Source organism: Pelobates fuscus, chromosome 2 (genome assembly GCF_036172605.1).
Source record: "Pelobates fuscus isolate aPelFus1 chromosome 2, aPelFus1.pri, whole genome shotgun sequence".
Lineage (NCBI taxonomy): Eukaryota > Metazoa > Chordata > Amphibia > Anura > Pelobatidae > Pelobates > Pelobates fuscus.
The window spans coordinates 378,031,850-378,140,058 of record NC_086318.1 but is presented as its reverse complement, the minus strand read 5'-3'; the positions used below and the strand labels follow the sequence as shown (position 1 = coordinate 378,140,058).

General features: G+C 42.4%; 1 protein-coding gene across 4 annotated transcripts; it reads right to left on the bottom strand.

Annotated features, from left to right (window-relative positions):
* Positions 1–14,805: 14,805 nt before the first annotated feature.
* On the bottom strand, positions 14,806–64,088 carry PAPOLG (poly(A) polymerase gamma). Of its 4 annotated transcripts, none has more exons than XR_010086629.1 (21): positions 63,824–64,088; positions 61,156–61,314; positions 59,937–60,003; positions 58,066–58,147; positions 57,877–57,986; positions 51,929–51,982; positions 51,698–51,809; positions 43,477–43,566; positions 43,246–43,384; positions 43,059–43,131; positions 42,836–42,956; positions 41,711–41,795; positions 40,823–40,876; positions 39,707–39,814; positions 38,975–39,084; positions 38,009–38,130; positions 37,665–37,840; positions 37,438–37,547; positions 37,110–37,336; positions 35,003–35,184; positions 14,806–14,818 (listed from the first exon to the last, which is right to left on the bottom strand). XR_010086629.1 is itself a non-coding variant. In XM_063443746.1 (21 exons), the coding sequence occupies exons 1-21, from the start codon at positions 63,838–63,840 to the stop codon at positions 34,614–34,616; spliced, it is 2,172 nt and encodes a 723-aa protein (XP_063299816.1). In that variant the 5' UTR covers positions 63,841–64,088; the 3' UTR covers positions 33,122–34,613. The 4 variants fall into 4 exon arrangements, 3 of the variants coding, with proteins under 3 accessions (XP_063299816.1, XP_063299817.1, XP_063299819.1); XM_063443746.1 differs by lacking the exon at positions 14,806–14,818 and adding an exon at positions 33,122–34,712 and having other exon boundaries at positions 35,128–35,184; XM_063443747.1 differs by lacking the exon at positions 14,806–14,818 and adding an exon at positions 33,122–34,712 and having other exon boundaries at positions 35,128–35,184; positions 37,128–37,336.
* Between the last annotated feature and the right edge of the window lie 44,121 nt (positions 64,089–108,209).

Genomic DNA, 108,209 nt, shown 5'->3' with positions numbered 1-108,209 from the left:
TATGAGGTGGCCCTCTGAGCTAGTGACATCATTGTATTAACGTCACTTGAGGTCTGAGACCTGGGCCAGTGATCAAAAGAGCAAGGAGGTAATGCCTCACCTCTAAACCCATATTCTGAGAGTTGTAATCTTTTGATCAGGGAATGAAAATGCAAATAAAAAATTATATTAGCTATTTGACTTTTGATGCATATCTTCGATTTAACTTTTACAGGTGAAGTATGACAGTCGTTGCCTCTAGCACTGAAAAACTCAATAGAAGAGAAATACATATGTGCAATGAAGGGAAAATGATCTGTATGCTGTAGATTATGGGGGTGGAAGAGATCAGAATATTAAAAACTTTTATATGACGAATGTATTTTGAATTTGGAATAAAAACTAAATCTTAATTATTATAAAAACGTATTCAGCTGTAATGCTGTTTCCATGATTTTATTTCAGTAATCTACAAATTTGTATGTAATCGATATTTTATGTATGGACCCACTTTTGTGTGACGGTGACGTTGTGATATAATTAAAAAAAAAATGACAAAATTACCCAGTGATTAACCTCTTCATGACTAAAGCAATGTTGCTGTTTTTGCAATGCCTTTCTTTCATTGTAACGTAATATTTTCTCATTTTATCCTGATTGTGGGAATACCTCACACATCTAGGATGTCAATCAAATTGTGGAAGCTTTTGCAAATAGGGAGAAATTGCAAGATGTTAATGGCTTACACTTAGGAGCACTTCGGGCGCCCCTCCTCCTTCCCTTTGTAAGGAATCAAACCGTTTTTGAATGGTGTAATTTCTTACCTGGAGCCACGCGACACAACACCCCGCCTTCACTACCAAACCCGTAGAGCCATGGGTTCCTCAACAAAAAATTCTGTTTGCTTTCCTAAACTAATCCCTGAGATGCAGAGCTTAGCTCGTTGGCTGAGAGCATCAGATGATGAGATTCACAGACCTGATGAGTACTCCTGCTCTGTGGACCTCACTTTGGCCTGCATGGTCCATGAGAGCTTTGCGACCAAATTGCAACCATAAAAAGGAAATTACGTGGTTGCAATTTGGTCCCAATTTATGGCATTGACAATGTAACAATCTGGACTATTTCAAATCAGGTATTTTTAATCTTTTTTTGCATAACAATTTCATCAACAATTTTTGGCATGTGAGCTAAAGGTGTGCCACATCTCAGGTATTTAGATCCAGTGTTACTGTAATGCGACCGCAATAGGGCCAGCAATATGTTAAAAACAATAGTAAATCCAGCTGCTTTAAAAAACAAAACAAAAACAAAAAACCAAAAACAAACAATAATTCCCTCATGGTATGGCGGTGGAGCTTGTGGTCTGCACTTTTGCCAGGTGCAGTCCATATTACTTGCTCCCTTGCAGTTTCAGCTCTCAATGAGGGCATCAGCGCAATTACTGGGATTCCCAGCCTGTGCTTTGACTATATCAATGATGGACGAACAAACAATGAGAGAGTAATATGGTCTCCACCAGGCAGAGAGGTGCAGACCATGCACTCCACCACTGTGCCACAAGGGAGTCATTAAAACCCACTGGATCACCAGGTATTTATTATTAACACCCACTGGCTGGAGCACTTGGGAAGATAGCGCCCTCGATTCAAAAATAGAAGGTAATTGAGCAAAACTTTTATCTACTTTTTTAGTTTTTTTTTTTTCTTGACGTCTAATTTAAATAACCACCCAGCACACATATTACACACAGCCTATGTTTAAATAAGTTGGCTTAGTCCATTAACATGTTTATTTATTTAACATATGAGCAATGCTTTGAAAGGAATGCTGTGATCTACTGTTGCTCATCTGCTGAAAATTTAATGGTATAACTAGTTCAGTTCTGTCTATATTGTGCTTTAAAACAGCACTCTAAGAAATGTACGACTATAGCCTGCTGCAGTGATTATAGTGTCAGGAATGCCCTGGCACCCTTTAAGATTAAACAAAACATTTGCTAATGGTTTGACAACTTACCTGAGTCCCCAGGTGCCCACAGCATTCAACCAACACTCTCAGACAATGAGAGTGGCCCTGTAGAACCCTGATTATTTTTTATTTCATTTTCTTTCCAAAAAAACTCATAGAAAGTACATATAAAACAGACACAACAAATACATATATCCTGGAGAATAAAAAATAAAAACACAAAAACAAGATTCACAAGATTCACCATGGGAAACCAGAGTAATACTAGATTTTCAAAGGATCATATGATCACTCGCACCCAAAAAAAATATTTATACAGAGTATATCCTATTTCCTAAGTACTCCTTCCAATGTTCCAACCACGGCTTCCATGCTGTATCATATTTCTGTTTACAGCCCCTAGTCATCCAGTGTAACAGTTCCATTTATCAGTATGTTCTACTCTCATTACCCACATATCCACTGTTGGTGTTCATTTCTGTCTCCAGAAACATTTAAAATTTATTTTTTTTCATAGGAATTTTGTTTAATGGCCCTACTTCACTACTGTTAGAGTGCGAGAGGGTGAGTAGAGTATTCTATTTGAGAGTTGTCTACAGGCTTGAGAACCAGTCGCTGGTCTCTTTTATGACCCATTGACTGCTTGCTGTTTCATAGACATCCCCCGTGGCATGGCGGATTTGAATCTCCCCTATACTAAATAGGTATCAATGGGGTGAGTGGCAGGATTTTCGGAAGTGGTGGAAGCAAACCCCTTTAGCATGCTTGGCTGCTTCTACTTTTGAAATAAAGTATCATATTACAAGGAGGGAGCATGTAGCTCAAATGAACCACCGAATTGCATCATCTACATTTTGTCCAACAAGCAATTTGGTCAGCAATAATTTCATTGTTTTATGTATTTGGCTGTTCGCCATTCTCAAAAAAATGGTTAGAATTTCGGAAAAATATATATTTGTCCTAAAACAAATGCCCAAGCTTAGTATCCGAAGATTTTAGAAGAGAGGAGGTGGGGCAAAGGAAGCAGGATTAAGGTTTAGAATGTTATAAAACAATTCAGATTTGAGCATGCAAAAATACAACATATTATTGAGAACAAAAGCTATCAAATTAATTAAAGCTGTGTTGGTGCCAGCGTTGGCTCTTTGATCTCTGAGTAGGAGAAAAGAAACCTTAAGGCAACAAAAGACATTTTTTTTTGTTCCCAACTGTGTGATACCTAAAATAGTTCAGAATATTGTACAAGATGCTACCTTGGATTTTAACTATTTCAGGACTGTCACATTAACAAGGTGATTATCTGCTAACTTACAAAATTATCCAAAGAAAGGCAACAAAACATTGTTTTTCCAACTTTGCCACAAGCAGGAAAAATCCTCTGAGAGACATAGGGGCTAAGCACATTACAGGTGTGCACCCAGGAAGATTTTCCATTTTGTTTTCCCAATAAAAGGAAACGTTATCAACTCCAGTTCCCAATATCATGACCTCTCACTGCAACCCTAGGCTTTATACCCACCTACCACGCCAATTTCCTCATGCCATTTATCTCATTACCTTGGCCCCATTTTATTCCAAGCCATATTTTTCACTGTGTTACTAATACTCATTATATATCCCTCCAGTCTGCCAGTTATCGTATGCCCCTGCCACTTGCCTCAGGCTTGCATGTCATCAATCTAAACTCCTTCTCTCCTGTGGAATCCATTAAGCCACTGTCATATTTCCTATAATCCATTAATCCATGTCATATTTCCTATAAGTAGTTGGACTGGGAAGCTGCAGCCATTTGCATCAATAAGTAATAATAATAATAAAAAAAGTACTTTTAAATGATCAGGAGCAGTGCGTGGCAGACGTTGTGGTGATTTGGAAAATAAAAGAACGTATATAATGACATAATTTTAAAGGAAGACAATTTGGAAAAGAATATTAAAAAGGGCAAATATTTTTCTTTTTACTTTTTTTTCCTCTCTCCTATGACTAGCGCTATAGTGAACAGCGAAAGAGAGCTGAGCATTTGTAGGTTTAGAACTCAGTGTCTTTGCTTAAAATGCTGGATTTAGGAACCCCAGACATTGTAAGTGCACAGTGACATGATGATGAATTGAGTGGGATATGTTGTTGGTTCCAAAGCTGCTTCTCTCACAGTACAGGGAAATAATGTCCACTGATCTCCCCAGCAGCTCAATTGTCACAGGACTCACACTGGCTTAGAGCACATTAGGATGCCACACTCAGTACCTAGTCTTACCACTCACTGTCCCACACTTTTATATGGTTTGTAGCACATTGGGGCGGTGCCAAAATCATTGAAAACCACTATTCTATACCACTGATTCTCAACGTTTTTTGGCAGTGATCCAATGAGTCTCAGGACCCAGAGTATAAAAGCCATATGCTGGGTTCCACCATTCCATTCTGAATTTCATCTTTAAGTGGTTGCTGCCCAGCTTGAGCCAACTTTAATTTTATTAAGCAGTGCAAAATAAATGTAGCCCATGAAAACTCTACTTATCCAACTATGGTTCTAATCCTGGAGGAATATTAATTTATTTACTCTGCCATTCTGCATCTCTGCAGAGAGACTGTAAAGTTCCCACACTCTTTCTTCATTTACATCAAAGCTGCCTTTTTGGGACAAACTGCATTTCTGCATTTTAACATCCAGAGAAAGTACAGGCCTGGCAACATTTGGTCTGAGGGGCAAATATAAAACAATTTGTCATTTTTTTCATAAAGCTCACAGATCTCCTTGTGCGTGGTGGTCCTAGTCTCACTGTGCAAATCATATATTGGTTGGATAGAAGGAGGCTGCTGGAGTTGAGTTGTGTGATATCATATTCATATTCCCCTGCAACCTCCATTGATGACTGGTATAGCATGAGGGATCATTCAAAGAGATCTTATCCTGTCTAAGTGATAGACTCTGTTTCCCATTGACACCAGTATCTCATATGTTGGGGACTTTCTAGGTTCCAGAAACACTTGGGGCTTGAGCTCAAAGAAAACTCTACCCTAGGGAAATGGGGATATATGATGACATATGCCTGTCTCTCTGTGTTATGTCCCTTCTCTCTTCCCCTGAACAGTGTGGCTCTGGTACTCTCTGGAATCTCAGTGAAAGCAAGTACAGCAAAGTTCTGCTCCATAGTACCCCTTCATGATAGTGATCTGGGCGCACCCCTAAGTAGACTGGCAGAGCATATACTTCTGATCTTTCTTTATGGAATAGGCGGCTGCCTTGTATAAGTGGAAACATTCATAGAACTGCTGTGTCCACTCTATCCTTGGTGTTAGCATTTATGATTCCTTATTGGCTGCAGTCAACAAGAGCAGCCTTGCGTGGGCAGGCCTAAACGTAATCTTTGGGATGGCGCTATCACTCCTGGCACTATAACCACTACATTAGGCTGTAGTAGTTGTGGTGTTTGGAATGTTGCTTTAATTAAACAAAAGATTTTCTTTAATTATACATAGGGTTAATTTAGTTTTCGAGCTGTCATCATACATAATGCAGCACAGATGGAATTATTGGACACAAACATCAAAATAGGCCTTATAACTCACTCCTGCAGCATTCTACACCTAGGAAGAACCATAGGAGCAGCAGCCGTAGACCGTGGACTCCCCCATGTTTATATGACTGGTTCTTCTTGGACAACAGGTTATCATCATACTGACTGACAGATCAATATATTGTTTCCTCATTCTTAGTGCAGTCTAAACAAATTCTACTGAGATTCAGCTTCATTTCCTATTTCAAGAACACCGGAAGCCTTCTTCTCTTTTTCTTTTTTTCAGTGTTCCTTGAAAATTACAGGAAGTTCCATTAAAGTTATAAGTGTTAAAGGACAACTGACACCTCAAACCTATTTTTTAATATAATAATACTTTCATTAAGCTTTGAAAGGAGATTTTCTTTTTTTTAATGTAGTATATGTAAAAAAAAATTAGAAACTCATCCCTGCCTTTAGTCAGGACCATCTTTAATAATAATTGGACACTGGACAAGCGATTGCTTGGGCCCCCTGGACCGTGCCCCTCTCCCTCCTCCCCCCCCCAGTCCCTGGCATGCAATCACGGCACACAAGCAGATACACACACTGACTATATACAGATTAACACACAGATATGCACACTGACAACGGCACATACACTGACAGACATACTGACACACACAGATACATATTCTGACATACACACATACACTGGTAGACATACTGAGACACACTCACAGACACACACAGGCACATATACAGACACAAACACAGTCACATACACTGATCGACATACTGTGATGTAATTCCAGTAAAATACAAGTTTAGCAGGCTAAGATTGCCACAAGGCATATGTATGTACATGTGTTTGTAGTATCAGTTAGTTAGTTACACGTAGCTAAGATACTGTCATCATTGTACTGAGCATGTGCAGGAATGTAGAAACTGGAATTACGCGTCCCTCTCCTTTGTTTCAGATGAGCCACGTGGTTAGACCGGATGGATGAGTTTAGACTCTATTCATTGAATAGGTTAAGGGTATGTGTGGGCGTAGTTAATTATGGGAGGAGCTACAGTGCTATATAAGGAATGTACTCTATGTATTCAGTGCTCAGATCTTTGCTGTTTTTGGTGACATTAGACCCTCTGAGTCCCGATTGGTGAACCGAATAAAGAATCTCTTCCTTCCTGAAGAAACCTGTGTCCATCTCTCTGTGCTTGGCTTCCGTCAGTTTCTCCGGTATCATTTTGTGCATTGGCCGGGAAGCTCATCGTTCAACGGTAGCTGAGAAGCAGAGGCGTGAGACGGTCTATCTTTGCCCACGTTCTCTACGGCTGCACCCCTGAACTTCTGCGTGGACCTCCCTTCGTCTCGGCGCCACTGGTCTGTTGTCCAGGAGATCATCGGCCTCTACGTAGTAAGTGCTGGGGTGTCCCCATCGATGAGTGTGAACTCAGGTTCAGGAACGAGGAGGTAAGACGACCGCTGTTTTAGACGGCGGACCCACTAGGGGTATACCGATTGTGCGGTAGGCCCATAAGGGGTTATTTGTGTACGGAATCTGCCCCCTCTGTCGGAGGGAAGGAGCGAAGGCGCACCGCTCAATTGAACGCTCTTTAGTAAGACTGTTTAATTTGGTTTGGAGTCAGGCGGGGTTCTGTGTAAATAGCCCTAGCCGGACACCGGTGTCTTGTCTAGACTAGCGTTCTAGGGTGTACAATTTGTTCGCTAGGTCGGAGGGACCGGGAGACTAAGCGGCGTCTGTGTAAATTTGGTCCGCTAGCTCTCAACCTATCTTGGCTAAGTGGGAAGGCGTGTAAATTTGGAACCCACTAGACTTTTGATAGAGTAGATAGACTAAGAGGGCTCTGTTGTAAATTCCGCCCTCTAGTTCGCTATATGTGGTGCTTGGGCAGTGTGGCTAACCAAAACGGATGTAGATAGTTTTAGGTAGTCCATCAAGGTACTGGCCAATAGATTAGTTGGGAATTGTAAATGTGTTAAAGATTGTTTAGTAGCGTGTATATCTTGCTAGATAGCGTGAGCTCTGCCGTCTAGCGAGAGTGTTAATAGTGTGTAGCTGTATTATAGTGCACGGTACCATAACCCTGTATATTCACTGACACTGTATATGAATACTAATAATTGTCGTCTATTGCATGTCTAACACCATAACCACTATTAATTGTACTGTGACCTTAAATTGTACTTTAACCTATGCTAACCGTACTGTAACTGCTGTTTGTAAAGACGATGTTACTAGGGTATGTTATAGACGGGTAATTCATATATAGGGAATTATAGCGTGGGTGACTGTATAGTTTCGCCAAAGGGCATAATATCGATTACTTAGTGACTGGTGTAACAGCTGTGTGTGTACGGGAATTCCCTGAGTGTTTTTATTGTGTACGTTTCACTTGGTAACTGTACCACGTGGTGTAACGGATCAACTGGCACCCCGACTGGGTACCTCCGTTGAAAGATGCTCCTAGCGCTTCCAGAGGACTCCAAGCACTCCACCAGACACCATAAGCACCGCAGGCTGCAGCTATCTCCCTTCAGAACGAAGCAGGAACAAGCTCTTACAAGAGCTCAGTGATTATAGCAAGGGAATATGCCTAGCATAGCAATCCCTTGTAGCAGATTCCCCCAATAAGAGACAGGACTCAAGTTGAGGGTAAAAATAGAACTCTCTGGCTGCTAGCTTGCAGCCCTTTTTATTAGGTGCTCCCATGAAGGGGAGGGACACACACACAGTAACGCACATTAACCAATCACACAATAGTTACATCCCACACATAGCCCTCCCCTCTACTTGTAAACTAATTATCTGTACACACAGGAAAATACAATTATCATCGGTAGGGAAAATACAGTTTTTACACAACATTCATAACTCCCAAAATATACATCACATTCGCATAAAAATACATATTCACAATCAATCCATTCAGGGGAATAACATATAAAATGGCATGAATCAGACCAGGGGTTCAAAAGTTAGTAAAAGTATCTTTTGTTCCCCCTGGCTCAAACAGTAAAAGTAAAACATCCCCACAATGCATCCTGGCTTCCTCCCTTCTGCCCTGGAGATAATTGGAGAAGGAATCTAATTATCTCCAAAGACAGAGCCAAACTCCATTACCCACATGGCAGACAAAAAGACAGTAAAAGACATAAAATTACATACTGATACATTTAGTACATAAAACACACATTTCTACATATCCCCAGATAGCTTTGATCTGACTGCACATTATTAGATGAATGGCACTCCGATCACACGAATAAGCCTTTCTGCAGGGAAAATAAACAGTTTAACCTGCAGGGCCATAGTCCAAAGGCAAGAGGCGGGCAAGCAGCCCCCTCCAAGGACACGTGGCGAGGTCGGTTTCGCCACACTTCTCCCCTTTGCCCCCCAGACTAACAGGGTATCTGACCTCCTGCCGGTCAGTGCCCTGGTTAGTCCAGCAACCCACCCACGAAGCACAAACAGCAGTACAGCCCACCCACAATAAATGTTTCATCCACCTGGATAAAGTAGCAACTTGTCCATGTCCAGGTGCCTCACCACGGCTGTGTGGGGAGCTGGTAGACTGCCTTGGTGGGTTGCTGAGTGGGCAGAGACCAGCGGTACTCTGCCCTGGTGCCAGCGCTACCACAGAAGTAGCCTGATTGGAGCCTGGTTGTGGGAGGGGGAGACCGACCGTCTCCCCTCTGGGTACACAGCTCTGGGGCTGTGGCTGGGGGACTGGACCGACCGTCCCTACACCTTGGGCTGTAAGCGCAGAGACTACGGTCCCATCTGCACAGTTGCGGGGTTCAACATCTCCCCTTGGTGGGTTAGGCTGCCGCTGGAGAGAGGGTGTAACAAGCTCCTCTCTCTGGACTGTCAACTGCCGCTGGGGAGAGGGGTTAACAGGCTCCTCTCCCTGACACTCTCTCTGCTGGTGGAGAGGGGGACCAGCTGTCTCCCCTTTCATTATTTTGTCCTGCTGCTGGGGTGTGAGACTGACGGTCTCTGCTCCCTGCAGGACACACTGCCGCTGGGGAGGAAGGACGACATCTTCAGCTCCCTCGGGTTCACACTGTCGCTGGGGAGGAAGGATTGCACCCTCAGCTCCCTGGGGTACACACTGCCGCTGGGGAGGAAGGACGACACCTTCTGCTCCCTGGGTTACACACTGCTGCTGGGGAGGACGGACGACACCATCAGCTCCCTGGGGTACGCACTGCCGCTGGGGAGGAAGGACGGCACCTTCCGCTCCCTGGGATACACACTGCCGCTGGGGAGGAAGGATTGCACCTTCAGCTCCCTGGGGTACACACTGCCGCTGGGGAGGAGAAATATCACTTACCTCCCCCTCGTACTCCGGCTGCTGCTGGGGGAGGAGGTCGATGCTCTCCACTTTCTGTAACTCCAGCTCTAGTTGGGGATCTGGGCCGGTTGCCCAGCATCCCTGTAGGGCCGGTGGAGAGATCTCGGTCCCATCTCCACCTGCCTGCAGGGGGTCCTCCCAGGACCAGTCTATGAGGTCCTCTACCTCTGGTTGCTGTTGGGGAGGGAGACCGGTTGTCTCTTCCTCCAATAACACATTCTGCCGCTGGGGAGTGAGACCGACTGTCTCCCCTCCCTGTAAAACATACTGCCGCTGGGGATCTGGGCCGGGTGCCCAGCATCCCTGTAGGGCCGGTAGAGAGACCTCAGTCCCATCTCCACCGGCCACCTCGGTTTCTTCCTCGTCCCACTCTACCTGTGGCTGGAGTTTCTCCCAACGTGCCCACTGGCCTTCCCTCAACGCCCTGTGTTGAAGGTTCCGGGTCACCATGTCCCACACGAACCGCACGTATTTCTCCTCTGGATTGGGTCCGGAAAACTTCAGGTGTAACCCTACCATCGTGCCAAACTCTAGTACGGAGTAGCTATACGCCATGCTTGCTGTAGCCACTGCTGGTTCCATTATGTTGCTGAAGATAAGGACGCTGCACAACTCCACACGTTACCGGTGTCTCCGAGCTGCTTCTCCTCGCACTAGGACGCCATCCCACCGCTTGCCACCAATGTAACGGATCAACTGGCACCCCGACTGGGTACCTCCGTTGAAAGATGCTCCTAGCGCTTCCAGAGGACTCCAAGCACTCCACCAGACACCATAAGCACCGCAGGCTGCAGCTATCTCCCTTCAGAACGAAGCAGGAACAAGCTCTTACAAGAGCTCAGTGATTATAGCAAGGGAATATGCCTAGCATAGCAATCCCTTGTAGCAGATTCCCCCAATAAGAGACAGGACTCAAGTTGAGGGTAAAAATAGAACTCTCTGGCTGCTAGCTTGCAGACCTTTTTATTAGGTGCTCCCATGAAGGGGAGGGACACACACAGTAACGTACATTAACCAATCACACAATAGTTACATCCCACACATAGCCCTCCCCTCTACCTGTAAACTAATTATTTGTACACACAGGAAAATACAATTATCATAGGTAGGGAAAATACAGTTTTTACACAACATTCATAACTCCAAAAATATACATCACATTCGCATAAAAATACATATTCACAATCAATCCATTCAGGGGAATAACATATAAAAAAAATGGCATGAATCAGACCAGGGGTTCAAAAGTTAGTAAAAGTATCTTTTTTTTTTTTTTTTTTTAATTCTTTATTTTTGTTGAGGCATGTGATTATGGGAGTACAGAAAAAAGAGAGGGAGACGTTCAAGAGTTGTACAGGATGGGGTCGTCATAACATATTGACAAAGTCTCCTATGATTATCAACCTCATTTTATATATATAGTAACATGCTGTGGCTAAATACTGTTATCTCTTGCTTTAATACTGTAATCTCTCGCATTGATACTGTTTTCTCTCGCTTTAATACTGTTATCTCTCGCTTTAATACTGTTATCTCTCACCTTAATACGGTTATCTCTCGCTTTAATACGGTTATCGCTCGCTTTAATACGGTTATCTCTCGCTTTAATACGGTTGTCTTCTCGACTTAATACTGTCAACGTATAGTAGCTTACATGCAAGGCTGTACTCGGTTGGGACAGGTTAATTATTAAACGTTAGGTTACATGCTAGACAGACATATTATATAATAAAGACCACTGACTACCAATTGTATTGTAGTCAAGGATAGCTATAACAAAATGAGGGTATGTTAGGCTAGGTGATATACAGTGCTCTGCATTAATGTTAGGTACACACAAATATATGTATATTAACAGCCGCATAGTTACTCTTTCAGGAGATGGAATTACCCTTGTGAGTACACTTTTGATGGGCAGTCAGTGGTCGCCTGCCAAGGGACCCCCCTAAATATATCTCAAAGCATTTAAATAAAAGGGGATATAAGGACTGCTATGGTAGTTATAGTCCCGATGTGTGTCATGTTCGTATGGTGGCAGTCCCTGTATGGGCGATCCAGACGAGTGTCTGTCTTAGGCGGGAAAAGAGTCCCTGTTGCCGTGCCGATCATCGTGTACAGTATGGTGGCTGTAGGTGGTTAATCCGCGTTCGTTGGCCCGCATGCAGTGTGGAAGGTAAGGTTAAGTTGTTGTCCCTCTGTAGTGAGGCTAGTGGGGTATGAGGATGTGCTCGCCTGTTCCTGCTTGGCGTCCTTCGGCAGTCCGTCCTTGAGAAGTCAGAAGGAAGGGTGCCTCAGTCAGCCCTCGGGCATGGATAGCTGGGCATGCAGTCTCCGCCATTTTAAAGGTGGACTCTGCGCTCTGTGGTCTCTTGTGAAGGTGCCGCTTCTAGCCGGTGCTGCCCGCAAGTTTATTCTGTGCAGGGGGAGCGGTGTGGGTCGCTTCTGAGCCTCACTGCCGGTTTTGGTGCCAGCATCCTTGGTCTCCGCCATCTTGCACGCTGCGCTTTGGTGCTGGATCCAGGCGGCCCTGCTGCTGCTCCCGGGATGGTCGGGGCATGCGGGGGTGGGGACCGGGATCACCCCCCCGGTCCATAGGGGGGGGGAACGGGGCCACAGCTCCACGGGTCTGGCTCCTGTCTGAGCACCGATGAGCAGGATAGCGGGGCAGCGACCGTCTGCCCCACTCACCGCCGGAGTAGGCCTCGTTGAGGCCAGTGAGGATTCATCCCTGTCAGGATCGGGACAGGGATCCAACACGCAGAGTACAAAGAGTGGAAAGGTACGTATACCGGGCCTTAGAATGGCCGGACTAACGTACCGAGAGTAATAGAGAATAGTCAGAGACAAGCCGAGGTCGAGGGAACGAGAAGACAGATGAGCGAGAGACAAGCCGGGTCAAGGGAGAACAGAGAAGCAGGGAAGTACAACAAGCCGAGTCAAAACCAAATAGAGCAAACTAGAATACCAGAGCACTGAGTGACTAGACAAGCTAGAACCACGACAGGGCAATGAGCTGAAGAGAGAAGTAAGCTTAAATACCCTGGCTCCGGATGGTAAGCACGCCTCTGACAAGTGCCGATTGGATATCGGACACTTGAGTGGCAGGTCGCTCGTGATAGCGTCATGACGTCACGTATTGAGCGTCCTGCTAGAAAAGGACGTGGATTCCTCGCGGCCGGTGTTTAAGTGGCTGGATGAACCGCGAGGAACGGAGGAAACAGCTCGCCTGGACGGATAAACCACCAAGTCTCTACCTCCCTTAGAGGTAGAGGCCTCAGGTACCCTGACAGTACCCCCCCTCTCAGATACGCCCACCGGGCGGAAGGAACCGGGGCGAGATGGGAAGCGGAGGTGAAATGCTCTGCGAAGGCGAGAAGCATGAACGTCCTCCTGAGGTACCCAACTCCTCTCCTCAGGACCATATCCCCTCCAGTTGACCAGATATTGCAATTTTCCCCTTGAAATTCTGGAATCAACGATGGAGCTGACCTCGTACTCCTCCCGACCCTCCACCTGAACAGGACGAGGCGAGGAGACCTTAGAGGAGAATTTGTTGCAAATAAGAGGTTTCAACAAGGAGACATGAAAAGAGTTAGGAATGCGTAAGGCAGGTGGCAGAGCAAGGCGATACGCAACCGGATTGATACGAGTGAGAACCCTGTAAGGACCTATGTAGCGAGGAGCAAATTTCATAGATGGAACTTTTAGTCGAATGTTCTTAGTACTTAACCATACCCTATCCCCAGGAACAAAAACAGGAGCCGCTCTTCTATGCTTGTCAGCGTGTTTCTTGAACAACGAGGAACTATGTAACAGAATTTGCCGAGTCTGATCCCATAATTTCTTCAGGTTGGCGACATGATCATCAACCGACGGTATCCCCTGAGAAGAGGAAACCGAAGGAAAAATCGAAGGATGAAAGCCATAGTTCATGAAGAAAGGGCTAGAGCGAGTTGAATCGCAAACAAGGTTATTGTGTGCGAACTCCGCCCAAGGAATCAGACCGACCCAATCGTCCTGGTGTTCGGAAACAAAGCAACGCAGATACTGTTCGATCTTTTGATTGGTACGTTCAGCAGCTCCGTTAGACTGAGGGTGATAGGCCGAGGAGAAGTTCAATTTGATGCCCATTTGAGAACAAAAGGATCTCCAGAAACGTGAGACAAATTGAGAGCCTCTATCAGAGACAATCTCCGAAGGAATCCCATGTAGGCGAAAAACCTCTCTTGCAAAAATCTCCGCCAATTCAGGAGAAGTCGGAAGTTTAGGTAATGGCACGAAATGGGCCATCTTAGTAAATCTATCCACCACCGTGAGAATAACAGTCTGTCTCTTGGAAGCAGGCAAATCAACGATAAAGTCTATGGATAAACAGGACCAAGGTTTCTCAGGAATGTCCAAGGGGTGTAACAGGCCACATGGAGATGCATGAGGTAGTTTAGTCTTGGCACAAGTTTCACAAGCTGCGACGAACTCCTCAATATCTTTTCGCAGTGAAGACCACCAGAAATCCTTGGATATCAAAGAGTATGTCTTGCGAATACCAGGATGACCAGCTATTTTACTTTCGTGAAAACATTGTAAGAGCTCCAGTTGAAGTTCAGGAGGAACAAAGTTTCTTCCCTCAGGAGTGTTTCCGGGAGCTAGATGTTGTGACTTCAAGATCTGGTCAAGTAGCGGAGAATGAATTTTGAGACTGGTATTAGCAATAATATTGCATTTGGGTACAATGGAGGACATAAGTGGTTCAACTGAAGCAGAGGGCTCATATTGGCGAGATAGCGCATCGGCTTTAGAATTCTTTGACCCAGGTCTGTAAGTCAGAACGTAATTGAAATGGGTAAGAAACAACGACCAACGAGCCTGCCTGGAGGACAACCGCTTAGCCTCTCCGATATAAGACAAATTTTTGTGGTCAGTTAGAATGGTAACAGGATGTAATGTACCTTCCAATAAATGTCTCCACTCTTTCAAAGCCTTGATAACCGCTAGTAATTCTCTGTCACCAATGTCATATCTGCTTTCAGTACCGGTCAATTTTTTAGAGAAAAATCCACATGGATGTAATGGTTTATCAACCCCCAACCTTTGAGATAGAACAGCACCTAAACCAGTCTCTGATGCGTCTACCTCAAGTAGAAAAGGCAGAGAAGTGTCGGGGTGAACTAAAATTGGAGCGGAAGCGAAAAGCTCCTTGAGGGTTTTGAACGCAAGGAGAGCTTCAGTAGTCCAATTCTTAGTATCAGCCCCCTGTTTGGTCATATTAGTGATAGGTGCGATAATGGAAGAATAGCCCTTAATAAAGCGCCTATAATAATTAGAAAAACCAATAAATCTCTGTACGGCTTTAAGACCTTTGGGTAAAGGCCACTCTAGAATGGATTGGAGCTTATCCGGATCCATCTTAAATCCCTCCCCAGAGATCACATAGCCGAGAAAGGTTACCTGGGTTTGATCAAAGCTACATTTCTCCAACTTGCAGTACAAGCCATGCTGGAGAAGCTTGTGCAAAACCCTCCTGACTTGCTTGTGATGAGTCTCAATCTCACTAGAATGAATGAGTATATCATCTAGGTATACAATGACGCAATCTTGCTGAAATTCCCTAAGAACCTCATTTATCAGATCCTGGAATACAGCTGGCGCATTGCATAACCCAAAAGGCATAACAGTATATTCATAGTGACCATATCGAGTATTGAATGCCGTCATCCACTCATGTCCCTGCTGGATTCTCACCAAGTTATATGCCCCTCTGAGGTCTAACTTGGTGAAAATTGTAGAGCCCTTCAAACGATCGAAGAGTTCGGTGATCAAGGGAATCGGGTAGGCATTTTTAATGGTTATCTTATTCAAGCCTCGATAATCAATACAAGGTCTCAAAGAACCATCTTTCTTTTTAACAAAAAAAAATCCAGCCCCGGCAGGGGAGGAGGACCTCCTGATGAATCCCTTGTCTAAATTCTCGTGAATATACTCCTCTAGAACTGAGTTCTCTTTAGTAGATAATGGGTATACATGACCTCTGGGAGGCATGGTACCAGGGAGTAGGTTAATTTTGCAATCAAAGGACCTGTGTGGGGGTAAGGTATCGGCTTTCTTTTTGTCAAATACTGCCTTTAAATCTAGATACTGAGGCGGAATTTGTGTCTCTGTAGGATTGTCAGAGGTAGTCGATGTGTTAGTTAATCCGAGAGGTAAGACCTTCCGCAAGCATTTTTCTTGACAATTCTTTCCCCACGAAACTATCTCCCCAGACTCCCAATTAATAATAGGGTTGTGTCTCCTCAACCAGGAGTACCCCAGGACTATGGGAATAGACGGAGAAGAAATGAGCATTAAGGATATATCCTCTTTATGTAGGATGCCAACAGTTAAGTTAATCGGTATGGTCTCATGGAAAATAACAGGCTCAAGTAACGGTCTACCATCGATGGCCTCAACAGCCAGTGGTGTCTCTTTTAACTGGGATGGGATAGCATGCTTGGCAACAAAACCCTGATCTATAAAGCTCTCAGCAGCTCCAGAATCGATTAGTGCCATAGTCTTTACTACTCCCTTCTCCCACCTCAAAGAAACGGGTAACAGAAGCCTGAACTCTTTGTAGTTGTGAATAGAGGACAAAGTAGAAACACCCAAGGCCTGTCCTCTAGAGAAACTTAGGTGCGAGCGTTTCCCGAACGATTAGGACAATTTAGGCGTAAATGTCCTCTGACTCCACAATACATACATAAACCCTCCCTTCTTCTGTACTGTCTCTCTCTCTCTGTGAGATGAGTACTGCCTATCTGCATAGGTTCAGAAATACGTAAGTCCTCGAACTCAGAATTTTGAAAGGTAGGCGCTAGTTTAAAGGAGGGTCTACGGTTCCTATCTCGAGTGTTCTGCCTCTCTCTTATGCGTTCATCAATACGAGATATAAAAGAAATTAAATCCTCCAAATTCTCAGGGAGTTCTCTAGTAGCGACCTCGTCAAGAATTACATCTGATAACCCATTCAGAAACACATCTATATAAGCCTGTTCGTTCCACTTAACTTCTGCCGCCAAGGACCTGAACTCTAGTGCATAGTCTACAAGTGTTCGATTGTCCTGTCTAAGGCGCAACAGTAATCTAGCTGCATTGACCTTTCTACCAGGAGGGTCAAAAGTTCTTCTAAACGCAGCTACAAAGGCATTATAATTATAGACTAGTGGATTATCATTCTCCCATAAAGGATTGGCCCATCTCAGAGCTTTCTCAATGAGTAAAGTAATAACAAATCCAACCTTCGCTCTATCTGTAGGATAAGAGCGGGGTTGTAATTCGAAATGGATGCTAATCTGGTTCAGAAAACCACGGCACTTCTCCGGTGACCCGCCATAGCGTACTGGTGGGGTAATACGGGAAGAAGCACCTACAGTGGCTACCTCTAGACCTGAGACTGCAGGAGAAATAGAAGGAGTACGTGTCTCCTCAGGTGGGTTACTAGCACGAGACAAAAGTGCCTGTAGTGCTAATGCCATCTGATCCATCCTATGTTCCATGGCGTCAAACCTGGGATCAGAAGAACCAAGCTGACTGTTTGTACCTGCAGGATCCATTGGCCCTGTCGTAATGTCAGGATCGGGACAGGGATCCAACACGCAGAGTACAAAGAGTGGAAAGGTACGTATACCGGGCCTTAGAATGGCCGGACTAACGTACCGAGAGTAATAGAGAATAGTCAGAGACAAGCCGAGGTCGAGGGAACGAGAAGACAGATGAGCGAGAGACAAGCCGGGTCAAGGGAGAACAGAGAAGCAGGGAAGTACAACAAGCCGAGTCAAAACCAAATAGAGCAAACTAGAATACCAGAGCACTGAGTGACTAGACAAGCTAGAACCACGACAGGGCAATGAGCTGAAGAGAGAAGTAAGCTTAAATACCCTGGCTCCGGATGGTAAGCACGCCTCTGACAAGTGCCGATTGGATATCGGACACTTGAGTGGCAGGTCGCTCGTGATAGCGTCATGACGTCACGTATTGAGCGTCCTGCTAGAAAAGGACGTGGATTCCTCGCGGCCGGTGTTTAAGTGGCTGGATGAACCGCGAGGAACGGAGGAAACAGCTCGCCTGGACGGATAAACCACCAAGTCTCTACCTCCCTTAGAGGTAGAGGCCTCAGGTACCCTGACAATCCCCCAGGGGACTGAAACCGGTCGGGCCAGCCTCACCCTGGGTCCGGTACTCTCCACCCGATGTGTTTCACTGATTTTTGTCAACTTTTTATGCCAAAATAAACTGATTGCTTGTTCTTTCGTTGTAAATTTCGGGAGCTGGTCTGACATGCGACCATCTCGCTCGGCGGCCTGGCCCCGCCCCCCCGTAAAAGTATCTTTTGTTCCCCCTGGCTCAAACTGTAAAAGTAAAACATCCCCACAATGCATCCTGGCTTCCTCCCTTCTGCCCTGGAGATAATTGGAGAAGGAATCTAATTATCTCCAAAGACAGAGCCAAACTCCATTACCCACATGGCAGACAAAAAGACAGTAAAAAACATAAAATTACATACTGATACATTTAGTACATAAAACACACATTTCTACATATCCCCAGATAGCTTTGATCTGACTGCACATTATTAGATGAATGGCACTCCGATCACACGAATAAGCCTTTCTGCAGGGAAAATAAACAGTTTAACCTGCAGGGCCATAGTCCAAAGGCAAGAGGCGGGCAAGCAGCCCCCTCCAAGGACACGTGGCGAGGTCGGTTTCGCCACACGTGGTGCTGTTGCCGAGGGAACGGGTGTGACCGTTGAATAGAGTGCGTGTATAGTATTCGTTGGAAACGACGTTCCATTGCTAAGTATGGGCGCGTCGGACTCGACGATTTTGGATCCCTTAGGATGCATGTTAAAGAATTTTAAAAAGGGATTTACAAAATGTGATTTTGGGGTTAAAATGTCTTCTGTACGTTTGAATACATTATGTACTAGGGAATGGCCTACTTTGGTTGCCGCATGGCCGTGTACACGTGGCTGTATCAGGTAGGCCTGAACTTTACGGACAGTTTCCATACATTGATTGTTGGAGGCAGGCCGTAAACGACTCGCCAAGGTGGATCCGAATATGCCACGAGGAGCAATGTCGCCTCATGGTGGCCAGGACTCGTTTGTCCACTAGGGCCATGGTTACGCCCATTTTGGACACGCCCCCTGAGTCCGAGATCCCTATGCCGCCCCCTTACTTCTCCTCAAGGGGAAGTGATACAGGAAGTTCTACACCCCTTTCCCCGTTGTCCCCATCTGCTTCCTCCTCTAGCTCAGAATCCATCCCCCTCATTACTAAACCTCCCCTTCCGGTACCAACCCCTGTTAAAACTGCATATCCTGATTTGGCACCATTTCAAGCTTCCGGTCAGGCTTCCTCTAGCCCGGCTCGGAATATTCTATTCACCGACCTTCCCCACAATAAAGCTTCTACATCCCCATGCCTTACTACCCCTCGACTGGAACCCCTAACCGACGCCCCTCAACAAAGCCCTGTACTAACCTGACAACTGACCGGTACCCAAAAACCTAAACATTATCAGATGCCACTTCGTTTGACTCCCGGGTCAGCATACCTTAATGATGTAGGTCAAATGGTGTATGCTGACTCAGTCTTCGTATATGTCCCATTCACAACTACCGATCTCTTGAATTGGAAAACCCATAATTCCTCGTATACTGACAAACCACAAGCCATGACCGACCTGTTCACCTCGATAGTCCAGACGCATAATCCTACTTGGGCTGATTGCCAGCAATTACTAATGACATTGTTTAACAACGAGGAGAGGACTAGGATAAACCAAGCGGCCATTAAAGCACTGGAAGAAGAAGCCCGTACATTAAATCAAGCTAATCCAGTAGCATGGGCCGCAACTCATTATCCTAATTCTGATCCCGAATGGGATGTTAATGGCGCAGACATGGTTCATTTAAAAGCCTACAGAGACGCTATAATTGCTGGCATGAAAGCCGGAGGGAAGAAAGCTATAAATATGTCTAAGACGGCTGAGGTGTTACAGAAAAGTGATGAACCGCCCAGTGTCTTTTATGACCGATTATTGGAGGCATACCGTTTGTATACCCCCTTTAATCCGGAAGCCCCTGAGAATTCCCGAATGGTAAACTCTGCCTTTGTCAGCCAAGCCTACGGAGATATTAAGCGCAAGATACAAAAGTTAGAAGGGTTTGTAGGAATGTCCATCACCCAACTAATGGAGGTAGCTAATAAAGTTTACATGAATAGGGAATCAGAGAATAAGAAAGAGGAAGAGCGCAAGATGCGTAAAAAGGCGGACATGCTAGCGGTAGCGATCGCAGGTGTAGACAGACGGGGACCAGATAGAGGCGACAGTAAGTGGAATAGAGAACCCCTGAGTAGGAATCAGTGTGCATACTGTAGAGAAGAAGGGCATTGGAGAAGCGAGTGTCCAAAAAGGGAGCAGTATGAGAGAGACCAACCCAGGGCAGGATATGGAAACTTTAGAGGTAGAGCGAGAGGTAGAGGAGGTCCCGGAGGGAGTAATGGTAATAACAGAGGTAGTGTTAGAGAAGACAGATATTATCCCGCAGCGCAAAGGTCCCGCAATAGAGAAGATAGGGACTTTGTAGGATTGGCTGACACGGTCATGGAAGACTATTGATACCGACCGGGCTCCATCCCCCTTGGCCGAGCGGAGCCTATGGTCGAAGTATCAATAGGGGGAAAAAGGAGTGCATTCATGATTGATACTGGTGCTGAACATTCGGGGGTGACTGATCTGGTTGCTCCTCCATCTGGAAGAACTATCACCGTAATAGGAGCAACTGGAAGAAGTGCTGCAAAACCGGTTCTTAAAAGTCGACAATGTGCATTGGGAGGCCACGTAGTAAAACATCAATTCCTTTATATGCCTGAATGTCCAGTCCAATTGCTGGGACGTGATTTGCTATCCAAACTACAAGCGCAGATAACGTTCCTACCAAATGGAACAACATCTTTAAAGTTTAATGGACCTTCAGGTATTATGACATTATCTGTACCAAAGGAAGAAGAGTGGCGACTTTATACAGCGTTGACTAGCCAAAACCCTAAGAGTGATGAATCCTTATTCAACATACCAGAAGTTTGGGCAGAGAACAACCCACCAGGACTGGCCCGCAATATTCCACCCATTCGAATTGAACTAAAACTTGGGGTTTATCCAGTGAGCCTACGGCAATATCATATCCCGCAGAAGGCTAAGAAGAATATTCAATCGTATCTGGATAAGTTCATACGCAATAAAAGTGGCCGAAGTGACTCCGTGGATTCATCACTCCAGGGTTAAACCAGCAGCAGTAGATTCTTGGCAAGCTACAACAGATCCAGAGAATCCCTGCAAGATCCGGTTAAAGCGCACGACTCAGTCGGAGTGACGAGGAAACCTTGTGGATTACAATTATTGTTGTTTCAGAGATTGGTAAGTGAGTGTTTAGACGGCCATAATAATGCCTGTCCGCTCACCAACGTTTTATTAAAAGCCAGGAAAGTCTCGAGGGGACCCCTGTGAAGACGAGCAGAACTCCATTCCCTGCAGCCCTTACATCCTGGAAGCTGAGGTGCCATCGCACGGACGAAGATTGAGGATGCAGCCGACGAAAGATGTGCTAATGATAATGTTTATTTATATGTCTTTTTATATTCAGGAAGGTAGAGGTACCGACATTCCTAGCTGTGAGGTTTGCATTAAGACTACAAGAACAGGTAATCATATTTCCCAGACCCTAATTTGGCATTCGCAATATGAGTGTAAAGGTGATGTGTCTAGGTGTAGATACTTAAATATAGAGTATAGTGTATGCCATTTAGGAGTAGGAGAACCTAAGTGCTTCAGTCCGGAGTATCAACCCCGTACAATTTGGTTGACCCTCAGGAATGGAGATCCTCAGGGGACCCTAATAAATAAAACTGAGTTAGAAACCGTACATTCTTCGGGTGTTCTGCTATTTGATGCATGTAAAGCGATATCAAGTGGTAGAAAGACGTGGAATGTATGTGGGGATCTTAAGTGGGAGAGAACGTATGGGTCTAATGATAAATATATTTGTCCCAGTAGTAAAAACAAGTATGTAAGTCCGAGATGCCCAGATAGGGAATATAACTTTTGCTCATATTGGTCTTGTGTGGGGTGGGCAACTTGGGGACAGACAGCAGACAAGGATATGATTGTTACTAAGTTGCCTACCAACCCATACTGTAAGTCTATGGAATGCAACCCAATCCATATTCCTATAAATAATCCTGACCAATTCCTAGATAGATATGGTAACTTATTTGGGTTTCAAATATATGGGACGGGTTTAGACCCTGGTACAATATTGTTTATAGGGATAGAGACCGATACCGTATCATCCCAAACTCATCAGGTATTCCATTCTTTTTATGAAGAGATGAGTGTAGATAATAAGATTCCCCATAACGCTAAAAACCTGTTTATAGATTTAGCTGAGAGTATTGCTGGTAGTCTTAATGTAACCAACTGCTATGTGTGTGGAGGTACTAACATGGGAGACCAATGGCCTTGGGAAGCAAAGGAGGTAATGTCCGGTTCTGAGGCAGTTGAACAATTAATATCTACACAAGCCGATTATCAGATGAGTGTTAGAGGTAAATCTGAGTGGAGATTAAAAACCTCCATCATAGGTTATGTTTGCATAGCAAGGAAAGGAATAATGTTTAATACTTCTGTAGGAGAATTAACTTGTCTAGGGCAAAAAGCTTATGATGATGATACAAAGAATACAACTTGGTGGTCGGCTTCAAATGTCTCAGAACCATCTAACCCGTTTGCAAGATATGCCAATTTGGTACTTTCGGATATAGGACCCCAATATATATGCTCAACCGCATTATAAGGTTACAGGCGGTGGTTGAGATAATTACTAATGAGACCTCACAAGCGCTCAATCTAGCTAAGCATAATACCAGGATGAGGACAGCAGTGTACCAAAATAGGTTAGCCTTGGATTACCTATTGGCAGTAGAGGGAGGTGTATGTGGGAAGTTTAACCTGAGCAATTGCCGTCTTCAAATAGATGACGAAGGGCAAGCAATAGCTGAGCTTACTAGCCATATGGTTAAACTAGCGCATGTGCCTACTCAGGTATGGAAAGGGTATAATCCAAGTAGTTGGTTTGGTAACTGGTATGAGCAGTTTGGAGGGCTTAAGGCATTGGTAGGCGGAGTCATACTGATTTTAATGTTGTGTCTACTCCTGCCATGTCTTACTCCTTTAATAGTTAGGTCTGTGCAGAGCCTGATAGAAAATATAGCAGAGAGGAAGGCTGCAGCACAGATAATGGCCATATATAAATATGAGGCTTTAAATCAGGGAGAACCAATGCAGGAAGAGGAGTGTTGAGGGATTCACATCATAGAAAAGTCTGGTCTGGTTCATAGCAACCTGAGGTATATGCAAACTATGATTAAGTGATGCATCTGGAATTATGAAATAACAGAAGCATCAAAGGGGGGAATGTGATGTAATTCCAGTAAAATACAAGTTTAGCAGGCTAAGATTGCCACAAGGCATATGTATGTACATGTGTTTGTAGTATCAGTTAGTTAGTTACACGGAGCTAAGATACTGTCATCATTGTACTGAGCATGTGCAGGAATGTAGAAACTGGAATTACGCGTCCCTCTCCTTTGTTTCAGATGAGCCACGTGGTTAGACCGGATGGATGAGTTTAGACTCTATTCATTGAATAGGTTAAGGGTATGCGTGGGCGTAGCTAATTATGGGAGGAGCTACAGTGCTATATAAGGAATGTACTCTATGTATTCAGTGCTCAGATCTATGCTGTTTTCGGTGACATTAGTCCCTCTGAGTCCCGATTGGTGAACCGAATAAAGAATCTCTTCCTTCCTGAAGAAACCTGTGTCCATCTCTCTGTGCTTGGCTTCCGTCAGTTTCTCCGGTATCAATACTGACACAAACACACAGACACATACACTGATCGACATACTGACACACATACACAGGCACATACACTGACAGACACACTGACACCCACGTACATTCACATACACTGACAGAAATACTGACACATACAGATACAAACACTGACAGACATACGGACACACACACACACACAGATAGACATACTGCCACACACATCTAAAATGTACATTTTTAAACCCTCCAGTTTCTCACCTTTTGTTGGAGGGTGCCTTTGCGGCTGTCAATTCCTCCAAGCCGGTGCCAGAAAGCAAGGAGCCTGGTCACGGTGTTAAAGGGCGACAGTGCCCGACCGGGTCCCTGCTGATACAAGCCCACAGGGTGGCCCTAAGTGCATGGGCCACCCGGTGGGATTCAGAGGATGGAAAAAAAATTGATGATGGCAGCGGGTCCCACGGGCACCTGCCTTGGGCCCCCCAGGAGAAACTGGGCCAGGCTAGCTGTCCCGTTTGCCCCTCGTTAAAGATGGCCCTGCCTTTAGTATATGACAGGATCTGACAGCCACATACGTGCACCTTAGGTCAGACAATGTTTGAAAACTGACAGTCTCTATGATATGCCCTGTTTCACTCCCTGCACTGAATAAGGAAGACCATAGAGACTTTCATTTTTCAAACACTGTCTTACCCAAGGTGTATGTATATGGCTGAAGTATCCTGTCATATACTAAAGGTAGGGATGAGTATATTGTTACAATGGTACCTGTCAAGGGGCAGGATATATAAGGCAGGAATGAAATGAAAGTAAGGACTGCTGGTGAACCTAGTGTCAGGGTCATGGGCGCCCAAGGCTCATTGTTCCATGTGAGAAATGAAGGCCAGCTCATATGGTCCGATCACACAGAAGAGCTATTGTAGCTCAAATTGCTGAAAAACTTAATACTGGCTTTGATAGAAAGGTGTCAGAACACACAGTTGCCATTTTCTTTTAGATCAGGTGGATGGCCAGGTGCATGTGTCATTTACCTGGGGAAGTGATTGCAGCAGGATGCACTGTAGGAAAAAGGCAGTGTTATGCTCTGGGCAAAGTTCTGATGGGGAACCTTGGGTCTTGGCATTCATGTGGACATTGACACAGTGGCGGATCCAGAGCCTGATCTCGGGAGCAATGTGTGGGCAATGTGTGTGTATATGGGGGGCAGGGGCAATGTGTGTGTGTGTGTGTGTGTGTGTATGGGGGGCAGGGGCAATGTGTGTGTGTATGGGGGGGGCAGGGGCAATGTGTGTGTGTATGGGGGGCAGGGGCAATGTGTGTGTATATGGGGGGCAGGGGCAATGTGTGTGTGTATATGGGGGGCAGGGGCAATGCGTGTGTGTATGGGGGGCAGGGGCAATGTGTGTGTGTGTGTGTGTGTATGGGGGGCATACATGCCCCCCCCCCCCCGGATCCGCCACTGCATTGACAAGTACCACCTACCTAGAGTTTGTTGTAGACCATGTATACTCCCTTATAGCAATGGTGTTCCCTGATGGTAGTGGCCTCTTTCAGCAGGTTAATGCACCCTGCCACACTGCAAAAATTGTTCAAGAATGGTTTGAGGATCATGACAAAGAGTTCAAGGTGTTGTCTTGGCTGGCAGATTCCTCAGATCTCAATCCGATCCATGGAGGGTCCACCTCGCAATTTGCAGCACTTAAATGATCTACTGCTAATGTATTGGTGCCAGATACCAAGGGACACGCTCAGAGGTCTTGTGGAGTCCATGCCGTAATGTATCAACGCTGCTTTGGCAGCAAAAGGGGGACCTACACAATATTAGGCAGGTGATTTTACTGCTGTGGCTGACCAGTGTATAGAATTTTGAGGTGACAATTGTCTTTTAAGTCATCGGATGACATAAAGAGTGAGAAAATGCATTAGTAAACCAATCATCCTCTGTGAGTATTTAAGTATGAGCCAAGAGATTTACCACTGCACATTACGTACTAAAAGCCACAGAGGGTTAATATGTTCAACACTTGTGGTTTATTCATATACAGTTATATGCTATGTTTTTGTTTGTTATTGGCTTAGCAGATCATCCCCTATTTATGTATATAATATGTTCATGAGGAATTTGCACAGAATCAGGGATTCATGGTAATGAATGAAGGAGCAATCTTGGGAACATTTCAAAACGTTTCTTAAGCAGTCATGATTTCAGTTGACTGCAGCACCCTCTACTGGTACTCTGTCCAACAGTGTTAGCACTTTGTAATCTATATTTTACAAGTATTAGTAATAACACATACACTATACGGGCAAACATATTTAAACACAGGGCATTTTATGACATTGCATTCTAAATACATAGATCGTAATATGTAGTTGCTGCTCCCTTTGCAGCTATAACAGTTTCCACTGTTCTGGGAAGGCTTTCAACATGATTTCAGTGTTTATGTGGGAAATTCTGCCCATTCACCCAATAGAGTATTTGTGAGGTCAAGCACTCATTTTGGATGAGAAGGCCTGGCTTACAATCTACTTTCCAGTTCATCCAACAGATATTCGACTGGGTTGAGGTCAGGGCTCTGTGCCAGCAAGTAAAGTTCTTCCACACAAAACTCATCCAACCATGTCTTTATGGACCTTGCTTTGTGCACTGGGGCCCAGTCGTGCTGGGGAAAAAAAAATGCCTTGCCCAAACTGTTCCCACAAAATTAGAAGCATAACATTGTCCAAAATGTCTTGGTCTGCTGACACATTACTATTTTCCTTTACTGAAAGTAAGGGACTTAGCCCAACCCCTCAAAAATGGCCCCGTACCATTAGTTCGCCATCACCAAACTTTTCATTTACACAATGCAGTCAGGCAGCAATCTTTTGGCATGAAACCAAGACTCGCCCCTCAGACTGCCACCCATTTAGACTATTTTAGTCTAAAATTTTAAATTCAGTTTTGATTCACCTAAAGTTCCCAACAATTCTCACTCTAACAAATAACCGAGTTAATCTTTATAGAGCTCGCTCTCTCCTATTGCCAAACGATCTCATCCCAGACCCCATCCTTATAAAACCGACTCTCACCTCCTGTCATCCTGCTTCTAGCAGCTGGTGATGTTCTCTCCCAACCCCGGACCCTTTACCTCTTCTGCTCACACTAAGCCAACAAGAAACCATATGAATCTCATCTCAGTACCTTGAAATTTCTAATCATCTGCCAATGTTCAGTGTACTGTAGAAAGCCTGCTTTGTCTGCAGTAATCTGAAATCAACAGCAATACACGATCTCTCTTTATTTCAAATTCTCTCACTGAGACCTGGCTGATCTCCTCTGATCGCACTACTCCTGCTTCTTTATATTTTGATTGCCTACAATTCTTCCACATGCCCAGACTTGACAACTGTTACTAATGCACCTTTTAACCAATTCTCCCTGCCTTATCTTTTCCTTCCTTTGAAATTCACACTATCAGTTTATTTACCCACTGCTTTAAGAATTGCCATTATTCATATCCCCCCCCCCACGGCCATTTTAGCACATTCACCAAAGACTTAGTTTCCTGGCTATGCCACTTCCTCGCCTCTAGCACCCCTGCTTTTATCCTTGGGCACTTTATTATCCTAATCAACAGCTGTGGTGCCTCTCAATTACTTTCTATAACCTTCTCCTTCAGCCTCTCGCAATGGTCTAACTCAATAACTCATACAGTGGGAAACACTCTTGATCTCATCTTCACCAATCTCTGTACTGCCTCTAATCTCTATAATGTTCCTATCCCTCTATCTGACTACCCGGTGACATTGGCATACCCTGTACCCATATCACAACACACTTGGCACACCAATCTAATAGAAACCTCTGCTGTCTTGACCTACAGCAATTCTCCACCAACCTCCCAACTCTCCTTTTACACATCGCAATCATCACCAGCTCTACCTCTGCATCCTCCCTCTACTCAACTGGATATTATGGCACCCCCTATATTTAAACATTGTAAGTGACCCCAGCTACAACCCTGGCACAATAAACTGACCTGTTACCTCCAAAAATGCTGAACACGGCTGGAAGAAGTCTTATTCTGCATCTGACTTCCTCCACTATAAAATTATGTTACGCTCTTTCCTCTGCAAAGGAAAACGAATTCAACAGCCTCTTCCTACTCTCTACCTGAGAACCCAAACATCTTTCACACTGTTAACTCTCTTCTTTGCCCTGTTGCTGCTCCTCCTCCACCTATGAACTTGACCACAACAAACTTCACAACGCACTTCAGAGATTTCCGTGATCAGGAAAGAGTTCTCTAATCTCTCTCCTACCCTGCCTATATTTCCACCAACCCAACACCCTCCTCTGTTCTATGGCCATTGGGCTGCGATAACCATGGGCTGAGGCTGGCAGGGAAGGTCACAGGATCTCCCCCGCCATTCCATACAGGGTCCGCACTATCCGAGCGCCGGCTCCGCTGTGTTCCATGAGGGGCCAGTGGGGAGATCAAAGATATCCCTCACCGGCTCACAGGCAGTTGCCTGCGGCCGTCGGTGGGGGAGAGACGAAGACAGGAGAGGACCCGAAGGAGCTCTATTTTCCATCTCTGCAGGGTTCCTCTCGTGAGGTCCGGAGCGTTGCCATGGCTAATCTAGGCATGAACTCTAGCCCCACAAGCTCACCACTCACCACTAGGACCCCCAGGGATAGCAGCACGCTATGTGGAGCATCTCCCTGGGTCCTTCCTGCTCCCGTGCGCGGTTTAGTCATGCCGGGAGCCGGAATATGACATTATGTTCCAGCGCCAGGCTTAACTTCAGTCAGCGCGCACGAGGGAGCAGTGAGGAAGTGGAACACAGAGCTACCCTTGCTGGCCGCCAGCGTCCTGCTTCCTCCACAGCCGGGTAAGTGTTAGAGTAGGCACCAGCATGTACACACGGCTCGCTGGGCCGCAAGTTTGACATGCTTGATCTACACACACTGGATCCCTATATACACTCTGAATCCTCTACACACACGATCCCTTATACACACTCTGGGTCCTTAAAACACACACTACATTTGACATACACACTAGATTCCTTGTAAGCAAACGCATACTATATTCCCTAAAACACACACTACAGCCCATATGCACACCCTCGCTATATCCCCTATATACACACACACACACACACTTACATTACACCACAAACACAACATGACTGAAACCGACCTATTTACACAATATCACACCACAATCAGCTCACTCTACACACAGGCAATACCATAAGCAGGCCCCAAACACATGCACAGTACTCTTCCCTGGCATTTTTGTCTCCTGGTATCCCATTTATGGAGACAAGTTTGAAGCAAACAACGCAAGCATGTTATAAATTTTACTTGCGCTGTGCAGAACAAATACATGGCCTTTTTCTCATGTTGAGCTCTTCAGCAGAGCTCTGCATGGTCTGCCCTGGAAGAGCATTGAACCAACATGCTCACTTTGAGAGTCACCTGAAAAGGTTTCTGCTCTGTTTTAGTCCTCTAGCCCCACCACTTGTTCCCGTAATCCTACACCCTCACATGTCACTCTGTCTCCTTCTGTGGCTCTGCCCCGCACTAAAATATTCAAACTCTCCCTTTCCTCTGGCATATTTGCTGCACCCTTTAAGTACACAACCATCACCCCAATTCTAAAAAAGCCCTAACCCTAATTTCCCATCCAACTACTGCCCTATCTTGATACTACCGTTTGCTTTCAAGATCCTGGAGAGAGTTGTGTACGCTAGTTGTATCGACTTGCTGTTAAATCCAATGGTTCCTACTCTGTCCTAATTTTCCTTGACCTTTCTGCTGCTTTTTATCATCAACAACTTCTATCTAATCCTCTGTAACTTCGGTCTAGGAGATTCTGCACGTTCCTGGTTCTCCTCCTACCCTCTCCCCTGGCCTCTTTCAGTGTTACTTTTTCTGGCCATTTCTCTCCTCCGCAACCCCTCTCTGTCAGTGTTCCCCTAGGTTCTATCCTTAGTCCACTATTGTTCTCGATCTATACACCCTCCTTTGGCAAACTCATCAGCTCTTTTGGCTTCTGATATTTCTATGTGGATGACGCGCAAATATATCTGTCTACTCCTGATCTCTCGTCGTCCCTTTTGACTTGTGTCAAACTGGCTCTCTGCCATTTCCAACTGGATACCTGCTCATTTTCTTAAACTCGTTCCTAGTTGGCCCTGTTACAGTCTATAATATAATGTATGAAGTGCAAGGCTCATCTTCCTGTCTGCCCATGTCTCCCCACTATTGCAGTCCTTTCATTGGCTTCCTGTAAGATATAGGACTTAAATTCTGGTGCATGCTTACAAATCTCTACACTATACTACCTACCGGTCCTCACTGATACACAAGCATGTCCCATCCAGGTCCCTACACGCTGCCGAAGATCTGCATCTATTCTCTGTTTGTACTTGGGCATCTGAGACATGCCTTCCAGGCTGTGGAACTCCCTTCTCTGCTTCATTAGACTCTCACCCAATCTCAGTTCCTTCAAAAGATTATTCACAACTCTTTTTGAAAACATAAATGAAACAGTTAATAGCTTTCCCTCCTCACACCCCGCTTCCTCTCCTGCAACTGTGTCATCTAATAAACATACCTTTCACTGTAAACTATCCTAGTAACCTACTACTTCACGTACATGAAAAACATCGTACCCTTATCTCTTCAGCCACTTTACCCCACTCCCTCTAGAATTTAAGCTTGTTTGAGCAGGGCCCTCAGCACCCTCTGTTGTGTATCTAGCTTGTCTTGTTGCAATTGCATGTCTGTTAATCCTCCTTTTTTAACCCCTTAAAGACCAAACTTCTGGAATAAAAGGAAATCATGACAGGTCATGTGTCCTTAAGGGGTTAAAGCTCTATGGAATTTGTTGCCGCTTTTCAAATAATCATATAAACAGCCAAACACATACATTACAGCTACCACACTTATATCCTGTTTTGGTTTGTTATATAAAACAAAAACACACTTGTGATTGAGTATTTAAAAGAAAACTCTAAGTGCCATAACCTCTGCAGCCCACTGTAGTAGTTATGAAGCCACAAGTACTCTTGCACCCTCCCAGTGTATCTTTAACAAATTTTACGTGATGTGGCACAGGCGCCCGCAACCCATTCTGGTTTCTCACTCATTGACTGAGAGCACTTAGTTGACTCTCTCAGTCAATGAACGCAGCCCTGCTTAGCTCAGTGTAGCTAACCAGATTCTCCTGCAAAGAGATTATGAAAGCAGGGGCTGCAGTTGCAGGCACCGGGTGTGATCCAGTTTAGTTGTTGAAAAACAACATGACAAATTAATATGAGTGACTACTATATATGAATCATATGTAGGAGCCTCACATATGGTTACTGAAGTAATCTCAAACAGGGGGTAACCCTTACGGATCAATATAGAAGCAAAAAATAGAGAAACCCAGCAGAGTGGAAGTTTCACTTCAAGACTACTATAAATGGGGAGAAGCCCCTTCATTCGGATAAAAACATAAGACATTATTAATTAAGATTAGAAAGGAAAAAACATGTCTACAAATGTGCACAAACTATACGTATTCAAATATGTAGCTGCTGCCTCTGACATGCCTGCTGTCTGCACACATCAAAAGTGGTGATTTGAGCAAATAGGATGTGCTGAGACTGTCAAGGAGGCAGATCAGGGGCAGATCCAGCACAAGTCAAACACAACCCTGGCCAATCAGCATCTCCTCATAGAGATTAATTGAATCAATGCATCTCTAGGAGGAAAGTTCAGTGTCTGCATGCAGAGTGTGGATATACAGAATTGCAGTACTGCACATTGTGCAGCATTGACCCAGGAAGCACCTCTATTAGCCATCTTAGTAGTGGCCAGTGGAGTTATCACTAGGCTGTAATGTCAACACTGCCTCTCTGAAAAACAGTGTTTACTGCAAAAAGCATGAAGGGAATGACTATCCTCACCAGAACAAATACAATAAGCTGTAGTTGTTCTGGTGACTATAGTGCCCCTTTTAAAGGGATACTCTAATAACCAAAACAACTTTAGCTTGAGAGACTGTTTTGCTGTATAGATGAGGGGTAGGCAACCTTTCAGCAGACACTGAAGTCATTTGAAGTCTTTGAGTGGTTTATTTATTTATTTTTTAACTTGTGTTTATGTTACTGTATGCTACTTTGTAGGTTTGTATTTGTGCACATGTGGAAGGTTTTACAATGTGCATGAACAGCTTGTGGTATTGTGTGCTATGTGTGTTTGTGGACTGTGTCTAGGGGGCTGCCTGTGTGATTGTGAGTGGTGTGTGTATGGGGGTTTATCAATTATGATTTTGCGAAGAGTGGGTATATGTAGACTGTATGTACAAAAATCTTGTGCATCTGTGTCTTCAATACACTCTCCCAGACAAAGATAAATAAGAGACACAAATACATTATAGCCACACATGAGAACAACACCCCCCACCTTCATACTGCCAGAAATACACAGTGTGACACACATCCCAATGCATACTTACTACCAGCAGGAGGGTGGTTTGCCTGGGGAAATTAAACTAGCTAGGTACACAGCAAGAGCAGGAGCTTCAGAGGGTTACTCTCCTCCCACGCTGTTCCTACTTCACAAGTGCTAAGAGAAAGTGATCACATTTGCAATGCCATGAGTGCTTGTGCCTGATTGTAGCAATCGCAATTCAATTATCTGAAGAAGTTCTATGAAGATCTATCAGGAAAACTCCAGGAGGATCCTCAGATCTCACCTGAATATGTAAGATCTGGCAGCCTAGCATGCCATAGGTTGCTGATCCCTGGTATCTATTGTGCCTCTGAAGTCTTACTGCGCAATTCTCAGCCATTTAGAATTTCAATCACTAGTTTGATCTCTAGCAACACGTCCCTAGCTGTGACAGTCTTCAGGAAGAAAAAAAAAAAAAAATACATTTTTAATTTTCAAATTAAATCTTACAGAACAGGGGGCTCCTGCAGGCTATTAACAGAGCAGGAGAGAATTATAAAATACACTTTGTGGGAAATATAGGAAGTTTACAAATGACATCTCTCTACAGGAAGTGTGTGGGAAAGATGTGCAAGTCACAGACAGGGGAGGTGCAGCTAGAACCATAAAAACAAAGCAAGTGAACATCTAAATAGAGAACCGAGTGAGACTGCAGATGCATGATCTATATGCCAAAACCACTTCAAAAAGCCAAATTTGTTTTGGTAACATTCTCTTGGCAACCAGCAATTCAAATGTTGCCCAGTTAGGTTACAAAATTAACAACCAACTCCGCGCGCCCCTCCCTCCCACAAGCAAGTTGTAACAGTCAACATGCACAACATCCAGTCAACTTGGGGGTAAAAAAAAAAAAAGCAGCAAAATTAAAAAGGATTGGTTTATTACTTTTTTTGAAAAAGGTGGTAATTTATACATGATACAAAAATAGCATACATACGATTCATTTTACAAAACACTGCATTGAATAGTACAACAGTTGAGATCTATACAAAGGTTCTGAATGTAATGTAAAACCTGAACAGAACTGAAGCACTAATTAACATACTACTAATTATAAGCCGAGGTAAGTAAATTCCTGAGGCAATTTGTATAGTATGCAGCAAAGATTGTCAAAGCCTTTGGCTTCAGCTCATATGAACGCTCAATTCTTATCTTATCCTGTAATGGTTGTCTGATGTTGATGGAAGTTTAACTACAAATAGAAGCTGGGCACCAAGGGTATACAAACATAAGAGGATAGAGGCAAAAAAAAAAAAAAAAAAAAAAAAAAAATTTCCCTTAATGTCCGGATGCTTCAGAAGAGGCTTTGCCATTGAAAATAGAAAGGGAAGAAAAAAAAAAAAAAAAAAAAAGACAGCGGATTGCTTCTGTATACCTTCTTGGTGCAGATAGCTTCTTTGTAGACACCAATCTTTTTTCGGTGATGCTTTTCCAGTTTTGCAAATATTAAAAAAAAGACGGGAGGGGGTGGAAGGGCAGTTGAAAATCAGAGTTGGCTTTCACCGAACTGGAGGGATGTTAAATTTAAAGTAGCACATTAACATAAATTACTCTTCGTAAAGGGATGGGTGATCATTGGGGTCTCTGTGGTAATACTAATGTATTTTCTTGTGAGCCTCCACAGGAGACATCTAAATAAACGTTTTCTTGGTCTTAAGGAAAACTGTTGCACCGAGTTTATAGCAGAATTGTGTGCAACATTAAACATGCCAAGGACAGACAAGCCAACCTGTAGTCGGGTAATCTATTCTGAGAAAGGGCTGGCAGGTTAAAGCAAAGTGTTTGAATCAAGGGCTAACGTTTGGCATGGGCATTTTGTGGCACCGTATTACCCACTATGCTCAGTAAGCCCTGGGGCTGTGAGACTCGTGAGAACCTGGATATACAAAGCAGGCATGCCAAATTTTAGCCATCACTGGTCTTTACCATTAAGATACAAGTAGAAGAGGGGGAAAAAAAAATTTACAATATACAATAACAAACAACTTTCAAAACTTAGACACACAAATACTGATTTTTTTGTTGCAATTTTAAACAGATTTCAAATACAATGAATGAGAACATTTCATAGCATTACACAAGTCCATATAAAGAGGTTTTGTTTGTTTTTTTGTTTTTTAAATTTTTTTTTAGATTTTACAAATAAAGTCACACAAAAGTAAAAAAAAAAAAAAAAGCTGGATGTTTCCTAGATCAGCAGAGTATACTCTAGGAAATGGATATTATCAGCAGTAAGATTGATACAGCACCAAGTTTGAAATGTAGACATGTTGAGATCTAGCAACACATGCAGTCTAAAACAAACAGTGAGCAGAATTATTATTGCCTGACATTTTATACCTGAAGTAGCGCTGTGGTTACCGGTTTAGAGTTAGCCTGATAGAGTTTTTAATGACACGGATATTATTTGTTGGCACTGGAGAAGAAGCATCTGGCAGCTCTTTACTGGGTAGGCGCTATAATAGAAATTAGGATTAAAAGGTCTAGTCGCAAAATGCATAATATCACTTAAAACTTTCAGAGTATGAAGGCAAACAAATATAGAATATTTTAGAATAAATTAAGACACCTTTTTGCAGCTCACACTTGTAGCCTCATCAATAAGTTTTTATGAACTGTATAAAAAGTAATACTTCAACTACAAATTGAATAAAATAATCTTGCAAATAATTTTTGTAAGTTTAACATTCTAATTTTTTTTTTTAAAAAGTAAAACTACAATTATGCCATGGTTTTGCCTTGATACACAGAAATGAGTAAAGAGTGGCTTTTTAACAGTTCTTAGGAAGGTAAGGTGCACCCGTAAGTTACCTTGTGTTGATTGAGGAGGGAAATTCACCAATGTAAATAAAAAGAATTCATAGATAGTACCTGTGATCTAGCACGGTCTATTGTAGGGATAGGCATAGGTTCTGCAATAGCTCTCTCCTGCAAAACAGGAATGGAAATGAAATACATTTTAAATTAATTAATAAAAAAAATAATCAAAGCAAAAATATTTAGTTGGAAAAAAAAAAAATACATTCAATGCATTATGCAAAAAAAATAAATAAAAAATGACGCAAGCAGACAGTCCCCGTCTCCCCTAAATAATTTGCGTATTATGGAAAATGCAGTATTTGTAGACTTCCATTTCAGAGAACTGGTTTCTGTATCCTGCCCTTCCATAATAAAACTGACAGCTTTACATTAGTTAAGTATGGTGCCATTTTTTGTTTTCTCCTATTTAAGCTAGATGCAAGAAAATCACCTTAAAATGTTTGTGTTGTAAAGAGATCTGACCACGATGCTTTCCTAGTACATTATTTAGGTCACAAACTTAAAATGTACTTTGTTAGGCTGTCAATTACAATTAAATCAATTTCTCAGAATCTTTGAACACTGGCACGTTGGAAGGCTCAAGGAAAATTCACAAGAGGAAGAATACAAATATACAACTAAAATATGACAATATCATGGTGTACAAAGATAAGCAGACACACTTATACAGGCAACAAGGTAAATTACTTTTAAGGAACACTATAGTGCCAGGAAAACAAACTAGTTTTCCTGGCACTCTAGGGTTATTAGGTTCCCCCCTCACTCGTGGCACCCTTTCAACTACTTACCTTAATCCGCACGCATTCAAACCGCCCCATAGGCAAGCATTACTCAATGCTTTCACTATGGACGCCAGTGTCATTTCAGTGTGATTTTCACAGTGAGAAACGTGGAAGCACGCCTAGCGGCCGTCTGTGAGACAGGCACCCGCAGTTGGATTAACCCTCAGAGTAAGCATAGCAGTGATGACAAATTTGTAATATTGTCCTTTATTAGAATTCCAAAACCTTAATATACACAGTGTGCAGCCAAAGGGAGAATACACCAGTACACCAATTGCCATCTTCCAGATCTGTGCAAAGGAAATTCTGACAAGGAAAGCAAGTAGGGCGCACCTAACAAAGAACCTACAGAAAATTGCTGCCCCAGGTGAGAATTGTGGGGCCATGAGACACTGCATAAAGCCAACAAGGTACAGACTGTCCGTTAAGGTGTGTTAAAATTTTCTGAGAAGGGGGGCAGAGCTACCAGCCATCGCACTCCCTGAGAGCTCCAGGAGATCAGCTGCATTAAGCCCATATTTAGCCGCACAGAGAGCCCGCCGCGAAGATCGCCTTCCTGCTCCTCAGAAGATCAGGAGTACGACGCTCCGGACCCTACCCCAGAAGCCAGGGCACGTCTGCTATGACTGATAACAGAGCTCTTAAAGGGACTTTCCAGTGCCAGGAAAACAATCCATTTTCCTGGCACTGCAGGTCACCTCTCCCTCCCACCCCTCAATCCCCGGTTGCTGAAGGGGTGAAAACCCCTTCAGTCACTTACCTGAGGCAGCGACGATGTCCCTCGTCGCTGCTTCCTCCTCCTCTGCCCGCTCCTCCTCTGCATTGCGTCGGCCAGTGGGCGAGACTGATCACGCCCACCGGCTGGGGAGACCCAATGCACATGCGTGGCAATGCCGGCATGCGCATTAGCGCTCCCCATAGGAAAGCATTGAAAATGCATTTAAATGCTTTCCTATGGGAAAATTAGCGACGCTGGAGGTCCTCACACAACGTGAGGACGTCCAGCGACGCTCTAGCACAGGTTTCCTGTGCTAGAAACCAGGAAGTGCCCTCTTGTGGCTGTCTAGTAGACCGCCACTAGAGGAGGAGTTAACCCTGCACACCACACCTCTTCATTAACCATATAGTATCCTTGTAAACAATGTGTAGAAACTGTCAGGCCAGAGAGCAGTGAAAGCCTTCAGAACTATATTTACACCCTTCATGACTTATACAATACCACTGACGATTCTTAAGACTAAGCATACACACCTTTTCAGTGTCTTTTACCCTTTTGGGAGACTCTTCCAAAGTAGGTGGATGAGCCCTTTTGGCAGCAGCACTTTTTGGGCTAAGGCTTGTTGAGTCATTCTGGAGAGTCTGACCCTGAGAATGTCTGGGAGGAGATGGAAGACGTGGAATAACATTTAACCCTACTACTGTTGGAATGGTGCAACCAGATTGGACTTCAGGATTATTTGTTGCAGCAGAATCAGACACTGAACAATAAAGGAAGAAAATATTTAAAGTTTGTAAAAATATAAATAAAACACTGAACATAAAAGTTTGAGAATCGAACATTACTCACTCAAACACTTACTTAATCCAATACCAGGAATTGACAATCCTTGAGCAATCTGTGAGGGCATGTCTGCTGGCTTATGGTTACTTTGGAACAGACCTGAAGATATGTTCTCTGCCATAGCTCTCCTAAAGTAAAATATTATGAGTTAGCATAGATGTAGGACATCAAATACAAAAGCATAGTCCGTTATTTACACAGACTTAGTGGAACTTTACAAACATGGATATTTGCTGAATATCTACCTCCGTGCTTCTGGTACAGGGGGACTAGAAGATTTGGAAACATTGTTACACGAGGAAGGGGAATCACAAGGTGTCCCAGTGTCAGTGTCTCTAGAACTGTCCAAGTAATTTCCATCCAAAGATGACCTTTTAGACAATAATCCAGAAGTCGACCTGCTGATATCTGGAATACTTTGCTACAAGAGAGATTTCACGTTGGTAAATACAAACTAGTCAAATTTATTCTTATTTGTCCAACGGGCGAGGTTTTGTGAATTTTCTGAAGAGAGCACAGGTTAATCAAAGTCACTTGTACTCAAGCCATGTCCAGAAAACCTGGCCCGTTTATGGCAATGATTAAGTACCTTTTTTCTCTTTTGGAGCATTTCTGCAGGAAGGTAATAGTGGAGCTGCTTCTTCTTAACATGGGTTGCTTCGATCTTCATTCCCTTCTTCAGCATGTTTATATTATTTGCCTGCCTATATACTGCAATAGAAACATTTGCTAGACCATGACAATAGTTAGACCTCCAAAATGGTCTCTGCCCTTGAGAACAGACGTGCTATTCAATAAATCCCCATGGTTCAGTATAATCAGTTAAAATAATACAGAGTATGTGACAACGCTCTGTCCTGTAGAGCGGTGCTTGCACCAAAATGCAAGGGAGAAGGTACACAGGTTAGTATAAAGGTAAATAAATACAACCAGGGAAACAGGCTTTGGAAAATTCCAAAAGAGGAAGTTTAAAGCAAATAAACTCTCTATAAAAATGTTGAATACCAACATGTGTACTCATGTTGGTATTTTTTCTTGTGCAACCATTTAGGACAATGTCCTAAAACATAATCTGATGGGCGTTATTCCTATGTATGGAATAATTTTGGAGGTGGGTATGGAAGTTTCTCACTTTGTGTGTGTGTGTGTGAAGACAGGTAAGACGTTAAAGGTGGGCGATTTAGTGGTGTGGATGTTCGGGCCAGTTAAAGTCCAGCAAGCAAGGGACAAAGGCATTCACAGTTGCTTGACCAGTAAAATTATAAAAGCTAAAGATAACCTAGTTACACTTGTTCTGGATTACTCCTAAATTAAAAAACAAGAGCTAAATTGTGACTGCAGTAAATTCTGAACTCAAATTACTTTTCATATGTATCTTTTGTATAGATGTATACTTCAAACTATGAGCACTATTGTGGTGAATGGCTACACCTGCTAATATATGAGCCCTGAAACAAAATCATACCAGATTTATGGTTTAGCGCTTTGCTACTGTAACAAAATCCAATTAAAAATACCAGTATATGTGTTCATGTATAGCGTGGAAAGAGCTTACCAGTGTCAGTAAATAACTGAATATCGTGTGTTAAATCTATATTAACACTTTCAGCGTTCTCCACCTTTTTAAAAATAATCCCAAGGAACCACATGGATATATATTCATTGCTGAAATAGAAAACATTTTTTAAATAGATCACATGGAAATATGCATTTCTACAAATCTTTGCAACATTTTAAACAAATGAGAAGCATTTGTCTAATCAGCTTGACCCTTCAGAACTTCCTAAGTTTAGGGAGACTTTGTGATGTGCTAACTGTGAAGTATCAGACAAAAGGCAATATAAAAGGAATGAAACATGGGATGAACAATAAGGTAACAAAACCTACATGTGTACTTAACGACTTGCTAATGATTCTGGAGTATTTACCATGTGTGTTAAACCTCTGTCCTTTTTTTTTTTTACTATATTGCATTGGAATATGCTGGTAATGTCTAACTTGTTCACTTTTTGCCTTTTATATTGCTTGTATCGACCTATTTCAACTTAAAAGTACAGATTGTAAATAAGCAAAACAAACTATTCATTAAATGTCAGTTTAAATGTACTGATTACAAATATTTCTTGTAAGAAAAAACGGTCAAGATATCCCAAGCTGTAGAACAGAGGTTGGGAGTTACTTCTATTTAGCACAAGAGATGATGACAATCCTAGGCATTATAGATATTTTAAAAACCAGGAAACAAAAAAAAAATCTAAATTTGATTTAATGCACGGGTTGTACTTACTCATTATTCGCTGGAAAGGATTGTGGGTTTACATGTGCAAGAGTAATATACTCATTTCTTTCCAAGTTCCCAACCAGTACACGGATTTTCGATTCCACCAAACCAACCCTAAACAAAACAGAAACATAGCGTCAAGTTTGTGCAGTGTGTGTAGCCTTGGCCCTTTCAGTTTTAAAATACAAGATATATCATTCTCTGATAGCCTCAGGACTCCTAGTACCATAACAACTACAATGAGCTGTGCAGTGTTTCTGGAGCTTAGAGAGCCCCTTGCAAAAAAAAATAAAAACACACTAGAATATGCTTAATGTGGCAGATTAGATGGTTGATTTCTCACCCAAACCCTTTAGCTCATTTAAATAGACATTGAACGCACTATAACAACGTCATGTAACAAGTTGTTTTAGTACTGAAAGAAGTTCCGCCTTTCCTAACCTTCAAATTCCTATATTTTCATAATTTGAAGGCTTGGCAGTGCGGCTTCAAGCCATACCTCCAAGTCCCATGGATAGGAGACAGGGGACTGTTACTTCTCAGTGGTCATACCCAGGAATACTGTGACATACAGTGCTGTTTATTATAGAGAATAATTACATTTAAAGATTCTCTAAGACAACAGAATAATTTGCAGATTGTGTCAAACATGCACCTAGGGTCCCCAGTGCTACTCTACGATAAGAATTGGATTGGACATTCATCCTTGAGCCTCAAGTGCAGGATGACGTTACACAAAAAGGAATGGGTTAGTAAAATAATATTTTGCAATGCACATGGGTGGGGTGCCTGCCAATCAATAGGAAAATTTATACTATAATTGCAGAAACACACTTTTGTATTTCTAACATACATTTAAGGAAGGGAAAAAAAAATACATTGAGAAATCATGTGCAACATAGCAATGAGGCGCTTTTCAATGTTTTTAAGTGAAGCTGCATTTTATGTGTTTTCAAAAGCATTATCTTAACGTGTGTTTATGATTCATATGTGTGCTTAGTCTCACATTGATGGGAAAATACACAAATAAAGTCACTAATTTATCCTATAAATTGACGTCATGTAAATCCACTACAAAAATTAGATAAGAAAATAACTTTCAAAATTCATAGACAAACTTACCATTCAAGATGATGCTCTTCAGTGGATGCACTAGCAGTTAAGACAATATAATGTCTAAAATAAACAGGAGAGAGAAAAAAAATAAAATTAAGAAATTGCAAAGATTGTTTAGAGCACATTTTTAAAATAGTAGAATTTTCAGTGTGATTTAGTTGGATTTTTCAATACAAAATATGATTGTAAAAACTGAATAGAAATAAATCGATAGGTTGATAAATTAATTCCTTAAAGGGGAACTTTTTATATTAACGTTTACATATCTCCATATTTTCCAAATATGCTTTTGTGAGTAGTGAAAAATAAAATGTAATGCAGAAATCTACACTTTATCTTGCAACTGGGTACCTCAATCTTAGCTCCTTGTCAATCGTGGTTATAAGCTCTATCCTTTGCACCTGGCAATAAGCATATAGAAAAATATAATTTCTATTTCCCCCTCTTCATTTGCAAGAATTTTGGTGACTGCTGCATCTAAACTGGGTTATGTCGCCATTTGTTAAACATTTAATTAACTGCAATGGAAAACGTTAACACAAGCTATAGGTGATCTTATGTTAAGACGTGTAAACATCAGATAAGGGACACTTCCCCCTTTAAGTACTGATGCAGAACATAGAAGAAAAGAAAGAAAACAGATTGAGGGGAAACATTATGGATCAATGGTCTCCACAACTATCAGACACCTCTTCAACAGGTTAGTCTGCATTCTATCATGGTGGCTGATTGCGTCAGTTTTAGGCCAAATTAGCTAAACTAGAACCATAGTTGATTTTGGAGATTTCTTTCCTCAATTCTGCAATACACAATTCAACACTTTAGATTCCAAACCAAACAATTTACAGACAAAAAAAAAAAATGTTTTTTCAATGATAAAGATACATATCGTACTTGTACTTCTGGAAAAAGTTTGGGGGTTCAAACAGCTTTGACCAGTCTGCCTTTCCACGCAGAATTTCATCAGTAACTAAAAGACCTTTAAAGTAAATATGAAAGACGACAACACATTAAAATACATTTTTCATGTCATTCATCCTCTGAAGATACACTCTTCTAAACACTAACAAGCCATAATGCATTTGCACATTAAACGGTTAAAGTGATTTAAATTTTTTTAACATAGCAATACCCGACCCATTATGAGGCCATTGATAAAGCCAAGAAGGCAACCCTCCCCCCCCAAAAAGGCACAATAAACCTGATTAACCAAGTGTCTAAAATACAGAGTAAATGTATGAGGCAGTGGTCCCCTTCTACTTACTAAAATGCTAATGGAATAAAGTTGGGTCCAGCATATGTACAAGCACTTCACTCATCTCTATAGGATATAAAATAGTCTTACCCATGCATACTAGTTTCTCTGAGAGTAATGACAAAAAAAAAACTATTGTGTAAAGGTATACTACAAACATGTCGGCTTCCTCCAGGTTTGTGTTGGAGTGTAAACACACCTCCCTACACGAGACCTACACGAGACCTAGCTGTTGAATAAAAGTGTGTGAGAGAGTGGGGAGGGATATGCAAGTGCCAGTCGAAGATTAACCCAGGTATATAATTAGCTACACAATTGGAAGAATACTTTAAAAAAGAAGACCAGGGATAAGTAGCACGATTCTCATTCACACACTGGTTTGTGACTTTGAAAAGGATGCTTTATTTACAGATTATATCATTTCTAAAACTATAAAAGCGCAACATTTCCCATCACATGACAACAGGGGTATACTAGGGTGGGCTAAATTTCCAATGGAAATGTTGAGCCTTGATATAATACTGCCTTAAACATCAGGCTTTTAATTTTGATTCATGCGCTCAACAAATTGCATTTGGTATCTGTCAATTATCATGGTTATTCACTTGAGTGATAATTTTAACCTTAACATTAAATTCACCTTGAATTCTCAGTTTGGTGAAGAACCCAATAAATGTAAAACATAAAATGATAATAATTAAAAAAAAAACTTAAGTACTTGCTTCCCCTTCAAAATCTGCCTTCCAAAAGAATGTTGGACTTACCTTGTTTAAACTCCTCCATCATAACGGTGCGTGTTGAGATGGATGCGTTGTATGTAGAGTTTTGCTGAGGATACGCTGGGGTTATTATAGGCATTAAGTGATAACGGTCAGCTGGGTTGACCTTAAAGTAGAAGAATAAATTTATGATTCAAACAATTAAAAAATACAAAAAAACATTACCAAATAAATATATATTTTTTAAAATGCATCATTTGTCACATACTCTTGGGTCCCAAACTGGTAAATTCAGATTACTATCTTCCGGCTGTTTTAATAAGACAGGTTTTGGCCATTCCCTAAAAGAGAAATTAAAATTAAAAAAAATTATAGAATCTATGAATGAATCAAACCAGAAAATGTATGCTCAAAACGAAACATTTGTTTAAATGGAAACCTGCATTTTCACGTACCACTTTGAAAAAACAAGGAAGAACTTGTGTACAAGAGTTGCTGCCACTGCATTTGGGTACAGCTGACATGTCCGAGCAACCAACATGGCCCAGGAAACTCCTCCAAGAAACCCCAACATATTAGAGTAAATACCACGCCCTGTAAAAGAGTGATAAAGGATAAATGAGGAAGGCTTTATCGCGCATGTTTAAGGGGGAAAAATGTGAACAGGGAGATATATCCACACTTACTTTTTGCCCACAGTTTGACTGCTCTTAGGGTAAGTCTGAAGTTCTCTGTATTTGGTACTAAATGGAGAATTTCATCTGTGACCCTGCAACCTATTAGAAAAAAAATAAAATAATAATCTTTCAGTAAAACATGCATAAACTACACGCTAAAGGATTCCATAAAAAGCCAAGCAAAATAAGAAAGATTTGATACAAATTAATTCCATCTCAAAATGGATGTAAATTCCTAATCTATTTAAAAACGACAAACTACACTAGACAGAAAATCGCCCAGATTTTAAACATTAAAGGTACACTTCTGGTAGAGCCAGCACAACCATTAGATGGAGGCATCTGCGTTTATAATGCATTGTCAGGTAACTACAATGACGCAACAAACGTGCAGTCCAAAAAGCTGCATCCACTGGACTACCAGGAAGCATCACAGCCAGTCAGATCACCAGAGGAAAGAATTCTCCTTCCTTAAAGATAAGCAGGAGGAGGTGTAGGGAAAGTCTCCCTTATAGACACCCCAAGAAGCCTCCCCACACAGATTTCATCAAACAAAAATGCCATTTTCGGGGGGCGTGGCTTGGACTCCGAGAGTGATGGCAGCCTGACTCCGGAGCTCCGCACCAGGGGCTCAGTAATCCGCCCGGCAACAAGCTATTTCCAACGGAAAATACCCCTACACATACCGCCGGTATCGGCAAGCACATAGTGCCTCCGGCGCAACATGTCCCAAAGGAAGGCGGCGGGGAAAAAGCAGAGAGGCGGCAATCCCTCTGTGGCAGACATGCTCGGCGCCATTAAGCCCGCGCCACGTGGTGCAAATGGCGCGGAAAGCCCGACGAGCACCTCCACTCCTGGCTCACCGGCCACACCGACAGCCTCATGGTTTGGGCACACAGAGGACCCCCAGAACGCCATCCTGCAATCTCTTGAAGAGGTAAAGGGGTACCTGGCAGGGGAGATTGACAGGTCAGCCAGGGAGGTGAAAGCTGAAATCCAGGCCATAGGCATACGCACGGAGGCCTTGGAGAGCAGACTTGAAGATGTAGTAGCAGCACATAATGAGAATACCACTGCCACCAATGCACTGCTCACCAGGGTAGCTGAACTGGAAATGGAGCTGGAAGACAGCGCAAACCGAACACGGCGCAACAATATGCGCATAAGAGGGCTCCCAGAGGAGGTCAGGGATGGCGACTTGGAGAAACTAATGGTGGGAATTTTCCGTGCCAGTCTGCCGCAGATACCAGAACAGCTGTGGCACATTGACAGAATACACAGGGCGCTGCGCGCTAAGGGACCGCAAAACAGCCCTCTCAGAGATATCATAATCAGGTGGCATTTTTTTTCAACAAAAGAAGCAATTCTCAAGCAAAGTAGGATCCAGCAATACATGTATAAAGGTACGGCGCTGCAGATATACCAAGACATCGCTCCAACTACCCTCGCAAGACGAAGAGAATGGAAACCCATAGCTGACCTCAGAGCCAAAGGCCTGCGCTTCGCATGGGGCTTCCCCTTTAAGATGCTCATCTTTAACGGCCCAAGACCTACAGTGCTGACACCATCCATGGACCCCAAAGGAGTCCTCCAAGAGCTGGGTATCGAGGTACCAAGAGACCTGGCCTTACCAACGAGAGGCCCCAGGGAGCTTGATCTGCTCCCCAGGGAATGGCTGGAACACAGAGCAAGACCGGCATAGGCAACGAGGACGGCGATCCGCACCGGAGGGACGAGCAAACTGAACGCTGTAACACGCAAGTTGATACACACAAAGATCACATAGAAGGGACACTGTGGTTATAGTTAAACACTGAACTGTTATAGGGGACAGAGGGGACGTGGGGTCTGATAAAAAACGGGAGGGGGGGAGGATGAGGGTGATCACACAAATGGAGGGGGACGGGGGGATGGCCAAACGGGAGGTGACCGCATAAAAAACAAAAACAAAAATACAACATTTAAAAAAAAAAAAAAAAATATATAAAAAAAAAAAAAAAGGGAAAAGGAAAACTACCCAGCCTTGAGAGGGAAGCGCAACTCAGCAACCCTCATGCGGTTAACAAAAGCCAGCCCACACATACGTGGGGAGATGCCTGGCTGGGGCGGGGGTTCCCTTGGGATACAGGGAAAGGAAAAAGAGACACGGATTAGACAAAACCAAGGGCCATAGTCTCACGGCAGGGAGGCTCTGTGTCTCTGCAGAGGAACTAATCAGAGAGGACCTTATTGGGCTAGTGTCCTGCCCCCGTGTGTTGCTATCTTGCTCCCCTCACACCAGACAGGCTAATCATACACTGAAAGCCCTCAGATGCCTAAGACACGAAGGGAACACCATGGGATAGGCAGAGGGTCATACACACCCCCTCCCGCAGTAAGGGTATATAAGGATCAGCAGACCGGCTCGCAGGAGCTGGTGAACACTATACCCCATGTCGCAGACACCTAAGAAAAGCTGGACACAAGTTTAGAGCCTTGCAGGGGTGCTCGAAGGCTGTACACCCGCCCCGTTTGAGACAATATCTCGACGCGGCGAGTGGCCACCCCCGATCGACCTGGCGAGAGGTAAGACCGGGATCTCAGATCCGATAGGTACACGGATCACGGAGGGACATCCTCCACCAAGTTGGGTTAATTGTTCTTTTGGTTATGTTACAAGGATATCATTGTCTGTTTTCATGACCTGCTTTCTCTCCTTCCCCACCCTCGCCCGCAAGTCCGCTGAGACAAGGCACATTCGACGACCACCCTGGGGGGACCGCCGGGCAGCGCGCGACAACGAGGCGGACACACCGCAACACGCATCAACTACGCACAGACGCTCAAGGTACACCAGCACATCATCCACACTGACACATGGAACTTAAAATCACATCACTGAACGTCAATAGCCTTAACGTACCAAACAAACGCAGACTCTTACTCAGGGAATTAACTTGGCAAGAAGGCAGACATAGCGTTCATACAAGAAACTCACCTCCCTAGGACCTCTAAGATACAAATCACAGACCACATTTACACGAAAGCATACGCGGCCCGCACGCTCCGTAAAACGAGGGGGGTAGAAATAGTCATCCACAAAAGATGCCCACTGGTAATTCAATCCATACACAGAGACACGGACGGAAGGTATATAATACTCACGGGGACGATCAACGCCACCACATACCACCTAATAAATGTCTATGCCCCCAACATCCCTGACGTCCACTTCTGGACAACCCTGGAAAAACTCACAACCTCACTAACAGGGGGCATACTGATCCTGGGGGGGTTCTGAACGCAGCGCCGTGTCCCACGGTCGACCGCAGTGGCAAACCAGGTCAACCCAGATCACAGGGCAGGGGGGGTCAGGACCGCTTACTAAATAGATTTCTACAAAACACAGGGCTATTGGACCCCTGGCGGTTGCAACATCCAGGCACGATAGATTATACCCACTATTCAGCAGTACACTCCACTTACTCCAGAATAGACGTATTCCTTACGAATCAACAAGGTATGAGATGGGTCAAATTGGCCGCCATAAATATGATATCTTGGTCAGACCACGCGGACCTTTCCCTGACCCTACAAACTCCGGGGCCTAGGACACCATGGAGGTGGAGGCTCAACAACTCTCTCCTTAAAGACCAAGAAACCCTAGAGCTACTTAAGACAGAAGTGAACAATTACTTTGAATTAAACACCACAGAAGGAATATCCCCCACTATGACATGGGCAGCCCATAAGGCCGTCCTAAGGGGAACCCTGATAAAAATAGCGACACGTAACAAAAAACAAAAAATGGAAAAGTTAACAGAACTACAAAAGGCCCTACGTAAAGTGGAAATGCAACACAAACAGAATCCGACACAGCCCACACTAGACGAGATACAAAACATCAGACACGCACTGAAGAGTCTCCTCATGGAAGAGGTGAGCAGAGATATCACCCGATCGAGAAGACTCTTTTACGAAAAGTCCAACAAAATGGACACGTTACTAGCTAGAGCCCTAAGACCCAAACAAAAACACAAACATCACAGCCATAACCAATGCACGGGGCCAATCCCTCACTTCCCCACAGGGCATAGCCGAGGAATTCACCAATTTCCTAAGGAACTTATACAACCATTCCCCAGAGAAAGATGAAACCTGCAGGGAACATGTAGAGGCAGTCGCAACATTCCTAGACAGCGTAAAACTACCTAAGCCAACTAGGGAAGATCTCATAGACCTAGAAGCACCTATAACGGTAAAAGAAGTTGAGAGGGCCATAGGGATGATAGAGGGTAATAAGACCGGGACCGGATGGGTTCGACGGGGCCTACTATAAGGCACTGCGAACAGAACTAGTACCTCACATGACAGCCATGTACCAGGAGTGGGGGGAGGGGGGAAGCCCCAACGATGAAATTGCCACGGCAAACGTAGTGCTTATCCCGAAGCCGGGACGGGACGAAACGAAGGTGAACAATTACCGCCCCATCTCCCTGATCAACGTAGACTCCAAAATCTACACCAAGATCTTAGCCACCAGGTTGGGCCACATTCTGCCCAGGTTGGTCCATGCAGACCAGGTGGGCTTTGTGCCAACTAGGCAACTATATGAGAACACTAGACGTGCAGTGGACCTGATCTGGTGGGCCGGAAAAACTCTGACGCCTTCTCTAGTCCTATCGCTGGACGCGGAGAAGGCGTTCGACAGGATCCAATGGTACTACCTATTTGCCCTACTACGTCACATAGGCCTACCAGAAAACTACATCACAGCGATCAGAGCACTGTACAATAACCCACAAGCCCAAATAATCATCCCAGGAGCGACCCCACAACCATTCAGGTTAGGTAACGACACGAGGCAGGGCTGCCCTCTCTCGCCGCTCCTCTTCATACTAGCCCTAGAACACCTCCTCTACAAGATAAGGGAACATCCAAGCATAAAGGGATTAACAATAGCAACAGAGCAGTATAAAGTATCTGCGTATGCAGATGACGTCCTGCTCACACTCACGGATGTGGAGAACTCCCTCCCGAGCCTCATCAGACTGCTAGAGGAGTTCGCCCAAGTAGCGGGCTAAAAAATAAACATGGAAAAATCAGAAGCCATGCCACTGGGGTTGACGGCGGAGGACGCGGCGCTGATAGGGAGGACGGCACATATAAGACTGAACCACCAACATATAAAATACCTGGGGATCAGACTCACAAAAGAGGTCTCACGACTATATGCGGAGAATTACACACCAATGATTAAAACACTAATAAAAGACTTAGAAAAATGGCATGAGAAGCCGATCTCCTGGATAGGTCGCCTTCACGCAATTAAAATGAATTTATTACCGAGGATGTTGTTCCTCTTCCAGGCATTGCCCACGAAAGTCACGAAAGGGGACCTCCAACCCCTACAAACCCACATAGACCAATTTATCTGGGCACGCAAAAGACATAGGATAGCCCGACACGTACTCTACCGGCCAAAGGGACTAGGGGGACTGGGACTCCCCAATCTTCACCTGTATTACCTGTCATCACAGTTGGCCCAAATAATAGAATGGCACTCACCCCCAGAAAGACGCAGATGGGCAGACCTGGAATCCCTAGTGATGGGAAGGGACCTTCCCCAATATTGGATCTGGGTACCAAAAGCAGACAGACCACCCGTACTCACAGACTGCCCAGCTATACTCAACTCCATTAAAATATGGGACACTAATGCTCAAAAATACGCTCTAACCAGACTGCCCTCACCTCTCACCCCATATCTGAGAAATAGGGCATTCACGCCGGGTATGCGGGCGAGGGACTTCAAAGGACTAGAATACACAGGCCTGCAGAGATACTATCACCTATACGACGGAGACACATTCAAAACCTTCGACGAACTAAAACAGGCAGGGCCACTACAGACTAGAGACTTTTTTAGATACATACAATTACGGGACTTCGCTAACCAGTCTAGGGTAAAAGGCAGCCAAGGCCCCAATGACTAGTTTTGAAAGATTATGCATGACGGAAACCACCCGTACAGGCCTGATCACCGGGCTCTATGCACAACTCAGCGCTCTGGAGAGGAACGCAGAACCCCTCACATATATCACCCAATGGGAGAAAGATTTACACCAAACATTAGAAGGGGAGGACTGGAGGGAAATATGGGAGGCGGCTGCCAAAGTCTCCATATGCGTAACACTGCAGGAACAGGCATATAAAACCCTCCTGAGGTGGTACGCCACCCCAGCCAAACTATATAAAATGGGGAAAACCACTACAGATATATGCTGGAGGGGATGCGGGGAGAGAGGATCATATATCCACATGTGGTGGACGTGTCCCAAAGTAGAGTGATTCTGGTTGGAAATAGAGTCATTAATGACAGCAGTCCTGGAAAGACCAATACACAAGGACCCCTGGACATTCTTACTAGCCAAACCACAAGACGACCTCACGACAAAGGAACAAAAGCTAGTTAACAAACTAACATTAGCAGCCAGAAGAGCACTGACACAACAATGGCTCAGCCCAGACATCCCACCTATGAGCAAAGTCACCCACAAAATACAGGACAACTTTCTCATGGACAAACTAACAGCGCAGGTACGGAACACCATGGGCACCTTCTCAAAGGTGTGGCAACCGTGGGAGGAATACCTAGAAAGAATGGCGCGCACACCATGAGACAAGACAGCCAACCGAGGAGGTACTCACTGATACACACACAGGCTAAGGGCGCGCCCAGCGAGTCCCCCACCCCCACCCCTTGGGCATGTTGCCACCCCACCCTTCCCAGATACCTATTTTAACCTCACCCTCCTCTCTCTCTGATTTTCACTCACAAAGGAGGGATACAATACCCACCCAAAAAAAAAAATAAACAAAAAAAATTAATAAATAAATAAAAAAAATAGGGGGATGGGGGGAGATAACAAAAACGTCACTCTAGAGAGCGTACAACACGCAAATCAAGGGTCATATGACAATCCAGGAACAGGAGAGCTCACAAGAGCAAAATTATAGAACATTATCACGCTATACAAAAGGAGGACACACAGCCACGAAAAGGGGTAGATGTAAGTGGGGACAGCGGTAAGGCACAAGGACCCAACCATCGATAGTAAAAACGGGTACAAGATTAAACAACGAACAGTCGGCATGTAAACGGCCCACGCAAAAAAAATAAAAAAAAGCAAAGACCCACTCGGGGGAGCGCGGGCGGGCGGGGAGGAGAGATAAAAATAACTACCAGACGAATAGAATGACAGGTTATGGTATCAAGTTTACAACCTTAGTGTTATCTAAAGGAAAACACCAATTAGGGTGTTTCCAAGTTTTGAAGTTTTTTAGGTTGACAAAAATTGGAAAAACATTGATGGACGGCGGCTTCAGACAACAACGCAAAAAGTAGCGCCCGAATTGCAACTGTATGTTTAACAAAACTATTGTCTTTTTTCTGTATTACTGAAATACCACTGTATAATGTAAAATGTACCAATGTACCAATGTACAAGCCCCAATACGGTTTGAGAGCTGTACTGTCTGTCAATGCAAAAATAAAGAATGATAAAAAAAAAAAAAAAAATGCCATTTTCAACAAACATTGTAGAGCCTGCAAATACTAAACTATTATGAATCAGAGAAATGTTGTGGGGGAAAAAAAAAGTAGTAAATAGTTGAGAAATGTGAATGAAGGTAGATGTGGAATAAAATGTGCAAAGTGGGACAAAAAAACATTGTACTTGCTGTGACAACGGGCGGTAGCTGACTCCATGCTTCAATTATGCATTGAAAAAGCAAGTGAAAGCATAATAAAGAAATGTCCCTGTGTTCTCTCCATTAGCACAACCATTTAATTTGTCCTTGGACAGGCAAAGCTCATACCTGACATAATCACTGCTTTGCATGGTATTCACATTGCAATTATACGAGTAATCAAGGTAATACTGCTCCAAACCAAAGACCACTTACATGGCAGTGCTCTGGCAGGGAACGCCATGGGGACTGGAAGTGTTTATTTAAACATAAAAACATGTTCATCTCCGAATTCCCCTTAGAAGCTACATATCTGCAGGTAACGGCAAGTGACTGAAATAATGTATTTTACTTCAGTGTTTCAATTTTTTATTTTTTTTGATAAAGTGAATTGTGAATTTCTTCTTCATGCCACACAAATTGAATCATTTTGAACTCTTCCAATATACTAAGCTAACAGCTGCAGATAGTCAATTGTTGCACAATTCACTGTACGTACCATTTAAACTTCTTATACATCGAATGTCCAAATTCCTCAGGCGTGAATCATCTCGTAAATCCAAATTATCTGGAATACACTGCAAGGGCAGTCGGGCAAAAACCAGATCAATCTTGAATAAAGGGAGGGAAAAGAAGCACAACTTTAGAGATATACAATTGTGACATTTCCATAGCACAAAAAAAAAACAACAACCCACAGAATTTTGAGTAATCATGCTATAAACTATACCTCAATATTCAGGAACTCAAACTTTATAACTGGTACATAGGCATCTTCCACAGCCTACAAGAAGAGAGGAAAAAAGAAAAAAAGTTTAAAACAAAAATCCCCCACAAACTATGCTTTCCACATACATTTGATTTAAAAAGAACAATATGTATCAACAATCAATATAAACACCCCACCAGCACATGTGACTTTGGAAGCCTGGAACTTTATATTTCGGACTTCCAATTGTCAATCCTGTGCAAATTATATAATATATATATAATATATATATATTTTTTTCCTGGCATATGGTGGCAGTACAATAGGGATGTACTCTTCCCTTAGGGCAAGCATCTGAAAGAAATAATTAAAGATAAAAAGTTCCTCCCCTTACCAGGTATAAGAGACCCTGCAGCCTTAGGACCTCAGTTCTCTTTCTTGTTCCAACAGGAACGGACGGCATCTGGAAGTTGGAGAGATTGGTGAGGCACATGGGTTGCTGCCAGGGGGATTCGGCCTGATAGCCTCCCGGGTGAAGCGCTGAGTGGCCATGGAACATACTGCAGTTACAGAGGCAGGTATGAAAGCCTGCTTTTATGCCGCGTGAGGTCACCGGCTACGCAAGGAGGCGGTCCATTAGGGCAGCGAATCCCTGTCCGTCGGAGGAGCATGCGCACAGCGGTGGAACGCACGCCCGGGTGGTTTTGCGTTCCAACCGCGCAATCGCACATGCGCGGGCTGAACTCCCCGGAAATGGCGCCAGATTTGAAACGATCTGCCTATATATGCTGTGCAGATCTTTCTGTCAGCATGGTTGCTGGGCAGTGAAGATCTCCCGTGTCACCAGCCCCCCCAACACGGGTCAGAGGTTTTAGAGGTAGGATCCTGCTGGTTTCTGTTCTTTAAAACTCTCTAGGTATTTAAATTATTTTTCGAATACAAATATTGTTTAAATTTTATGTATTACAGATTTGTCTAGCCCTGTTTCTACTGACAATATGGATAGAGACAAGGTTCCTACTCCTGCTTCAAAAAAAGCTAGTTCCAAGTCTAAACATCTCTGTTGTAGTGAATGCTCCCCTCCTTTGCCTGATGGATTTAAGAGGAAAATCTGTAATATTTGCTCCTCATTATCGCTAGAAAAATCCAAGCAACAAGAAATGAAGTCTTTTTTGTCTTGGTTTCAGGATAATCTAGCCCAGACCTTTGAGTCTTTTAAAGAAACAGCTCACACTTCTCCAGGTAAAGCTACTAAGCAGAGAGCTAAAAGGAAGAGGACACCATCGGGCTCAGAACTCTCTTCAGGGGAATGTTCCTTTTCGGATTCAGAATCCTCTAGCGACTGTTCTGATAATGAGGTGGGGTTTCCTCGTGACGAGCTGAGGAAATTTATTTAAGAGGTGTCTATGGTCCTTTCTGATCAGACAGTAGTTAAAACCAGGAATAAAGCTCTTCCAATCCAACAAAATATGCTGGATTTAATTTCCAGGGAATGGAAGAACCCAGAAAAAAGGGCCTTTAGTCATTTTAAAAGTATTGTTAAAATACAGGAGGAAGATAAATTGGATGATTTACCGGTAGTTGATGTACAAGTTGCTCAATTGTCTAAAAAAACTACCTTGCCTATTGGGGAAATTTCGGGTCTGAAAGACCCTATGGATAAAAGAGCTGAAACTTCCAGCAGAAGGGCCTCTCAGGCAGCAGGTTTTCAGGCTAAAGCTGCATTAGCCGGGGCTTCAGTGGCGACAGCTCAGAATCTTTGGTTGAATAACTTGGAAGAATGTCTGGGTGATACCCAGGACAAAGGCCTGTCCCTCCTATTCCAAGATTTGAGGTTGTCCAATGAGTACCTTATGGATATTGTTACGGAGGTGATTAAACTTTCAGCTCGTGTCATGGGTTTGTCGTCAGTAACCCGAATGGCACTGTGGCTTCAGGCCTGGGCAGCAGACACTGCTTCAAAATCTGCATTATGTGAACTTCCCTTGGAGAAGAAAAAGTGGTTTGGTTCTCCCCTAGAAGAGTTAGTCCGACAGATGTCGGACACTAAAAAGGCCTTGCCTCAAGACAGAAAGTATTCCTGGAAGCCCAGGTACAGAAATTTCCAATTTAGGCATCGGAGGGGTTTTCAAGACAAACGAGAAATCCGAAGTTTGACACACAAAAAGATAAAACTGACAGAAACACGTTTCTGACGCCATCAGAGTGGGCGGAAGGTTGCAGACTACAAATCCATGGGTTTTGAATCTAGTCCAAAAAGGTTACCGAATAGACTTCTTGGATTCTCCAAGGTCAACTTTCCTTGTCTCCTCCTACCGGTCAAAATTAAAAAGCCAAGCCCTTTTTTCCACCACTGTTTCCCTTCTAAGAAAGGGTGTTATAGAAAAGGTTCCAAATTCCCAAGTTTATCAAGGGGTATACTCCAGTTTGTTCCTTGTTCCAAAACCAGACTTGTCTTTTCGCAAAATCTTAGATTTAAAATCCCTAAACAAACTCGTTCCTTATCAACATTTCAGAATGGAGAAAATAGAGTCGGTCACACATATCATTCGAAAAGGAGATTTTATGGCCACCTTGGATCTGAAGGATGCCTATCTGCATGTTCCTATGGATGTGAACTCAAGAAGATACCTCAGGTTTGCTATAAAGAAAGGGAAAAGCATCCATCATTTCCAGTTCAAAGCTCTCCCGTTCGGGCTAGCCTCGGCACCCAGGATTTTTACAAAGGTCCTCACGCCTATCACAGCACTCTTAAGGCTACAAGGTATCACAATCGTGCCCTATTTGGACGACTGGTGGATAAAAGCAGATTCAAGAACCACGCTGAAATCAGATGTGACCTACACTATAAAAGTCCTGGAAGAACATGGTTGGATTATAAATCTAGAAAAGTCACACCTCACCCCTTCAAAGTCCATCCTGTTTTTAGGTTTTTTGATCAAGTCAGACACTCTGTCAATTCATCTTTCAAGCAAGAAGAAGAAAAAGAAAAAATTTGATAAAACTACTTCGAGTATCTGAATGTTCCGTAAGAAAAGCCATGCAAGTTTTGGGTCATCTGACCTCTACAATTCCAGCAGTAAAATGGGCCAGAGCGGAAACAAGGCCCTTACAATGGGAGATCCTTGCGCAGTGGTTAAAAAAGGAAGAAGACTTAGATGCAATCATGTGTATATCAGATCATACAAAAGAGAGAATCTCTTGGTGGCTGGAGGAAAAAATTCCTTACAAAAGGCCGGTCCTTTCGTCTAAAATCTTGGGTAGTAATTTCAACAGACGCCTCAAACACAGGTTGGGGAGCTCACCTAGGATATCACTTAAGACAGGGTGTTTGGTCAAAAGACAAAACAAAGGAATCTTCAAATTTCAGAGAAATGCTAGCAGTCTTCTACGACCTTCAACAGTTCAAAGTTTTCATTTTGGGGAAAGCTGTAAAGATCCAGTCGGACAATCAGACTACTGTGTTCTACCTGAACAAACAAGGCAGTACAAAAGTAAAAAAATTGTTTCTCCTTTGCTCACGGATCATGTCTTGGGCTCAGTACCATCTGGCTGACATTTCAGCAGTTCACATTCGTGGTGTAGACAACATGATTGCAGACGATTTGAGCAGATCAAAATGGTCCCAGAACGAGTGGTCTCTCAATCAAGTCGTTTTTGCTCAGCTGGTGGAGAGATTCAGTCTTCCAGTTATAGATCTTATGGCAAGAAGATCCAATGCAAAAGTGAGTTTGTTTGCCTCCTTCTTCAAGGTGGACAGGCCTCTGGTAATAGATGGTCTTTCAATCCGGTGGGATTTCCCCTTGCGTACAATCTTCCCCCCGGTAAGCTTAATCCCGAGAATTCTGCAAAAAATTGCATCAGATCAGACACGTCTCCTGGCCATACTGCCGTACTGGCCAAATCGCAGCTGGTTCTCGGTTTTTAAGAATATGACTTTAGAGTACTGGACTCTTCCGGTTACGCCAGATCTCCTGGAAAACGCGGAGGTCCCAGTGGGAGTGTTGAAGATGTTCAAATTGACAGCTTGGCTGCTGCAAGGCTGATTCTGCATCATAAGGGTATTAAGAAAGAGGTTTCAATTGCTTTTAAATTCCACCAGGAGCTCTACCTCTTCTATATACTTGAAGATTTGGACAAGATTTCTTCAAGGGTGTATTGCTAAAGATTGCATTAGATCCCATCCGTCTGCTGACACAATCCTTCATTTTTTCCAAGATGGTCTTGAACAGGGTTTTATAGTCTTTCTACCCTCAAGGTCCAAGTTTCTGCTTTGTCATTTTTTGGTGAAAAATTGGGCTTCTAATCCTCTCATTAGGAGGTTTTTTTAAAGCAGTTAGGCTTTTAAAGCCTCCTATTAAGATCCGGTTTCCCTCTTGGGATTTGTCCTTAGTTTTAAAATTTCTGTGTTCTCAGCCATTTGAGCCTTTAGAAAAGGCCTCTTTAAAGAATGTGTCCCTAAAATCCGTGTTTTTGGTAGCATTTACTTCAGCTAAGAGAGTTGGGGAACTACAGGCACTGTCCTCCTCGCCTGACTTTACTACGTTTTATCCGGATAAAGTGGTTATGTTCCCTAAACCTTCCTTTCTTCCGAAAGTCATCTCCTCCAAAGTTATCAACCAACCTATTTGTCTGCCCTCCCTCATTGGTCCGGCTAAGCCTGATTGGGAGTTTGATTGGAACATACTGGATGTAGGGAGGTCGCTTAAAATCTACTTAGAACTCTCCTCTGCATATAGGAAGACGGATCATCTTTTCGTAAAATGTTTTGGAAAATTCAAAGGTCAAGTGGCATCCAAAGCCACTTTGGCAAGATGGCTGGTAGAGGTGATAAAGTTGGCTTATTCTTCATCGAACCTTTGTATACCTGCTTCCTTGAAAGCACATTCCACTAGAGCTATGGCTACGTCTTGGGCCGAAAAAGCATGTGCATCTCCGGAAGAGATATGTAAAGCGGCTTCCTGGTCTTCTTTCAACACCTTTGTGAAACATTACAGGCTAGACGTATTCTCTGCCTCTGACGCGGATTTCAGGCACAGGGTGTTACAAGCTGTTATGGCCTAAATTCCCGCCCTTACTCTGGGATCCCGATATATCCCTATTATACTGCCACCATATGCCAGGAAAAGCTGCAATTTTACTCACCGTAAATTCCTTTTTCCTTAATATGGTGGCAGTACAGCACACCCTCCCTTTATCCAATTAATAAAAAGTTTTCTGAAGTTTTTGTGGTTCCACGGGGGTGTTCTTGATACGTACTGAGGTCCTAAGGCTGCAGGGTCTGTTATACCTGGTAAGGGGAGGAACTTTTTATGTTAATTATTTCTTTCAGATGCTTGCCCTAAGGGAAGAGTACATCCCTATTGTACTGCCACCATATTAAGGAAAAAGGAATTCACGGTGAGTAAAATTGCAGTTATTTTTATTTTTTTACACCTGTCAGCACGCACGAGGCAGCTTGCTCTCCACTCCCCCATTCGATGACCGCTTTTAAAAAATATATATAAAAAAAAAATACCCTCCCCAGTTCAGAACATGCAAATGCACTATGAGCCAGTGAAACGGTCCAATCAGAGGCTTCTCTATGAGGAGCATTAGATTGGACCACGCAAGGCCCTTGGTGACTAAAGAGTGGAGACTCGCACTGGGAGCAACTGGCCATATCTCCACAGCCCTAATTGCACCAACAAACTGACATAGGGGGTGGTAATTATAGAATGTTCTATTAAGCGAACAATTGTAACAGTTTTAGAAATTTCAAACTTGTTTAACCGCACAAGAGGTTTGCTTTGTTTCAAGTGAGTTATTCTCATTTGATTCCCATATTTAATTTATGAAGACGAGAGAAGGAGCTTGAAGGAAAAAAGCTCCCTCCCACTAAGCAAATTGTGATATTCCCACAAAGTAGCACGAACACGCTTTTTCACTTTGTTTGGAATTTTAAAAAGCCAAACGGAAAACAAACTTACCCTCAGATTTTTTACTCCATCCACATGCTTCAACTTCTCAACAAATGATTGGAAAAAATCTGCACGGTCAACATGTCGTGGAGAAACACAGAGGGCATCAATATCAGCCCCTTTAGAGAAGAAAAAAAATACTGTCAATGAATGCAATTTCAATGAACAAAGCACACAATACAAAGGAAGACTGCAAACCTTTTGTATGTACCCCAAGCCGGTAGGAACCAAAGGTAAAGATTTTACCACCGACAGCAGATATGACAACAGGAGGAAGACTCTGAGAAAATAAGAGTAAATGGAGGTTTATTAGACATGTTCATTGTGCTATGCAGTGTGCTTAGAGGAACATTTAAAACACCATACCACCATCATCCCTATTACTTTGGAATTTTTTTTTATTTTAGAATATATTTAATTATTAATGCCGTTCATTTTCTTCTTACAGGAAAAAAATCTTAGAACATATTTGTTTATCATGGCAACTGCTTAACAAGTTTTGAATGGCAAAGCTACTTCCTGTTGTGAGTTCGGTGGTTACGAGGCAAAATCTAGATATGTACACAAACTGTAGGAACTAAGAGTGAATATCCTTATTTATGTTGTGAATACATTTTTTTTTTAACAAGTTATCAACTTTCTGAGCAGTACCATAGTTTTTTTTTTAGAAATATGTAAGTGCACAATATTTCTATTTTTGTTTCACATAATACCGCTGACTACACTTGGCTGAATGCTTTCCTAGAGTCTGGACTGTACCACTTCACACTATTCTATTAGAGCCACTTGGGGCTCTGAAACATGCGAGTGCTTTACTTTATACAAACATTACTATCCAAGTTTGCATGATGTACTAACAATATAATGTGACTGTATTACTGAGGATCTATACTGTCATAAGAAGATGTGCATATACCCTAAGATGGGGATAGTTCTGCTCAAACTCAACACCCTAGAGCTGGTTTGGAGCTCAATTAAAAAGCAAGTGGCTCTTCACATTAATTCCAGTCCACAATATCTAGATATACTCCACCATTGGACTGTTTTTGTTTTGCATATCTAACCACTTAAAGCACAACTACCAACCTACTGTGAATAATAACCATTATTCTAGCCAAGAAGAGAGAACCTTGGCAGGACTGTTGCGGCTATTTATTAAATGTTTAAACCCTTGGTTTGTCCTGTTATTTTACTTTTAACACCTTAGTGACCAGACTGCTTTTCAATTTTCTTACCTTTTGGGACCAGTGCTGGTTTTACATTTCTGCAGTGTTTGTGTTTAGCTGTAGTTTTCCTCTTACCATCTTTCTAAAGATACCATTTTCATCATATCATAATTTACTATAAACGAGTAACCTAGCCATGACATACCATTTGAAAAAGTAGACAGCCCAGGGTGTTCAAAATGGGGTAAGTTCAATCTTATGTAATAGCCACTTAGTCACAAACACTGGCCAAAATTAGCATTTATATTTGTGTGTGAAAAATGCAAAAAAAACGAATATAAATGCTAACTTTGGCCAGTGTTTGTGACTATGTGGCTACTAGAAAAAAAACTGGACATACCACAAAATGGTATGCCATCATGGGGATAGTTCTTATTCCTGGGCTACCATACAGTACATGGGAGAACTGTTATACTCGGGAGACGTCACTGAACACATGAGTTTTTCAAAACAGTAAAACTTATGACGATATCACCAGTGAAAGTGCAGTTTTTGTTTAAAAACATGCGGATCGCCGATCCAGGCGAGTACCCGGGTCATTCTAGCCGCAGACGTGCAGGGTACGTCCGCGGTCATTATCTAGCGTTTTTTGTCGGACGTACCGTGCACGTCCGAAGTCGGAAAGGGGTTAAACAAATATACAAATCAATATAAAGAGAAAAAAAAACTAAACTTTAAAAACTATTTAATAAAGTTTATAAATTTACTATACACTTAGTCAGATTCCATTATTTGGCATTAAACTGAGCAAGGGGAGTTTCCTACATTTTGGGGAAATACACATTCTACATATGAATGGCTAGTTATCACGTCAAGGCCTTTACAGTTAAAGTTGCGACTTACCTTGCTTTCCCCAAGATCAGCAATCCATTCTTTGACCAGATCATTTAATTTGCCCAAAACAACCATCCTGAATGGGGGGGAGAGAGGGGGACAAAAAATAAAAGCAAAAGGTCAGTTTCTTTTTTGAGAAAGATCTAGGTGTCTTCATAGAGTTTAAGACAGAGAAAGGGATATTTAATTAATATAGCTTAAATGCATCTGTGGTTGGTGAGGTCTTACTACAGATCAGAGGAACAATTAAATACATAATTGGTGCAGAGTAATGATATAGAGCTAGATTTATTGAATATAGAAACAAACTACAATGTTGTACAATATATCTATATAGAGCCTCTTTTTAAACTTAATGAAGATGGACATGGGAAGATTTCAGAACTGAATGTTTACTACTATAATTAGGCTTGAGGAAGACACGAATCAATGCAAACACTAGATAACATGCATTGAAGTCTAAAATCAAAATTAGGGTTTGACCGATATTGATTTTTTAGAGCAGATACCGATCATCTGTGAACTTTCAGGCCGATAGCCGATAACTTGCCGATATTCTGTACATTTACCATTTTGAAAAAATAAACTAATCCTAAAGGTAAATGCACAAAATATACATGCCACATGTAGTGGGAGCTGTGCGTGTGTGCAGCGCAGCGTGCGTGCATGCAGCGCGCGTGTGTAGCGATGTAATTTGTGTAAAATGGGGATGGGGCATTTTTTTTATGTTAATTATTTTATTTTTTTAAATATTTCAATGGTGTTTTTTTTTTAGTCCCCCCCCCCCCCCCTCTGCTTCTTACCAGGGAGGGGGGATATAGTATTCCCTGGTGGTCCGGTGGCTTGTTAAGTACTGTACTAATCGGTCGATCCCTAATCAAAATAACCTTTAAGGGAGCAAACAAAAACTCGTAAGCATCCTACACAGATCTCAATAGAACAAAAATACAGGCAGTTCAAAGTAACCAACAACTAGTCGGTGTTTTGAATGACAGCTGGGAGAAAAACCTATTTATGAATAGGTTTTCGTCCTTATCGATACACTTGCTAGCACAATTATAGATAGAATCATATACTCAATCTAATGAGCATAAGTGTTGGGGGCATGACAAGTCCCCTTAACCCGCAGCAGCCATCACTCAACATTTGTGTTTATGATCAGCTAACTAATTTTAAATGAAGTCAATAAAATTTGAGAATGGGACATGTACAAGGAAAAGCCACCAACCTGTGTCTGAGCTCTTCACCATCTTCGAATACACCAAAAGGCCTCATTGCTTCGATCAACTTCTGCGTGTAGATATGATCAATTTCTTTGGGACCAGCACAACTAATTGCTGAAGTGATGCCATACTGCTTCAGGGGCTGGACATCCAGCACAGAGCTCCTGTTTAACAAAACAAATAAATAAAATGAAACTACTTTTTTAGCATCTCTAAAGAATAAACAAAACATCATAGAATACATTTTGAGCTTTTAGTGTCATTGGAACTTCCATAATGGGTCTAAAAGAGAAAGCCACTAGACCGTTGCATACAAGTTGCAATGTCTTCCCTGTAACTTAACACAGGACTAGCCAAGAAGCAGCCTGCCAACTATCAAATGCTAGCAAAGCAGAATTTTAGTTCTTTAACAGTTGAACGTTTCTAGTTGGCCAATGCCACTATTTAGGCCTCTTTCAAACCTGCTCCATTTGAAAGACACCTATAAGCACCTACCTTTTGTGCTCATTTGAACTCTTGTTGCCTATAAAAAGTTAGAGCTCTATGATGTTTTAACACATGCTACAGGCAGGTGGAATACCAGTCACCCGACAGCTGGGACATTTAGTTCCAGACACCAGGTATGCTTTTTTTTTTTCTTCCTTTAACCCTGCTGCAGGGAAGCTGCAAGTCTGCTATTGAGGCCAGGGAAAGGAGTGTGTTATGAGCACCTCTAGTGGGGATAGACCACAGTAAATCATTGCCTCTCATGGTCCCGGTGCTCCACTAATGAGCCAGTGCACAGCCATCAGTATTTCCAGATTGTTTTCTGAATCACTGCGCGCTGGGACTGCGAGGGAGGGATTACAACCATCAGATGTGCAGAACACATGCTCCCAACTAGACTGACAGGAGTTTAATCCCCACTAAACTACCAGGGATACAGGACCACCAGGAATTAGAGCCCCTTCGCTGCAAAAAGCTGAGCAGGAGGTGGCAAAAATCACAGAGCACACAAACCCATCACATACAGCCAGCAGCACACACACACACACACGTTACACTTCCAGCACCATCTATGCATATTATCGGATGCAGAGAATGAGAAATACAGGGGTGTTGACTAAATACCAAACAAATCATGTATGTTTTAGGACGGGCCCTAACATGAAAATATTTTCTTTGTTATGACGGACAAGTAAATTGGGCTACCACTTCAGTTTTTGGACAAGTAGATTTTTTTTTTTTTTTTTAAAGAAATGCTTGCACCACCCATGGCGCTGTCCAGTATGAACTTTTGGAAGGCTTGAATACAACAAATAGTTTGGCCTGCCACCAAATAGTCCTGAAACTAGCGCAGTGTACTGCTTAAAAATAAATTCCCAAGCAACAGTTGCAATAAGGTCTTGCCATTTAAATTAACTGCTGAGATATTAGAGAACACTTTATACACTGTGTGTAACCAAAACACACATCAATTTTAATGTTGGTTTCAACAAGGAAAACATTTTTACTTTGGTACATTTAATCGTTTTTTTTAAACTAGGTCTTTGAGGTTATACTATTTGCAAAAACTGACAACTTTGTGTTATTCCACTTCTGCCACTGTTGCGATCTTATTAGGCCTTCAAGATAGACACAAATAAATTAAGACATCAGGGAAGTCTACATACTAGGCCATAATAACTTCAAGTGGGTTTTAAAGGGTGTATGTTATTATTGGATTTTATGTAATGTAAGTTTTAACCCTCCAAAGAACACAAAGTTAAATTCAAATATTGATGATTTCATCTTAAGTATTTCCCATTTCTTTTATATGTGCAGCGATAGAATTTGGTCCATTAAACACTAAGCTTTTCTCTGAATTATTCTAACACTTCTCACTAGTTCAAGTAAACAAAGGAACCTACTTGATCATTACGAGATGAAGCTTTAGAACAGGTCAAAAAACTCCAGAGGGCGAGAAAGGACTGCACATAGGCCAAGTGCCCAGAATATTTGCACTTCCTTTTAAGGTCTTTGAACAGTCTTTTTAACTTGTAAGTACTCAATGTACTTACTCCCCCACCTAAACAAGTCTGTCTACACCCCTGCAAAAACACAGAAACAGCCTTGAAAAATCTAACCACAGGGTCATATCTTAAAGTTGGCAGACAGCAGTGTGCTAGTCAGCAATAAACACTGCCACAGTCTCAAAACACAAAATGAAGTTAAGTGAGAACTTTGCTAGAGACTATATATATATATAGTTAATACAGTAACTGTACTAAAATTAACAGAGGTTGACTTCTCTTTGAAGTCACTGAAATAATACACCTTCTGCCAAAACAGTGCCATGAAATGGATAGGATGCAACCACAGCATAACTTGCATGTTCTCATATGTTACATTCCATGGAATTTGGAACCCTGGACACAGCTGGTCAGTGTGCACGTTCGAATAGAGAAAACTCACAACATAGACATCCCCCATGGCTTCCAGGGTATAATGTAGCCAATTTCTAGTTTCTCTCTGAAAATGGGAATTTACCTTTACCATTACACACTATCGCTGAGAGAAGTATGCACGTGCATTATTATGTCCTAAGACCTGCATCTTGTTAATTGTGTATATATATTTAAACTGCTCTATAAGTGTGGTCCCATGACAGTGGTTATGGTGCTGGCCCCAGGACGGACAGACAGACAGACTCACGGAAACATCTCTCGCATGGCTCACTGGATCCGCTCAGTTCTCATAAAACAGGGCCAAGAAACGAATTACTCCCAAAACGCTCAGCACCCACGAGCTACAGCGTCCAAGCGACCATTCAATACATGCAGCCGGCCAGCCAGCCGCTCCTTATTTATAACTACACAAAGCGCCCAACATGGCGGCCAGCGCCTCCACCAACACCGGTAGATCCTCACGGCTCCCGACACGCACCGCGGCCCGGACAGGAAAAAGCAGCTCAAAACAAGACTTCAACCGGTGCCGCAGCGCCACCTAGTGGTGCTAATGCGGAGTTACCGCGCCGTCTACAGTCAGTGAGGACACCATGGGGCTTGTTTACTAAACAGTGAACTGTGGTGTTCTGTATTGTACAAGAAAAACTGGAACATTTAGACTAAAAATAGTCTATTAAACTACCACCTTTGTGCTGGAATCTACTCAATAGAAACTTCTGTTTGGCAAGGTTATTTACCAAAGTGAGAATTAAATGTGAATTTTAAATTTAAGACCAAAGTAGCCAAACAAAAAGTATAGGTGACGTAGAGGTTTTTTTTTCCCAGTTCGGCTACTTTGACCTTAAAGGGACACTGTAGTCACCAAAACAACTTTAGATTAATGAAGCAGTTTTTTTTAAAAAAGTTTTTAAAAGTTTTATTTGCATACTGATTAGTTTGCAACATTTGCATGGTCAAAGAAGATTGTATTAACAAACAATGATTGAGAGACAATGGTGCACAGAGTATTAATGCCTTGTATACTTAGTACATAAATATATAAACACACAACAGAACATCGACTTCTATCAATCCCGAGGTTACGTTAACAAGTATTTTGAATACGACATCGTTTTCACACCCAGGATCAGTCTATTGCCTAGGAGACAATAACTGACATAATCCAGTTCACAGAGTCGACTATTGTGATAGAAAACTATGAAAAAAAAAACCATATTAACGAATAGAGGCTGGAGGGACTGCATGGTCTGGTAAGGGCCTATCTACTGCAGATATTTATGTACATACTATAATTTTAGGAAATGTAAAGGTAAGAAGTATATATGATGCTGTATTTAACATTTAAATTGAATGTTACATTCACATTATATCCTGTTTTCCCTCTAGCATGTGGATCTGACTCACCCTATGTCACATTATAAAATACTCTGACAAAGGTTTTTATTATTCACTGCTTCCTACTTTTCTACAGAAGTATATGAGTCATGCGACTAAGACAATACAGCTTCCTGTTCTAAGTCACTTATTAGAATCTTCATCCCTCTGCAGGTGAGAGCCCATAGAGCAGGGGTAGGCAACCTTTTAGCAGCACTGTGCCGATATAGGATTGTGATGTCCCGTAGCGTGCCAGTCCTATTTTTTTAAATTGAGGTGTGTATGCTGCCGTATTCTGCTTGTTATTTTTACTGTAATTGCTTTGTATCGTTGTATTTATGCGTATATGCAGGGCCGTCTTTAATAGTGACTGGACCCTGGGCAAAGCATTTTCCTGGGGGCCCCTGGACCCCGTCCCCCTTCCCCAGGCATGCAATCACGTCCTCCACCTCAACACAGTGGCGGACCTAAAGTAGAGAGGTGCAAGAATTTTTGGGGGTCTCCCTGTTGCACGGGTGATTAAAAGGTAGATCCCCATCTGTCGTGCAACTCCAGAATGCATTGACAGTTGGGGCTCTACCATTTACCCATGTTTGCAGGTCTGTATTTAGCACTAAGCAGTTTTTGTGTGTTTGAATGTAAACAGGTTTTTGTATGGAATATGTTTGTATGTGGTGTTGGTGTGATTGCAAGCATGTGCTTGTGTAGTGTTGGTTTTTGAATGCAGGGGTGTATTTACATATAATTTTGGTGTGTAACACAGACATGTTTGTACGTAGTGTTGAAATTTGAATGCAGGGGTGTATTTGTGTGTAGTGTTAGAGTGTGAATGCTGAGATGTATGCACATATACACACACACACACACCGAAATGCGCGCACACACACACACACACAGATATGCTGACATACAAATATACTGACACAGATATACTGACACACACACACACAGATATACTGACACACAAAGACATACTGACACACAAACATACTGACACACACTGACAGACATTCTGACACAGACATACACTTTAAAACCCACCCTCCAGTTGGTGGCTGAAAGGTGTTGGGAGTTGGGGTCTAGCGCTCTCGGCCAGCCCCCCCTCCAATCTGCCTACTCTTCTTTCCCGCGTGCTCCTCTTGTGGAACGAAGTGATGCGCAGCCGTCACTTCCTCCCAGACTGCTGCCGAAAAGCAAGGGGCCCGCTCGCGCTGTTAAAGCGCCTCAGCGTGCGACCGTGCCCCTGCTGACAGAAGCCCACCGGGTGGTCCTTTGTGCATGGGCCACCCGGTGGGCCTCCTTAGTGTCCGGATTACCGGCCAGAGGGTTAGAAATAGTTGAGGCCAGCAGGGCTCACGGTGCAGCTAGCCAGTTTGCCCCGCAATAAGACGATCCTGCGTATATGAGCTATTATATTGTATATGTCCATGAGTAGTTTATGGTATTGTGTATGATACATATGAATGTGGGCTGTGTATGGGGGCTGCTTGTGGAATTGTGTGTGTGGATGGATATGTCACAGTGTGTGTTTGGTCGTGTGTGGGGGCTGTTTGGGGGTTGTGTGCATGTATGTGGATTGTTAGTGGTTCATTTGTGTGGATTGTGTATGTTTGTGTGTGGGCTGTCTGTATTATTTCTATCAGGGGAGGGTTATTCTGCATTTATTTGTATATCTAGCAGTGTGGGTGGCTTCCAGTGGGGACCAGACCGGCCAGGTACATGTCAAGGACAGGAGCTGCAACAGCAACTGCAAGCTGCTCTACTACAGTGTGGATTCCTATTCACAAGTGCTGGGAGGAAGTGATCTGGAATCACTACCTCTACATGCTGCAATGCATAAATTTAGGATTGTCCTTCACCACCTTTTCGGATTAGCAGATATCTGAAGTTTTACTGGGACTCCTGATAGGCCAGAGCCTGTTTGACTCTAGCAGCCTTGAGTGCCGTGCAAAGACACCTCGAGTGCCGTGCATGGCACTAGTGCCGTAGGTTGCCTACCCCTGCCATAGAGCAATATAGAATGTGAAGCTCTGCTCAGACAGTTCTTTTGCTGGCTTAACCAGTTCTGTTTTTACTTTATTGGTGTATTTTCACCTTTTATAAATAAAGTTGTGTATTTTTTTTACCACCATCCTCTGGATTTCGGTTCTTAAAGGAACACACACGGACCAAGGCGTGGGTTTACAGCCTCCCAACACCATCGGGGGAGGCACCCTTTAAATGTATTTATATCTTCAATCTTGTGAGTGCAAATGATTACCAGCGCACATATATAATTTATAACAGTAATACACTATGTTTTGTTTTTGTGTTCTCTTTTAGATTATACAGCCATTTCCCATGTTTTGTTGTTTCTATTCCTTAACATTAAGGAAAACTGAAATACACAGTATATATCTGTAGCAGACTCCGGGTAACCCGACTGGTTACCTTCGCTATTTTCCGTCTCAGCCAGACTGAAACCATTGTCCATTGTGTGATTAAGCTCGTATTCCCCAAGTAATGAGAAAAAAATGAGTTTAAAATCTGTAACTTAATTATCTCTCGGTTACAGGGAAACATACATTATATATCTACAATCCCCCAAAAGTATCCCCAATATCAACAGGAACCCCACTAGAGTCATATCCTTGGATAGCCCTGATCTGAGCGCCCAAGCCAAATATCACTCAGATCCGTTCGGTAGAATAAAATCGCCAATGGGGTAAAGTTCTGACCGGCCAGCCATGAGGTGGAAGCCCAAAACAGTTCCATTGAAATTGATGCAATGGCTGGTCTTCGTTCGGGGGTTCCCGTACAAACATCGTCAAAGGTATTCCCTTGCTTTCAGGGTGTGAATGCTACCCCTGGATGATATTCTCATTCTCATTCTTCCGAAAAGCTCCCTACTAGCTGTTCAGGGCACGGAGCAGGTAGCGTTTAAAGTTTCTCTGACATTCGAAAGGTTGTCTATCCGAAAATGGGTTCCAGACGCTCGACAACCTCGTCGCGCTACCTGTGTTCGGTTACTCGAAATGGCGGCCACCCAGGGAAAGCACTCATTAATTATTTATTTTGCATATGTTAATCGATGTTCCAGGGTTCTAATGAGATACGGGAGGGTCCTCACTCAGGAGTCGAACGAAGCGGGTTCGGTTACAATAACTCCCGAATGTACGAAAAGTTAAATAATCACATGGAACGGCATGTTCGCCACAATATTTTCCAACAATCTAGAAACAAGCAGGGCAGTCCAAATTTCTGGCACCTGTTCTATCAACGCAGTTTGAACTTTCCTCACCAAGCACAGTGCAAATACGTCATTAATCATGCTTGAGCTGATGATGTCTTGGCCCTAGTACCTTCTTGCCTTGTCCACCTTGGTCCCAGGGAAAAATTGGGAGAAATGTAGCTAAGTTAAACGTTAACTATCACTGCCTTTCTAATAAGAGAAAAGTTGTAATATTTAATATATGGTTTATGGAACTCCATTGCTCCCAACATTAGGGGGAATCAGATCCAAGAAGGTGGGATGGGCAGTGAAATGATAATGGGCAAGCTTTCCCAAAAAAGCAGCATGCCCACTGTGGGCTGAATGCTGAGGACAATCCCCTGGGATCCTCAGTTGTGAGATACCAGCAAAATAATCCAGAATAGTTAGACAGAAAGCCAAAGTCACCATTGTGCCATGGATCTGGGACTGTAAACACACATGTTCAAGATGTCCTTAAACAGCTGGTCAGCTTGTCACTTTGCCGTCCAGTTCTGCCGCCCTGAGGCGATAACGGGGCTCTGCAAATGATAGATCTCCAGCTGGCATAGCATTGTGGTAGTTGTACGACAGATGGGGAGTTACCTTTTGGCCAACCTTACGCTTTGCACCATGACTCTCTCTGTATTAGTTCTGACACTGCAAAGGACACCTCGTGCCATTTAGGATAAAAAACGGTTGTGAAATAGCTGTGTTCAGTTCCAGTAGTTAATTATGTTAATAGAACCCCGAGGAGGCAAAAATTCTGAGTAGCTGCATCAGGGATCCTGTTGTGGATATTGTGATGGCAGGGTTTTTAGATGTCTATTGTGTATACTGAGAATTCTTAATAGACACTCATATACTCAAATATTTACATGCATACAGAAACGGTTTGATTACTTTCATTGTGAGGGTATCTGGGCCCTTCTACAATCATAGTCACTACATCACACTGTTGTGGTTATGATGACTGGAGTGTTCCTTTAAGAATAAAATTTGTTAGAACCTTTCCTTGTATGGTTTCAAGCTAAGCCTTTTTATTAGCAGGACTCTGTCATGCAACGCTTTTAAGTAGTGGTAGTATGCAGAATTCGTATGCCGCAATGCCATGTGGTTTACGATACCAGAGCAAGCACCATGAGTGCTTCTGGTCACCTAACTGGCACCATCGTTGTTGTGTGCATCAGATTTCATTAGAGTATGCATGGAATATATATATATGTATATGTATGTATTTTGTTCCCATTTTTTATAAAAATAGAATATTTCTTGTTCAACTGGGTCCTTTCTATTCATCAGACAAGCACAAGCAAAAACAAACTATAGATCATTTGATATATATTACTAAATGACCACTTAAATTACAAACTTCAAAAATAAACATATTTGATCTATTGGTAAACATAATTTATTAAAAAAAAAAAAAATGAAAATGAAAATCAATCAGGTTACGACTTAAAGGAGGGGTTTTGTTGACAATTGAGCCTTGTATTAGGGAATTTAAGAGTACACAGACTCTTGAAGCCTTTAAGATTAAAAGCTATATTTCCTGTTCCTCCACACATGTTGTGTACCTAATCACTTGTGGTTGTGGTAGACAATATGTGGGGAGGACTGGAAGAAAGGCTAAGATAAGATGTTTAGAACATTATAACAATATACATAAGAAAATTATTACACACTCGGTGCCTGTTCACTGTAATAAATGTCCATCTTTTAATAACAATATCAACTTTGCTGCTATTGAACAAGTACAACTTGATGAGAGAGGGGGTGATTTAACGTTGAAATTAAGAAAAAGGGAAGGTTTTTGGATACATAAACTGAAAATGACGCAACCTCGAGGTTTAAACGTAGTTTGATTTGGTGTGTTTTTTAAAAATGATGTTTTAAAAAGACTTTTTTTAAAATGATTTTTTAGAATGATTGATTACAACCTTAAAAGTATCACAGTTTCTAGAATAATCTGCTGCATTTTGTATATTCTCTTGGGATTTTTAATATATTTTTTTATATTTTTATCACACTCTTTACTTTTATTTTTTATGATATAAGAAGTATGTTTATGTATCTTGATATGAGAATTTTTAGGGATTATCAATTATAAAATATGAGTATATGGTTTTTGAAGATACCATACTAATCTTTTGTCTCTAGGCTTGTGTATATATATGTTTCTGGTATGATTAAGTTTTGTTTTTACAAATGATGACACATGTATTCTTTGGATCTCTTTATTCTATGTATTACTTGAGAGTTTTATTGGGACTCTATATAGATGGTTAAAGGAAGAAATTACACGCAGCGCTTCTAGTGGAAACCAAGTGCTTTTCCGACTTTGCGGTTTATGGAACGCAGATGCCGGATGCGCATAAGCGTACAGGACTAGGCGGCACACGGAAGCGAGACTTGAAACACACGATTACAAGGTACGACACGATATGCTGACAACAACCACAGGAGTGGCGTCTTCTCATTTAAAAAAGTGCCGGAAGATTTATAATGAATTATACCACACCGGAGATTGGACTGTTAATATTACCCTTGAGGAAGTTCAAACTTTTTGCGGACGAAACGCGTAGGGTTGGGCCACTGTAGGAATTTGGTTTATTTATTTATTTTGTTGGTTTGTTTTTATACATAATAAATTGTTTTGGATAATATACAAAGTAGTACTCCTTATCCTTGATGGCGATAACCCGTGGATGCTCGCTGGAGATTACACTTGTTGGATATGATATGCTCATATATATCACTTCAAGTTTGTAAGTGTTAATTTTTTTTTTTCATATTCAAATATTTATTGAAATTTTTCAAGGGGGTAGGGAGGGATACAGAAAGAAGAAGGGGGGTGGGGTAGGGTTACTAAGAGTAACATTGATACAACTCGACATAGAGCGTAGTGCGATAACGCTTATTGATACAGAAGCATAGTACAAATTACAGAACATATGATTCAAAAATTCGGGAATATATGGAGTACGAAATACAGAGCGTAGAATTCCCAGGGTGCGGTGTATCCACATCGCAACCTATTGTGTGGAGCTTGTGATGCAGCTTGTGAGGCCTCAGACCCATCCCAGGTTGTACTACATCTTTATGTGTTATTTATGTTTCCAATATTAGAGTTATCGGAGTGCAGTGGTGTTTAGAGTGTGGTGAGAGAGCGTGGCATCATCGCCGCCGGCTAAACAGGATCATCAGCAGTTATGTTTGCCCTCTAACTTAAAGCATAGCATGTAAGTTTTGGGTGTTGTTTCTGTCAGGGTACCTGTGGTCTCTACCTCCGAAAGAGGTAGAGACTTAGCTGTTCCTCCATGCAGAAGGTCTGATGGCTCCCTTCCCCGCGGTCTATCCGGTCATGCTAGGCCGGCCGCGAAGGAGTGAATGCCTTTTAGAGCATCTAGGCAGGAAGTAGTCATCAGGACACTCCCCCGGAACGACCTGTCAGTCAATTGCTGCAGGACCAATCAGGATGCCTCGGAGGCGTGGTTACTGCTCTGAACAGGGTATTTAACAGAGCTTCTTTCATTAGCTCATTGCCCTGTCGTGGTTCTAGCTTGTTCTAGTCACTCAGTGCTTGTGTATTCTATTATCCCTTTTGGTTTTGACCCGGCTTGTTTACCTTACTCTGCTTATCTCTGTTACCCTTGATTCGGCTTGTCTCTCGCTTACCTGTCTTCTGTTACCCTCGACCTCGGCTTGTCTTTGACCATTCTATACTGTACTACTTACGTTAGTCCGGCCATTCTAAGGTCCGGTATACGTATCTGGCTACTGTTTGTACTCTGCGTGTTGGATCCCTGTCCCGATCCTGACATTACGACAGGGCCAATGGATCCTGCAAGTACAAACAGTCAGCTGGCTGCTCCTGATCCTAGGTTTGAAGCCATGGATCACAGAATGGATCAGATGGCGCTTGCGCTACAGGCTCTATTAGCTGGTACCAATAACCCACCAGAGGAGATACGTAATACCCCTGTTTCTCCTGTCGGTTCAGGTCTAGAGGTAGCCACAGTGGGTGCTTCTTCTCACATTACCCCCCCAGTACGCTATGGTGGGGCTCCTGAGAAGTGTCGTGGTTTTTTAAACACTTATTGTGTATTCTTATTCTCTCCTACATGCCCATTTTCGTGTTGTGGATTCCATACCATCTTTAATCACTTGTTATGCCTACAATCAATATACTTTTGTGAGTGCAACCTTAAACACTAGTATATTGGTGTAATTAACTTTACTACTCTATGAGTTTTTATTTTTATTTTACTGTAGATGCTTTCTATATAGTTTGTATCTTTTCTACAGTTTAAAAGAATACTGTATAGGTAAAATAATTCTATACAAACACACTGTGTGTCTTTCCACGTGATTTGAAAGATGATACATTTATATTGTATATTTGTATTAGGGTGTGCCGTTTGCATCTCAGCTCGTCAGCATTTGCGCTGAATGTTGGGAGATATACTATAGGTTCATATCCCTACAGTTTCCATAACTAATACCAATCCTTATTGACATTCATCTTATAACTTCCTGCCTGAACATTTCAAATGCTGGGAAATTTAAGTGTAACGCTTATTATAGGCAATACATTGCTAAATTTGCTATGCCGGCAACTCGCTATGATCACACAGCACGGTAGCCAAAATAAAATCTTTTCAAATGCCATGTTGTAGTTGGTTTCTGAATCTTAGCAGAATCACAGTAAATTGGTAGGCCGGTTCCCCCATTACACTTTAAATTGTAGGCAAGATTAATTAAGTGATTCACCTGCTCCTTGAGCAGCTCCGGTAATGAAACGTAACTGTGAGTTTAGCGTAGCTGCTATAATTCAACAGCTTTCAATCAGACCCCCTCCTTTGATCAGCTCATTCTCTCACAGCAGGGCAAGTAGATCGCCACAGGACACAAGTGCTTACTTTGTAGTCACGTTAATTTTACTTTTTGTTTGTCTTTAGCTGTTGGAGATTAATGAATAAAAGTAGCATTTAAAATTGCCACCTATTCTCTCGTAATCATTATGAAGGCATATTCCTTCCCGTTTCACTTTCTGATTACCTGATGCAGTTCAGTTAAAAGACCTAGAAGGAGCGGGTGTTCAGGAGACTCATTTCCAAGTGCTTAGTTTGTCTGCAGGCTGTGCAAACAGTAATACATTTTATTGGCCTATAATGAAAACCATCATTAGATTAAATTATATTAACATTACATAGTATCATGGTTAACATTTACAGGAGTGGAAAGGAAAGAAATTAGCGTGCGCCGTTCACGTATTATTACCACTTAGATTGCATTCGTTCCCATAATTCCGTCCCATTATTTTTCATTGTTGTTGAATAATACCCGTAACAATCCTTTGATTGTACATTGAATGGGTGGATCTCTGCTAGGACTGTAGCGTTTGTGAACTCTAATCAAATGGCTATGCTAAACATAAAAGAAAGTCGAGACACAAACACTTTCCTTATTTAACTTTATTATTTTCTGGCATCTCAAGCATTTTTTTTTTTGTATCTCTCTCTATACTGGTGATTTGAGGAACTAGGCATTGTGCTGAGACAGTCGGAAAGCTTTTTAATACAGATGTGTTTTAGCTTTTCTGCCTATAATAAATATTATATCAGAATATCATTGATCAATCTCATATGACTTTTATTAATAATTTCGACACGGGTAGTAAAAATAACACCAAAATCAGATTTAATTTATGACTTTCAAAGTACTAGGTCCTAGGTATTTCTCATCCACATTTCCAGTGAAATATGGTGTGAAAGTTAATCAAGCAGTTAATATATTAACGGGACACTGTAGGCACTACAAACATTTCTTATCATCTCATTGAATTAGTTATAGTGCCTGGAGCTCCCTGGCAATGTTCCTCAATTCAGTGCTAAACCATTTGCAAGAAGTTAAAAAAAAAATAGCATTTCATAAAGATATTTGGCAAAATCTCCAGACAGTGACACTGACACTTTAAAAGGTACACTATAGTCACCAGAACAACTACAGCCTAATTCAGTTGTTCTGGTGACTATAGCCAGTCCTTGCAGAAAAAAGGAAGTTTTAACATTAGTGTCTTGGGCAGTGGCAGTCATTCAGACGGCAGTGTGCAGCATTGGCGTTCATGGAGCTCTGCATGGAGACGCTGAACGTTACTCATAGAGATGCATTGATTCAATGTATCTCTATAAAGAGATGCTGATTAGCATATAGCAGCATTTTGCCGCGTGTGAGCATTAGCCTAAACAATTTTTTTAACACTATAGGATCAGAAAATTGTATTCCTGACCCTATAGTGTTCCTTTAACTCTAACTAAGAGCCCCTTGCCATCCACAGCCCAGCGTCTACAGGAGGTACTGTTTGGATTGCACACTTTCTTCTAGACATACCAGATCATACCAGCAATAAAGTAGAAGCAGGCAGCGGAGACTCTCAACCAATCACAGCCTCCCATTGCTTCTCCGGCTAATGCTTACTTATTACAAATTGCTGCTGAGGACTCTCATCTAGCATTAAAATATTCACATGTGACAGGGAGGGGTGCAAAACCAAGGAGTTTGCCTGACTCCCAAATATATATATGAAACCAGGGGGCTGCACTCACCGTTGACTCACTCACAATTGATGTTGTGGCAGGCTTATGCAATGTATGATCATATACTGTAACTAAACCCCCATTATGTTTGCCTACATTAGATGTTTAAAAAAACACCTAAAAAAACGAATGCAATCTGTGAGCTTTGAAGGTGCTGTTTAGTGGATGAGTGAGTACACTGGATCTTGTGTATTGTATAAATTGGCCCCAGCAGCACTTCATTTATGCATGTTCAGGTGAGTGCAGCCCCCTAGTTTCATATATATATTTGGGAGTTTAGCCAACTCCTTGGTTTTGCACCCCTCCCTGTCACAGTTGCCTCACTCCAGGGCCCTATTTAGCCTTGTACTGCAGAGAGCCCCAGATGGAAATTTTTCTCCAAGTAAGTGGGTTTATCTCATAAGAGCAGACATTAGTAGGAACTGCCAAAGATGGGGTACAGTAACGTTGTGGCAGGATTATGCAATGTATTATCACATACTGTAACTAAACCTCCATTATTTTTGCCTAGATTAGATGTTTTTTTTTAAAAATCTGTAAGCTTTGAAGTTGCTGTTTAGTGGATAGGTGAGGGCGCTGGATCTTGTGTATTGTATAAATTGGCCCCAGCAGCTCCCAATTTATGCATGTTCAGGTGAGTGCAGCCCCCTGTTTTCTTATCTATATATATAGGGTGGCCCATAAGTCCCTACCCATCTAGCACACAGATACACTGGATACATACGATATGTGGATGGGTAGGGACTTACGGGCCACCCTGTATATATATTAAAATGGTGAGGGAGTCCAGGGGCCTCTCTCTCGCAAGCCACGTCTGTCAGAGCCAGTGCAACGCTCGGACGCTGCACTCTGCCAAGGCTCACAAGAAGGCCTTGCATCCGGTAGAGGAGCAAGCAGGAGTCGCTTGACCACTAGGGAATGTTGTGGTGTATAAAGCATGGAATGGGGAAAAGCCCTAAATAAAACTAATACATAAATAAATAAAACTGCTTACCTCTCACCTCGACACATCACAGCCCCTATACCCAACCCACAGACATAAACACACCCTCGTCCCTTACATACACTGCATCCACAATACACAGACTGCATCCACTATACACACTGCAACCAGTATACACATACACTGCGTCCACAATACACACACACACACTGCATCCTTCATACACAGACTGCATCCACTATACACACTGCAACTAGTATACACATACACTGCGTCCACAATACACACACACACACTGCATCCTTCATACACAGACTGCATCCACTATACACACTGCAACTAGTATACACATACACTGCGTCCACAATACACACACACACACTGCATCCTTCATACACAGACTGCATCCACTATACACACTGCAACTAGTATACACATACACTGTGTCCACAATACACACACACACACACACACTGCATCCTTCATACACAGACTGCATCCACTATACACACTGCAACTAGTATACACATACACTGCGTCCACAATACACACACACACACTGCATCCTTCATACACAGACTGCATCCACTATACACACTGCATCTAGTACACACACACACTGCATCCTTTATACACAGACTGCATCCACTATACACACACATTGCAACCACTATACACATACACTGCGTCCACTAAACACACATTGCACTCACTGTACACAAACACTGCACCCATTAGGCACACACACTGCATCCTCCATATACACTCACTGCATCCACTATACACACACATTGCATCCACTATACACACACACTGCACCAACTGTGCACACACTCACTAAATACACTATACACATACTGTATCCTTAGGCACACACTGCATCCATACATACACACATATACTGTATACCTTACACACACTGCATCCACTATATAGACACCACATCCTCTATATACACACACTGCATCCACTATATACACATAACACATCCGTTATATACACACACACAGCTTCCACAATACGCATACACACTACATCCACTATAAACACACTGCATCCACTACACACATACACTTCCTCACTTATACACACAATAGATCCCCACTAGGGGGGCGGGGCCTGACAGCCAACATGGCAGGACGTGCTCTAAGAGAGCTCCAGCAAAAACGGGCAGAAACTTGGCAATCCCGGCTACATTAAAGATGCCGGCACCACACGGGTCCCAAAAACAGGTCCAGGACCTTACCGGGAACAAACTGACACCCGACTTGCACCGCTTCACACTGCGAGCACAAGTTCCGACCATGCGGCCTAAACTAGAGCGGAGCCCGAGGCCTGGGGGAGGCGGCCGATCCCCCGGCTTAGGACCTGCTCCCAAGCGCAACCAAACTACTGCCCCACTGCCCCCCCCTCTGGACCGGCGGGGGATATCCCGGTCCTCGCAGGGGACGATTACCCCCCCTACACAGCCCCAAAAAGCGACGAAGCAGGAGACAAACCAGGACTACAAAGGTTCAATCAAGATGGCGGCCAAAGCACGAACGGCGCCAAACCGCTCCCTTAATAAGCCACCCGAAAGCATTTGGGTATTCCTTGAACGGCTCAGCAATCATTTATGGACCAAACTCACAAGAGTGAAGCAGGTACCAGTGGACTGATGTACCCCTACTGTTGTAAGTCTCCTGGATAGCTTAATCCACCTGCATCCAGAGTTATTAAGGCCAATTATAGCAATGTAGTCAGTAAGCCTAACATATATTGTTTTACCTGCTAATTAGACCTCCTTGGAATTCCTATACCCGACGCGTCTAAGCCTGTTTTATTTTAAGCAACCCTATAGTTTAAACCTGTGATCGAAACCTATAGATGGCTAAATGTACTAACAGTGATGTATCACCATTTATTTCTCTAATACTGATAGCACTGCCAGGGCAGACTTGAAACCTGAAAGTTGGTCAATCTCGTTGTTTTACAAATTATTTCAGCTGTTGTAGACATGTCTAGCCCATCCTCCTTTTATACACATAACCTTTGATGCATAGCCTGCTCCACTACGGTAATGAGCAATAGAGAAATGCATTTCCTGTTACATGTAAGCTAGCATATCTCACTAAAATGTTGAAGCATGTTATTTTCATTTTATTATAAAATTGTGCTGTCTAATGTATGCCACAAAGATGTTTAACACTGTCACTGTCTGGCTTGCCACAGCTGTTGTGGCTTTCACAAGCGTAATGTTATGCTCTGCACAGAAAAAATAAAGAATTTAAAAAAAAAAAATAGATCCCCACTACACACTCTAGATTCCCTATACACACACATTGCATCCTCTACAAACACACACTACATCCCCTACCGCAACTCTAAATGCCTGCAAAATATAAAAGATAGGCACACACAAGATTGTTACATGGATATATGCATATGTACAAATGATCTTTGCTAAAAAGATCCATATGCTGATATATGTTTATACAGATTCACAAAATACTCATACTCATATATTCAGATACCCAATAGATCCATACTCTGAATATATACATACAACAAAAATTTTTTACACTGATAAATACAGATCATAATCTGATATAATCAGTTCCACAGACGCTTTACATGCTTATATATACAGATACATAAAAGATTTGTATTCATATACATTAAGAGCCATATAAAATTCACACTCTGGACATACAGATCCACAAATAGTTTTAAAAGAAACTACGGAAATTCAAAAGGTTAAAAAGTTAGGAAAACTATCATAGAGCCATATAAGGCCTCGATTTAATATTGTTAGATTATCTTTTCAAATGATTTCATTTTATTGGGGTAAACTTTTAAAATTATGTAATATTATGAAAAAGACTTTGATTTTGTAATATTTTGATATTTTTGATGCACTGATATTTTTTTTAAGCTTAATATATTTTTTAATATTTAAAAAAAACAAAAAAAAACAAGTAAAACATTTATCCAAAAATATTAAATTATTGGTTATTTAACCATATTACATCTAGGCATATGGTTGAAAAGTACTGTCATTTTTTCAGTTTGTTTAATTTGGTATGATATGTTTCTATTGCCGTAAACCTTAAAGGTATTTTAACATTTGCAGAAATAAGTAGACAAAGTACCACTAAGAAATGTCTATGATGTCAAAAATATGTACACATGTAAAATAGCCATTGATAGATACTTTTACAGTTTTATTACAAATCTTTAAACATAATATGACATATTTATAAGGTAAGTTTATAATACCTATGCATCGTTTGTCCTTTTTCACTGCCCTATTTGGATTGAATGCTTGCCCCAGAAAATAGTGAGTCAGTAAGACATTCCCGTGGATTGCATTGATCCTTAATGTAGATTTGGGCCACCCCTCTCTGCAGGAAATAGTAACAGAGAGTCACACCCCGGCCTATACAATTAACTAACAAAAGGTGAAACACCTAGCTCATAGACCCCTATTCAGCTAACATTGGATAGAATTTTAAAAATATTTAAAATCAAAGGTTTTTTTTTGTAGCAATCTAATATAGAGTCTTAAGGTGGACTGTACAATCGTAATTGTCTCCATCTTCATTTAATACAAAATTAAAACAACAAAGTGTGTAAGGCGCTTCAAACATGGCAATAAGTGTGTCAAGCTAGTATAATACGTGCTCCCCCACTTATTTATATTTGTATCTACCTTTTCTTTGTGTCACAGGGTTTATTTCCTTGCTAGTATACATATTTTATCTTCTTTCATCTTGGTTTAGTTTTCATGTGACTCGTTTTTCTGCTCACTGGGGCTGAACTTAATAAATGGCTCCTTGTCCCATTGTAAGACCAGATTTTTATCTTGTACCACATTTACATATTAACACATCTAAACATTTGTATGTTTGTCATTTACATGATGAGCTCAACAATAAAAGTTAAAATAGTGTTACATACTTAGTGATTTCCTTTCACCAACATAATTAGAAGATATATTATTATTAGTATTATTGCCATTTATATAGCGCCAACAGATTCCGTAGCGCTTTACAATATTATAAGAGGGGGATTTAGCTATAAATAGGACAATTACAAGAAAACTTACAGGAACGATAGATTGAAGAGGGCCCTGTTCAAACGAGTTTACAGGTTATAGGAGGTGGATAAGCTCTTTATTAGCATCTTGCGTAAGAAACGGGCGGATGCGGGCTATGTTTTTAAGATGGAAACTACACGATTTGGTAACATGTTGGATGTGAGGCTCAAAGGTGAGGCCAGAGTCAAATATGACACCAAGACAGCGCGCTTGCAAGGATGGACTAATGTGGATACCACTGACTTCAAGGGAAAGCAAAAGAGGAAGATCAGTTATAGGAGGAGGAAATACAATGAGTTCAGTTTTAGAGTAGTTTTAGAAAGCAGGAGGATATCCAGTCAGAGATGGAGGAAAGGCAAGCAGTGACTAAGACAGGATGAATGGAGGAGGTATCATTAGAAAAGGAAACACTGTAAGAGCGTTGGGAGAGATAAGAGGAAAACCACAAGAGGACAAAGTCACAGAGACCGAGTGATTGTAGAGTTTGAAGTAGGAGAGCATGATCAACAGTGTCAAAGGCAGCAAAGAGGTCAAGAAGAATTAGTATGGAGTAGTGGCCTTTGGATGTAGCTGCGTTAGGTCATTAGTAACTTTAATAAGAGCAGTCTCAGTAGAGTGGAGAGGGCGGAAGATAGATTGAAGAGGGTAAAGGAGAGAGTTGGAATTGAGGAAGTGAGACATACAGGTAAAGACAAGTCTTTCCAGGAGCTTTGAGGGAAAAGGGAGCAGGCATATGGGACGATAGTTGGAGGGGGAGGACGGGTCAAGAGATGTTTTTTTCAGGATGGGTACTACAGTGGCATGTTTAAGGGCAGCAGGGACAACACCAGAAGAGAGAGAGCAGTTGAAAATGTGAGTTAAGGAAGGCACAAGATAAGGTGAGATGGGACAGGATCAAGCAGGCAAGTGGTGGGGCGAGAGGAGAGGAGAAAAGCAGCCACCTCTTGTTTAGTAGCAGGGGAGAAAGTCTGAAGGGTAGGAAAGGCATGATCTATGTGTGGTTGAGAAAGAAAAGGCAGTGTTTGGAGAATTCTTTCCTTAGCTGTTCAATCTTGTCGGTAAAGTAGCTTGAAAAGCTCTCAGCTGTAAGGTTAGTTTGAAGGGTGGCCACAGCAGGGCGAAGAAGAGAGTTAAAGGTGTCAAAGAGACGCCTGAGATTTTGGGAGCATGAACTAATGAAAGAGGAAAACTATGACTGTTTGGCGAGGGCAAGGGCTGCGCTGTATGAACATAATATAAATCTATAATGGTTAAAGTCTGACTGGGTGCGAGACTTCCTCCAGGAGTGTTCAGCACAATGGGAGCATCTTTGATTTAGTATGACATGGCTGGGGGCATTACCTCCTCGAGGTGCATGTCTGGAGCGGGGCTGCAGCGTTCAAGGCAGAGGTGAGGGTAGTGTTATATGTGGAGATAGCCAGTGACGGACAGGAGAGGGAAGGGATGGATAGGAGTTGTGAATCAATATCAGCTGACAACTGCTGGAGGTCAATAGAATTAAGGTTCCTCCTGAGTTGAGGGTGTTAGGCTTAGGTTGTTGGGTGAGGGGGTACTCTAGAACAAATGATAAGAGGTGCTGGTCAGAGAGAGGAAATGGAGTGTTGCAGATATTAGATGCACAAGAGAAAATTAGGTTGAGGGTATTGCCAGCTACATGGGTGGAAGAATTAGCCCACTGCGATAGCCCAAGGGAGGAAGTACTTGAAAGTAGTTTAGAGGCTGCTGAGGTAAGGAGTGGATTAATAGGAATATTGAAGTCCCCGAGAATTAGGGATGGCAAGTTAGAGGAGAGGAAGTAGAGTAGCCAGGCAGCAAAGTGGTCAAGGAAGAGGAGAGAGGAACCAGGGGGGCAATACATAATGGCAATGTTAGCAGAGAAGGGTTTGAATAAGCGAATTTAGTGAATTTCGAAGGAGGAGAGAGAGAGGGAAGGGGGGTGGATAGAGTTTTGAAGGAGCAGTGGGGTGAAAGGAGAAACCCTGCACCGCCACCTTTAATGTGAGACTGTCTTGGGTTGTGCGTAAACTGTAGACCACCATAGGATAATGAGGCAGGGGTAGCTGTGTCAGAAAGAGGGAGCCAAGTTTCAGTTAAAGCAAGTAAGTTAAAGGAGCGTGAGAGGAATACATTATGGAGGGAAGTAGATTTAGTTATGTTGCGCACATTGCGTGCATTCCAAAGGGCAGCTTAAAGGGAGAGTTACATGGGATGGATATAAGATTAGAGAGGTTTCTAGGGTAGACACAAGGTAGGTGGGTAAAGGCAGGACCAGAGTTTGGAGAGACATCGCCAGCTGCCAGGAGTAGAAGCATAGAAAGTAAGAGAAGGTGGGAGTAAGATTTAAATGTTTTGGTTGAATGTCTGTATTTTGAGGATTTACAAGGAGTTGGAGGGGAAAGGGTGGATAGGTATGAGTATAGTTTATGGGATGAATAGAGAGAAGAGGGTAGTAAAGTAGGAGCAATGAAGATGGTGTCAGTAGGGACAGGTAAGCAGAAAGATAGAGAGATTTTAGTAATGAGAGAAGTGAGGTTGAAACAGAAAAATAGTAGAGAGAACATTGTTAAGTAGTGCTTTGTTGTAGATGAGGAAATCATAACGGCAGATATTATAGGTGAGGCAAAGATCATAGACATGATTGTTGTGTTTGGAAAACCAGGTGATTTGAACTATCTGTAAATGTTGTGAGTACCATGGGGAGGGTGGGAAAGATTTTCCAGAAATGTTACCTCAGCATAAGGCGTTTGTGCTGCAATTCCTGCTGGCTGTGAGTCCTGGGAAACCTTTAAATGTGTCTGTTGGGGCTCTGACTGAAATATAAATTCTGGGTTTAGATAAAAAAACATCAATTATGGGTGGAGAGACACATGCAGGTATTGAAGTGAAAGAGGGCCATTAAGGCAGGAAAGCAGAGGAGAGGACATTTGAGATTTAAAGATAGGAGGGCATGGTAAAATTAAAATATGTGAAAGTAACAAATGTTGGACATAAATTAACAGGACAGTAAGTTCAATAACCAAACACTAACAAAATAAATAAAAAAAATTAAATTCAAGTGATCAGTTAAGCAGATAGAATATAGGGGAGGGAGGCAAATCAAAAAGCAAAAGTAAATTAAACAGGACTAAAAGATATGCAGATATTTTTGTGAAGATTTTCCAGCAATGCTATCACGGCCTAAGGCTTTTGTGCTGCACGTCCTGCTGGCTGTCAGTCCTGGGCAAACTTTAAATGTGTCTGTTGGGGCTCTGACAGAGCATAAGGCTATTGTGCTGCAAGTCCTGCTGGCTGTATGTCTATTACTATAAAATTATTCTTAGTGGGGATCTCACAAGCTATTTGTCTTACTGGTTACGTAACTCTCACACACTGTCCAATTATACAACAATTTTGAGTAACATTCTTTAAAGTTCCACCTGTTCAAATGTTAGCCAAAATATCCAATACCCTCTGAAAATGCCTCTTCCAATGAACCACTCAGAGTCCGGAGTCTCAACACAGAGTCCATGTCTTAATTGCAATAGAGAGAGGCAGCGAAAAACTGATTCTGAAACACAGAGCGGGAAATTTTGCAAACACAGGAATGTGAGCTACCCCGCTTTCTACAATTTCTTACAATATAATACACATACCCGTTGTTAGCGCTTATCTCGTAGGGAGGTTGAGATGGGGGTGCGGTAGCATCTGTTGACCTTGGGTGGCAACAAGCATATTTGGCAACAATCAACAAGTAAAAAAACATATTGTTGATCACAGACTTTTGACTATTAAAGCTTCTATTACCAGACAACAGCATGACAAGCTTGACAACAACAATGGGTTGGAGTTTCCTGTACAAATTGGCTACCAGCCTTAAACATTTTGGTACTACTGCCTCACATTTAGGATTAAAAAATTAGCCAAAAATAATCCTGTAGTTTAGAAAAAAAATGTCCCTAAAATTTAATAAGAATAATTGGTCAGCGAATTAAAGGGGACATGCACAAGCTTACTCACTGTAACTTTCTAAATGATTCCATTTACAGTGAGGGGCGTTACAATGTTTAGAATCTCTAAGGACATTTGTCAAGGCACTTTGCTCCATATTACAATTTTGCAGATTCTTCTCTTGATTGGTCGTGGAGATAAGGGTTGTTGTGCCAAAACCTGCACCCTTCTTTAACATAACCCTACCTTTTGTGTCAATTTACCCCACTCCTTCTAGTATGTAGGTTCATTGAGCAGGGCCCTCAACCCTTCTGTTCCTGTGTGTCCAACTCGTCTGGTTACAAGTATATGTTTGTTAGTCCACCCATTGTACAGTGCTGTGGAATTTGTTGGCGCTATATAAATAATAATAATAATATTATAACACTATCACGGCTCAAACTCCACCATTGGCGAGTAAAAATGTAGCCATGTTGAGTATAAATGTCATGTGCCATGGACCCTCCAGGCTTGCAGGGGCTAGTAACTTTCATGGCCTGGCTAGTAGCCTAGGACTTTAGATTTTAAGCTATCAGTCACTATATCCCAACATATAACACTGTATCCCAACCTGCATAAAATAAAATGTCTGTCACCAGTGGAGTATTTTGGGAGAGTTTTTTTGTTTTTTTGTAGGGAGAGGTATGTTATTTAATTTAGTTCAATTAATTGTGTTGCAGCATATTTGCTTTGTTTTGTTTTTTAAAGCCAACAATATTATATTGTAATATCCAGATAAAATTACAATTAAACAAAACATTTACTCTCATGCTGAAAATAATAGATGGTTTATATTAGGTTTATAAAAGTAAAATTAAATTGAAACATGTCTGCTATAAGCTTTTGTTTTAAACACCCCATTTAATAGGATGCAGGCAACATAAATATTAATGTCTATACATCATATTTGTGTTATCTCAATAATGCGAATCTTGGTCGACAAAGAATCACGTTTTCTCTCCTGCAAATTCAGATTGAATCATACACTGCTTCCCATCTAGCCGACAAAAGAAAAGGCAATCTGAATAACAATAACAGCGAAAATAAATCAAGATTACATATTAATATTCTGTATTGTATTTAACTGTGCAGTAATTAAGACTTTGTGAATCAACCATTTTGGGACAATAAGCAGAAAACTTGGTGATACTTAACTTATCTGTACAGGACTAGCAATCTCTGTATTACTTTGTAATGACTTCCCTACCCCATCAAATACTAACAAGGCTGGATGATTTGTAACCATAAAGAGCTATTGTGTGGAATTCTGTCCATATTTTTATACCTACAATTATCTATTCTTATTCTTGTTCCATAGTGTGCTTATCTCCTGTGGTCCAGACCCGTCTATGAATTTTTTTGCAGTTTATTTGTGTATATTTGGTTTTGTCCTCCATTCTGAATATCTGAGGCCAGGTTCGTTGGAGTACTATTTATTTTTTTAATACAATGTCGTTTTCACTCTTTTATTTCACATAGTAACTTAGCATAGTGATGTCATTCAGGCGAAAGGACATATGACGGTGCTCCGGATGCCGCTTGTGTGTAGTTAATGGAAGTCTGTCTAGCTTTTTTAAGAGCGAAAATATTATCGTGGAATGATCTATAACGGGCATTGTTGTCAGTAACTTAAAGATCCACTCCATGCCAAAAGAGAAAGAAACGTGTAAAACTCTGGATAGGGATTGAAAAGAGAGATGCAAACCAAAGCAAATATAGAACTTCTCTGCCTTGGATGGAAATTCAATGCATACATTCAAATTAAAAGAAAAATGCACAAAATGCCTATATTAAAACTGCCATGAATAAAAATAGGAACCAATAAGCAAGGTCACAGTGCCAAGCATTTTGCAGACACCTTGAAGGTTTAAATAATGAATATTTGCTATTTATTACATTTTTCCAGTTCATTCAATTGTATGTGCTAGCTAAACTAAAAAAAAAAATAGATAATTTATAACATCAGTCTGAAACCTAACAATATATCTGGAGAAATACTCGAGTATACAAGGTTAGAGACGGTAGCATAATTCAAGGCTGATAACAGGTACAAGGCTCTGTCCCATAAATAGTGATCCTGGGTGCAGACAAAGAATAACATCTGGAAAACAAGCAAATAAAACAAACAGACAAACAAACAGGGTTTATGCAAATTAACCAGTTTATTGCTTGATAGAGTAGAGACGTACTGGATACCGTGCTCACCAAATAACACAGGTGCTCTGAAGCCAAAATATGCAGAATAAATAACGTTTCAGGCACTCCGGGATAACACAAATAGCAACTTTATTGGGGCAAAAACAGAAACATTTCTACCCTACTGGGTCTTTTTCAAGCTCAATAAAGACCCGGTAGCGTTGAAACATTGCTACTTTTGCCCCAATAAAGCTGCTATTTTTGTTATCCCAGAGGGCCTGAACCATTATTTATTCTACACCTTGATATAGACGGTACTAACACCAGGAACACCTTTAGAATTATCTTCATTCTCGTATGTGGACTTGGATAAGTCTAGAACCATATGTATAAATATGTATAGTCACAATGGTATTATAAGGCCTACATTACCTGTACAAAGGTCCCTGCTATAATCCCTCAAAAGCTGCCACATAACTGATTATCAGGCCTAACAATACATTCCATCACTCACTTTCTGTGCTGAGAACCACATCTGGGTGCCTACAAGACTATATATTACACATTTGTTGGCTGCAAAACATCTAACAAATTTGAACAATAGTAATGAGCTGACATTCTGCTCACCTTTTTAAAGTTTTTTTTTTTTTTTTTTTTTTTATTCTTTATTTTTGGTGCAGTAAAGATTACAAACAATCCTGTGATGCCACAACAGCAGACATAGGCAAGGTAATGTATACAATGTCATGGCGATAAACAGTTGCACATTTTTTAATTATAAGACAGGCTATATGCACGATTAAGTTCGTTGCGAGTAGATTAGTTATATCGGCAATTGTGAGATTCATTAATAAAGAGTAACTGGAGCATAGAGTGTAGTCTTTGCCGTTGAACATGTGTTTCTATGTGAAGCCATAGGTATGATGCATGCTTGGAATTTGCGAGTGTGAAGAAGGCGAGTTATGCATGAGTGCCAGGCCGCCAAGCCCAGCTTCTATAAGTGGTTAGCTGACAGGCTCTGTGATATCATGAGTGTTATGTGCGGTACAGCAATATACAATTATGTAAGGTGTATTGTGAGAGTGCTAGCTAGATAAGAGTGGTCAAACAGTGTACATTTCTTTGCAATTCTGCATTGGCAATGAGTCTCTGTGTAGAGGGCTGCGATCTGGCATATCTAGTGTCTATTGTAGTAGAGGCTTTAAGCGAGTACCTCTGTGGGCCTTGCCGTGTGGGTCCACTTTTAGCCTATACCCAGCGCAGGGAAAGATATTGGAGGTGTGTGAGAGTCCTGCTGGGGCACAGAAAGGTGCAGCTCCGCTGGGTCCTGCCGCTGGCTCGTTGGCCCGTCGTCTGGGCAGGGGCCTGGTATGGTCTTGGTCCAGCCCCAGGCCTTGTTTTGGGCCCACCTGATGATACTGCAGGCTTGAGGGCGTATGAATGAGTCCTTTCTAGAGGTGGTGTGACCGGGTCTCCTGAGTGCTTGGCGCCGCTTGCGACGAGGAATCTTCCGCCTTTGCGGTTTATATGGCGGGTGGGTTCCCGGCTTGGAGGTGTGGCGGATGGCATGTTGTGTTGCCTGGGTGAGTGTCCTCCCCGTGGGTAATTTTCCCGCCATCCCCAGTGGGCTTCGCTTCATACCTCGTGTGGGGTGGGTGTTGGTGGTACTTGCCTGCAGCTTGTCCCAGAAGGCTTGGAAGATTGCCTCCAGCCTGGAGTCATAGTATTCGAGGAGGGTCTCACGTGTTTGGCTGGAAGTTTAAAATGTCTGCATGGGGGCCTCTCCCATTCTGTGTGGTCCGGGCTCTGCCACGCGTCCGCTGTGCTTGGTATACAGTGGCGGTCGGGTGGGAGCCGGGCTTCTAGTGCGGACCGGGATGACCCCCACCGGTCCAAAGGGGGGGGGGTAGGAGACCATCAGCGTTGATTGCTGGGTCTGGCCCTGGGGAGAGCGGCCACCTCCCCCCAGCTCCATCGCCATTAGGCCGCACACGGCGTGCCGGCTATCCAGTTCCGACGGGCATCTGTGAGGCATCATTGCGTTCAGCGGTGCTCCCCCAGTGTGGGTAGAGCACCCTGGATGTGCTGTGGGCTCAGTAGCCATGAATTTAGCCACAGATTCCGCCTGCTCGGCAGGAGCTCGCGGCATGCACGGCAGTGCAGCTCCGAGGTCAGGCTCCGCCCCCCCCTTTTTAAAGTTTCTAATGTAAAATAATTAATATATATGTATGAATGGGCCATAATCCAACTTTCTACTGGTGCAATACTCTAGCAAAACAATAACACTTCACTGTTCTTCAGAATCTCCAAAAAGCTTTAATCTGAGTCATGTGGTTGCTAAGGAAAGCACGCTGGCAATGAAGCCAACGTGTCGGCATCACTAAGGTGGTTTACCCTGTTTGGGGAAGTGTCAGCAGGCAGGGCAAATCAGTGAATAGCAGAGGAGGAGTGAGGGTGGACTGGGGGAGTGTAACACTCACCACTCAAACAAGATCATGGCTAGGGAGCAGACACTAAGGTAAGTGGTTACAGGTTCTGTAACGGATCACCTGGCACCCCGACTTGGTACCTCCGTTAATGGATGCTCCTAGTGCTTCCTGAGGACTCCAAGCACTCTGGCAGACACCACAATCACCGAATCCGAGAAGCCTTTTAAATTCTCCCAAGCATATGAATGATGTAGACCATTCAATAGGAACCATACGAATAGGCTTGTACTCCTAGCAGTCAACTGGAACAGCATGCAATAAATCCTTCCCCCAATAATGAGACGACACATCACTTTGAGGGTAAAACAGGAACTCTGGACTGGCTCATCCAGCCTGGCTTTTATTACAATAATCCGCATACAGGCCACACCCAGGGGGAGGCATAAAATAACCAATCACATACATGGTTCAGCCCACACATCCCCTCCCCTCAGATAACATTAAACCCAATTATCCGGTACACTTTTCCAGCCAAGTTCTGGATGTACCCCAAAAACAGGGGGTACACCTTTATTCAGGGGGGAAACATATCCAAAATTCAAGTCATTCGGATGAACAGTTCGGCAGATATGGGTTTCCAAAGATTTGACCGACCGCATGGGTAAAGTACCCGAAAACAGTTCCATGCATTTTGGCCCTGCGGTCGGTCACAAACAAGGGAATGAAAACAGACGAATTGCCTGTGTTATAGAGCCTAGAGAGGGTTTGAATGAATTCCCTTGTTTGTGGGGTTCTTTCTACCGAACGGCGGGTCATTCGGTAGTTTCTATACGAATTCCTGGAAATATGGAGGTCTCAGCGGTGTTTGCCTAGTCAAGTGTCCGATTTTAGTTCCAGACACTCGACGGCAAAACCCCGCTTTTCGGTAGTTTAAGATGGCCGCCGCCACGTGTTTGTTTCCCGAATGGCGGCCACCCAGAGGACAAAGAACACATTACACTGATTGCCAATTACCCGTTTGCAACATTGTTGCAAACTGTAATTGGAGGCACACTTATTCCTGGGTGGTCTGGTTGTTCGGTAGTTTCACTCAATATAATGAATGGAGTGATTCTACCGAACAATCAGATGAATGCTGCATACATATCACCCAGGTTAAACTTAACACATGAATACATATACAATATTACAGGCAGCACACTAGAACATGCTTCACAGTCTTAAAGGGACAGTAGTCCCAAAAGTCCCAATGTGTCCATAGATGCTGTTAAAAGGGCCAGTAGCAGCAATATACAGTACAATATGCCCAAACATAAATCTTTAACTGTACCAATTTTCCAGGGGCCATAGTCAGCAGGTAAGAGGCAGGCAGCCAGGCCCCTCCAATGCCCAGTGGCGAGGTAGGTTCCGCCACAGGTTCTCTTTAAGTTTTCTCATTATAATTGTAGCAGAATGGATTTGTTAAATAAACTTTTATTCCTTTTGTTCGGCTGTGTGGTCTCCTGGTTTACACTTCATAATCACCGACCACCCCTAGCTGCTAGTCACAAATGAGCATTTAGTTCAAGTGCTTTCCTTGTGTGGCCGCCGTTTGTAAAACTGAACATACGTGCTCCAAGAATGTGCGGCCATTTTGTCTCCCGAACGCAGGTAGCGGTACATGGTCGTTGAGTGTGTGGAACTGTATGTCAGATACGAGACCCCGCGAACACCCTGGAAACTTGTTCTGCTGCCCGTCTGGCTTCCTGAACAGTTAAGAGAATGGCGTTCGGGAGACATGAACTACAGAACAGGGGGCGCATTTGCTCCCTAGCAGCCAGGGGGGGCATTCATTGGAATTCATATGGGAACCCCCGAAAGATGACCGATCGTTTCCTTGTTTTTTGTGGAACTATTTTTGGACATCACCTCGTGGCCGATCACAATGAGAAGACGCTGAACGTCCATAGGAAAGCATTGAGCGTTCCGAGCCGAGAGGTGGATCGGGGCGGAGAGATCCCCAGCGCCAAGGGAGTCCGGCGCTGGAGAAAGGTAAGTGCTGAAGACACACACACTCTCACAAACAGACGCATACACACTAGCTAACACACACTCAGTGACAGACATACATACACACTCACTAACAGACACCATACAGACTCACTAACAGACACACAGAGTCACACACTAACACACACACACACACACACACACACACACACACACTCCAACACACACACACACTCTGACACTAACACACACTCTTACACTCTAATACTAACACACACACTCTAACACACACACACACTCTAAAACACACACTCTAACACTAACACACACACTCTAACACTAACACACACACTCTAACACTAACACACACTCTAACACTAACACACTCACACACACGTTTTAAAAAAAAAAAATCAGAAGCTGTGAGATTTTCAGAAAGGTCAGTAACTCATTTGTGAGTATGATTTTTAATAATTATTTTTATTATTTTTGCCTGCTTTTTTAAGTCCTACACTACTACTGTAGATTTATGCAGGGTGAAAAATTGTGGTTAGTTCAATTCACTTTGCCTGAAAAAAAACAACCTTTTTGCTGTTTTTCTTGGCCAAATTTCAGTACCAAATTAAATTTGTGAAGCCCAATGCCAGAACAGCAGAAAAATGCCTATCACTGTGCTGGCATTCAAAAAAGGGCTACAATACTGCAAGACCTAATGGCTACACCATATGAGCAACTTTTGCAATGCCAATTCTGATTTGCCAAAATTTAGATTATTATATTAAATGGTGGAATGTGTGAGTAGCTCAACAATTACCAACTCATTTTTTCCATTAATTGTTTTGAAAAATCTCCATTATTCAAATTAAATAACCCTTGTTGCTGCTTCCTCTTTTTGAAAATTATTGTTATAGTAGTGTGGGGAAACGTTGTCCTTCTTAGAGTGGAAGGTAAGAGTGGGTCATCAATTGCCCATGCCCACTCACTTTTTTCCTAAGAAAAAGAAGTGACCGTCCTTCAGTATGGAAAAAACAGTGCCCTATCAGTTTCTCCCACTTTTACCTGCAGAGCTAATGGGCACCTCAAGACTTGGGCAGTGTGAAACCACTACAGATGCAGAAGCAGAAAAAATAGATTCTTAATCTTTTTTAATCAATGCCAGGTTTTAAAATACTTTTGCAAATCTAGAAACAACTTTGCAGGGATAGGTGAATTGCCAGTTGGATCTCGGCTAGCAAATGATGAGTGAAGTAAGGTAAGCCAAGTTGGGTAGAATGAACCTAAGGAAAGCTATTTGCTTAATCAGTTGCGGGGATATTTGTTAGTGTTGGGGATTCAGAATGTTCCCTGTAAGAGACAACACTTGCTCACTTTGGACAGCGGTTGGTGGACATGACAATATCTGCTGGGCAACCTGTGACAACCTACTGGTTGGTTTGCTTGGAGATGAACTCAGTTGCAATGGAACGGCAACCCCTTTCCAGGGATGACTATACGTGAATCTGGGAGATCTATGAGGACATGTGTGCCTTACATTATTTACAGATGAATTAAAAAAGCCAGAATCCAATGGTCAGGGCTGGCAGCAAGGGAGTGAGGTCATGAGTCAAGCCGAATGTCAGAAGTCAGATAATCTACGAGCAGGGTGCCAGAGGCCAAAGGTCAGAGACAAGAAGAAAGGTCAGGGTCAAAGCCTAAGGTCAGGAGCTGAGATGTTTTACTGGGTTATTTAGGAGACAGGAACCATGATTAGAAACCAGGAACAAGCACAAGGAACCATGCACAAAAAACCAGGATCAGGATTGGGAACAAGGATCAGGATGTTTGGAGACTGGGGTAAGCACCAGAACAACCAAGAACAACCAAACACTGACTAAGTGACTAAGTCACATGATCGGCACCCACTCTCCTGCAGGTGAAACCCCAATGCATATAAAGGAGGGGAGGAGACTAGGCACCATCTAGCTATTCCACAGCCCCTCCCCTCTGTCTATGCAGGCCACCCTCCCAATGGCCCTTCCCACATACCGCTGCATGCTGCGCCGGTATCCGCCATCTTGCAGCGTCGCCCAAGCGGAGCTTGGCGACGGACAGCAGAGAAGAGAGCCGAGAGAGCAGCAAAGAGTGCTTTGTGGGCAGGGCCGGATTAAGAGCACAGTGGGCTTGGTGCTGACAATTATGATGGGACTAATTATGATGGACGGAATCTTATCGACCAAAAACACTAAAAACAGTCATACCTCCCAAGCGTCATGTATCTTTCAAGTAAATCCATAACCCCTAACAGCAGTGTCCAGTGAAGTAGGAAGTCAATGGGTGGGGTAAAAGGGTGTGCCTCTGGCGCGAATCACGTGACCAGACCTGCCAAAAGGGGTTGAACCAGGGCCGGCGCGTCCATAAGGCGGCACCGGCTCTGGCGGCGCGTCCTTAAGGCGCACCGGCTCTGGGGGCGCAAAATTCCAGTGACCGGCAGGAGGGAAGTGCTCCCTCCTGCCTGGTCACCTCCTGGATCCCCGGAGCGGAGCGGCGCGGCGTGCGGCACAAGTTGTTTAGGAGGCGGCGAGGGGGCTCTCTGATCTCTCTGACCGGCTCCCTCGCGCGCCTTTTGCTGATGCCGCGGGAGCCGGAATATGACGTCATATTCCGGCTCCCGCGGCATCAGAAAACAGCCTGCGAGGGAGCCGGTCAGAGAGATCAGAGAGCTCCCTCGCCGCCTCCTAATCCACTTCAGCCGCACGCCTCCCAGCAGCCCCACTGGACCACCAATGAAAGACCCACGCCAGCACTCCAGGTAGGGAGGCTGGGTGGGAAATTTAAATTTAATTTAGATAATTAATTACTGTGTGTGTATGTGTGTGTGTGTGTGTGTGTCTGTCAGTGAGTGTGTGTGTGTGTGTCTGTCTGTGTGTGTGTCTGTCAGTGTGTGTGTGTGTGTCTGTCTGTCTGTCAGTGTGTGTGTGTGTCTGTCAGTGTGTGTGTGTGTGTGTGTCTGTCAGTGTGTGTGTGTGTGTCAGTGAGTGTGTGTGTGTGTGTGTGTGTCTGTCAGTCAGTGTGTGTGTGTGTCTGTCAGTGTGTGTGTGTGTGTGTGTGTGTCTGTCAGTGTGCATGTGAGTATGTGTGTGTTCAAGTATGTGTCTGTGAGTTTGTGTGTGTGTGTGAGTATGTATTTTTCTGTAAGCCTGTCTGTATGTATGTATCTGTATGACGGTATGCCTCTGTATGTATGTATGTGTCTGTATGTCTTGTACGTATGTTTCTGTATGTCTCTGTATGCATGTATGTAACTGGATGTATGTTTGTCTCTGAATGTCTGTATATATGTCTCTGTATGCATGTATGTAACTGTATGCCTTTATGTCTCTGTATGTACGTATGTGTGTGTCTCTGTATGCCTGTATGTCTTTGTATGCATGTTTCTGTATGTATGTATGTGTCTGTATGACGGTATGCCTCTGTATGTATGTATGTGTCTGCATGCCTGTATGTCTCTGTATGTATGTTTCTTTATGCCTGTATGTCTGTATGTATGTGCCTGAATGTCTTTCTATGTATGTTTCTGTATGCCTGTCTGTATGTATGTGTCTGTATGACGGTATGCCTCTGTATGCATGTATGTCTTTATATGCCTGCATGTCTCTGTATGCATGTATATCTCTGCTTGTATGTCTCTGACTGTATGTGTCTGTATGTCTCTGTATGATTATTTCTGTCTTTGTATGACAGTGTACCTGTATGACTTTGAATGTGTGACTGAAAAATGATGCCTGTGTGCCTGTGGCTTGGGATGAAAGACACACAGGTGAAGATGCATTTTTTTTTTTTAATGAGGGTTGGGGGCGCCAAAATGCATCTTCCCCTGTGTAACTAAAAATCCTAGCACCGGCCCTGGGGTGAACATGTCCAAAGAATTGGAAGGTCAGCCTGGCATGAATGCATGTCAGACTGCCTGCCAATCCTGCAGGCTGTCCAACTAAGGGCATACTATGCAGGCAGCACCCTGAGCTTGACATAAATGCGTCTAATGATGCACTCACTCCATGCTTTCTAAGGACTGTACCCTAGCACTCGCTGGTCCACTTGTCTCCTTACCTTCTTACTAGACGGCAGAAGTTCCGGAGACAGAGAAAAGGTGTATGTAGTAAGTATAGTCGGAGACAGAGAAAAGGTGTATGTAGTAAGTATAGAAGAAAGGGAACGTGCCACAGTGTTAGAGAGACCAACGTCTGCATTACCTGAACTCATTTTATTGTCAGCCAGTCCACACAAGTTTGTTCCCATACATCCCTCTTAAGCTTCCAAACTTAAAGGGACACTATAGTCACCAGAACAACTACAGCTTATTGTATTTGTTCTGGTAAGAAGAATCATTCCATTCAGGCTTTTTGCAGTAAACACTGTCTTTTCAGAGAAAATAACTCCACTGTCCGCTCCTTAGATGGCTGCTAGAGGTGCTTCCTGGGGCAGTACTGCCTAGTGTGCAGCACTGCTATTCAGTGTCTCCACCCTCTGCATGCAGACACTGAACTTTCCTCATAGAGATGCATTGATTCAATTTATCTTTATGAGGAGATGCTGATTGGCCAGGGCTATGTTGGACTTGTGCTGGCTCTGCCCCATATCTGCCTAGTTCAGAGGTGGGGAACCTTCGGCTCTCCAGATGTTTTGGACTACATCTCCCTTGATGCTTTGCTAGCATTATGCCTGTAAGAGCATTATGGGAGATGTAGTCCAAAACATCTGGAGAGCCGAAGGTTCCCCACCCCTGGCCTAGTTGACAGTCTCAGCCAATCCTATGGGAAAGTATTGTAATTTGCTCAGACCACCACTTCTGATGATGTCAGCAGACAGTCAGTTCAAAAGCAGAGCCAGCAGCTGCAGACTTGAATACAAGTAAGATTTTACTATATTTAGGGAGGCAAGAAGGGGCCAAGGTGGTGGTTTTAACATAATAGGGTCAGAAATACATGATTGTGTTCCCGACCCTATAGTGCTCATTTAAGCAAGAGTATGTGAAGAGTAGTTAGGGTTGCCACCTTTCTTGGAAAAAAATACCAGCCTTAATCATTTGTATAATTAATTAGTCATGCGTGACATCACATGATGTAAATCACAAGGAGTGACATCAGAGAAAATTCTGTAAAATCACCAACAAACTACTCACAGTTTGATTCTGCTGTGTAGATGGATTGCTCCCAGTGTCTCCCTGTCTCCCAGTGTCTCAGTCTCGCAAGTCACCCAGTGTCTCAGTGTCCCTATGTATCACAGTGTCAGTGTCCCCATGTCGCCCAGTCCCCTAGTCTCCCAGTGTCTCAGTTTCCCCATTTCTCCCAGTGTCCCAATGTCTCAGTGTGTCCCCATGTCACTAGGATACTGGGGACACTGAGAGACATGGGGACACTGAGACATTTAGGGAAACTGGGAGAAATGGGGACACTGAGACACTAGGGACACAGACACTGGGAGACATGGGGACACTGAAACATTTGAGGACACTAAGACACTAGGGACACAGAGACATGGGAACACAGACACTGGGAGACTAGGGGACACTGGCTGAAAGACAGACCCTTGGGGACACTGGGAGACATGGGGAAAGTTGTGGACATAGACATGGGGACACTGGGACATATAGGGACACTGGGAGACATGGACACTAGGCACACTGAGACACTAGGAACACATACACTGGGAGGCATGGGGACAATGAAACATTTGGGGACACTAAGACACTAGGGACACAGAGATATGGGAACACAGACACTGGGAGACTAGGGGACACTGGCTGGGAGACCAACACTTGGGGACACTGGGAGACACGGGGACAGTTGTGGACATAGACATGGGGACACTGGGACATATAGGGACACTGGGACACATGGGGACATAGTGTCTCAATGTCTCCCAATGTCCCTATGTCTCACAGCATCCCCATGTGTCTCAGCATCCCCATGTGTCCCAGGTTTCCCAGTGTCTGTGTCCCCATGTGTCCTAGTGTCTCAGTGACACTGGCTGGGGGACATGGGGACACTTGGAGACATGGGGACATAGTGTCTCAATGTCTCCCAATGTCCCTATGTCTCACAGCATCCCCATGTGTCTCAGCATCCCCATGTGTCCCAGGTCTCCCAGTGTCTGTGTCCCCATGTGTCCTAGGGTCTCACTGTCCCCTAGTGTCTGTGTCCCCATGTGTCCCTTAGTGTCTGTGTCATCTAGTGTCTCAGTGTCCCCATATGTCCCCTAGTGTCTCAGTGTCCCCTAGTGTCTCAGTGTCCCCATGTGTCCCTGCTGCCTTTCCCCCCATCCCTCACTTACCTGAGCTGTAGAGCTGCTGTCTGGACTCAGTGCTGTGTTGCTGCTCCCCCACGGATCAGTGAGTAGTAGAGAGAGGCAGGGATATGCTGTAACTTCCTATCCCTGCCTCTCTCCACAGACAGTGACCCCTACTGGCTGGTGCTGGTATTGCAGAGTAATCTCCATTTATTCTGAAAAAAATACCTGCATTTGTATTGCCGGTATTACTGCAATACCAGCACGGCCAGGCAGCCTCAAATACCAGCTGTGCAAGTAAAATACCAGTCAGGTGTCAAACCTAAGAGTAGTGTGTAAAAAAAAAAAGTTATTATTTTTTTTTTTTAAATGGGCCTATTCCTTGGGCCTGGGCCTGGAGCTGCAGCTCCATCAGCCCCTATGTTAATCCGGCCCTGCCACTGTATTAAACAAAACTAAATATATAAAAATATATATAAAATATTTGATTACTATTTTATTGATTTTATATAGTTAGTTTTGTTTAACCCCTTAAGTCCGGAGGACGTATATTTACGTCCTTTTAAAAGCGGCTCTAAACAGCGCAGGACGTAAATATACGACCTCCGTTTTTTTTTTACTTACCCGGTCGCCGGCGGTCCCACGCCGGCGATCGCGGTTGGGGGGACTCCCAGGGAGCCCCCCCGCGGCAGATTTTCCTCCTCCGGTCCCTCCCGGTCATGTGAGAGTGAGGTCCTTGCGAGGACCTCACAATCACATGGCCGGGATAGCTGGCTTCTGTATTGCCAGCAGGGGGACTAACTGTAATGACAGTTAGTCCCCCTGCTGGCTGAAATCAAATCAAATAAAATAAAAAAAGTGTAAAAAAAAATATATATATACTTAGATCATATATATATGTTATATATATATGATCTAAGTATATATATACACATATACACACACACACATACACTGTCTAGGTGTATTTTAATATTAATATATATATAATTATATATATATTAATATCAAATTACACGTAGAATGATACTGATTAAATATATATATAATTATTGTTATATATATATTTATAAATAATATAAAAAAAATATGTAAATACGTAAAAAAATTAAATAAAAAAAATAATTAAAAATAAAATATTAAAAAATATATAGATGTGTTTTATTTCGTTCTAACTGTATTGTGATATTAATATATATATATTTATATCAAAATACACGTAGAACGAAATAATATATCTATATACATAAATATATACGTATATATCTGTCATGCCTTAACTATGGTATCCTCTTACTTCCTGGTTCCACGGAGCCTAGCCACACCCCTTTATGACACGGTCTCCTTATTTAATCCGACCGCACCAGCTGATCAACGCTGGATTATTGAACTACGTTCCGTACTCACGAACCGGCTACAACATCGTCGTGAAAGCCCTCTGTTACCGGACCGGACTGGAAGACTTCAAGTTCCCTTCACCTCTCCTCATCCACGACTAAAGCTGAACTCTCTCCATTCAGGATAACCGCCTCTGAGGAGATCTCAGGAACCAGTGTTCTATGTGCCGGAAGCTAAGTAAAACCTCTGTGATAAGCGTTGCATCTCAAAGCTGTTATTTCCTGTCTCCAAAGTCCTTCGATAAAACAAACCAGTTACAGCTAACTTCAACTCATACTTTATATCAGTTAGCTGCATCTGTCTTGCTTCAGTTAAAGCCTATGGAACAGCTATTGTAACTTCTTATCACCTAATTTGTTAATACTACTAAGAGACTCTTTCTGATTCAGTGTCTGCTAATTACTACCGTTTACTACTTAAAGCTACAGTGCCTGTAATTGTGGACTTCAGTTATCGTTTACTACTTAAAGCTACAGTGCCTGTAATTGTGGACTTCAGTTATCGTTTACTACTTAAAGCTACAGTGCCTCTAATTGTGGACTTCAGTTATCGTTTACTACTTAAAGCTACAGTGCCTATAATTGTGGACTTCAGTTATCGTTTACTACTTAAAGCTACAGTGCCTATAATTGTGGACTTCAGTTATCGTTTACTACTTAAAGCTACAGTGCCTGTAATTGTGGACTTCAGTTATCGTTTACTACTTAAAGCTACAGTACCTGTAATTGTGGACTTCAGTTATCGTTTACTAATTAAAGCTACAGTACCTGTAAATTGGATTTAAAGTCAATACCTTTTACTTTTTATAATAAATATTCAAACTATAAGAAATCTGCAGTTGTGTTCCTTCATAACAAATGTTTAGACGTGACAGAATAATCCAGCCCTTGTAATGGATCCAGCAGATTTAGATTCTACGATAACTACGCTGAATCAAAGAGTTGATACACTAGCCCAAGGTGTGCAAGACCTGCAAGTTACTAACGAAAGAATTCTCACTTATGTCAGAGATCTACAAACTCATACTCCTCATACTATTCTGCACTTGGCTAGTGATCCTGCTGTATGTAACCCTGAAAAGTTCTCTGGAGATCGTTCTAAATACAGGGAGTTCCTCAACTCTTGCAAACTATTAATTGCTTTGAAACCTAGATCTTATCCTACAGAAAGAACTAAGGTTTGTTCGGTTATTTCCTTTCTAAGAGGTGAACCTATGTCATGGGCCCATTCCTTTCTGGAAAACGATGACCCCATCTTAGACTCACTGGATGAATTTTTTGAAGCCATGTCTCTTCTCTATGAAGATCCTAACAAACAAGCAACAGCTGATTTAACAATCAGAACTCTACAGCAAAGACATAGACCCATTGAAGATTACATTGCTGAATTTAAAAGATGGGCAGTAGAAACGCAATGGAATGACATCACATTGCGCAACCAATTTCGAATTGGTTTATCTGAAGCTGTAAAAGATGAACTATCTAGAACAGAACTCCCTACTACTTTGAACGCTCTAATTCACCTATCAATCAGCATTGACAGAAGATTAAGAGAAATAAAGGCCGAAAAAGCCCTCTTACATTCTAAAGACCGCAAACCTTTCACTCCCTCAAAAGCTCCTGAAAAGACTTCCTTACCAAGCGAACCTATGGAAATAGGGGTAATAAGAAGTCCTCTCACTCCTGAAGAGAAGAACCGAAGACGTCAATTAAACCTATGCATGTATTGTGCTTCTCAAGATCATTTGGTTCCTGATTGTCCCTTATTGAAACGGACAAAGGCCGGTAGGCAAGCCTATACCTCTGCGATCTTCAGTGCACTCCCTTCTACACCAACCACTCAGTTCACTCCTATATCTCTCATACTACAGTGGGATAAGGTGAGAATTATGACTGAAGCTATCATCGATTCTGGTGCAAATGGAGTATTCATCGATTCAACCTTTGTAACAAAGAATAAAATTCCTTGTGTTCGAAAAAACACTTCTGTTCCTATTAGAGTGATTGACGGCTCCCTTATCTCCTCGGGACCGATTCTTCATGAAACCATCCCTCTTAAAGTAACCACCAATCATATTCATACTGAATTTCTAGTATTTGATGTTATTCCATCACCTCTCTATCCCATCATAATAGGGATCAACTGGTTAAGGAACCACAACCCTCAAATTTCTTGGTCTCCTTTCTCTCTCACCTTTATGTCATGCCTTAACTATGGTATCCTCTTACTTCCTGGTTCCACGGAGCCTAGCCACACCCCTTTATGACACGGTCTGCCTATTTAATCTGACTGCACCAGCTGATCAGGGCTGGATTATTGAACTACGTTCCTTACTCACAACCCGGCTACAACTTCGTTGTGAAAGCCTCTGCTACCAGACCGGACTGAAAGACTCTGCAAAGTTCCCTTCACCTCTCCTCATCCACGACTAAAGATTAAACACTCTTCATACGCCTCTGAGGAGATCTCGGGAACCAGTGTTCTATATGCTGGAAGCTAAGTAAAACCAATGTGATAAGAGTTGCATCTAAAAGCTGTTATTACCTGTCTCCAAAAGTCCTTCGGAAAAAACAATCCCGTTACAGCTAACTTCAACTCATACTTCATATCAGTTATCTGCATCTGTCTTGCTTCAGTTAAAGTATGGAACAGCTATTGTAATTACTTATCACCTAAACCGTTAACTCTACTAAGAGACTCCTTATTGATTCAGTGTCTGCAATTTACTATCGTTTACTCCTTAAAGCTACAGTGCCTGTAATTGTGGACTTCAGTTATCATTTACTACTTAAAGCTACAGTGCCTGTAATTGTGGACTTCAGTTATCATTTACTACTTAAAGCTACAGTGCCTGTAATTGTGGACTTCAGTTATCATTTACTACTTAAAGCTACAGTGCCTGTAATTGTGGACTTCAGTTATCATTTACTACTTAAAGCTACAGTGCCTGTAATTGTGGACTTCAGTTATCATTTACTACTTAAAGCTACAGTGCTTATAATTGTGGACTTCAGTTATCGTTTATTACTTAAAACAACAGTACCTGTAAATTGGAATTAAAGTCATTACCTTTTTACTTTTTATAATAAATATTCAAACTATACGAAATCTGCAGTTGTGTTCCTTCATAACAAATGTTTAGACGTGACAGAATAATCCAGCCATTGTAATGGATCCAGCAGATTTCGATTCTACTATAGCTACGCTGAATCAAAGAGTTAATGCACTAGCCCAAAGTGTGCAAGACCTGCAAGTTACTAACGAAAGACTTCTCACTTATATCAGAGATTTACAAACTCATACTCCTCATACTACTCTGCACTCGGCTAGTGATCCTGCTGTGTGTAACCCTGAAAAGTTCTATGGAGATCGTTCAAAATACAGGGAGTTCCTCAACTCTTGCAAACTTTTAATTGCTTTGAAACCTAGATCCTATCCTACAGAAAGAACTAAAGTTTGTTCGGTTATTTCCTTTCTAAGAGGTGAACCTATGTCATGGGCTCATTCCTTTCTGGAAAACGATGACCCCATTTTAAATTCACTAGATGAATTTTTTGAAGCCATGTCTCTTCTCTATGAAGATCCTAACAAACAAGCTACAGCTGATTTAACAATCAGAACACTACAGCAAAGAAATAGACCCGTTGAAGATTACATTGCTGAATTCAAAAGATGGGCTATAGAAACGCAATGGAATGACATCACATTACGCAACCAGTTTCGAATTGGTTTATCGGAAGCTGTAAAAGATGAATTATCTAGAACAGAACTCCCTACTAATTTGAACGCTCTAATTCGCCTATCAATCAGCATTGACAGAAGATTAAGAGAAAGAAAAGCCGAAAAAGCCCTTTCATATTCAAAAGACCGCAAACCTTTCACTCCCTCAAAAGCTCCAGATAAGACTTCCATACCAATCGAACCTATGGAAATAGGGATAATAAGAAGTCCCCTCACTCCTGAAGAGAAAAATCGAAGACGTATGTTAAACCTCTGCATGTATTGTGCCTCTCAAGTTCATTTAGTCTCTGATTGTCCTTCATTAAAACGGATAAAAGGCAGAAGGCAGTCTCATGCCTCTTCCATCCTAAGTGTACTTCCCTCTACAGCAAATACTCAAATGTCCCCTATCGTTCTTGTATTACAGTGGGACAATAAAAGAATCATAACCAAGGCTGTTATCGATTCCGGTGCAAATGGAGTATTCATCGACTCAGCCTTTGTAACAAAGAATAAAATTCCTTGTGTTCGTAAAAGAACTTCTGTACCTGTTAAAGTGATTGACGGGTCCCTCATCTCATCGGGACCAATACTTCATGAATCCGTCCCTCTAAAAGTAACCATCAATCATACTCATACGGAAAGTCTTATATTTGATGTTATCTCATCACCATTTTTTCCTATTATATTAGGGATCAACTGGTTAAGGAACCACAACCCTCAAATCTCATGGTTTCCTTTCTCTCTCACCTTTAACTCACATTATTGTAAAGAAACATGTTTACAGCAAATTCCAATTCTTCAGTCTACGAAAGAACCAGCTAAAACCTCATGTTGTTCTGACACCGAACTGGAGTCTCCTCCTCCTACAGTCATTGGTGAATTAAAGAGAAAGTTTACAACAGCTCCTATCCTTCAACTTCCAAATCCTTCATATCCTTATGTCCTTGAAACGGATGCTTCGGAATTTGCAATTGGAGCTGTCCTTTCTCAACACAAAACTCCTCAAGAACCTCCTTTGCCTAAAGTCATTGGAATCTTATCTTCTCTTATTGACGACATTAAAGGTCTCAGTGAAGATGCTCTTGAACTTCCTAAATCAATGAAATTATCCAAGAAAAACGGTCTCTACTATTTTAAAGACCGGATTTATGTACCTCCCTCTTTCAGAATTAAAGTACTTGAATTTATTCATGATTCTCCTCTGGCAGGTCATCCAGGTATGAAAAGGACCCTTGAATTGTCTAAAAGATACTGTTGGTGGCCTCGTCAAGACCAAACTATCGAATCTTATGTCAAATCTTGTTCTGTATGCCAAAGATCCAATCAATTGTCCTTGTTGAAGCCTCATCATCCTGACCCTTTCCAAAGAAATGTCACTACTTCTCCTGATCCCATATTGGTCCAGGGTGAAGAAGAATACGAAATTCAAAGTATACTGGATTCAAGGATCCATCGTGGCTCCTTACAATACCTCATCAGATGGAAAGGATATGGAATTGATGAAGATACATGGGAAAACTCCTCTGTCGTTCATGCTGACATATTGATTTCCAAATTTCACAAGCGTTACCCTTCTAAACCAAGTCAATAGCACCCAGAGGTTGCTCATTAAAGAGGGGGTACTGTCATGCCTTAACTATGGTATCCTCTTACTTCCTGGTTCCACGGAGCCTAGCCACACCCCTTTATGACACGGTCTGCCTATTTAATCTGACTGCACCAGCTGATCAGGGCTGGATTATTGAACTACGTTCCTTACTCACAACCCGGCTACAACTTCGTTGTGAAAGCCTCTGCTACCAGACCGGACTGAAAGACTCTGCAAAGTTCCCTTCACCTCTCCTCATCCACGACTAAAGATTAAACACTCTTCATACGCCTCTGAGGAGATCTCGGGAACCAGTGTTCTATATGCTGGAAGCTAAGTAAAACCAATGTGATAAGAGTTGCATCTAAAAGCTGTTATTACCTGTCTCCAAAAGTCCTTCGGAAAAAACAATCCCGTTACAGCTAACTTCAACTCATACTTCTTATCAGTTATCTGCATCTGTCTTGCTTCAGTTAAAGTATGGAACAGCTATTGTAATTACTTATCACCTAAACCGTTAACTCTACTAAGAGACTCCTTATTGATTCAGTGTCTGCAATTTACTATCATTTACTCCTTAAAGCTACAGTGCCTGTAATTGTGGACTTCAGTTATCATTTACTACTTAAAGCTACAGTGCCTGTAATTGTGGACTTCAGTTATCATTTACTACTTAAAGCTACAGTGCCTGTAATTGTGGACTTCAGTTATCATTTACTACTTAAAGCTACAGTGCCTGTAATTGTGGACTTCAGTTATCATTTACTACTTAAAGCTACAGTGCTTATAATTGTGGACTTCAGTTATCGTTTATTACTTAAAACAACAGTACCTGTAAATTGGAATTAAAGTCATTACCTTTTTACTTTTTATAATAAATATTCAAACTATACGAAATCTGCAGTTGTGTTCCTTCATAACAAATGTTTAGACGTGACACTTTAACTCCCATTATTGTAAAGAAACATGTTTACAACAAATTCCTATTCTGCAGATCTCCAAAGAACCAACTATACCTTCTTGTTATTCAGACTTTTCAGACGTATTCAGTAAAAAAGAAGCTGAAACGCTCCCACCTCATCGTTCCTACGATTGTCCTATAGACCTCATACCTGGTGCCCCAGTACCTTTTGGGCACATCTACCCTCTCTCTGAGGCTGAATTGCAAATTCTCAAAGAATATCTGGATGAAAACCTACGGAAAGGGTTCATTAGACCCTCTAGTTCACCTGCAGCCTCAAGTATGTTTTTTGTGAGAAACAAAGACCAGACTATACGTCCTATCATTGATTACAGAGCTTTAAACAAAATAACAGTTAAAAATCGTTATCCTCTTCCCCTCATCAATGAACTTGTTGAACGATTAAAAACTGCTACCATCTACACTAAGCTTGACCTTCGCGGGGCATATAACCTCATCAGGATAAAAGCTAATGATGAATGGAAAACTGCTTTCCGAACAAGATATGGCCTCTTCGAATATCTGGTGATGCCTTTTGGCCTCTGCAACGCCCCTGCAACTTTTCAACATTTCATAAATGATATCTTTAGAGACCTATTGGACGTCTGTGTTATCATTTATTTAGATGATATTCTCATATACTCCAACACTCCTGATGAACATAGAAAACATGTCAGATGGGTGTTATCCAGACTCAGAACTCACAAACTATTCGCTAAACCCGAAAAATGTATTTTTCACGTCAAAGAAATAACCTTCTTAGGTTATGTTATTTCCCCTCATTCAATAAGTATGGATAATTCAAAAGTCGATTGTATCATCAACTGGCCTGTTCCCTCTACAGTAAAAGAATTACAGCGATTTCTAGGGTTCGCCAACTTCTACAGAAAATTTATTAAAAACTACTCTGAGATAGCTCACCCACTCAATCAACTGAACAGTAAAAAACATCCCTTCAATTGGAACGAGAAGGCTCAAACTGCCTTCAATGAATTAAAGAGAAAGTTTACAACAGCTCCTGTTCTTCAACTTCCAAATCCTTCATATCTTTATGTCCTTGAAACGGATGCTTCGGAAATTGCAATTGGAGCTGTCCTTTCTCAACATAAAACTCCTCAGGAACCTCTTCATCCTGTCGCCTTCTTCTCACGATCATTATCTCCTGCCGAAAAGAATTATCCTATAGGGGAAAAAGAATTATTAAGTATCAAAGTGGCTTTAGAAACCTGGAGACACCTTCTTGAAGGTGCTCAGAACTCTTTAATCGTATATACTGACCATAAAAATCTCGAATATCTTCACTCCAATAAAACACTGTCTGCCCGACAAGTAAGATGGAATCTCTTTTTTTTACGGTTCAACTTCCAAATCGTCTTTAGACCTGGGTCTAGAAAAAAAAAGGCAGATGCCCTTTCCAGGATCCACAAAGACACTATATTTGAACCTCCTCCGCCTACAGTCATTGGAATTGTATCTTCTCTTATTGACGACATTAAAGATCTCAGTGAAGATGCTCTTGAACTTCCTAAATCAATTAAATTATCCAAGAAAAACGGTCTCTACTATTTCAAAGACCGGATTTACGTACCTCCCTCTTTCAGAATTAAAGTACTCGAATTTATTCATGATTCTCCTCTGGCAGGTCATCCAGGTATAAAAAAGACCCTTGAATTGTCTAAAAGATACTATTGGTGGCCTCGTCAAGACCAAACTATTGAATCTTATGTCAAATCTTGTTCTATATGCCAAAGATCCAAACATGTCCATCATCAACCATTCGGTCAATTATTGAATTTACCGATTCCTGAACGACCTTGGCAATCCATTTCTATGGACTTCTTGGTGGAACTACCTCCTTCTCACCATCATACCACCATTTTAGTGGTAGTAGACCGCTTCACGAAAATGTCTCATTTTATTCCTTTAAAGAAGTTACCCTCATCCTCTGAACTTTCAAAAATATTCCTTGACAACATAGTTAAACTTCATGGACTGCCAGACGAAATCATTTCAGATCGAGTTTACCTCCAATTTACCTCCAAATTCTGGAATGCATTATGTGCTACTCTTCATATCCAACGTAAACTATCATCTGCATATCATCCTCAAACAGATGGACAAACTGAAAGAGTCAACCAATGCTTAGAGCAATATCTACGATGTTATTGCTCTCACTTACAAGACGATTGGATAACATGGTTACCCATGGCAGAATTCGCATACAATAACTCTTTTCATATCAGCAGCAAAATGATTCCATTTCTATCCAATTATGGATTTCATCCTTCCTCATTTCCTGCTCAGACAGTTTCTTCATCTAATCTCTCCGATTCGAATCAAATCTCTCATATGTCCTCTTTATTCAAGAAATTGCATGAAAATCTAGAATTGGCCTCCTCCAATCAAAAGAAGTTTTTTGATACAAAAAGACAACCTTCACCCTCTTATGAAATCGGTGATCTTGTCTGGCTTTCCTCAAAGAACATCTCTACAAACCGTCCATCAAAGAAGTTAAGTTCCCTTTTTCTCGGTCCTTTTCCAATAATATCGGTTATCAACCGTAATGTTGTTAAATTGAAACTTCCACCAACTTTAAAGCTACATCCTGTTTTTCATGTGTCCTTGTTGAAGCCTCATCATCCTGACCCTTTCCAAAGAAATGTCACTACTTCTCCTGATCCCATATTGGTCCAGGGTGAAGAAGAATACGAAATTCAAAGTATACTGGATTCACGGATCCATCGTGGCTCCTTACAATACCTCATCAGATGGAAAGGATATGGAATTGATGAAGATACATGGGAAAACTCCTCTGTCGTTCATGCTGACAAATTGATTTCCAAATTTCACAAGCGTTACCCTTCTAAGCCAAGTCAATAGCACCCAGAGGTTGCTCATTAAGGAGGGGATACTGTCATGCCTTAATTATGGTATCCTCTTACTTCCTGGTTCCACGGAGCTTAGCCACACCTCTTTATGACACGGTCTCCCTATTTAATCCGACCGCACCAGCTGATCGACGCTGCAACATCGTTGTGAAAGCCCTCTGTTACCGGACCGGACTGGAAGACTTCAAGTTCCCTTCACCTTTCCTCATCCACGACTAAAGCTGAACTCTCTCCATTCAGGATAAACCGCCTCTGAGGAGATCTCGGGAACCAGTGTTCTATGTGCCGGAAGCTAAGTAAAACCTCTGTGATAAGCGTTGCATCTCAAAGCTGTTATTTCCTGTCTCCAAGGTCCTTCGTTAAAACAAACCCGTTACAGCTAACTTCAACTCATACTTTGTCTCAGTTAGCTGCATCTGTCTTGCTTCAGTTAAAGTCTATGGAACAGCTATTGTAACTTCTTTCACCTAAATCATTAATACTACTAAAGGACTCTTTCTGATTCAGTGTCTGCTAATTACTACCGTTTACTACTTAAAGCTACAGTGCCTATAATTGTGGACTTCAGTTATCTTTTACTACTTAAAGCTACAGTGCTTATAATTGTGGACTTCAGTTATCGTTTACTACTTAAAGCTACAGTGCCTATAATTGTGGACTTCAGTTATCGTTTACTACTTAAAGCTACAGTGCTTATAATTGTGGACTTCAGTTATAGTTTACTACTTAAAGCTACAGTGCCTATAATTGTGGACTTCAGTTATCGTTTACTACTTAAAGCTACAGTGCCTATAATTGTGGACTTCAGTTATCATTTACTACTTAAAGCTACAGTGCCTATAATTGTGGACTTCAGTTATCGTTTATTACTTAAAGCTACAGTACCTGTAAATTGGAATTAAAGTCAATACCTTTTACTTTTTATAATAAATATTCAAACTATAAGAAATCTGCAGTTGTGTTCCTTCATAACAAATGTTTAGACGTGACACAAGCTTTATGGGGATGCTGACTTCATTTTCCAGCAGGACTTGGCACCTACCCACACTGCCAAAAGCACCAAAGCCT

Excerpts from the sequence above, each read along its gene's own strand:
- PAPOLG (XM_063443746.1), bottom strand. Across the intron at positions 51,983-57,876 it reads ATGGAGTAAAAAATCTGAGG|GCTGTGGAAGATGCCTATGT; the intron begins GTAAGTTTGTTT and ends CTCTTCTTGTAG. Across the intron at positions 35,185-37,109 it reads GGGTAAAAGACACTGAAAAG|GAGAGAGCTATTGCAGAACC; the intron begins GTGTGTATGCTT and ends CCTGTTTTGCAG.